Source organism: Diprion similis, chromosome 8 (genome assembly GCF_021155765.1).
Source record: "Diprion similis isolate iyDipSimi1 chromosome 8, iyDipSimi1.1, whole genome shotgun sequence".
Taxonomy (NCBI): Eukaryota; Metazoa; Arthropoda; class Insecta; order Hymenoptera; family Diprionidae; genus Diprion; species Diprion similis.
This window is the reverse complement of record NC_060112.1, coordinates 16,249,454-16,393,632: the sequence shown is the minus strand read 5'-3', so window position 1 is coordinate 16,393,632 and position 144,179 is coordinate 16,249,454. Positions and strand designations below refer to the sequence as shown.

At 42.8% G+C, this 144,179-nt stretch overlaps 1 protein-coding gene across 1 annotated transcript; it reads left to right on the top strand.

The window, feature by feature from the left end:
* Nucleotides 1–22,748: 22,748 nt before the first annotated feature.
* LOC124409080 (glycine-rich cell wall structural protein-like) lies at nt 22,749–24,128 on the top strand. The gene is made up of 4 exons (XM_046886473.1): nt 22,749–22,793; nt 23,035–23,078; nt 23,624–23,742; nt 23,851–24,128. Exons 1-4 carry the CDS (start codon nt 22,749–22,751, stop codon nt 24,126–24,128), a joined length of 486 nt encoding a protein of 161 aa, XP_046742429.1.
* Nucleotides 24,129–144,179: the final 120,051 nt, after the last annotated feature.

Here is a 144,179-nt window from a genome sequence, read left to right as displayed (position 1 = left end):
GTTCCATGAAGAATGACGGTGAATATCTAAATTCGAGCTTTCCTGAATGCATTTGACCGAGAATTTTCCCGTGACGTATTTCTTTCGTTCTTTCAGGCTTTCCTATAGCACTCTAGATCCCAATTTGCTTTCACAAATTTGCTATTCTGCTTGTAGTAGGGAGAAACACCTTCGGTGACGACGGTAGGTAGGTATAACGATTGTTTTCTTTCGAGGGTCCTCAAGCCCAGGATTTTCGAGTGGTCTCATTATTTACATGAGTGATTGTGGTACCGTGAATCGCTGTAGAAGCTCGTCGAAGAAAAGGGTCCAGCTTTGGTCGCTTTTGTCTTTTGATGGCGTCCACGGAAGAGCGAAGTGTGCGGTTCGTATATCGTCGTCCATTAAGTAGCTAATAAGCAGACAACGAGGGGTTACCGCTTACCGGTTACTGGTCAGTTAAGGTTAGATAAACGCTGGTGCGTCCGAGGTCTCGCTGTAGTTACCATGCCGGCGTCTCGACGATCGTGTCGTCGCGTTGAGAGCCTCCTGGCCCTGAGTGGCCCCTCTGCACCCAATTAAACGGGGGACAATAGCTTAGGTTACGCTGCCTGCTTTACCCGTTCCACTGTAGTCACTGTAGGTATATCTACTCAAAGCAAGCTATTGCCTTGGCCGCCGAACAACGACCAGGCTTGCCTCACCTTACCTTACCTGGACATATCTTTCCTGACTTTTATAGCTTGTTCTGGTCAAAGGGAATTCCCTCCGAACCTTACTCACTCCCGGTGAATATATATTCACTTTTCGTGGAGAATGAGTTCGTCTCGGGAGTCGTTTTTACGGAAGACTGGAGCCTGTTTAAGCTTTTAACGAGTATCCATGTGCATGAAGAGTTTCAAGCTTTACTGTACGCCGACTGACGTCACGACTGCAAATGCCAACCCTTTGTATTCCGAAAATTTTTCAACTACAGAGTATTTTAGTAATAAGCATTGCAATGGGCCCTTCATAGATCTTACGTACTCATTAGTGGGATAGAAAACACCGCTTGAATCTGCCAAGCAAAAAGCCGAACGCATCTGCGGAAAATTTCCAAACAACGCATCGCCGAACAATTACCAAAGGTATCGAATTTAATGGTCTCCGTGCCACGTAAGGTTAAATTCAAAGGCATCTGCCGCGCTGCGTGTGATCGAAAGACTTAAAATTTGCCGTCCACATGGCTCTCCCAAGGTTTGAAAAGAACCAGGAGCACCACGCAGGACCACACATGCCGCAGGTAGCTCTAAATTGAAGTAACCTGCAGCTTGTACGGGCCTATTAGAAGCCAAGAAAAGCCAAATAACGATTTGGATTTACCGGTTAGGGTTAGCTCTAGATTTGCGCAGGTGATGAATCGCACGTTTTAACAATACGTGGAATCAGATGGCAGCTCAGATACTTTTACTAGTCAAGAGTGAATGATTGAATTCTGGATGAATGCCTATTTGTATTTATCGAGGGATGCTATTTAGTCTTTTAATTATTATTGATACGGACCAAAAAGTGCAATTGGCTTTGGTTTACGTTGTCACCGTCAACATAATATAACATCATAACTCCGTTGCCAAGCACTGCATGGCAACGAGATTAAGCCTGGGTATGTGGACAATGGCTGACCACAGATTGACCTCACTTTAGAGAGGTATGCGTGCTGACCGTTGCCAGAACCCGTTTAAATCATTCATTAACTGCTGTACCATCATTCGTGCTTATTTAGATTGAAACAGAGTACCACCGATTATTTTGTTGATAAAAGCACGCAGAAAGGCATTGAGTATCGCTTCTCGCGATTCGGTTGATCATTTCCATTTGAAATAACAGAGTTCACTGTCACCACGAATTATCTCGTTAGACCGTATATTATAAAATTTGAGCAAAAGATTATTTGTGATGTACGTATACTTCGATCCAACGAGTTGACAGTGTTCTATGATGGTGGTAATCAATCCTCGTATCAGTGTCACGATCTGTATAGCGTCAGGAAGCCATTTAACTAATAAACCAGCTTGTAACAATACGGGTGAATGACCACGAGATGAAATCGCGCGCGCTGCATGAAAACAGTTGATCATTGTTGCGGCGAACACATATTCGAGAGTTTCTTGATTGGGTGAAGATTGCGTAATTTTCAACTCTGACCAAGGGTCACTGTGCACTCTAACAATGCAAATTAATACCAATTTAAGCTTCATTTCGACCGTTGAGTTACATTTTACCTTCCAGACGAGTATGTGCAATGTCTATTCCAATATCAGGAGTCAGTAATCAGGAGGCATTCAACTGTAATTAGAACTTTAAAATAGTTGCTAAACAGGGTTGACAAATTCGAAACATTAAATCCTTACTACAGGGAACTCTAACGAATGATCATCTGCTCGACAACTTCACCCTGAACGTTTCTCCTGCACCTTCTCATATCCCAGACCGTGTACTGATACGCAAACACTAGTGGCCCAGCAGAATAAGCTCATCCATATTGGGTCACGCTTTAATTAACAGTGAAATGTATTACTTTCTTGGAATGTTAAGTTTTAGTTAATTTTCTCAACGGTAGCCAAGTAAGGACGTGCCTCGTAAACCGATGTGTTTAGTAATGTTGATGACAATGATTATGATAATGGAGGAAATTCCTTTTCATAGAGATCAGTGTAGACTCTGAAAGTCAGTGTCAGAGTCAGATCTGACTATACCGTTAAGAATTCTTCTCTCCGTTACATAATAAACCATCCAATTTACGTTGCCACACATGTGACGGCTCATTGAGTACTGGCCTTTTAGTGAATATTCAAATTGAAGCTTCCCGCTCTCTGAGCACAGGCATTTCCTCACTCCCAATCATCATTCAGTCGGGCACTAAAATCCCAAGACTTCGTGCATACTGGTCAGGTCAACACTCTTGACATCGGCCCAAAGCGGGTTGAATTGGTAAAAATGAGCAGCGTGATATCGAGGGCTTCGGGTTACCGGGAGCAGCTTGGTCACGGAGTCAGCCAAACGGAAAAATGCATCCACGGCCGGCAAGAGCAAGACCCTGTATCAGTCACCTCTCCTTCACTCTCTCCCTCTATTCTCTCCCCACCCACTTTCCTTCTTTGGACCCTCATCCTTGGGTTCGAAATCGTTCCTGTCTCGCACCACTTGTTGATCGCTTCGTGTCCTCGCATCAGACGTGCGGTGCCGTACCAACCAGCCAACCAACCAACCAGCAAACCAGCAAACCAGCTAACCAGCTAAGCGGCTAATTTGCTTACCAGCATATGCTGCACGAAGCCACCTGCTTGCCACCTACTTAATCACAGATGCGCCACAGAAGTATGCTGCGGTGAAGATGCTCCTCGTCTGAATCCAAGATGAACACCGATGAAATTTCAGGAATAAATTTTGGAATACTCTCGGAATCTTTCTCCCTCATATCTTGAAAAATGCCTGCATATGTAGCGAATTACTACTTTAATACAAGAGAGTCGTTTCCATCCCTACTGTGATATCATCGATAAAGTAACCCGGCTTCCTACGTCTTTATAATTGTTTGAGATAGTCAATCTGTTTGAGAACTCCATTTGAAACGAAGACGTTCACTTTTTTTCGTATAATTTTAATATGTACATATATCTAATAATGGTACAGCTACACGTACATTTCAGGATTGTATGAAGGTGAAAAGTGAATCTCGGAGGTGGGCTATGTCGGTGATGTTTTTTTTATTACACCTACCATTGAGTAGACTCATAAAAGCACTAGGATATTCATTCGGCATTGATAATTCATGGAAATCTTGTTGTCTCTTGCACTCGCCAGAGTGTTTATGGAATTTTAACTCGCACGTACCCCGAGTAATAGAACGAAAAAGGTGGGATTTCTTAAAAAATGTTAATTGAATACGCTTCACTGAGCAGCTGCCGCATGTTGGTTAAAATGCATTGTGAATAGAAAATTAGAGACGCTGACAGTGGACGAAACAATTCTACAAGTAAGCTCTGGGCTGTTTGAGTCGAGGACAATCGTCTATTAATTTTACTCAATTTCGTATTCCTATTCGAGCGTCTGGCATCTATTCAAATCCATCCTGCCATTCAGAATAATACGGCTATTATTCACCTGGCACCGTGTAATTTATATAACCTTTCATGGATTCACTATCACGCCAACAATAATAATGGATGCAATATATGAAGCATTCAATCATTGGCGACTATTAAATGTTTCTGATTAACTATCGAACGTGGTGCTCGTCTACGCATCTGCAGCTGGTTGTTCGGCGTAAAATTACTTTCACTTTCGGAGCATGATACACAAAACATGTTTAAGAGGTATTTTGGAATTAAGTCGAAGTTTTTTTTATCTGTAATCGTGTCAACAGCTTTGTGGACAGATCCGATCTCAAACAACACAGAGGTATTCCTGATTCGTCTTATCGGGACATTTTGAATATATGGCCAGAGTAGCATCTGGTGTTACGATGAAATACCCTGAAAGATAAACTTGTCAAAGTAAGATTGTCCAATACCACTGAGCGAGGGATGAGTGTGAGTATAAGGAAAAAAAATGCGTAATGTAATATCAATTCGTACTGATGTGGGTAGAAGATATGAACCACGAAATGCGACTCACATAACGGCAATGTATCTCCGAGGAATCTAAAAATTTATTGCCTTATAGCTGCTGCAATAAAGTTAAATTTGCATCGGACGTATGGCTGGGATAAATTATTGCACCGAGAAAAATTTAATTGGCGTTAAAATTAATGCAGTCAGAGGCAATTTATTTACCAATTACTCAAAAGCCGGGGCTGACTCTGGCGACCTCCAAAAGCGGCATTCATTATCAAGGCAGAGTCAATAATGATTAATGTGAAAACCGGTTCGGCCAACTTATACACTATTCGTTATGCTTTGAGTCGGCGTACGTTACTTCTCCTGAGGGATGAACTCAGCCGGCGTGTTCACCAGGCATGAATCTCAAAGGTCGCGAATATATATCTTGAGGCCTTAGATTTCTGATAAGCGTGAACAATTTCACGTTTCTTCCAAACGGTTGCTCAAATTTTCACCACTAAGATCGATCGCTACGCACGTAACGTGTATACTTATCACAAAATGTATGACACTACACCTCAAGAATGTAACCCTATCGGGAGTTTCATCGTTCCAATATGTTTACTTTCATATTTTTCATTTTTTCCTCATCTCACCACGCATAGTTGCACAGTCTTCAAGGTATGTTAGATTTTACGCTTGGATGAGTCACTTTCTTGAGTCCGGCGTTATTAAATCACACGGCAGGAATATATTCATAGCAGAAATTTTAGTATTTGTGCCAGTGATGAACAGTATTTTAATTCATAACGTATAGGTACGTGTTATCTACGTTTGTTTTGGTGGGTCAGACTACATTGGATTTCGAATGACAAATCGTGAATTATTGTACTTCAATTCTTGATGCGTGGCTGTAGTTATACGAATAACAAATAGAAGTGGTGACGATAAGTTGTTAAAAAAAAAAAAAAAAAAAAATACAATTATTGAGAAGAACCGATGAACTAATACTTTGTATGTCACAAAATCACGAAAAATTATAAACTAATGTAACGTATATTTGATGGAGGTGCGTGTGAGGACCTTCATGATGTCAAAATGGTTCGGATGTTGGTTTCTCTGTAATGGGAAGAACGGTTTATGACATAATATGGGGGGTAGATGTTATCATCGGAGAAGCAGATTGACTGCGAGGATAGAGGAAGCGTTAATAACTCCATAACCCGTCAAATCTACCGTGATAATTTAATAACGCATTATGTCACCGGTAGGTGGCCAGGCGAATAGTTAGTTTCCGGGTTAATTAGGAATGAAATTCTCCAGAGAAACAGGCTTGCTGCGAGATGCCGATGACTAGGGCAAGATATGTCGGGCAAGCGACAGCCGCCAATCCATCAGTGAACTATTATACACATAGCGCATTGGGTCGCACGTAAGAAGTTAATTAATGCAGTGTACTCGTTTTTTATTGCCCCTCCAATTAGCGGATAATTAATTAAACAACACCTTGAACGTGTTGGATAATATTTTTTCGACTCCAGGGGTCAACCAGTCGAGTGTTGGCCGCATGACGACGAAGAGCCCGTCGACGTGACTCCGTTCTCAGCTTTACCACAGACCTGTAAGACGTGAACCATTTTCTCTTGGCCTAACGTCGCCGAGTATTCAAATTACCTCGCGATTCCATCTAACTCCGTGAGTCTTGGATTTTATCGCCAACACACCTGGGGAGCTTGAGGAATGTTACAGATATGATATTTGGACGAGGAATAAGTAAATTATACTTGAAATTACCATCCAACTTTACCAATCTCGTCATATGCGTGCTCTCTCGCGACAGAATGTGAATATATCCATTGCTTCTCAGTTTATAAATCACAATGATCCGAAATAAATTGATGTTCCACATCTATAGGTTTGAAATGAAATGCTTAAATTCGGCCTGCCTGCGGCGTAGAAATGAATTATATGCAAATTTCTATGCATACGAAGGAATATGCATAGAATCTATTTTCTCAAATTATACAATTCAGGCAAATTTATTCTCTTGGCTCGAGACCGGACCGACTGGGCACAATGGGCGCAGTGTGGCTTGAATCATAAGTGTGATTCCGAGTAATTCCGACTGACAATCAGCAGGGAATTATTAATGAAAGTTATTTCTTTCGCATGCAAGACACTTTGAAATACGTTCGTTCCTTGCACGGTCACAACAATTCTTCAACTCGTATCTGCACTGCAGCCTATCGTCATGATAGTCAGCAAATGGTGCCGCGCCTGGGATTAGAGCACCGTCAGATACTCGATTGACTCGCGACTGTCCTATTGTTTCAAGTACACCAGGCGCCGTAACCCTCAGACATGTCATTCCTAACGCGAGGGCTTCACACATGAGCACCAGAGTGTAGAAGCGTCGGCTCCGATGCCTCACCATGGAGCTACCACAGCTTAACAAGGATTGCCATTCAATTCATTGGATGTTGATTGGTTACGTTATAGGCTAGTGCAAGTCCAGCCAACGAATTGCTTTATAGCTTTACATACATCGCGTGCATTTTCACATTTCCATATAGTTAGCATACTGCGTCCGTTAATTGTGTGCATGAAAATACAGGGGGAGTGGAAACAAAGTCATTCTTTCGTTGAAATATTTTCAGATAAAGCTCAACAGCTTGTTTTGAATCTGCACGAACGATTTTTAATTGCAGAGAATGCTCATACACGTCTCAGACTCGATTTTTATTTTCGGTTTGTCAATTTTGTGGCCTCAAATTATCAGGTCGAGGGATCTTAGAGATTTGGTTTCACGTCGACCGTAGGTCATTAGGTCAGACAAATTTTGAGGTGCCGATTTCAATGCTCACCAACCTGTAACTAATCGTTCTTTGAATACATTGAGCCAGGTAACATCAGTTTCATCGGTGTGAAAATGAAATCTGTCAATATTACTGATTTCTGACTGGACGGAAATCCATATTGTAGTCAGTTAGAATTATTGGAAAGTGAAAAAACAAGTACATAGATTCGTTTCAATCGTGTCCCGTATACGTGATGAGTAGTTACTGGGTGCGGAAACGTAGTAAAGATTGTTAGTCGTAGAAATTTAGTATGTATACTTCCGGAGTTTACAGGCGTTGAAGATGCTTTCAGAACTCTGCGAAATGTTAGCATTACCGTAAATATACAGAGTCGTGGAAGTGGCATATCTTTCCACCGAGTAAAGAGGCACAACCAGGCACCAAAGTGCTGAAAGGAATCTCCGTCGCCTGCAGATGTGTGCATTATAGCGACTAATTTTCCTTATTCTTGGTAACTCCCGCGGTACAACCCGGCTTGAATTCGCATCCAAGCACAAATAACTCTCCGTCTCTTGTTGCCGTTCGTCAGCCACGTACCACGAATCTCATTTTCATCATAAGTAATCAATTGCCTTAATTGTCACGTATTGATTTTTATCAATATCATGATAATTTTGCTGTTCCAAAACTTTTACCCTCTCCTCGAAAGCCTTACTCAACCGTCGAGGATTCCATGCATTCGGACCAGTCGAAATGGGCAAAGATCGACGTGTTCTAAATCACAGGTGAGGTCGGACGAGTCTGGTTCTCGTCTTGGTTATACGCTGCCCATAACAGGCTATTGACTTTTCTACAGGGACATTATGAGATGAAACATTAAGCCCGAGAGCAGAACTGCGTTATTCATGGAGGGTGAACCTTGCGGTGACCGAGACAGAGAGAAGCGGCGAACCGGTGGACCACGAAGAGGACAACTGTGCGGATGAGAGTTGTATCGCACAGGGAAAAAAGTCCGGTGGTGATATCCTCGCACGGCGCACCGATGATAATACGCTACGTGCGCCGTGTCTGAAAGATCGAAACGATCGACTACAGACCCGGCCTGCATACACAGTTCCCCGTAATCACGCACCCATTTCATACGAATCTCCGTGTCCGACGAGAGATGACTCCCCACCCTCTTTTTCCTCTCCGCTATAACCCTCGCTTATCTGTTTTATTCCAACTTGCGATCCCTAGACCCGCACCTCTGATCCGTCGGCGTCTCTTATTTGCTGATCGTCGTTTAAGTCAGGAAGAAACGAATCTTCGAGTCCTTGAATACGAAACAAAGGAATTGTTACCATACAAGAACTAGTAGCCTGCAGGAACTGTTGGTGAAAAATTCTTCGGGGGTTTGGTGATAAACGACGGTCCGTTCTTGGGGTAATAAGCCGCACCGGGGTGCGCACGATTGACTCCGGGACGATGATCACTTTAGTCACGTGAGTTTGAACAGCCGATCAACCGCAAGTTCTTTGCGGCACGACGTGTATATATATATATATATATATATATATATATATATATATATATATAGTATAATACATCCCGCATGCAGGCGAGTGCTCGTAACCTTTATGAAGAGCAGCGAGGTCCGTCGATGAGCAACACCCCCCAGACGTAGCGGAGCATCTGCGACGCTATCTCCTTCGGATCTTGGCAGCGGCCAGCCAGCGACGTTCACGAAACGAAACGACGTCGACGGCGGTGGCGGCGGCAGCAGCGACGACGGTGTCAGTGGGCTGCGATGGCTTCGTCTCCTCCTGGACGTCTTTCAACTTGCCGCCACTTTGAAATAACTTGCCGGTCTCCTGTTGTCGCTGGATTACTTCCATAAACGTCTCACTCCTTGACCACGGCGCCAACTCTCGACCCGGTTTATCCAGTAATAATAAAATCATTGTCCTCACGTTTATATCTACTGAAATCTTCTTGTCATACAAAAAATGGAATAGAGATGTATTCCCACTGTATTGTTAATTTTCGACCACTCTTTGAATTCCAAAAACTGTTGTCTTCGCAACTCTAGACGTCGATTAAACGCGGTTCATAAATTAATCGTATCTATCAAAAATATGTCGAAATGACAGAGCTATAACGAATTGAGTCGGCTACCGTCACAGCCTGATGCAAGTCCTTTCTCCTCGTGAGAAAAGTTTTATCATCTCGCGAAATCGGGGAACCACTTCACCACCATCACGTCGTGTGTGGGGGGTACAAGGTAGGTATTCTCAGCAGACGTACAGCGGCATATGAGAAACGATATATATAATGGCAAAGTGTCGCCACAGAAGGTATGAAACATTCATAAAGAGTAGCATAAACTATGCACATAATATGTAGGAAGCAGCATAATAATAGCGTCGTCAAGGAACGGAGTTTACCGGCCCCCCGTCGCCCCCTGGCTCCCGGTTGTCCCAAGGGATTAACTCGCATCGCGGAACACATGCCCGCTATACGTCTACACCTTCGTCTCGTCTTCCTCTTGTGTCTCATCTCGCTCTCCTCCTCATGGAGGATCCTTTCTCTCGGCGCGGGTGATGTTCCATCCACCTTGAAGGAGTACCCGTCTCGAATTCGGGCTGGAAGACGCCTACGTGACGCATGCCGTGTCCTGGTTATCCTGCGTTCAATATGCCGCGTCTTCGTCTACTTGTCACGTCCCAGAATTAGTTTTATTGTTAGATGAACATTTGCCAATTTTGTTCAACGAGTTCTGTCGCTTGTTTGGAACGGATCAAGCACATCGGTGAAGCGTATTGCAAAATTGATGGAAGTACGGAGACGGACTGAGGTTGATTCTTGTTTCGAACTTCTCGAAGACAAAATTTCAGACAACAGGAAATACCAAAGACGTGACTTCTTTGCAAGTGTCAAAAATAACACCGAGGTGTGTTATGACGTGGGGGTGCGTGCATGCGTGCGCTAAATAAAGGGGAGAATCGTAGCACGATCTTGACACTCCGATTATAACTGCAGGCTCGTCGTCGTAATTTCGAAGAGGTCATAAACTTGGAGGGATTCGTTAAGCACCTCGGAAGCAAATAGCTACTAGAGACCTCCGGTTAACGGAGGGTTGGAGGCTCTAGACGGTCTGGGGTGTCAAGGAATCGGCGCGATGACTTATGCACGTCACGAAACGGGCCAGCTTACACGCGTGCCTTTCGACGAACGTAACTAACTAGACACGCACTGGCCTCCCGCCCACACAGCGCGTGTACGCCATAGATATCACCCGTCGAGCTCTGAGCCAGGGGTTGGGATTATTTTTCGAGAATACACCGAGATTTTTCACGTTATTTTTCCGCAGAACTCGTATAGATTAAAGAGCGAAAATGTCAGAGAGAGAGATAGTAGGCAAAACTCGACGCCGCCGGAAGGGAGATAAAAATAAATTTTACGAAAATAAATATACGAATAAGTGATGCTGAATAAATGTAAGTAAATAAAAATAAATATATACTTATTTATATATGTATATAATGTAAGCAAAGAACAAAAGAACGTTGTGAACGAATGCGGCGGAAGGAAACGGGATCTGCATCGCTTCGGAGGAGTGAGATGAAGAGAATTCCATATCGCAGATTGTTTAGCCATCGCCCCAGGCATTTTCTGATTGCTTCTGCGCGGCCCTTTTATTCGCATGATATTATACCGAACGATTGAATTTCTTTATTTTACTGGAAATTGTTATTATCGGTCTCCAGATCGTTTTTATAAACGTGGTGCAAAAGCTATAACGACCTGGAAAGGGTGCAGCGAAATATATTTGAGATAAACAGATTTTGATCGTCTCTCGGATGAATAATCTCTGTATAATCGTTTCAGTTCGACTTAATTAGTCCAATTTCTTTACAGTCATAACACCGCGCCTAGACGATAAAAAACCTTGTGTTTCACGTAATTTATATACACGGAGTGTGAATGAGTTACGCGATCGAAGATAAGTGCACGTTTGTACCCTCGCGTTTGAATCAATGCCAGGCATTATGCGGCTTATCGTTGGCCCAACGACTGGTATTATATAAAACACGTATCATCCAATTCGGATTAAGATTTCTACGGTTTCACCGCCTTTACTAAACCATAACCAGAGTATTTCTCGCCAGGCGTTAGCCTCAATGCCGCCGATAATTGGATGACTAACGTATCATCAGCGATACACGTCCGTCGTTTTATATCGATTTGCGAAAAATTTCTGCCAGTTGTGTATATACATATTTATATATGTTACAAGCATTGTTTGAATTTTCAATCGGAACACAAAGACGAAATATTATGGTTGAGAAAGTGCGTCAGTTGGAGAAAAGGATCGGGCACTTTTATCTTGTAGTTTTTAAATCCTGAGGGAATTGTCCAAGGGTTAGGTGAACTGGCAGCTCGTAATGGTGTTGACTTAAGAATAAAGCCGGATTATTGTCTCACGGGGTTGTAAATTCAAGCTAACCGCGAACTACACGGCTCACTTAACCCTTCGAGTTTGAAGAGCTGCGGGCGAGATATACGACTGTTTATGGATCCGAACCACGGTAGTGCTGCTCATTGCATCTCTCGTTAATCAAACCGTCATCCATTAAGATTGACTCTCTTCGAGCGTGGACCAGGGTTCCACGGCTCCCTTTACGACGTCCCGTGCGACTTGACGTTCTAATGATACAATTTGTCGCCTGTCCCCTGACCGCCCTCCTCTATAAATACCAAACAGGTCCAGGAATATTGGAAAAAAATGAAGCAAAACCAAACGAAAATACAAATAAATTCCGTTCAACGTGAAACAGGCTCCAGCTGCGTTGTGTACCCACTTATAGACGCCACGAAAGAGTGGAGAAAAAATTTGAGTGGAAGTACCTGCTCGACGTTGATAATATCACAAAACAAACAAGGTGAAATATAATTGAATGGAAATAAAAATGTTTGAAAATGAAAATGTCTGCATCATCGAACGCTTCATATCTCATTCGAGCGACGGAGTATACTTCAAAATGAGCGATAAATCTAGATAATGCAATATATACGTACAGTCACGTGACGAAAAGGTTTTATCCACCTCAAAATGAAACAATAAATTTTGGTAAGCCATCGGCTGATTCTCCCTGGTCCGTCTACTCTGAATCGGCTGTTATTATAACAGATAGTTAAGCATAGTTGCGTGAGCGACTGGAGGAATTTAGAATACTTCCTCGTTTCGATGCTCGAACGAACTTTGCGCCAGGGTAAAGATTATTAAGTTTTGGCGTATCGTAACTTTCAGAATTTGCTCAACAATTTATCCTCTCTCATTGTTTCCCTTGTCCCGGTCAGTCTCTGGTCAGTATTTATTTACGAAGGAAATTCCAGGCTCATAAAATATTTCTACTTATTATAAGCTGGCAGAAAAATATTTCCACTAATAAACATAATTAAAAAGTGTGTATTGTCAAAATCGGGATCTTGAAGAGTAAGTATTTACACGTCTTTGAGACACATGATCACCAACGTATCCAGCGTAAAAAAGTGGGAAAAATAAAACCTGTCATCCGGCAGTCGGCGTCGCGACGCAGGAAGTTGACCCTTTCGCTGAGAAATAATTACGAAGCTACGCCGACCTCGGGAGCCGAAAGGGCGGCTTGATCTTTCGACGGTTTATTTATTACCGACATCAAACCCCGGTTTTTTGTCCTTCGTCCTTAATTTTCCTTTCTGGCCTAACGTCTAACCAATATGTCACGTGGTTTGTGTTTGATCTCGTTGCACAGGCAGGCCGCATACGACCGTCAATGAAATTCCTGGCGATCCTAACCGACCCTCGCCTGTCTAACGGAAGGACCGTGACTGCCTGCAGCATTGTTGCGGCCTCACCGCTGTATCCACTATATACGACAAGATACATGTATGTACTCACCCATGGATGCGCTTTGCGTTACACGAAGTATCAAATTTTCCGAAATACCTACGCTGCATTGGAAAACGTTGCGGGCGTGTAATTTCCGAAATCCGGTTAACCCCTTGCTGCATTTTCGCACGATATTACTACAGGACAAGGTTTGCTGTTAAATTACTATACACGGAGAGAAGAAAAAGGTCAGCTTTCACTCAAATAGAGGGACACATCAGGGTCTTTCCTAAAAAATATCCAACTTTCAAGTAAAGTCTGCCCTTTTATTCTCTTCGTGTAATATTACACAAACTGAATATAAAAAAGATTAAAAGTCATTTCTTCAGTATGATGTATCAGAGGCTTGAATCGCAGGTTGAAATGTTACCATAAGTTGAAGCGACTAATAAAAAGGAAGTCTTTTAATTAACTACTGTTCTGCACTTGCAAGTAATGTCTCATGTCAATACCGACTAGAGGTACCTGAGTATGCTAACTGAATTATTGTGCTACGAAAAGTACGTGGCATACCTCGTGAAAAATTGTTGAGTCTAAGAAAAGTTTCGTGCCTCGTTTGGTGTAATCAACGGTTCCTTATATCCATGAAGTATTAATTTAACACGAAGTGGTCTTCAATTATAGGTACACCAAAATTTTTTTTTCAACGAATTGAACGTTATACAATGTAGTCGATAATGTTTAATTAGTTCGAAAAAACGCCATCTTTTCCTGCAGATTGCAAATGATTGAAAGAATTTTATTTCCCGTTGAGAAATCCCTCATCGTGAAGGTTCTTATGGAAACGAATCATTGACACAGGGCTTTATGAAGCGTTCACGTACAGTATCTGGTGTGAAATAGCCTGCAGCTTCACGTGGCACAGACACTAAATATACCGATTTCAAGTGTAGGTAGGTACCGGCAGGCTATTCGGTTCTTCTGCAATGGGTGGAAGCTGCGCGTACCGGAATGACGTATAGCCTGTTCCTCGTACCAAGGAAAAGCTAATTAAAGATCGTAAAGGAAGTACCATCATGCATCGGCGCGCTGCAACGGAGACGCATAGACGTACTCCGAATAGAAATTCTTACAGGCAATTCGTTTGGAGAATGGAGTCGCACCCCCTGCGGTAATGTTCTGCCAAATAACCATGGAGCACATTGGTACAACCCCACTTCTAATTACTCTACATTCTGGAGGGTGCATAGCGGCGTTAATTGAGAGACTCCTAACGCGTTCCTCAATCGGTTAGTACAACTGCTACAAGGCAATTGGTGCTCTTCAAAAAGTTGTGCAACATACCGAGTCATGGTTAAAATAGAAGAAAAATTGAGAGCACCAAAGTTTCTCCACTATCTTGTAGAAGTTTTGTTTAAATCGTCGTTACGATCGTTTTTTCCAACGTGGACTAGTCCGCTTCATGGCGTGTCTTGATTTCGATTTAATCTTCTGGGTACGAGAGTAACGAGTAACATACGCATCTATGTAACTCGTTTCTACAGGACACGGTGTCCATAGAAATCCTCACCTGTAGCTTTTGAGAAGTTACAGGTACGTATATTCTTCATGGATGAAAGCCGTCGAGGCGTTAAATCTCGCTACATTCGAACAGCTGTACAAGTAAATTTATGCTAATGACCTTGCATCCAAGGAATACACGGACGTAATCGAGACGAACAGAAGGAAGTGCAGTTGATGGAGATGGCTTTCGTCGCGCGAGTCCCGGAGGATGACAAATGGGTCCGGGAGGTGGGTGGCGGTGGCGTGGCATAACGCGCCTTCACGCCGTGGAGCCGCTAATTGGGTGCGCATTATTAATACGCACAGCAGTGGCGCCCTGTTCCTTGCGTTTCAGTCCCGACTACGACTCCCTGGCGAGAAAGATTTCAACATTTTTCTCCCCCTCTCTACGATGAACAAATATCCTTCTGGCGTTCTCACCCTGCGCGGTCACGTGCTTGGCTGATCACACCACCAAGCATTGGAAACGGATCTTACTGGCAAATATTGTTTGTATCTGTCATCAGAATTTTTACAATCTATTTTTACCCAAGAACACGGAGTTCTAACTCAATCTGAAAGCTTTCACTGAATCGTGGGTTATATTTGTAAAATGAATTTAGTGACATTAAAGGAATCACTCGATAAGATGTCAAATGTTCATATCGGAACTGCTGCCTCGTAAATTTATCATTTTTTGCAGGTCACGAGGTGGATCGAACTTCAATTAATCTCTCGAGTTTTTTGTTGGCCGGTTAATAATTATTACGCCATTATTATGTGGGCCGTGTTCATTAACGCTTCACATTGATACACAGGCGTGTGGTTCGAATCGTAACTATAATGGTATAATATATATATATATAAGATGCGTCGATGAGAGCTACGCAATTTTCTTTGGGTAAGGGTTTCCGTGCGTGTGTACGCAGATCACGCATGGAGCATATTTCGCTCTTCTCCCCGATTGCAGGCAGGCCTGCAAGTGTTTCCTATCAGCGTTTATGGTGCGTCGAGAATTGAGAGTCCGCGTGTAGTTGTTTTGTTTCGCCTCGTTCGAATGTGTATATTGCGACGGTTGCTCATGCTCGTTTGGTCGCAGTTCGTAATTATACGATGCAGTCTGGAAGAGGCTCGGATGATATTTGCATACGACTCTGGACCAGCTTTGGGTGTATAGTTACATGCTGGTAATCAAGGCTTACATGTTGTTTGGCTATTAAAAACATATTGGACACCACGCGATGGGTATTGGAATTTAAAAATTTTCAAAGGAGATATTCAAATTTCATTTTTATGTAAAGCGAGAGTTTTACTCCGTTTAAAGCTTTCAACCGCGAATGGAGGAATAATTGACGACTGTTTGTATTGTACGATGGACGCATATTTTTTCTGAAAAAGTCAAGAAGTCTTTAACTTCATGTTATGAACCACGTTGATACTGGAGTTTGGAAAATTGTATCCACGAATTAAAACCATATATGTACACTGAGCTGTGACAGCAAAATTTTTTCATGGATTCATAGAACTAATTGGATGGGTTGGAAAAGCGAAAACAATACCAAATTCACATGTCGAAAAAAAGTAGTATGCGAATAAAGCCATCGTTTAGTTTTTCGGCTGTTTTTTTTTTTTTTTATACGAACAACGACACTGCATAAATTTGAGAAATAATCGAAATGTTAAATCTTTAATGCACATGCCTCTAATTACGAGCACATGGAGATGGTATTAATAAGTACTTTGATTTTTCTTTATGTGAAGCTTCTATCCGCCGACGACGTGGCCTTTGGCGAGCATCTGTGGGTCGTTATAAGACGCTGACGATGCAGCAACGCTGTCACAATATTGTTGTAATGTTTTATTAACACGTTGTTTGCCGAAGAATTTCATCGAAGACTGCATGAAAAAACAAAAGAGAAATTTCCACCGTCCTTCGTCATTCTACCGTTAAGAGGCAACCGAACGAAAAAAACACAATGGAATGTATAATGCGGTGAAATTCATGCTTTCGAAAGAAGATGTACCAATCGATCATTTTTCATCAACAAATTCTCGCTGTCGTTGAAATTTTACCTGCAAAATGACGTCTACCGACAGCGTGATCTAGCCTTGTAGGTACGCGTCATAGATTCTTCAGAGAACGAAGACGCAGGATATGTAAGGAGAAGGATTTCAAAATTCAATATGGAAAATTGCGATCGTAAAGACAAATCCATCCACAGGATGGATCCCAGTGTTTCCCGTATACGTCAGACGCGAAGCGAGGGAGTCTCAGAGCGGCTTTGCACTATGATTACATCTACGAATGTTGGCTCGGTATAAGGTTAGGTTAGATAAGGCCACGTCCTACTGGAAACCGCGGACACGACGAAACACGACGTCTGATATTTCCGTTCAGGGTTTGCACCTCCAGGATTTACTGTGCTTCAGCTTTCAGCCTCGGCCTTTGCACCAGATATGATCGAATGAAATTTCCACCTGGATTTATCTGATATTCTCATCTTTCCCACGGCGCAGACTGTCCATGCTCTGAGTCAATTTTTCTCTACGCCTTTTCCAATACAATAATAAATACTCCCGCTCCGTGTCGAAGTCCTGTAATGTAATTCACGAATTAACCATACAAGAAAAGCAAGGACTCATCTCGGACATGGACGGCTGAATGATTGTTTGACTTTCATCAATACAACGATGGAAGGTAGCGACGAAGTTGGAGGAAATGATTCGTCACTGCATGGTAAAACCTTCCTACGCTATTATGGTGATTAGGTATTCCCTAGTAATTACCAAGGAAGCTAACACTAAGAAGCGCGCTGAGAATAGGATCATCACAGATCTCCTCACGCTTGCCCTTTGATGTACGTCGCTAATGATAATCCTGCCTGTCCATTTGCTTGGAACAATGGCGGTCCAATCAGTCCTGTAAGCTAAGCAAGTATGTGGGATGAGCCACTTGCGTCATCCCTAGTCTGTCGTTCACGTATTGACGTAAAATTTGCTGTGAGCGATCGCCGGGTCAAAAATATTCTGAATCAAACTGTTGACTTGCATTAAAACATATTGACCGACATCACGGAAGTCGAGACTTTCACGGATGAGAGTAAGGGTGCGAAAATTGCCATTTCCGAAAGGTCACGGTGCTGTTTTGTAGCCGAAGATTGACATTAGTTGCCAGAGGTTAGATGATCCGGGTGATTATTAAGAGTCGCTCATCATTAGGAGTAGAAATATTAACGACGAAAATGGAATTTTAGCAGCAATGAGAAGCGTATAAGCGTGCTCGGAATCGGGCTGAGTAATGTTTTCGTATCGAGCGACCCGTAGGCACCACATGGCCATTATCTTTTCACGTGACAAGCTCACCTAAAGGCTCGACTCGCATTATGCTTTTTATTGCGAAGCCCATTACGATAACAAGGCTTTAAATACCTCCATAATTAATAAATTGAAGTCTATTGTAGAAGATATTTGTGCAACCTTACACCGCGTACTTTTTTGTTGCTGTGTAGGACATCAAGATACGATACCGTCGAAGAAATTTAGCTTAAACATTGTTGTGGAAAACGCTGCCAAAGAAAATTAAAAACGTAATAGTTCTTCGGTCTAACGTTGTCTAAATTTTCCTCTCATATTCCAGGTTTCTGCCACTGGCTGTGCAGCTTTTGAAAAAATTTCTCTCTTCTTCGTTCGTTTTCTTTTTTGAGGAAGGATACAATCTTGAGAAACAACTCAGGCAGGGCATCGAAATATCTCCTTATTCCATTTCATCGTAAGTTCAGGTATAAACATTAGGTTACATTGTGAAAGTCGATCCAGGGATAAGTTACATTCAAGAGACTCAGTAAGAAACCATCACATTAATGCCCGATCGAATAATTCTCTTCACATAAATTTGGAGAGCAAAATGTCTGCACTCTTCGACGGAATACAGCGAGCCACGCTTGGCAGTATTGAAAATCGGGCCAAAGTATAGTATAAATATTTGTAAACTGAAGGAGATTCCATTAGTAGCTGGTAAACATTTCAACTGGGTCAACAGAATGTTTTAATTTGTACCCAAATTTCGGCGGCGGACTCTGTCAACCGAACCACAAACACACTACCGCATGGCGGCAAGACTTTTGCCGCAGTCCTAGGAGACTCCGCAGTTAAATAACCGCGTTACCTAGGCTCAAAAGTCCTGTGCAAACATACCGGAAGTAAATTTATGCCTTGGTCAACGAATTTGTACTTGTTTCAGGAAGGCGTTACTCACGTGGATACTGCAAAAATTGAAAGGACGCCGCGATACCGGTGGTAATAAAAATTTTCCCACGTGATATGAATGCCTTTCAGTTTTTCGTTTCCATTTAACAATACCGCCACTTTTAGGTGCGCAGTTTGATCCCGGGTGAAGTAATATTTCAACCCGCAATTAGCAGCTGACAGTTATCGAGATTAGCTGGCACGAAACCCTTTGCGTAAAAGATTCATAATTTTTTTCAGTAGCTCGAAATCTGGCCATTGATTACCTTGATAGTGTCGCCTAAATTACTTCACGCTCAATAACAATTACAGAGATGTCGGACGTTTTATTTAATGCGGTGCACGTATACAGTTTTGTGATTGACGATGCCTGCTCAACGTCTTATTGAATGGTAAGTAGATATAGTTATTACAGAAATGGCATCAATTTTAAACACACGTAACATATTTTTCTGGCAATTAGGTACAATAGTTCATTCAAATTCGGTAACTCGATCAATTAGGCAATCTATTCAATAATTTGTCACAAGTTTTTCTAATAACCATTCACAATATCTATCCGCTTAAATGAAAGTGAAAAATCGGTCCGATGATCGTGGAATCGAAGGATAGTAAATACGATTGGTTTAAAAAACAAAAAAAACCCTTACACTTGAATAAATATTTTTCAAAGACGATGCAAATCAGCAAAGTTTTCCTCGGTAAAATAAGAGCGTGCAATAACTGTAGAGTACGATACATGCAGGTACGATAGCAAGCCACAAAAATGAAACGACGTCGCGCTAAAAGGAAGCATTTGAATAATTTCGCGGAGTGACGAATCCTCGGATGTTTATCGCGTTATCAAACGGGGGTCGGTAAATTTTTTTGGAGACAGGCACGCCTCGATAACAAGCCTCCCTCCCCTTCCCTCGACCTGCAACAGGGTATATTAGCTCACGCGGTGTTGATAGCGTGGCGTGTCCGCACCTCGTTCTGAATATTTATCACCCGCCAGGGGCTCGCATTCTCGTAACGCTCAGCGCGCTTAACCCTCACCCCGTCAGCGGCGGCGCCCCGACGCTTCGCCGTCGCTTCGCCGACGCCCGCGATGCCCCCAAATACTGACCCGTCGACTCTACGCGTCGGTATCACACCCCTAGGTTCACTTGTGTATGAGCTATTGTACGTACAATGCAAGGCTGTGGTCGCTGATGTTCGCGCGCTGGCCTTAAATTGACAAACTGGTAAAAATTCCAGTTGATCGTAGTTTTCCATGTCCGTTCAAAATTGAGGCGAGGCGACGGTGAAGACACGTTCCAATGAAATGCAATGACCGCAAATGGAACGGGAAAGTTGAGTTGGTTTTTCGTATGAAAAATAAACAACGTAAGTAGAAAGCAGTGAAGTCGAAAATAATGAGGTCATAATTTTTCTTTTTACGATTAAACGTAAAATCAAGCACAAAACAGCTGATTGAAAATTACAAGAACATCACGTAATCCCTGTGATTTTCTCTTTTTTATACATGTACAAGAATCGATTTCTTTCTATTCCAAAACCCAATTGCACAAATGATTTTTCTATACTGGTACACTGTTAAAAAGGCAGTATTAAATGTGACAATGAAAATATACTCGAAAAATTCCCACAATTTTGGTGCTGATTTCATCACCATTCATTTAGTATCAAAAAAGGGACAATTTACGTCCATAACTATGGTGTTGAATCTAACAGTGCACTCATTTCGCTTTTATTGCGACTCTAATTCAACGTAGAATCGACTAACAACGAGCGGCAAGAAGCCGCCCTTACTGCGAATCACACATAAGCCCATCGCAGTTATAATTTTCAAAGAACAGAGAGCCCGGAATGCTAGCGGATGTTTGTAACGGGGTTAAGAGCCAACATGGCAGCGTTATCGCGGGAGTTGGACGGGAGTTTAGTGGGAGGTACTGGAGCCGTGGGGAATGAGCAGAAAAAAGCTCTACTAGACCGGGTAACGCGGAGCCAGGCTGGAGGGTCGCACTATCAGAACGGCACGCGACTTTCGATTCATTCCAAGGCCCGCCAACCCGGCGCTTTGTTTTAGCTAGAAGAATTTTTTTTATCTTTGTTTTCTTTTACCTTTTGCGATCTCTTTTTCCCTTTTTCACGGTGCCGGCAGAACGATAGAATGCAGGCAACAACGGAGTGCTTTCATATCTTTAATTCACGCCGCAGAGTCTAGGATGTCCAGCCCTGAACAAAGGGAACAACGTACCCGACATTCGGAGCTGTGCATTCGATCCGGTATCGATCGGCTCAGGACATTGGCAAGTCGCCGGAGTTAATTGGGACCCCGGTAAGCCTCAAGCTGTCCTTTGGAAAGCCGGGTGTTCCTGGTTCTTGGAGCTCCGGGTACCGTCGGGCACCCTGGGGCTGTACAACGTGGCAGAATCAATTTGGAATTTGCATGATTGCGGAAAAGTAACCTTTGCCTTATATTATACGTGTACTCCTGCAACAGATGGTGGATGCCAACTTAATTACCTCGGCGGAGGACGGCGACGGTATCGTTTCAACCCCGACGGGATCGACGGGGTCATATAATGTCAGCACATAGTGTATACATTGTGTACCGGTAGTTTTTTTCCTCTCGTTCATCGTCGGAACTGGGTCGCTTTATCGTTCGATCAAGATCGTGACATCGGCTGTAGCTCTGAGCTAATTGATAATTACTGAGCAATTTGTACGTGGTAACTTTGTCCTAAAGAGCAGCGACGAATGTTTGCTCCGCGGGAAAGTGTGTTCAAAAATTTAAGAATAGACGTTTCTCAACGTCGCGCGTCGATCGCGGGATCTCCGAGTCAAAATGATGAACTTTGACTCTACAACATACGAGGTTTTTTACGAAAATCCGCCCCCACTTCGTTTGGAACGCTCGGAACAGTAGAAACGAATAAGATAGACGTTTGAACAAATTTTCTTGGAAAGAGGAAGTGAATTATTTCAAAAATACGTGTGCATTTGACAAACTGAAATTTGATGGTGCCTGTCTCGTATTTCGGTAAATATTTTAACGTTAAGGAGAACTAAATCGTTTTTGAGTTTTGAGAAAGCGTCAAGGTGCGTATATAGTGGCGTTGAAAGTCGATGTGGAGGGTGAGATAAGGAAGACCTTAAGGGAAGTACGGGTGCGACGTGTGACGTGTAAGGTATTATGGGTATACACGTCCGCCGGCATTTGTTTTAACAAACAAAATGAGCACGCGTGAATTCGGAGAGCAATACACACTTTCACGGCTGACATTATTTAGAGTTTCCCCAAATGCACGGCTGCCCTGAATTATTCAGATTCACCCCCGCGTTAATATTCACCCACGCTTCCGCCAAAGGTGCTGGAATCGTTTTCACAAAGGGACTAAAATATCGCCTTGTCATTCACTACAACGCGCGCCTGCAGTGTGTAGTGACTTAAAATTTCATAAATATTGCCTTCACGTATTTGCATGTTATATTCAAGCCACGAGTCACAACGGTTCAAAGTCAGCGCCGTACCTACCATCCGTCCTCGCGACTGACTCTGCCATGGGTATAATCATCACCATCACCGTGATAATCACCTCCTACGAATACAGTTATACGATTACTTATGCCGGGCTTGTTTACTCACGAGACACAGGCTTGTCTGCTCACAATTATTAGATACTAATTCTTTTTCCAATCGAATCAAACAGTAGGAGGTAAAAGTAACGCCTGGGGCGAATATACGTGACGCGAGCACGAAAAATGTTTATGGATGTAGTTTCAAAGAACGAGAACCGTGTGCACGAGGTATGCAACACTGTGTGCACGTAATGCAATCAATACGTACCTACTACGGATTGGCTGGTACTGATTAATCTCATCTTCGACTCTAACGTTCATCACTATTTTATTTTATTTCTTTATTTATTATGGAAATTTTTTTAATTACGACCTTTTTCATTTTCTCTATCAACTTGTCTGCCGATCTGTCTGACGAAGACTTGACTCGCTGTACTGCCTCTGTTCAAACAAACGGGAATAATTTTAGCTGGAGGTTCAAACTCTCTCTTGGAGTCGCGTCGAAAGCAGCGAGTAAATATACACACGAATAAGGGTGTTCATACGCGGCGTTGCACTTGCAAAATCAGTCATCAACTGCACATTATACTCTTTTTTCCGCCCGACATGTCAATCCACTGTAGTTGCGTTGAATAAAAACTGATATTCCACTCCCGTAAAATGACTAGCATTGAAAAATTGTTGGAACGTGGTTATCAAGGCTATCGTCAGATCTTAAGAACTTGCACGTCACCTTCAGTGATTCCAACTTTATTTTGAAACGGGGTTAACCCCCTACTTTCTTGAAATTTGGTTATTCCCCAAAAGAATTTCCCGATGTCACATATTAATTAGTGGGTAGCCTCAGCGCAGTCGGTCATGTTACAAAACAAGTGCTCAAATACAAATTAGAGACCGGGCCTGACGCATTTATATAATTGCCTTTGCAACTAGTGGGTTAGCCGTAGAGTCACTGTAAATCAGTCCCTCTCTGATCGTCAGGAGTTGGTGGAACTGCGGGGTGGGCAGTGACGATTACCGGCGAAAGCGTATAAAAGCATTCTTCTCATTCGATGAAGGCATCAGTTCAATCAAACACATCGGTCGGAAGAGTTAAGAAAGTCAACGAAGCTCAACACAATGTTTAAAATCGTATTAATATCTGTTCTGATCGTGGCGGCCTCCGCTATGCCATATGGTAACGTATAAATAATTATATCGATATACCCTGTTTTTGTCCCGGAAAGAATGCAAGATTTCCGTAGTTATGCACGGATAGTTGGTCACATATTCGTATGGATTTAAGACATTCTACGCGCTGCTCGTTCTCCTCATGGCCCACACGGAGGAATAGGATTCAGTGGTTCCCAAGCTCAAAGCTTCTCAGGTGGATATGGTGGCGGATATGGTGGGTATCCAGTTGGATACGGAGGATACGGAGGATACGGAGGATACCCAATAGGAGGATACGGAGGATACCCAATAGGAGGATATGGTGGATACCCAGGATACGGTGGTGTCGGCACCGGCGGTGCATACAGTAGCGCAAACTCCTTTGGCGTGGGTGTTGGATTCAGGAAATAATTGCGCGACCTAACGATGTAACCTTCGGAGTACCGTATTTAGTTTAGTATTTTGTTTGACTTGACAACATTATCACTGTGACTAAAAATATTTTAATGTATGTGTACATATGTGTATCAACCCAAATGTAACTGCTAGAGATCGAAACGAATTATTTATGTTTAAATTCCAAAACAGATGTATAATCCAATAAAATTTACGATAATTTTCAAAAGATTTGTAATTTTTCAATAAAGAAAATAAACACATTTTTTTATCCAGAACTTTTTAATTGTCAGTCATTTCTTCATCTAATTAGAACAACACTAATTGCGGTCACCGTACGCGGTAGATTTTTCCTCACATTTAATGCGATCCAAATTAGACATTACACCGTGGGTTTTTCCTTTTAGAGTGGACGAATATCTATTTGCTTCAGAGATAAGGTGATTTCAGGTCACATACATGTCTTTAGAACTCGAGTGTTCCACACACATCTCTCAAAGATGTGATTTTGTTCACGAATGAATAAGATACAAACAAATATAAAAACATATTGAAATATGTAAAAATAACGATTATCAATCTATATTTGCTCAGAGAGGTGATAACTGTCGAGGAAATTTTGGAAGTCGTAATGGGACTCGCAGCCTATAATCATGCTGGAACTAGAAATTGACTATCTGCTTTCAAACTAATTACCTTGAAGTTTGTGGTGATCAGAATTTCCATGCTCTGTCTGTTGTCGATGTCTTCGAGATGAAATGCGTAGCCATTGAATCTGAACGGCCACTAAGGGAACAAACGAACGCGACACACAAAGCAAAACTATTAGCAGACTGAAACATGTGCACACAATCCCGTTCGTTCACTCACTTTCAGGGAATATTTTGTTGAAACAAACAAAGGCCCTCCATTTCATTTACAAAAATACTAAGAACCTGTTGTTTGCGATCTTTTCCATTCTTGAATGTTCTTTGCTAGAGGGAAGCCGAAAGTTTTACTTGAACAACTACAACACTTTAATGCGGTGAATGCTTAGACGAAGAACTTTTTCACCTTTGAGTACAAGACTTAAGCGACGTTTATTTATCCCTAGATCACAACGAACGCTACGAGTGATGATTTGTAAGGTAGAGCATACAATCATTGGGCGTATCTGTTACGTATGCTGACGTGTTGATTTTGATCTATGAGTTCACTACTTTGATTTCCAAATTTAAGTGAGCGTATTTGCCATTGAAACTGCTACAACACATCGTGGAAAATTGACTACGACATTTTTATAATTGAAACGAATGTATTTATACCATGCACTAATTTTTCTGCAAATAAAATGGAATTTTCTTTTGCTTTTCCCGTTTTTGATGCTTGGGTACCTACGGTAATAATCTTTAGAATAATTCGAACACTGTAAGTGTAAATTGAGTTGGATACCTACTTTAAATTTTATAGTGTCCAAACTGACGCAAAGATTCGGATTTAGTTAGGAAAAATAGTTTCATATGACTTTTTGAAATTTCAGAAACGTCACTCGGCCGACTCAGATGAATTCGAATGAAATCAAGTATTCGAGGGAGTTGTGTCACAAGCCTTTTGCATGCTAATATTCAGTTTTCAAACGGTAGCAAAACGAAGAACAACTTGATTTGTACTTGTCAGTGCTGTGCGATTTTCTGTGAATAATTGTGATGAAATTTATGCTTCGAACCATTCGCTTAACCATATTTCTCACAGACTAATCCGAAGAAAGTAACGCCACTTATTTCAGTCTATTTACGTGAAACTCAAATGTAAGGTAAATAATGAAATAAAATTGCTCCACATGAATCTCTTGAACTTACACCACCATCGATTCAACTTCATTCTCATTATTCGGCAGGATGCAACGTTTCATTGTCGAATGTCCAACTTCCGCAGAGGTGGAAGAAGGTGTATTATTATAGAGTGCAGACAGTTGGTCAGAAGGCGATCGGTATGGGGCTTAGCGAGATCGGTAACAGATTGACCAAAAAGCTTCACGCGGGTTGGCGTGGCGTGGTTGTTCCTATAAGATCCTCAATTTGTGTTGAAAATAAACGAAGAATAAGGCAAGACTGGGCGAGCAAGCAGAGGCGGAATCTTTCGGGTCTGTCGTCCAAATTAATTGGGTTCCCCGAGAGGGCAGGTCTGGTAACGCCGAGTCTTGATTTCCTCTCAGACAAGTCCTATAAATCCTCTTCCTCCCCTCCCCCTTCTCTCCCCTACCGCGCCCCTCGCCGATGGTGACAAACCAAAGCGAGCCTCGTGTTTTTATCTGATCGCCGCGTGGATAGCCGCCGTCTCAGGAAACCCGGCACTGTGGGGAGAGAGGAACGGAGAGAGAGGGAGAGCGCCGGATTGCCTTGCGAGAAAAGAGGAGAGTGAGAGAGAGGGCGAGGGGTGAACCGAGATACGCGGAGGGATTCGAGAAGAAACTAAGAGATCGCGCGGTGTGTGCGGTGATGTCCTCACATTAGGGACCCGATCTCTTATCACCGATGATTTATAATGGTATTCATTTTTTAAAGACTTTCGTCGCTATAGCTGCATTATATACACGTACGATCTTGAGTTCACTTTACCAATTCGGCTGCAGGTGATGCCGACGAACTGGGGTCGGCCAATTTGGCTTTATAAATAGATTGTCGGTCAAATTTCTATCAGTCATGGCGCCCCCTGTGCCCTGAACCATGAATTCACCCGGCAAATAACGCTCGGTGCGTGACCACGGGGATCGGAAAGCTGAAACGTGTTTTCGTCGTTGATTCAAAGAACGAAAAATTATCGCTCACGTGCCGATCGTGTTTGACGAAAGGCTCTTTATAAGTATATGGATAATATAATAAACCGTAATTTTGTGTATTTGTATTGAATTCGTTCGTCTGTCATCACGCGAGCGAAGAAAATAAATACAGAGTATAAACGTTAAGGTTCTATGTACTTTGGTAATAACTGTTTGCCGAAAATTATATACCTTTCGATTTTTCACACCATAGAGATGTAAATGAGAATCGGTCAACTGTGCACACAACACCTGCAGCAGCCCCTGTGTGTTTTAAGTCTTCCGGAAATAATAGGCTTCTCGCATGCACTCATGGTAAACTGAATCCCGAAATGAGCATAAATGGTCGTTGATGGTGCCGAAGAAGTCCAGGGGAGGAAAACGGCTCGGATGAATCTGCCCCGTCCGAACTTTGGGTGAATTCTGGGAACTGGTGGCGCGGCGACCCTTTTCCAGCATCTGACGCCGAGCCTTGCTCCGAGGAATTAGACGCCTGAACATTTATTCAAATTTCAGTTAATTTACTCGGAATAAAAGTGTCAAGTTCGAGCCGCCACACCTGTTACCGGATTCTGTAACTGCGCTCCTGCTTGTGTGTTTGGTTCGTTCGATGCGTCGCGTACCGTCGGGTGCGCTGGGAGCCTTGGGGGTAAGATATTCACAAAATCTAACCCTTTGTATGGCGGCCATAAACTCCTCGAAACTTTGTCCCCTCATCGTGAATTCTGACTAGACCGGTTATATGTATACGCGAAGCCCATCGTAAAAGTCACTTACTTACAAGCCCAGATATTAAGCTCTATACAGATTCACGCCCCTCGCTGAACGGATAGAAATCCTACCAGATTTTAACCCCAAAGCATATTTGTCCGCAAAATAATGTTAAACGATTTTTGATTCACCCGTTAGCAGTCACATTAAAAAAAAATACATTTATCACACTTAGGAAGTACGGGATTCAAGGTGATTACACGCATTAAGTGCTTACGCAGTTGTCATTATTAGGTTCATCAAATCTTCTTTGGCGATTAAATTAAATATGAAGGTAATTTTTCATAAGCTAATTTTGCGAAGAGAAAACATTAATTTTTCAAATTATATATCCATACCTGCACGGTTTTATTTGTGTTCTGTGAATCGAGACCAAATTATCGTGAGTAAACTTCAATACGAAATCTTATAGATCCAAGCCGACATATAATTTTCCGTTATATAATATGTATAAATGCGAGTAGTAGAATACACGGAATGACAGTTATGATTCTCTCAGTAATTGCGAAACGAATGATAATTTTTGCGACGCACTATTCTAAGTCGTAAAAGCGTTGGTTTGAAATAAACAATCCATGTGTCCCTGTGGTAATTGCGTAGCAACGGTACACTATACACGTAAGGTGTCTAGGAACATTACGTAACTCAGTCTTGAAAGATAATTGATAAAACATGGGATGATAATTCTCGATAATTAAGTTGCAAGAAGCCTCTCATAATTTTCCTCGAGCCGATCAATCCAAATTATCACTTTGACCGACCCTCTATCCGCGGGAAATTCAAAGCGTCGCGCGTCGTGTTTCTCTATCGCAAGTTTCAAGGGTCTCGGTGCCTATGAAAGGCTTTGGTAATCGTTGACCACTTCATCAAAGCTCTGAATATTCTAGCCACACGCACTTGAGCGCGTATGTAATGCCATGGGCGCGGGTGACATGTCACTATCGGTTTTTATGACTAGTGATCCCCGAGGCTTACCTTGTTGTTCCCCCTCTGATCCCTGCTTTGCATGCCACGTCGTAAGCCAATTTCGTCGTAGCCAATTTTTAAATCCAATGGCGATATTTTCTCGTTGGTAACGTGACGGCACGAGGGTGTAAAGTGAACCCAATCACCCCCCACTTCTGTATATCTTCTTCGGCGACAACCATTACGTCTGCACTTTCCCTGTATACGTGCTTTTTTCTATTTGGATAAATAACGATTTCCCTCATTCGGGGCAGCAGCGAGAATGTATGCAAGCCGTGAGATATCGATTCCCTTGAGCTCCGCGAACCATGAGAAAAAGACTTCGCAATAACTCGGGTTAATGAGATCCGACTGTTGCCCGCAAAGACTGAATCAGATTTCTTTCTTTCAGCTCTAATTCGCGGGATCCTCGCAAAGTCGATGAAGAGCTGCAGGCATCGACGTATTTTTCTATTTATGACCGGTTTAACTCATCGGTGGCGCAATGTTCGGGCACTTTGAGCGATAAAATATACCGTCGCAACGTTCCCGAAACAACAACGTCGATTTAGGTCCAGCAACAACCTTTATGGTTTTCCATCTTTTATGTATAAAGTGATCTGTACTTATACCGGAGCTTTTAATGCCCCTGCAACTTATTTATACATTTTACTGCCGCAGTTTCCACTAAAATTGATATATCTTGACCAGACGTATGTATGAGGCATCCTCAGTACTATTCTACCGCAGTCTAGGCTATGCAACCGTCAAATAAATCAGCCGAAGTAATTTCCCGTTCGAAGACAATGTTTGTCGCGTAGTCTCCTCGGTTCTGTGCCTAGCTTCTATGTACGCGTAGTAAACCATGGGAAAAAGGCTTACTCAATTAACCGACCACCTTTGTCGCCATAACTATTTCCCCATCAATTTGAGCGTCTTCTCTCTCACCTGAATGCAATCGTTGGAAGAATGGATTTAGAGAAAATACATTGTTTCGCGGACTTGACAGCTTCTGTGGTCCGCGTTCTGTATTTTCCACGGTCTCAGTTTTCTCATAATCGATCACTGGCTGGTATAATTTGAAATTCTTGTTTCTCGGAGGTTCGCGGAGAGCTCGGAGGGAGGCTGTGAAGGACTTTCTGGCCGCGGAACGGACGAAGAGAGTCTAGGTACCCTGGCCGAGTTTATGGGCGCCAAAGGAGTATCATTGTGTAGTCGTAAACATGAAAAGCGACGAGAGCGTCACAGGGACACGCGAGGAGCGCGGGACGAGTCGGGAGATATTTATGGAGAGCAATTAAAGAGAGCGTAAACATAGGCGCTTGCATGAGTGTCGTGGTTGTCGGGGGTGTCAAGGTCCCGGTACGCCATGGATCGACGGGGATGCAAGTCGGACAGGGATGGGATGAGGTACCGGGACGTGAGGGTTGGAAAAGACATGGGAAACCACGGAGATAGGCATCGGCGTGCCATAAATAGAAACGGTAATTGGGGATCAGTTGGACGTAAAATTCAACGGCCAACTTGCAGTCTATGCTTGTTTATAACGTTGTCTCCCCAGTTGTCCCGTTCAATTTACAAATGACGCGTTTTCTTCCAACAATCTTGATCACCGGGTCCTCGAGATTCTTTCAGTTTGCTTTTAAATAATCCTAAGCTTTTGTACCGTTCTCGTGTAGCGTGTATAGGGATTGCACCTACGTTACATGTTCTTACTATCAATTTCCACGAATCGAATTTATACATATCGGCCTGCCTCGTATATCACCAGATTGTGATCAATAAGCACTGAATTTCGATCCCTTTACTCGTATACCTACCCATCTACCAAACTGCTATCACGAAGTCAGGCCTGCTTATACCTACGCTTCTCAGTCTTAAACCATCATTAGCCTATTGCCTCTGCCGCGAGAATTAAGGGAAGGTTGTTATCCGGGAATGTCGAATATCTACTCGAGAACTTGATACTGTACTTTTGAATCCGATTATCGCGTGAAAATCAAATATTTTTTCAACATTATACTGCAGTTCACTTTTTTGAAAGTGGTAGGTACATGATGTGTTAACATCCCAAGTGTATTTCCATCACATTATTGATTTACATGTGTGTCAGAACCTTTTGTCTCTACTCACGTCAAGGCAATTAAAATATAAAACTGCAATAAGATATAGTCACCACAAAAAACACTCAAAGCGCTGAATTTGAAGAAATTGTCACCCAGGGTACCATCGATATCTACGTCCATATTATAATGAAGGGTAATCTAAGATTGCACCCGAAGAAATAAACGAGTCCTCTATGCGTAATGAGCAAACGTTGAGCCAAAAAAGCTACAGCAAAGAATGATGCATGGAAAAGCGGTTATATTTTGAAAAGTTGTTCTTGTTTTCAAGTCTTGAGATTGACTGTTCATACAATAACACTGGTTGTCGTAGTAACCGTACACATACGAACAACATATCAATTATCTGATGATGACTGAGTATGAATATCATGACGGCATCAGCCGTGCCGGGTGTATAAGGGGTGTGAACACAACTTCGTTACAATAAATATATTCATACCATAACCTTCCGCCGGTTTGTGGGACAATAAACGACAAAAACACCCTCGCCTTGTCCGTTGAGCCGTTACTTCATGCATGAATGTCTGAAATTTGGCATATAAGTAAACGGCGAACCGGTTAGCGTACATACGTATGTGAAAGGGTCAGAATGGCTCCTACCCAGACAGCCCAGGGCGGAGACAAAGCATTTGGAAAATTAGCATCAATCCCAGGGCTGAACGTGATTTGGCGCGGCGTTGGTTTGCACGCATTGCAAATCCCGCTGCACCCGATGTAACCAGTAGTTATCGAGCGACCAGTTTGCATGCACGTAGTAGGTGCCTCATGCCGTCGTCCTGCCCCGATGGAGGATCAGGTATTAATATACTGCCCCTGCGTACAACCGAACGTGCACGACCATATGGCCCGACATGTGCATTCCCTGCAATCCTCGCCATGTGCAGGCTATACTAAAATTTTTCCCCATATTCGGATTTCCGCGAAAGAATATGACGCCACACCGGCCTGCCGCACATTGTGCGCAACCGAATACGAGCGAATGCGTAAACATTCGCGCTAATGGCCGTCGGCTTTAGTGGTTAATGGGTAATACAGTCTCGAGTATCCGCAGTTGGCAGTATAAATAAATTTACTGCCTATCCCCCTCGCCTTATTACGCGGTCCTCCACCCATCGTAATAGCAAAAAGTACCTCGCGGTATATAATATCAGTCTCGATTTGTGTCTCACAGAGAACCTGAAGCACCGCCTCTGGTTAAGGGTACAAAAATCGTCCATTAAACTAGATAATTAAATTTGCGCGTCACGAATCTCCGTTGTACATTACGCTGAGTATAGCAACAGCCAGCACGTACTCTGAATTCAATCAAATTACCTACGGTTAAAAGTTTGTCATAATTATTTGGCAAACCAATTGCGGCCGTTATTTGGAACGATAATTACGCTGCAACGCCTGTCCATAATTTAAGCTCAGACCCCCGATGTCCAAGTAGGTAATGTTACTTGAATGGCCATTGTCGGCCCCACGGGCACCCATCGCGTGGCACCTGTAGCGAACCGATTCTCGTTCCCCCGACGCGTTAGGTGTAGGATTACCCACTAAATATACCGTCTATTATATCGGCCGGAGCCATCTGCCAGCATAAATCAAGGACTCCCGGCGACATCTTTTATTTCGTCGCTTATAACTCGCAGGGGCGAAGAAGCCTGCACAAGCGTTAGATCTGCATTCCCCTTCATTCAACATTTCCACGGCGTTCCTTACGGACCCGGGGCCGCAGGGTCCTCAATCTTTTTGAGCTCAGGGTCTCGTTTGAGAGAGTCGCGGCGCGCGTTTGATATCCTGTGGGAATGTTCGGATCTTCGAAGGGTATCGGAATAGAGAATTTCGGTAGGAATAGTCCGAAAAAAGGAAGAGAAAGAAGGTAGGATAAATCCCCGCACCTACAAGTATACAGTAGGCCATCGTTCCTTTGTTTCCGCGGGGTTTCGACATACTCACCGAACGTTGCGACACTCGAATTTAATCACCGCAGCTGCTTCGAAGCGTTCCAGTTTTATATTACGAATAGGCGTGAAGTTCGAGGCTCACAGGTATCGATCGCCGTGAGGAAACGGGATTTTCCTACGACACGCAAGAAAAATGGTCAAGTGCATCGCTGGAGGGGGGCAAACAAATATTTCCGGGAAAAAAACGGTGACTTATTTTCTTCCGAGGTGCGACTGTTAACGCTGCGTGCGCAAGTGCAGCAGCGGCAGCCCGTAGCTCGCAGCTCGCAGTTCACAGCATGGACCCGTCTCGGCGTGTTGCTTCTAAAAATTATCTTTGAAAGTATTTGCTCTTTCCGGTAGGTAGGTAGTATTTGTTGAGCGCATTTATTCAGGTGCCATTTCATTCCATTACGAGCAGATCGCTAATTGTTTGGGCCCACCTTGGCCACTGTGCGGCTTCCACCGGGGTCTTTGTCTAGGCCCGTAGAACCTGCTACAATCCCTGTCCCTCAAACTACCCTTGCCTACCGCCTACGCGCTAACGGTCCCTGCCCAGCTCGAGTTGCCCGCAAAACAGGTAAAAGTTTCACCCCGCTCGGGCTGCTGATCAATGAATAACGTATAACTGGAAAGTCAATTTCGTTATACTTAAGATCTCCCGTTGTACGAAACATGCATGATCCCGTGTGGATTTATTCACTAGCGAAATGGTAACTGCGCGTATTTGCACTTTTCGTTGTTCCAAAAGAATTTTTCAGAGGCAAAAAGCGAACATTATTATTTCGTAACTGGATATTTTTCACCGAATCGTTGCCTCTCTGGGGAGGGAACGGCTGAGGGAAAGACCCTGATAGAGACGCGGTCAGAAGTCAGGCGAAAAACCTCTTCACATGTGCAGTAAAGCCTCGGTGGTCAGTGGAGTAGTAAAAAGTCCTCTAAGAGTCTGGAGATGGACCACGGGTCGGTTTCGAGAGTGCCATTTGACCGCGGGATCGAAATTCTCCGAACGATAATAGACGCGCGGTATGAATGTTTAAAGGGTTGATTTTTTCCTGACCGGTTACTTTCGCGCGTTAGTGCAGAAGGCAACGGGCCCCGGAAGGGTGGGGGTCGACGTTACGACCTTCCAGAATGTAAACGGGGCGAATAATTGATAGGAAAATTGAGTGAGCTACTTCTTGAGGAAGCATATTGTACAGCCTCGCTGAATTATACATCGCCCTGCAGGTCGCAGGTTTCTGACGATATCGCAGTGTCCTGGAAGCGGAGCCGCGTTTCAGCTGGTTAGATGCGCCCTTATATGCACGTCTGCACGCGTACCAAGTCGGCTAGACGATGCACGTACTTGTAGGCATTGTATTTGTACGTATACATAACTGATGTTTGCTCAAGAGCATGATACTTTCATACACGTCTCCTATCTTCTCCTCGACATGAGCTGCACGGAAGGTACTAGCTGTGCAAACTCCCGCCCATATCCGTGTGGTCTTGAATTATGTACCTTGCGGGTCATACGGTTTCCTTGGCGGTAACGTCGCGACGCCTCAAGCTTTTGATGAAAGTTTCCGCAGTGAGAGGAAACACTTGGAGAGTCGATACTCTCACCCCTCTGTAGCTGGATGTACAACGGAGGCGGCACGGATCGTAGCTCTGGCTTGGGGTGGCAAGAATAGTCAGTTTTCTAGGACGAAACGCCGACACCCGACCTTTCCAAAGGCTCTTGATATCTCCTCTGAAACTGGAAACCTCCCTAACGACTCGGCGAGGTTCTGAACCCGTGCAGGAAAACCCTGCCTACCTCCCTCCTTATCCACCCCTAGTTCAAATGGTCGCCGAATAGATACGAATTTATAGTTCTCTTGAGTGTTCTTCGGAATTTTTTGTCCGTTTTTCATCTTCTGATTGATGCCTGCAGCTGTGTCGACGTTCGTTAAGACGTTCTTTAGAGATATTCTCCGCTAGTTCAGCCGTAAATGGAAAGAGATTTTTATACGAGGTGAACGTGTCGTCGAAATCACCGATATTCTGCAAAAACAAGCCGACGAATCGATGAGCTAATTTCTTATTTACGTCCAGGCGGTATATTTGAGGTCAATCAATCCAGCGAATGGTCGGAGTTTCAATCACGTTGAATCGATCTTGCACTAACATCCTCCCTTATGATCGCTGTCAAATTAATAAATCACAGATAAGGATCAGAAGGAAGCTATTGAAAATAGGCCGTAGATTCGGCCGAACGAAACTTCAGCATCAGCATCACGGATCAACCTGGCGTTCAGATTTGCTATATATAATCAATTCCAACACTCGCAGAAACCTTACACATCTTTTATCCTCTCCTTTTATTTTTCTGGGCCTTCAAGATTCCCGGCTTTTTCGGAGGCGCGCGCCTGACACCGGCCCACGATCGTGATTGACTAATAGGCGGTGGTTCTCCCGCTGTTAGTGGAAAAGATCGCTGACCATTCATCGGTGTATCGAGCTTGTGTTTTGCTTAATTACCGCCGTTAGTCCTTGTGGTGACCGGTATAAGGGCGGACCTCGGCGACTCCCTGCTGCAGGGTAAAACTCTCGGTGAGCAAACGGAGTCGCCACGTAAGAAGGTATGTGTGACCGGCTCTTGAGTATGCGTGTTGCTTCTGCTGCGGTAACGAATTGTCCCCGTCACACGGCCAGACTGTCCTGTCTGTCAACCGACATGGCGGCCCCGGTACCTTACACACGTAATCCTATACGACGTATGCCTAAATCTATATATAAATTTACACACGTGCGTCTGCCCAACACACGTTCAACTTAAACGCATAAGACGCCACAGCCGGATCAGAGCGCGGGGACAATTTCGAGACAGTATTGATTACAAGGATTCTTTCGACTCGGGGCCCGCTGCATTTTTGGGACCCACGACCCGGTTGTACCGTGCGATACACCCGTCGAGTATTCCACGCTGTTCCTACTGGGGTCGAAAACTCTCACCCCTTCGGTTTGTAAACAAGTTTCGTTGGGCTTAGTGTGCCAAAAATACTTTCGGTCATAATTTTAGGACTATTTTCAAGATAAGATACACGATTTACCATGAAAATTTATCTATGCATATGTATGTGTGTCTATAATTTTTCACACTAACTTTCGAAAATAGAGCAAATCTTTTTGATCGTTTTGTTATCGATTACTCAGTAATTTGTGTACGTCAGTTTCTGAGAGTATTCTTGAATCACGCCTCTGATGAAAGTGAAGGGATCTTCGGCCACTAGGAAGTCAGTCATCAAACATACCGCAGACTATAGAGAGACGTGTAAAAGCATTAAAGGACTGCGCAAACCATGAACACCGAGGCATGAATCGGTGACGTGCTCAATACACCCCGAGATAATTTCAGCTCTTACCTCTCGGTGTAAGTGCCCGTTTACCCCGCTGCAGTACCTTGAATCAGAAAACGAGGTAATAGTACCAATTTTACATTTCCAGGAATTTCGCGTGCGGATCGAACAGTACCGTACTTGCGAGATCAGTTATAGGTGTACCATTAATTGAGCAATTTTTTATTCTAGCAGTTTTTATTTTCTTCGAATCGTGAGTCACGGCATTAACTTCCGTTTCAACTGCTTCTAGGCTTTGATCGAAACCAGATTCCAGTGTTTCCCTCCGGGTGGTCAAAGCTTGACCGGAATTGATTTTCCTCTCTGTGCATACAATAGGCCAGAAAGGTAGGCTCTCACACGGTGTTAGTCAGGCTTCATGAACTGTGCGAACATGCTGGTGAGCTATAGGCGGTCGAAAGATACAAAAGCAATTTAACATAATACAGCTGTTCATTACAATTCGAATGGTAATCGTGGACCGCGTAACAGCAGGGCGATGAGAATTTAGCCGTATAATCAAAGTTAATAATCAGTAGCTGGGCAATAATGCTCAATGGCCATCACATTCCATAATCCCCCTGGAATTATTGCAAATTCGATGTGTCGCGTGATGGTGGGCGGCTACACGACCCTCTTCCTACTTCGATTCACCACACGTATTGATTATACATATGCACACGAGTGTAAACATAAATTTTCGCGCGTTCGTCGGTTCGACGGTGTATCACTCTTTCTTTCCATCGATTAACTGACGAGCAATCATTGTGAAATATTGAGGAAGCCTCGCTGACGACGCATCACTTGGTAACAGCACCAAAGTCAAAAGCTGACAAAGAAAAGTTGGATCCACCTTGTCGGAGCTGTGGCAGGCTGATCAATTAATATTGATAACATGTAAACACTGACCGTAGCAAAACGTGGCTGCTTTCGATTTAGCATAACTGGAAATACCTGCGGTACCAGAGGGTCTCGTTTTTCTCACGAAACCGGGAGGATAGATGTCCGTCGTCGTAATACCCATTGCTAAACGACTTCACGGTACGCGCAAAAAATCTCCGAGTCAAGAACCATTTCGTATAATTAAGGACGAGAGAAAGAAATTCGGAGATAAAACATGATCGGACAAGAGATACCGTGGTAAAATAATTTCAACAGTTGAAGTATACAAGCGATAAACTTAGGCCAGCATTCATTGATGTATGGCCGCATTTACATTTTGAAATTTGTGAATCTCTCCTCAGAAGGAGAGATTAACGCAACAAATGGATTGTTAGACCTATAACGAGACTCGGAAGTAGGTACATGACACTCGTAAGACGTACTAATTAGAAAATACTTATTGTTAGATATTACAATAAGTTGGGTATCATAAGTTTCTCTCGCTCGCAAATTCGGGAGTATATTACACTGCCCGTGTTGTCCTTGCGATGTGTCCTTGGTGATCAATAAAACCTGGTTTCCTTGTAAATTGGAAGTGTGCGATAAATTGACTTCCCACGGTTAACGCAGAAACACGCGACACGCCGGGTCTTTCAAGATACCGCCAAAGTCCATTGTCTATTTAAAATAGTTTTCATTCCTCCAGCTACCGCTCGACCATTCGCGACGACCGGTCGAACAGCAGCCCGGCAATCCGCTCGCTGTTTCAGTCAATAAAGTTAATCCCCGCAGACTGACTCTCTCGAGTTAATGAGGCAATTAATTTTTATCAACTAATGTAGCGAATTCGTTGTAATACATTCGGTAAAATACATCGCCGACGTTACCACTAATTCACTTCCTTTCTCATTTATAGTTCAATCTAGTACACGTACGGTTTTCGGTATAAACACTGAAATAGGTACGCACTGACCGCAGAACCAAGCATGTGTAAAAAATCAAAGCAAACTTCCAGTAAAATTCTTTACTCTTTTCAACGTACTCTCGAATTTGAATACGTCTGCAAATTTTCGTCAGGAATCAACTTCGCCAGCTTCATCACGTTTCGCGGACCCTTTGAACTCTAAGTTAATGGCTTGTTGAGAAACCATCTCACCCAGATGTACTTGTCCTATACTCGCATACTGCACCGACATCTTGAGTCCGGCCAAGTGTTTCCGAGCACAATAGTCAGAGATGCATCAAAGTTATCACATCTCGAAGTGGAGCCCTTTCCTCGGACTGGCTAAAAGCCCTCCGTTTTCTTTCGGCTTGTTTGCGCTTTTTAAGTAGGAGATGACGGCGACTTGACACCGAAGTGTGACTCGAAAAGACGATGAGAGAGAGCAGACACCCCGCTGCGACATCTGGGAGATACCGGCTCTCGAGACGAGGCCAAGACTGCAGACCCACTGGCTTTTTTCATTCGACGTTAATACTGATCTATGCGCATCGACCACAGCTGCAACTGCTGGATGAAATTCAGGCTCTAAATTATCGTTGCTTCGTAATTACGTTGTATTGTTCGATCGATTTCGAATCCATGTCTGGTACCTGATTATTATATATTTTTAAGGATTCGAGTAATTAGGTGTCGTCGTCGGCACGATAATTTTTGCTCTTCGATGTCATTTCTCAAACGGGTTCAGGGATACCTGTGCTCGTTGAAAATTTAAGCTGCATTAGAAACACCAATTAAGATTACATCCATCACTGGATGGAGGAAAATTATAAGAGACTTTTGTAACGGGACGCTGCGCGGGCAGATGAATTATCTCCGTGTCGCGTGTGTCGGCATACCTGCGCACGGCGGACTCCGTGTCTTCCGTGAAATTATGAATCTGTCTGCTTCAGACGAGTAGTTCGTTACTTCACACGAATTCTTCTCATTTCATCAAATTCAACCGTACATTATGTTATGAAACACGTGGATCACCGCGTAGCTGGTATTTCTCTGCAATGTTCCACCAAAGCGTGGCTCCGACAGAAATGAAAATTCGTTGATCGCAACCAGTCCGAGGGATTAGGTGATTTGGTTATTAACAAAGAGTGAAAAAAATTCCTTCGTACCGTACTGCACAAAGTTGAGCCGGAGACGTTCTTCAATGTCGTAAGATTCACTCCTGTAATAACAGTAATTCGATATACCTACCCTTGCGTTAGAGCGGGTATCAGTCTGAGAGTAATTCACTTTGGGAGCCAAAAAAGAGGGGGAAAAGTTTGACAAGAATAAGCTAGATTCCAGAAGCCTGCAGCGAAGTCGGGATATGGATTACATGTATTATACGTGGATGGGAAAGTAAGTTCTAAATTTAATGTGGAAGTTGAGGTAAGACTCTGATGTCTTTCTTGCTCGTGTAGTTCCGACGAGTTTGTAACCAAAGAAATACTTGTGCATTTAGTTTACATCTTACCTCGAGAAGACGGCAGCTGGCCCGATTGGCATCCCATCTAGAATGGCGATAATTCTGAGAGCCATGCGGATCGCGGCGAGTAATTTGAAACCCTGTTCATCTTTGGTGCAAAAACTTGACCTCATACACTTTTTTCTCGTTAGTTAATCGCCAATAGCATGCTCTTACATTCCGCAGAGCAACGAGACAATGGCACGTGCTGCAGATTCGCACGCAGGTGGCTTTAATTTGAGAAATTTGCTCCTTGCAAAGTGACGAGAGACAAGTCGAAATCAAATCAAATCTTTTTGTTGTTAATGATGTTAATTAATGTAGAATATTCCTCACGCGGAATGGAGAATTACTTTCGGACGACTAAATCGTACGTAAAATATGTGGGAGTGAATGAGTGTAACGTATAATATTCCAAGCGTGAAATAAACTCTCCAGATGATATTGAAGCGTATTTCCTATACGGTTTTCCTGGAAGCCCGAACTACGGTACCGCGGTTGAATAATTTATGGGTTTTTCGGTAGCTGAGAGAAGGAGATGAAATTCTCAACAGGTTAATTGAAAAAATACCCGGCATAGCTTCGTAGATAAATTCAGATTATACTTTCTTATCGCCCGCAGCACGGCATAGCAATAACTGAGCGTGCAGCTGGTGTGACCGTATGGGAGTGGTTGGAATATTTTCTCAGATTTTCAGATCGTTTCTGTTCTCGATCCAGCCTACCGTTCAACTCCTGAAGAACCGCAGTATCAGGTACCTAAGAGAGCAGCAGGTATGCATGCCGGAGGTTCACGAATAGCGAGTGTATTAGTTGAAAGAATGACACGCGCAGCTGCAACCTGGGCGAAGCGGCGCTCTGACTTGTATGCATATTTGTAACCATTTGTTCGTCTAGTATTTACCCAAGTCGCTGGAAAACGAATTCCTCAAATATTATTTCAGGAGGCCTGAGCCACGCTCTGAAGCACTACATTCCCTCGCTAAACAGGGGGAAATCGAAGAGTATGAGATCGGTTAACATGCCGCCGTCTCGTGGATTTCCTTTCCGCGAAGCACTTTAGGCTCCGAGTGCAAAGGGATGAATTGTCGCTTCAATTCGAGGGATGCAATTAGATGACTAATCCCAGAAATGAGCCGGACAATTAAGATCAACGTAATTGATACGCCCTGGGCGTAGCGTTGGAGAAAATCGTGTACTCGACTTCACAGAATTTGAGAAACAAGTTGGTTTCTTTTGTATTTTTCTTCCTTGACAAACGACGAATAACGACTCGACACCGTAGCTGATGGTTTAATCATGATTACAAGCAACGGTTTCTTTCAAATGAATCTATTTCTGTGTATAAGTGGTATAAAAAGATGTTGTGTTTCTTCATTCACGGCAGAGAGAAAGAAGCTTGGAGGAATATAGAAAAAGATGAAAAAAAAATGTGACTTAAGTATCAGATATGCTGTTACAAACGACCTGCGTAGCCTTACACACTGAAACGTCGCGCAGATTATGAATTTCGGGCGTGTGCGCAGCCCGACTATAGCAACCGCCGGTATTTTCTTCTACTTTTTTTCTTCACCTCCTCTTCCTCGCTTTTTTGCGACAATTTTCGGTACTGATTTATGGACCGAGGATGTTGCGCGTCTGCCGTCTTGGGGCTGCGACATCCGGCCCCGAATCCCTGCGATCAACTCTGGACAAACTCCTCGTGCGAGCAGAGTCGAGTGGGGCACGAGTCCCTGCGGGATTAATAAAGCGTCGCGTGTTTGTTCCTCCAGGATTCTAAAAATCTTCGAAATTTAACTTAGCTGCGTTACGACGCCAGCTGGTTTCTTGGAAAGCCTACTTATGGGTTTAAAGAGTAGGTATAAAGGATCTTTGCCTGGATCCGGTTACTGGACGGATGTGGAACTGTTCGCTACTGATTTACACCCTCGAACACGAAGCGCTGTGGAAAGGGCCTGACTGGATTAGTGGTCTGAGTTATTACAAGTCGAATGATAGGATCCATCGTGTCAATAATGTATCCTTGAGAACCAACATTTGAAATCTTGACAATGAGTATATAATAAGTGCATAAATATTCGACACAGGAAGTTTGGAGTAGTCTTAAAGCTATTTTCCATTATTTCTAACGAATGTGTATATAAGAGTAGTTCGATCTGCGAAAAAGATAATTATTCTAATAAATGAAAAAAACTTGAAGCAATCGTATTCTTAGGCTATTCATTCTTTTCTTCAGAATGAGTTTTTCATCTCTACGGAGGTATGACAGTGTACAGAGTCTGAAAAAAAAGTTTCAAAAAGGTGTGACAATTTTCAAAAGTGAAGGATCGACACTTTCGGGAATATTGCCGTTATTATCCGGGCTGAACTAAAGTAAAAACTTGAATATAAATGGATTTGAAGTTTGCAAAATTTCCACTAAATTTCGTAGTATTGTTCAAAGGCAGCTGCTCACGCCCGCGGTGAACCGATATTGAGAGTAAAGTCATAAATAACGTATTTTCAACAATGAAAAGAAGCGGCCGGTATATCTCCGGTACGATCGCAAAACCCAAATATTTACACTCCCTAGCGGGCAGCTATAGTAAGTAATAGATTCGAGATGACTTTGCGCTTAGGCGTCGGACAAGGCCGGACCTTCGTCGACTCGGCATGGCATGGCAGTTCGTCTTACGCAGGGCGTAAATTCGACTCTGAGTTTGGACTTGAGCCCCGGCCGCCCGTTGGCCCTGGCAAAGGTTCGGGTTCCAACCCTCGGACAAACCCGCAATCGAGCCACCATCAGACCGCTCCATTTATCAGATATAGCCTGCTAATTGTTATGGGATGTTACCCTGGCAGATGTCCCATTGAATGGCGCGATGCGCCCACTGCGAGATCATAGGGACTCAGAGATGCAGGTCGCGTGTTCAACTAATAAAATAAATTACCAGAAGGACCGAGCGACGTCCGCGCCGATCGCGTTAGCCTTTCGAGATCGCTACGCAGCCGCGTGTATTAAAGTTAATTTTGGATCACGGGGTGCGGATACGTGCAGATCACGTCCCGATTGCAGGGAAATCGGTCACCGTGTTTGTACACGTGCAACGAGTATTATAGGCGCACTTTGAGTGTTTGTCACCTCGTTATGGCTCCAGGGACGAATATTTTTTACCCATCTAGGCAGTAGTGGTTGAAGTTGTGGTTTTCCGCCATAATTATGGCGTTGAAAATCAAAGGTGAGTCTCGTCTCGTGTCGAGCCGCGATTGAACAGTCCCGGTCGGAATATTTTTGGATAATAAAGATATCCCGCAGGCGTAATTTCGGACCAACTGCAGTGGCGACGAAGGCGTAAAATCGACGTGATATTGCCGCGTAAGAAATATTTTCCATGCCCGTTAAGACTCTTGGCTTTGCTGTGTTGCCTCGTTTTAGTACAGTTTTAGGTACTGTACAGATTTGAATATTTTTTACTCGAAAGTTTTAACGAAACTCCACAGTTGTTTACGGTTAAATTCAAGACCTGCATATCCACCGAACAAAATTAGGCAATTTCAAGACAACTTACAGCCAGCCCCTGGTTACAGCAACCTTGATAAACTTGAAAAGTAACCGGGCAAATTACCCTCCAGAGTCTCGTACGTAGGCTGGTTGTCTTCGCGGTGAAATTCGTTGCTTTAGAAGGAATTTTGAACACTTTTGCCACTTTTGGTGAATTTATCACCGGATCTCAACTGGAACCTTGAAAGCACTGCAGACAGTTTTTTCCTTCACTCTCACTTTCCAAGGAAATTTTTTAAAGTCGGTGAGTCTAGTCCTGGAAAATCTCATGCATTAATAACGACGTACAATTGTACATGTGAAAAATATAATGCCATTTATACCACAGTGACAAATCATTTTCAATTACTAGATATTGAGGCGTAGAAATGTTCCCATCCTCAGAACTCTCAGGTCTCTCGGGAGCTTCTGCCAAACATTTAACACAATGCAATATTTTTGTCAAGATTGCATTCGAGACCTCGTCTTCATACGCATACCTACCTCCGGATTGAACTTCCGGTCAGTCGAGGGTAGGTAGCTGCACGCGTCTCGTAGGCGTGCGACCGGCTGTCACCATTTCGGTGCATACGGCGAGACATGAACAATGCGGCGAACCCCTGTCATTGACCATCCTGTCGCCATTGGACACCACAGTTGTCAACAGCTTCCTGAGAATAGCCAGGCGCTGCATCAGTATTGTCCGCGTTTTATTTATAGGCGAGATTTGGTTTAGTAGGTTGGTGCGTGCCTCTGTTTTGTTCCTGGTTCTCGGGGTCTAGGCGTGACTTCACGCCACGGTTTCCTATTCCTCGCCACACTTAAATGTCGTTTGTCTCGCTTGCGTGAAAATCGCATCGTTTCGGTTTGCTCACGTCACGCGGATGATTCGACTGGGAAAAGTGGAGCAGGCGAGGCACTTTGACTCGTTGCGTCGTGTGTTTGGCGGTTAGTATTTTGACCCCCAAGTATTATCATCCCATTTTGTTTAGAAGTCCTGTTTGCTCGTGGTTTAGTTATGCTTGCGAGGACGAGGGATTTCCTGAGGAAGCGGAATTCCACCGCGTCTCGGGTATACATGCAAAGTTGGCAGATGTAGGCACCTATGAGTATATATATATATCCAGGCGTTACCTTCGTCACTGGGCCAACAATCCACGATCGCAAGTCACCCGCTGGCTAGAGGGGCGTCTAGTGTTTTTACGGAAGGCGTTGCGGACCGCGATTATATCTCCCTTGATGGAAACCATATTGAGAACTTCCTTGAAGAGTGAGAAAAGAGAAAAAGAAAATTGAAATAAAAGAAGTACGAAAAAAGGCTCACGATCAGTCAGTGACGCTGCGAAACGGTCTGAAGAACAAAAGGGCCCCCGTCGAATCCACAATAAGAGATTATCTTCTAATCTGAAACGATCCATTATACTGTACGGACGGCGCAGCATCCGCTCAACGCGATTCATCCGTGTGTACATGACTGAGTGAAAACACAGGGCTGTTCAATTCGGTTACCTACATCGTGGCTTCCGTTCAATTTTCTGATAGCTATAAACATCCGGACGGTGCGGTGCCAGGATTTCCCCATCCATAACCTACGACTCCGTGTTAACTAATCGCCTGCAAACAATTACAGCCACCCGCCACGATACGGCTGATGCAAGAATATGCGCCCGCTACTTAGAGTGATTAAAACCGTTCGTATATTGCAGTGATGGAAGAACGAGAGGTGAGCTGGGTCCCCAAGAACTGTAATTCATCGGCTACTGGGTGGCGCGCATTCGGAACTGACACAACAGCTGACTAGATCGATGTTTGAATTTCTCAATCATTGAGTACTTGAGCAGCTGGGTATAAAAATACGCGTTGCAGTTTGATTGTAATAATAATCCACGCCAGGGTATTTTTAACGTTGTGTTATTGAGTCCGGGCTGACGTTAAAGGTTTGAAACCTCAGCAACGCCTCGTGAAATTGTGTTTTTTGTAATATTTTTTTCAATTTCATTTTAGCCCTTTTCATTATTATTGTTATATTTTATTCAGTTTGTTCCACTTTCATACCGAAACAATGTTACGTGGTGAGCAGTAGCGTAAAATGGGGTGCCCGGAAGTTTGAGCAACTCGTAATAAACTTTGTCTAAGAAAGACAACACGCCGCGCCGGTTGGATTTGTTCATTTTACTTGTTCCGGCGGTTACGTTTGACGGGTTTCACTTGCCTCATTTCTTCTCACTACCTCCTCAACTCCTCAACTGCTGAACATCTACACAATCATTTCTCTCTCTCTCTCTCTATATATATATATATATATATACAAATGTACGCGTGCATTCGTTGATTAAACTCCATTTCCTATATCGTGCTAAGAATAAACCTGCATATCCTTCGCTGAGCGTAACAACACGGTTAATTGATCCCCTCCTCACAACCTCGATTGTTCTGAACCGTACCGAGACGTATTTCTCGTTGACGCGGTAGTCGAGGACCTCAGACTTCTTTCGGTAAGTAGAGGTAAGTCAAAGCGTTCCTTTCTCGTCGACCAACATCCCGTGGCCAAGCCGAAGGGGAGGCGCAGGGTTAGCGGTGTCGCAGTACACGAGGCGAGGAACGTGGCTTCGACAAGCTGGACCCGTGGGTGGTCTGACTCCTCTTCAACCGGGTGGAGTGAGAGGATGACGGAGGCGAGAGTAGAGGAGATTGTAGAGGTCCTCTATCCGCAACATGGGAATCACGCTAGTCTATTGATTCTCACCCGATTTGCCATCATTCATTGGACAGAGGGAAAAACTGAATTATATCAACAAGAGGCATCCGAGACTGCATAGACATCGGATTAGGCGTCATTGCAGCTCACACAGTTTGTGAAGTCAGAAGGTGCAGTCAGCCGCGACATTACGAGTGCTGGTGATCCGGGACGATGTTATACATACCTATAGGTACCTACCCATACCACGTGGTTAACGTCGAAGGCGGACGATGCATAATGCAGCGGGTGATTAATGGTCGCTCAATTTTATTCAAATCATACTCTTTTGAAATTGCCCAATGGCCAATATTGAAAATGGGTTAACGGTGATTAGTTGATGGTAGGACGTACGAAACAGTTGACCTGGTTCACATCTAACCCTGTTGTCCTATCCTACGCAGTCTTGAAGACAACTGAGAACTTCCTTATGCTGTATTAGTGCACAGATTTGGCACTAGACTCGAAGCGAATACTTCATCACACTTTTATCGAGACGATCCTCGTCATCTGAGGACTCTGTGCGATTTATCGGGGCCTGGAGAGCCAGGCGCAAACGTTTACTTTCAGCGTAGACATGGATGGCAGCCAAAGACTGCGAAAAGTGTGTCATCGGTTTTCGACGTGACTTCTATAATCGGCGTTTCGGTGCTTCGGAAAGTTCGCGAATAGATTGCGCGGGGTTCGACAGTAGAGCAGCGGGCTGCTGCGGTATACAAATGGATGGTAATTCTCGTTAATTTATACTCACGATCGGTGGGAACGAGGCCTGTGGAAGTATATCTCGAGGCCGTAGAAAGGAGAGGGAGAATGAGAAGACCGGATAAGATCAAGCGAGAGAAACCGAAGAGTGGAAGTGAGAATGGCTGTTTCGGGTGGATCGGTAGGATGCAGGTAAGATCCAGTGTTTCGAGAACGGTCCGCAGTGCAACCGAATCGAGGTCCACGAATGGACTTATAAATTGCCGAAGAGTCTGCAGCAGTAGCAGCAGTAGACCGGCATCAGGATGAGAGCCCCGAAGGAGTTTCTGCATTCCTGCACCTCGAGACGTCCGGCGTCCGTTTTTGTGCCCGAATAAAATAGCCGCGTTTCAAATTCCTTGAATCCCGATGATTTTTATACCCGTGACACCCGTTATATACCGGCTCTCGTGCCCGCGATATTTTCTCGGTAGGATCACCACATGCCTTGAGCATCGGCATCGCCTGGACTGCGACGGCTCGACGTCTCCTCTCTAATCTTTCAAGCGTTAAACCGAAACGGGTGACGCGATAACCTGTGGGATTGATTATACTGTGGTAATCGATTAAATGCTCCTAATTTTCGACGCGGTCCCCAATGTTTCGGACGATTTCTGACCGGCTTCTTTGCCTTCGACTGCTTGTCAGAGAAAATCCTTCATTCCTCGGGCACTATTTGTAGGCTACCGATTTCTTTCGGTAGGTGAGGTGCGGTTTCACGCCACTATGCGACACCTGCTGTGCAAAGAAACTCGCCTGAATTCCTTCGATTCTCGGAGCTGATGTGCGGACCTTTGAGGAATTATTTTTTAGTTCAGAACTCGCCCACCGTATCATTCCCGATTTCGTCTGTTAAATTTGCAAAATTGTAAGAAATTACACTGCTTGAAAGTGATGAAAAGCCGGCGTGTCTGTGCATTACTCAACTTGTTTTACGAGCCTCCGTTAAGTGATATTAATTTCCACCGTATAAATCAATACGGGAACCGGTACGCCTATACGGGTCGACAGGAAATCATCCGTAACACGTTTGACGCCCGGTTATTAAGTACAGCATGAAAATGTAATATAATTTCGAGGATTAATTGGCTTTGCATAGTAGCGGAACGCAGTCAATGGCTATCACGTGTCATCCTGAATTGATGTGTGTCCTCGTGCTGTTCAAGCTTGACACGAAGGCGTTGGCATATCAAGAGTCAAAGAAAAACTGCAAACACTTTTGCTTGACTTGGACAAAAAGAGCGCTGATCTCGAATGGGTATTTAATCGCATTCCTTGCGACCGCCAATTACTGGAAATCGGTGCTTGATAGTATTCAAGCACAAGGGACACGGCGCTCAAAGAAAATTTTCGAGATCTTGAGCTAGATTTTGGCTTAATTATTACGGTAGTCTGGAGTTGATAGTGACGCTATTGACGATATGAAGATGTCACCTCGCACGGAGCTACATGGACAATAAATAACAAAGGTGTGTAGGTTTAATTAAAACACATTCCAGGATCGCTAAGGACTCAGAGAACATTGAAATAAGTAAAAGCCAGCCGATATTGGCTGAGAAATAAATAAGCCGCTTGATCGGTATTAAATTGGAGAAACTACCGGGGTATAAGGAGAAAATTAAATTACCCATACGATAAATAAGTTTGTTCAATTCTCCTATCGCCGTTTCTACCTATTGAGATAATTCCATCAACGCGGGAAGGACTAGGTTTCAGTTATCTGCGGGAACGTCTCGCCAGCTCTCGACCCAACGATAAGTAATGGTCGTTTCCTATCACAACGACGCTTCTTATTAGACACGGTATATTAGTCTCAAAGCCACTTGTGTTTTTCATATCTTTCGATGTTTACGACAATAACGATTACTACAGTCGACCAGGGAGTTATCCTTGTTATCGCAATTTCAGTTCTCAAGGTGTTAAAGTGGCCGAGCTTATTGGCCGTGGAAGGATAAATTCGCTATTTTATTGATCATAACAAGACCAAAGCTTTCGTGACAGTTATTGATTCTGCTGACGAATGCAATATCTGATCCCCTGCGCCATCTAGAACAAGCTCATCCAACCACGTCGAAGTCCATTGGTCGGTGCCAGCAACGATGAAATGGAAATATGATTAGCTAATGAATACTTTCTGTGGCTCTTTAAGCAGGTCTAGTATAGATCCGCGCCGCCAGGCTTGAAGAATGAATAAGTAATTGAAGTATTCAGAGAATCATTGGTGTTGCGTCGTGGATGGGAATTCGCAGTCTAATAATTCAGAGATCTCTGTATAATGAAAATCTAGATTGTACATACGTTGTCTCTGGGAATGTTTGTCGTAGCTTCACTTTAGGCGGACGAAATTTAGAGCATTAAGGCGTTTCAGTCAGAATGCCGACTAAGAAGAACAAACTCGAAACTCCTTCGTTTCTACAGTGTGATGAAATTGTTTCAAACCTTAGAAAATTATGTAGAGATGACATTACACCATTGCAGAAATCATTACGAAGAGTTTAGGAAATTGATTATTTGTGACTCCCATACTTTTTACAATCATAATCGCTATCGTTTCAAAGACGTTTCTTTGACGGTATTCAGAATAAAAACGGGTCAACGTTATATCTCGATGAACTCAACTCGGAATAGGAAACTGATATTGCTGATACACTCGATGCCCCTCGCAGTTCTCAGATTTTATTCAGCGTCCACTTTGGAATTAGGGAAAAAATCTTGTTCCCAGGTTACTGCCAGCGAGGTTAAACCGATGTGGAGACTTCGAGACGCCCATCGTTGCGAGTCCGTCTCGCGGGCGCCTCTATTATATTGGCTCGAAGGATGGCATAATGGTCTGAGATGCAACTCGGCCAGTTTGTAGTTTGCAGTTCGCAACCGTCTATATACTCTGGAAGGATATATTGATATATTAACGAGACGTCCGGTCGTCACGAGATCGCCAACCCGGGGCGGTGCGGCGCGGGGGGGAAGGAGGGAGGTAATTGCAGCCCGCGGAAAGATCCGCTGGGAAGGATGTGTGCGCTGTCGAGTGGGACAGAGATGGGGGGAAACCTTGGCGAGGGGGTCGGAGGGAAGGAGGATCGCACGATCAATCCATCGGCAATTAGGTGGACCACACAACTAGCGGTAGCCTCAATGCTGCGAGCTCTCGACTCCTGCAGCGTGTATTTTCAAGGTGACCTTGACCGTTGGTCTATTAAGGTCCAGAGATTTTTCCTGATATAAATGTAAATTGCTAGCTCGGTTGGATCTCGCTGAAAGCCAATATTTGACGGGAAACTACCTTGCGCAATAACCACGTCAATTTAAGGAGCTTTTCATACATCGATCATGATTCGCGCAACGATTATGATTTCGACCCTGATTTTTTGGTGCGGATAGGCATGACAAGGAAGTTTTATTCAGTAGGCGCACTCACCTAATCCAATGAGAATATGGAACTCCAAGGCTAATAGAATTATTTCGAGAATTCCGCCACGAGCATCACGTAGAGTAATATGAAGTACTGCGACACCTGGATGACTAGCTAATTCTCCTCAATCAGCAACGTCTTGAATGATGTTTCTTGAGGGGCAACAAATGCGATGGGATTGCAAACTGTGACGGGGACTGCAACATCGAACGAATAATGAGTTGTGAATGTACAATATGTTTGTAAAGGAAACTTTTTTGAGTCCACGTTCGAAATCAAGATTGGCGCAGCTGTCTTAAGAATTTACGTTTTTTCCACGATTTGAGGATGTCACTCAAAGTTGAGATTCGATTAATGAAATCATTCTTAGGCTGGATTATTTTGATGAAGTATTCAAAATCATCTGCGTGTGATAAAATTAAGATTTTTAGCCTACAACCAAAATTGCAGGGTTCTATTCGCTTTGAGAGATACAAATAAATGAATGAAAAGAATAAGAAACAAAATTCGAGTCAAAAAGTTTGCACCAGCAAATAGGGTTGCTGGAAGATGAAAAATCCACAGAAAACTGATATAGAGTTCTGGATTCAAATACTGATGAAGACATTTTTCCTGCTTATATCTTCTGTTCCTTTTTCTTTGTTTTCGAATTTCGTAATTTAAATTAGTTTGTTCGTACAGCCTGAATTCAACATACATCCATCAATGCTCTATTCAAAAGTGAGCTCGAAATGTTCTTTTTTAACAAAACGTGTGAATTTGATCAAAGTTGATTATGGCCAACAATGATTTAGCCAGCCATGAAATTACCGATTATTAAAGTTACTTCCAGATTATGCAATCTTTCGCAAAATTTGATAACTCCACAATTTCACGTGATGTACGCGTCTGTTTTCCAACTTTTGCTACGAATTTTTAGAGTCTGAAAATATTATTTCCTGGCTGAGTATACCTGTATATTCACTGGACAAGAACTCGTGGGTACGTAAGGCTGGTGATTACCCTGGAGCCCTCTGCAAACAGCCAGAGTAATTAAAAGAGCGAACAACTACTCGAGATCTTCTGTGAAGAGATGAATGCTGAAGCGGTGAGTTTTGCAGAGGAACAGAAAAAAAATATCCCGCGGAATACCTCATGTCTGATTCCATACACGTTATGCCCTGCAATTTCGCGGTAACATTTCGCGTTCTATTCAACAGAAAGAGGATCATTCCCGGGTTTGAAGCGAACGTACGTACCTAATTACCGCCATCGTTTTGCCAAATTCTTGAAAACATACCTGCGTGAAAGTTTCTTAAAACTACGATAGTTTCATATTTAGAAGTATGCGAGCATTGTCTCACCCACTTGCCACCAATGGATAAACTCGTTCGAAATAATATCGGGAAATAACAAGCTAGATAAGCAAGGGAACAATTCTTTCATCAAACGCGCCCACGAGTTTGAGAACCAGCGTCAGGAAAATATGACAAAGTAGTTGCAGGGATGAAAGCTTTTCAGAGAATACGATAGTTGTGGTTTTAGAGTACGGCTGACCCACTTGCAGCTTCATCATATCCTCTCGACGACCCTTCGTAAACGTCAACTGTCAACGTACTCACGGATGAGGAAATACGAAGGAGCACATTATGGGCAAGGACGTGTCTGCCTTTACCAAGTGAAATGAGCGGACATACTATCTCTATTCCACCCACCCTTCTTGTGACCACGTACGTGCAAATGGTCTCATCCTCGTCCTCTTTGACAGAGCTACGTATAACTCCCTCACTGTCCATTCAAATTTTTTCAATCATACATATCCTAGCTACGCGTGTATCCTTGTTGATTCACGAGTGTAAGATCTTGCCTTATACGCGGACGTGGTATCTGCTCTTGCCTTATTATTTCAATTCCAAAATATCTTTACATTGAAGTGAAGGAAATTAATAGATGCGAAGATACGCAGTCCCTGTGCCGAGTAAATTTCCGCTCTTGTCAAGCCTTTCGTTATCTTTCACTGCAACGACTATTTGATGGCAACGACTCACGGCAGGGTATGATTATCGTCTGACATTGACGTTCAAATTTTATACATCTCAGTTCCAAAGTTACGCGATGAGTTTTGACTCACTGTTGCCGCCTCGCTTGTCGAGAGATCCGATCTTTATTTTTTCATTTTTTTAAACAAAAATCAAGCGTGCCTACACATAAAAAGCTGAAATCAAACCCATAAATCCTTTATATGTATCTACTATAGTATCTACTTGGTGCAGACATCATATTGGGACAATAGAGCACAACCATCTGACTAACCTGTTTATCTTTGGTCACTACCACAAACCGCACGCAACAAAGGTCCACATCAGATACAGTTAGTCTTGACGCCTTGGGCGCCGCGCGAATATGTTTCCTGGGCTCGGATCGTGGAATCTGTTTGCACAGGGTGCTCCCCTTGTGAAGGAATTACTAATAGCGTAGCTGGAACCGAGGCGGTTACTGCAAGCAACCACTAAGGTGCCTTCGCCCCTCGAAATGCCCTGACAAACTTAACCGTAACGCATAAATGCAGGCTGCACCAGAGTCGGCTCTGGAATCTAGCTTTAGGAGAAGCGTTTCACAGGCTCAAGAATAACGCCTCGGGTCAGGCGCATCCTCCGGGGTTATGAGGCAGCTTATGCCAAATACGTTACTTGTGTTTAAAGTATCGCCTAGACGTTTTTGAGTTGAGCCACGCGGTTAACCGTCGATCATTGTAAAGTTCCTTTTACCGCCCAAGGGAGGACAGGTGGGCGTTCTTTGAATTTGGCGGTTTTTATTCGTTTGTATCCTGTTACGTTGTATGAAATTGTTTGTTGTTTACCTTCCCGAGAATCCATGCTCGAGGATGCGTTGTAAACGAAACGCTTTTGTGGCTTCAAAGTACAATACCTCTGTATTTTCGCGATACTTGAGAACTTTCCCAATCTGTGATTTAAGAAGAAGCAACCTCACTCCACTTAATTCGGCTGAATTCTAAACACTGTTACTAAAAATTTTACATTTATTGATAACATTTTTTTTCCGAACGTATCACACCGGGGTTTCGTATCGCTAGTCTTGTGCTCCTCGTTGAATCCGAGTATAGAGAAGTGAAGAGAAGTTGCCAAAGAGAGTAGCTTCACAGGGCTACGAATTGAGAAAAAAAAGTACTTCATTCGAGAATAACCTACGGTCAGGTGAAACAGCGTATCTTGTGATACAGTGTCGTTTCGTACGCCCTTCATAAAACTTGAACTGCATAGACGTGGAAGGGTAGTTTTGAAAGTTCGTCATAACCACAGCGCGGCCATGACAATTTGTGCCACTTCTTTCACAGCAGTTGTCTTCGAACTCAATTTCGGTATCCAATTGTATAATCACGAAACCCAGTTCGAACGAAACCTCGTTTGGACGCCTGCAGCAATTCTCGGAGAATATTGTTTTCTCAATTGGCAGTTTCAATCGGAATCGATTTGCATAACAAATATGATCACGCAATTGTTCCGCCATATATTAGCGGGGATTATTCAAACCTAATTTGTTTTCTTCATCGCCTGATACACGGGGGAGAACGCAGCGAGAAGGGTCCTGAAAATAGGGGTGAGCCCCGCGAAGATTCGCTAGTGACTCTGTACCGAATCAATTCACCCAACCGGACTCGCTCCTTCTGCATTTCAAGTTTCGTTCTCAACTTTCTGTCCTAAGTCCGTTTTAAAAAAAACGCTATCTTACAACAAGGCCGCACTTTTATTACAATTGGCCGGGTCCATCAAAGCACCAATAAAGTCTACTATGCACATCAAGGGCAGCTGATTCTGATGAAAACAACATTGAGTAACCACAGTGGCCCAAACCGTTTAAACCAGAGACTGGCAAACAAATAATAATGCGATCGCCACGTTCGATCCTTTCGTTCTGAACCTCAGATAACTCAACCAACACGCCTTCTGCAGTGTAGACTGGGTCGTTGGCGCATGATACAATTCTTGGCAGCAATCTTAGCACTACTTTGTCTGCATAACAAGATATTGTTGATTAATATTCACATAGGTATTATATGTATCCCTGTATTGTAACCCGTCAACATCACGCCACACTCTGAGTAGACAGTTTGAACTAGGTACTTGCGATACGTGCATGCATGGACACGCCCACAGATAACCAACGCGATGTCCTATACGAAGGCACCTGTTCTTGCCTGTCACTGGAATGATTTAAGTCGAAAAAGAAAAAAAAAAAAAAAAATTGTGGTGGTCCATTGGTATGAGTAGGTTTGGTATGGACTTTCCTCACTTTTGAACGAGTTACAAAAGATTCATTGGGAACACTGATTCATTCGGAAAGTTAGACAAACTTACTGGGAGTGAGTTTCACGATTCAGAATCCTTGGAGAGAATGCATTTCTCGAATAGTGTCTACGGAATGCAATAGAAGTAGACGTTGATCTTGCAAGTAGTGCCGGTTCATGCACAGTTCATTAGGATAATTTTAATTCTAGTATAAGAATGTCTTTATCCAACAACTCCGTTCCTTGTTTTCCTCGTTCTACAAGCTTGCAATCCTCTTCGCGCTCGCTGTGTTCTCATTGTATGAGCTTATGCACGTCGAAAGTGAATGATAAAGGGGTGAAAACGGAGAGCAATTAGTCACGTCTTGTGAGGCCTGTGTATAAAATGAGCCGACCAGAGACGAGACGTAATCATCCGTCTGGCCGAATCGAATCGCCATGCCAACGAAACGCGTGGATTAGATGTGAACACTGCCGTTGTGTCAACTAGCCAAGACAACCTGTCCTCACGCCGGATCACCATACAGCAAAGGATCGTTCGAGCCTCGGAGAGGAACGTGAACGCAGATCCATGTTACGGTGTAATTGTATCGCAGGTGTGGAATTCTCTCATCCACGTTCGTGTCTTAGTCCCTTGTAATTGTTCTCAACCACATCAACTTTGGTTAACACGTCTTCGGACGAATCGCCGTGTCAATCTTTGCCAGAAAGGGCAAATGCCAATCGGTAGACAAGCGGTAGCTATATAATTTTCCACTGGTTGGTAGAGTATTTGTTGCTTCTTCTGCCACAGTTATTGCCACTTATAAAGCCAGTGGATATGAGCTCGCTTCGCGTTGCGTATTCTGGCGATATTAATTTTACGAATCAACAGGAGGAATTATCTGTAGGAAGTTATTGCACTCATCAATATATTGGGTCAGTATACAGTCAGTAGACTGAATTACAAAATCTGTTATAATAGGTTCCATTGATCGGCTTGTGATAATCGCTTTGAACCAAGTTCGTGTAAGCTTTGCGAGTTTCGCGAGTTCAACGTGTACCGATAACTTTCACGTAAGGCTTCATAATATCAACGCGTAAGAAAGACGTGGAGATAGGGTGCGAGGCTAGGCGATTTTCTATGCAAATCCAAAATTCCCCTACAATGACACTGAATGCGGGAGTGAATTTTCACTGGTTAAATTATGGGCAATATCATAAAAGCTATTCCGCCTCACTATTATATTACTAGAACACATTTTTGCACTACTTTGGATAGCTTGCCGGGTGATTCATATCTCTCACGAATAGTCGCGTGGGGTTGGCTGCGTCGAGTTCACTTACCGTGCACCAAAGGGTTAGGGTTATAATTGCATTAGCATTTAGCATTCGTCGGATTATCAGAACGGCGATATCACTCTCTGGTATTCTTCGTTCTGTCCACGGTCAGCTCACCCGTGTTCATCATCCCTCCTTTCTCTAGCTTATATCCATCTAATCAATCTCACAAGCCTTTCTCCTCTTTGAACTTCTTATCTGCATCTTTCACTCGGAACGATTCGATGATTACTTCGGTCCTTTGTGTACTTTAGATACGATTATAACTTGGTGATTCACTTTCAGGATGTAATTTCGTACATAGTAGGATTTGTAATCCATAATGGTGCTGAGAAATTATAATTAGTATTCAATGATGCATTATACACGGATTTGGAGTTTACTTGGAAAAGCTATCAGAGTTCAAATTCTGCAATATTTAATCATTCAACGCGTGCAGACTGTAATTAAAAGTAACGTAGATACATCAATTTTCATGAAGTAAACATTCAGGATCGACATCATCGCCTGATTGCGCGCCATCTCTGTGGACGGGGCGCCGATATCTGCCAGACACGGGTTGCAGTGTCATAACGAAAACAGATTGGGTAATAACTAACTTGATCGCAGGTTATGCCGCTACCTGGTAGTATAATATCCAGCTCGCTGGCCAGCGCAGGATAATGTGACGGAGTAATATTGTAACAAGGATTTAATAGCGCTACTGGACGGTAGAGGCATGTCGAGTACCAATCATATATTAACATGACCTATTAATGCAATAATATACAGCACCGAGTCGAGGTAGGAACGCCTTTTTCCTCGAGCTTATAGAGTATTAATGAATCCTCACTAGACGCCCATTAATCTCAATATTCTCCGAGTACAACGCGACTGAATATTCGTTCAATTTCGAAATAATATGATTTTTGTAATCCAGCATGAAGCGGTGGAGAGAAGGAATGTAAATTTTACTAGCTAAACCTCACCATCGAGGTATTAGCAATATTTCACTAGACTTTTTACTATTTTTTCATGAATATCTTGGTCAATGAGTATTTTTCGAAGCGTTACGATTTCATTTCCACGGTATACAAAGTTGACGGAGATAAGAAGCAAATAAAAATGTGTGCGACCATAACTGAATCGTTTCATTATTCAATTGGGGCCGTTTATGGGGCGGCAGGTCACAAAGAGGCAAAATATGTATCGAATAGAAGAGTCCCACCGCGATAATACACATACGTACCGGGTGCTCGATATTCAATTTTTTCTTTCTCTTCCTTGAAACCAATAGCGAATATATGCTTCAAAAAAATACTTGTAAGGAATTCGAGTTCAAGCGCATGGACAACAAATCGTAAAGAAAAATCTTTTAAATTTAGAATTTTTACACAAATCTCATGTCTTACTGTCTAAACGTTTATTCACCTCTTATATTTGCAGAGTGTCGTATATTTTCGTGTTATATCACATGGTGATTATACGACTGAAAACTTCCTTTTGATCACCCGTTACGTTGCGATACAAAATATACTAGCACACGTACACGTATACTTGTTGAAACGGTACGCTGAAATAATACCCTGAGGCTGGTCGTTTCAGACAAGACTCGTTTTCTCCGTACATTTATACCAAGTCGAAATGGGGAATAGAGAGAGAGAAAGAGAGAGAAAAAAAACTCTTTCAAATCTAACTACCTTTCGTATTCTGTCCAAAGTGATTGAAAAAAATGTGTAAGTCATTCTTCTGAAAATCCATTTCTCCACACGTATTTTACGAAAGACTCCATTTCAAAATCAAAATTAAATGATGATAATAAACACAGTTTATTCAATATCTTTTAAAAACATGCTCATTCTGAAAGTATCGGATTTGTTCTATTTTTAGTTTCAACTAGGCCGACAAGATTTCGCGATAGACAAACAGTGATCAGTTATCCTGCATTCCTCATCCCGAGAAATTTGCGAGCAAACGAAAAAATACAGTTCGACTCAGCACTTGCCAAAGCAACATATATTCCTGAGCTCTCCGAATAACACTTGCCAAGTTTATTCAATCCGGGTATAGAAAAATCTGCGACCGCTAGACTGTACGTCAGACACAGTAATAATAGCTACCAATATATGAATAAACGATAGTGTGGCTATAGAGTTGAGACTCACGGGGTATGAGCAGGAAGAAAAAAAGCGAAGATTTGATTTGGATTCGGTTTGTTGAGTCAATGATGTATTAGCAATACCTTCATTACTAAAATGATCGATGTATCAAACCAGATTATAATTCCGATTCCAATACCCTTTTTCTCAGCGATATCATCATTGACGGGCTTTCCTCGTGCGATATCGATGCAAACACTCGAACATCGGTATCCTCGAGTCTCAGTACGTACTTCATTCCGAAACTTTCGGGTGATAATGCAGTTACCATCCCGACACCGAAGAATCCTGACGGGAGATGGAGGGCGGAGTTCGAAGGTCTCGTGGGGAGCCGGCAGTTCCGGAAATACGCCGGATGTTCACCGGATACATCGTGGCACCGCCACTACGATTCGGCTACTCTGGCATCATCTCCGGATTTCATCCATTCTTTTGTACGCACATAAAGTCTTACACAAAGATTTTTCTCTTAGTTTTTCCAAGCACATCAGCTAAGAATTTCTTCCGTGGAATGTATCTTTCCTATTCCGTTTGCTTTGAAACATCGCTGCAGTTATACTCAGTGACTTTGTTAAGTGTAGCAAGCGCACCGCGTAGTACTGGAGGTACTACGGTACCGGTAATAAAGAATTTGCAGTATAAAGGTACAGGAAAAAGATACAACGTCGCTCTCTGAGAAAACAAGAATAGAAGAATTCTCGACTTGAATTTTTACTTTATTTGGAATCAGCAACGACGATGGAGGGGATTTGAAACTTGACAAGTGTATCAACGCATTGAATTCCCGATATCTTTCTGGGTTAAACTATGCATGCAAAGTGCTTAACGTTCCGTTATGCTTATCGGCAGGTTTCCTTTTTCCTTAGATTACGAAACTGTGCCTTTTACCGATAACGAATATACCGTGGAGTGCGGAAGCTTAAATTTATTCGAATACGATATATATCCGTGTATGTCGTATCGGAGTGCCACAAAACGCTGTATAAGCCATTCGCGACATTGCGTTGACTCTGGAGTCACGCTACCGGTATGCCACCCACTTATCGATTTAGACTCGTAAAATAGTATGCAAGGGCTGCGGGATTCGGTGAAACCTGAGTACGAAAATTCCACTTTCTATTGTCAGGGAGAAATCTCTCAAGTTTTGTAAAATAATGAAGAAAGGCTGCTGGTACGCAGCTTACCGTTGCCTCCTCTTTATCAAGTCCTTAACGTCAGCTCGAAGAAATCTAAACGATAATAGGATTATTGCACGAGCTGGAATTAATTTGCAGGTTTAAGCTCTGCTTGCTCAGCAGATACGATAACTGAATGTTACGAAGATAGTCTTATACCTTCTGTTTTCAACTCTTACTGAAAGAGGCGCCCTAATTCATGAAGTAGTTGTAAGGGTTTTTTCAAGGATTTTCACTTGTACTACATGTGCACGCGGGCAGGGCTGTCTGTGTCGAGCACTGACAATCTGGGGCAAAGTTACGTCGCCGAGAAGCTTTTATCAAGCTTTTCCTTCTTGTAAAATATCCAATTTACTTTCATTCTGTTGTACTTAATCCATTCCCTCTTGTTTCAAATTTACAAATTTGGGTTTCAATCTCATTTAAAGTAAATGACAAAAACAAATGTGTTTTTCGTTTTTATTTTCCGGGCAGAAAACTTAAGATTCAAATTATTTTCATTGTTATTTATTTACCTTTTTTGTATTCCGCTTTACAACCGAGACAGTTTTTGGTGGGATTTGTTTTTCTGGGCTGGTAATTTCTTTCTCTATAAATTTCCTCCCGCTCTTTGTCTCCTCAAGCTTAAATGCTCCTCTCTTCCCGCGCCCTGATCCCCGAAAGAAGATACGTGCTTCACGCTAAATCCAACTCGGAAATTGAGGGCCGCTGGCAATTAGTACGTTCGGGAGGATGGGATGGAAAGAACTGGTTCAGCCGTCTTCTCTGATGCCGAGCTCCGGAGCTAATATGTGCATTGATTGTCGGGGCGACCTTAATACTCACGTAATCTTGCTGAGCCAGCTTAGCTAGAACGGCCCTCGCACCACGCCATTGTTATGCTTCATATCGACAGTGGATTTACTTGCAGGACTGTTTTTCAAGATCAGCAAATGATGTGAAACCATATTTCAATTTCAGTACGCTATGACCTGCTAACCGTAATCGCTGTTGTCAATGGATATTTCTGCAGTAGATATAAAGAGACGTAAAGATGTTGGTAGTATAACGAAATGGAATCATTCGACCCAAAGTATTATTGTTAACGGAAAAATAAGTACGAAAAACAATGTAATAATAAATTGCATTAATGCCTGACCGAGCCGAAGGTCGGCTACATCAGACGCAAGTGTTGCGGTGTAATTTGATTACAGAAGGATCTTGAGTTTAATCAGAGTCAAGAGAAGAGAGAGAAGCGGAGTGACTGCGAGTCGTATAGAGGCACTTAAGGAACACCAGGGTGTTGTTATCCCCTGTCTACTCAACCAGCCCCTGGGAGAAGCTTGGAAGTAGGAAGACCCGCAAGAAACCCACGGCACAACCTTTGGACTGCGAGAGGAATACGTCCCCTGGATCTACGTTAACAATGACGAATCACTGCGCACTCTTACGTCCCTCAGAAGCTGTGGGAATTCTTTACACGACGGATGGGTCGATGCAGCGATATTTCGTGACTACTCTCAACAATTATTATAATTTACAAATCAAGTTACAATTCATATCCTAGAACGTTGACGTACGTAAATTAATAATATTTATATATATTTAGCAATGTGTTAAAAAAAATATTTGTAAGTTTCAATCAATTCGGAGTCCTGGTATAATAACTTCATTCTCTGCTATCTCAATTGAAAAAATAAAAAATTAGTATCACAAGTCTAGACGGAGTAAAACGCCGACCCTTCTGACAGGAGACATAAAATTTCGAACGTCGTCTGCACAGTAACAATTTCATTGAATGCATTATGTATTCGTGGAAAGGCGATAGTGTGAAGTGTTCTTGCTTACAACTGGGAAATTCAGGAAAAACTCGTATTTTTAGCCATACTAAGGGTTGGACAACCCCTCGAAAATATCCACTCTGATACATCAAACCCGACTATCGTATAACGTATCGGATTCTCGCCAAAGTGCAGACATAATTTCATACAAGATAGTATAAAGATGATATCAAACAAATGGGGATCTTTAGGGTAGCGATGAGTTACTGCTGCCGCGGCACGTACGAATTCGTATACATGTCTACTACCAACAGCCCCAGAGTTGAATCGACGCTATATGTATACATGTTCGTACGTCCAACCTGGCGCAATTTATCACCGGTTGGACTTGACCAATTAGTACTCGTATATCGCAATGTTTATACGATATAATAACACTGACTGCAGTTGTTGCACCAGCAACTGCATCGGCAGTGCCAGCTTGAACCGGTTCGTAACAACGTAACGAGACTTCGACTCGAACGGATCCCCGGAGCGGAATGGGCAATGGCTAGGAACACAGTTGACTGCACTGTATTAATAAATTCGCTTCCCATACCGCGTTCTATGAATCACTCGATTGGTGGCGGGGGAGATTCTATTAGACTGATTAGCTTATGACTCCGTGGGTCGGCCCGTATTTTATATAATGGCCACCACCAATCTTTCTTCACATGGTAAATAGAATGACGTGCTCCTTGGCCTGCACTCGAGGCAGACGTGATGTTTGGCAAATATTTCACTTGCGAGATTCTTCCGGATCCCTCTGTATCCACGAAAAACTTTGACAATGAATAAAGGTCCAATAAAAATGAGCGAATGTCGGGTGCGTGGATTATCAAATTTGGCCCTCCGCTACTGTCCTTTCTCTCCGTGCAGCTGTGCTATTTTCGGTCTACACGTCCAATTTTTCTCTTCTCTGTCTTATTAGAAATGCGGGGTTTTTATGAGGATTCTGCAGAGTTGGCACAGATGTGATTTGTGATATACTTACGGTGCTTGTAACAATGTCGACGTGTTATTAAAAAATTTGCAGCACATTGGAGAAGTCAATAATCGCAATTGACTTCATTGAACTCGGCTGCTTGTCTCTATGTACAAATGATATGGTATCGAGATATGAAATGAACTTTATCGGACCGGTGAAAAGTTCGAAGCTATAATCAAAATGAAGAATCGGGTTCCCCGTTAAATTGATTATTGGAAACGAGAAAGGGAGATGAGTAGACAGAGTTGAGTTACCGAGGCGATTTTTCGTCGCGTGTAGGCAATTATGAAATTTAGTTGGAATGAAAAAATTCAAACCTTTCGCTAGCGTCGCTGGTGGCTGTAGATACGTATGTATAGAAACTGATTTATTTCGCTGGTCTGATTTATGGCTTTTTGGAGAGCAATCTTCCGAGTCTCTGGAAGATTTCCGAAGAGAAGGATTTCGCGATGGCCGCACTGGCACTAGCTTCTAACGGTGATAGATGGCGGTTTCTGTTTGCACCTCGAACCTTACGGAAGACTTTCAATTCCCCACTTTCATCTGGACACATGTTTTATTGACTTCTATGTCTGTCCACGATGGCGGATAAATGATTAATTTCAACCGTAATATAAACCATCAAAATAGATATGCTTCGTCCGATGATTCTTCAGAATAACATCATCGTTTCATGCATAAAGTTATAGAAGAGCGAGTCTTATTGCAGCAACCGGCTACTGTCTACGGAGGTTAATTTATTCTGTTCGTGCAGGTGCTTCGGTCTTTCAATTTCATTCTTTAATAATCGACGGTAGGAAATCATCTGTTATTGTACCGGTATTATTTACACACAAGATGATAACTTTGCATAAAGGTATATGAGGAACACGCACATTACATGGTCACGGCATGCACTTATGTTCGACAGATGTCAGAATTGTGGGTGCATTCGTCAAGCAGCTGACAGAAATTACTAACAGCAATAGCAAACTTTGTCCAAACGACGATATTAGTTTAAAAGTTTAGCAATTGAAAGTAGTTGAAATTTCGAAAACTTGTTGCTGAATTTGATTTCCAGCTTATTTTTAAAATGGAGATTTTTTAGTGATAATATATATATGATCACAACTAAAAAAAATATTCCTGTATGATAATACGGTTTGAAAAAAGATTATACAAGCATTGAATATATTATTCGTACTTTTGTAAACTGCCCAAGTTTAGCGAAGTAGGAAGTAGAATTAATGTTGATGAAAAATTCACGTGCCTGCAGATTGCTCGCTGCCTTGTCAACTCATGTGAGAGTGATGTGACCGCGTTTCTTTTCGTTTTCCATTTCTTCGTTCAACCGCAAGACAACGGCTGAAGAAAAAAAAGTTTAATTTTTCATTTACAAAGTTCCACTGTGACTATAAAAAGCCCTTCTGAATGATGGGGGTGAAACGGGAATGAGACGAAAAAATGAAAGAAAAAAGAAATCTAATTTACGAAGTAAAAACCTAGCAGGCTGCAGCCCTTTGGCAAAAGCGTGGACTGTAGGCGTATATACGGTTCATCATCAGCGCTAATAAAAGCGTCGGCTTACCGTCCTCCGACTTTTTAATTACACGAAATAACATATTTACGAGATAATAAATACGTATCGCGTATCGTGCTGACGGTGGTGCACGCGCCGCGGCGACGTGACACTGCCGCGTGGCGCATGGGGCTCCATCGTTTGTCCTCCTCCATGGCCATCAAAAACCCGGTTCGAGTTACGCCATGAGGACTCGGGGTCGTCGGCGACCCCCTCGGTCTCTCGCGCGGACTAGAACAGAGTCCTATAAATTAGGGAGGGGGCTAATCCCATCTAGCCAGAGTATGATTTATTGTTGGTGTTTGGCGGATGTGGATGTGGATGTGGATGTGGATGTGGATGGGACGTCGGCCGCCAGCGGGCGGGATCTGATTCTGAGCCAGAGCTTATATGCCTACCTACCCGCGTTTAACTGCGTGATGGGTTGCCGATGCGTGCGACTCGCCTCTCAGCTTTCCCTTCTCGTCCCCTGCAGAAGGAGGTATGCGGTATTCCCGACTTGTGCGGAGCCGAATGCAAATATCAACATGATATTCACTGCGTCGACTCGCTTCCGAGTTCCTATATCCTCGCGTCGAGCGGTGCGACGGGACCTCTTCAACAACCTGTTATCCTGTCATGTTATATATACAATGTCCACCCATATGTGTTCATGTACACCCGCATTATTTACCAAATTATGTAAATTTCCACGTATAGCGTTATACTTGTATATTATACTCACGGCAAGTGGGGATGTGCACAAGAGTTTACTAATTTATTCTAGTATTAGAAATTTCTGATCCCTGATTTCATCGTTCGACGATGCATACGTAATTTTTATTCATTCCTTCTTAAGAATATCAACCGTATATACGTGGCGCGGATTAAGCTGCCTGTCAGGTATGAAGATTCAAAAGAACTGCAGGCTGCTGTGGTTTATTCGTATACTAACGAGTTTTGCGGTTGAACTGCAGCGCGTCATGAAGGTAATTGAAAATTTGAATCTGATTGCACGGATTGAAGATACGTGAACTCTGCTTGGCATTCTCGCGGTACGTGATGATCGCGAAAGAGAGTCTACCTACCTATATTGATCTGCGGGCCATGCAGGTGGGAGGCGAGCAAACCGAGGATCTTGGTTTGAGTCAGGCAGCTGCCCCGCTAACTTGTGAGCTGTAATGAAGAAACCACGGGGAAGTGATAATTACGCGCTGGCAAGCGGAGAGTGAAGAGACAAGTGAAAAAGGCGAAATAAAAAAGGAGAAATAGAAAGGGAATGAAAAAAAAATAAAAAATACCGCGCTGCTCACTGCCCAGTCTCGCCCCTTCCAAACACCGCAGGCTTCCCCGAGCGGCGGATTAAAATGTTATGAATTTTAAGAGGAGCTGTCGGGTGAAAAAATAAAAATAATAAAAATGGAAATAAAAGTGCAGAGGAGAGAAAAAATTGAGGGGAGGGGTAAAACACTTGGCCCTAATCGTTTCGCATATCCTTGCGGGAACACGGTAGTTGCACCTTTGAGATTCGGATTACATGAGAATTCATTTCAAACTTATACCTCCGTAGACTCGTTTTAATGAAATATCTAACGTTTAAGGAGGGTATAATTTTGACTGATAATGTTCATCTTTCGTGCGGTTACTCGTTACGCCTAATGTTGGGCCGAGGTAGACATGCCGTGCAAGATGCGGATCTGAATGCATGAAAAATGCTCAACGACTCGAGACGTACACATACATACACTAAGTACATAGGTACGTACATGTATGCACCCGCCTTGATGCAAGAGGATATTGCGGAAGCCTCGGGCTCTCGCTGATCTCTGTTGCTTACATTCCTGACGGTGTATTATTCCAGTACTTCCCTCGCTGTATAACTGCGGATTTGCAACTATGTTATCCCTCAGATTATATACGGAGAACTTTGCTGGCTAATTCCTCGACAAATACTTGGAAATAGCGATACCGTCAAGAAGTTCGTGCACACTGCACACGAGAGAAAACCAGTCAAGTCGGATTTTGCATTCGCGAAAAATCTTGTCGCGATATATGTGGAAATAACTTTTGAGAACGTTCGGGGCGTGTCTTCCACAGACTGGTTTTCAAAAAAAATGAAAATTTCTATCATAGGTAGATTTTAGAGTCGATATACACAGTTATCCAATCGAACATCACACGTCGATGCTACCAAAAAATTACTTAGATTATTTTGACCACGCAACAAAAATATTTCAGTTCCTTCCACGAGAAATATTAGTACAACAAACTGGAAGATCTTGTAGCGATCGTGATCTATGCACTAGAATCATTTTGTGAGGATTGTAAGATGATTCTGTCATTATTCTAAATAAAAAAAAGTACCGTTTTAATAGGTGAAGTGATCGATAAGAATGGAATGCAACATGGATAAACGAAAAAAAAATATGGCATTGTTAATGGTCAGCTCATTCAAAAGAGTCTCCATGAGACAATAAATGGTTCAAAAGTTACATTAAAAAACAAATACATTTTGTCGTATTTTCTTGCAACATTTCAATTCTTTACTTCTTACAGCGAGACAAAAAGTTTTTGGATCCAAGAAGTTGCAAAAAAACTGGACATAACCCCATATTATGAAACGGGTATTATTTCACCGAGTTCGCTGAATAAAAACCAGGGTTTCGTACGTATATTCTATTCACTTTTTTTTGCAATACTAAAACAGTTATTCAATGGATTTCGACTCTTACAAAAAAACGTTGCATTATCTTCAAGAAATTTCTAAAAAATAGGCTGAAAATTGATTTTGTCGAAAACGCAAAAAGTTTTCTGCGTACAGGAAATTTTCCTCCTCTACACACCGTCCGTCATTCGTTCAGTTTAATCGCTGCTAAGCCACTCGAAAAATTTTGTAAGGATTCGTTGGGTCGGAAGTAAGTGAAGAAATTCATTTGGTAATGGCTATCGAAAATTATGCGACTCGATGTCGGGTGGGAGGTATAGATCGAGGGTGAATCTGCTGGGGTGGATCTGAACACGTCACTGACATCCCGTAGGAAACAAACAACTCGCTTGCCGACTGCTCTACTGACGAATTCACCTTTTCCGAAAAGATCGATGGGGCACTTGATCCCGCTACTCGTCACGGATGAATAATTCGTACCCCACATTTTGGACTTCCGCATCTGTCTACAGGGTGGCCGAAAAATCTTGGCATAAGCAAATAATCGTAGGAATAAGAATTTTATAAAAACCGATGAAAACAAAAGGATCAATTTGGGAGGAAACATTGATTCAGTTTGGTCGCATTTGTAAAAGAAATATTGTTGTGAATTTAAATTATGTATACGTGTGATATACTGTAATATCGTTGAAATAGATCTATAAAGAAATAGAAACAGATTTGTTACACTATGATGTGGAATTACGCGGTATCCGCTGATTTCGAGCGAAAAATTTCTCGGCAGGGCCAATTTCTTTCGGACATTGGTATTGCGATTGAATTATTTATCGACGTTGATGTACGAAGAGTAGGCGTCGATAACGACGGTAGTTCGGACAAGGGACAGGGGAGACGAATCTAATTTGGGATGGTTCGACATTGTCAACGACCAGAATATGATTAAAGGTCCTCTTGGTGGAGCGGTAGGACCGGAGAGAAGAGAGGTGCCGAGACGAGATGAGAGGTTGGATTTGTATCAGCTCTAAACCTTATTCTTAAGCCCTTAAACCGTCCGGCTTCAATTATAACACACTGAATCGCTTATGTCATTGATTCGGACGGACAGTTGAATTAATGCCGCAGTTACTGCATTAATATCAGCGGCCTGCATAATTCGTCTCCACTTATTTTTCATTATATCCGTTGCATCACTCGCAGGTAGTGACAGGCTAAGATCCTTGACGATACGGGGTCTGGTGTAAGGCAACCGAGACACTCATCACCGTGGATGGTAAAATCAGGCATAAATCGGTTAGTGAATAAATTCATCTTCTTCAACGAGACCAGCTGAACACACACAACCAACAATTCGAAGCTTCTCACCCTTTCAGTCGCCAAGGAACTCTCGAGCTTCAGCGTCGGGATGAAAAATGTCTAGCAATTAATCCTGGAACATGTTCATTCGTAATCTTCTAGCCGTGTGCATGTGGAATGCGTGTGGCGCGAACCCCGACAATACTATCAGCGTAGATACAAGACAAATATTATTTTAACCCTTCGACTTGGTCACGCTCGTGATAACCTCGTCTTTACGATTCCCCGCTGGCGCAGCATTCGGTCGTGCGGAAAGATGAGGGGGAGTTGGAACAACTCGGGCCAGAGGAATGATTAAAAAAGTTGAGGCTTCAACGGGGTTTCCTTGCTGCCTTATAACTGGAAAAACACGTGTCAAGGATGTGAAAAAAATTAAACAGTTTTCGATAGCGGGCCGGGCGTTGCAGCCTGTCTCCCAGCTCGCTTATACATATTTGTATTTCAGTATCATACTGCCCAACTATTTTGTCGTTTTCTCCACTTTCTAACGTCACGGTTATTATTACTTTTTCTGTCAACTTCCTGTGTAGGTAAGACCGATGTCTACAATACGTCTCAGTTTTATGAAACTATTAAAATTTGTATCATTCGATTAAATACTCTCGCCTGCAGATGACGCGAGAGAAATTCTTTCGGGCGTGAAAATAATTCTCTTCACCGCGCCGGCGAGGCAAAGTACATGTCAATATCGCGTGTTCTTTCTTCGATAATATTATCTTTATGAGTGGAGGAAAGAAGAATAAAAGGAAAAGAAAAACAAAAGTGTTTCTTTCTCTTTGAACGGTCTCGTTGATTCAGTTTAATAATGCTCGAGTTTTAATTTACGATTGGGTGCTTTTACAACCTTGAAATAAAAGATACCATTTCGGAGAGAGTCAACAAGAATCTCATACACTAATCCTATCCTGCATCTAGACGCTCGTGATAATGCCGCGTCTGACGAAACTGATAGCGTGCGGATTTCTATCAAGCGACAAAGGCACGAGGAATCTCCCCAGCTGCACAGAGGAGGGTGAGACAAATTTAATCAGCTCGTCTTGATTGTTAAGCAATCAACTTTCTCTTCGTCAGCCCTCCGTACCCTCCGCAGTAATTTTCGGCACCCCCGCGACGCGGTAACCACGAGGAATGAAATTGCTCGATTCCTCCAAATATCGGACATGTACCGCCCCGCCTAACCAATCTTCGACTCATCCTCCCCGATTACTCCACTCGCGTACCGCGTGTACCCGTAAAAGATAGTTCATCAGTATGTAACGAGCAAAACTCGGCGTTTCAAAATGAAGAAAACAAAAAAATTGCAAGCTAAATAAGTGCCTCAAAAATTTTAACGCGAAGAAACAGACAGCTAGAATAAGAAACTGGGAGTCTCTCGAGGGTGGCGCAAAGTGAAGAGATAGCGTGAAAACAAACCTATCAATCAGGGCATAGGCATCAGGCAACCGCCCCCAGTGAGTGCGGACGGGTGCGCAGACAGGGTGGCTAAAAAGGGTACCAACCCGGAGGATCGGACGCGCAGATGTCACACGTGGCGACCATAATTCACGCGTCTGGCTAAGGTGGCTGGATAATCCGGCGGTGGGCAAGGGGTGCGTGTATATATATATATGTATAATACCTATACATAATGCAGCCCGGAACGGGGGGCCGGCTCTCAAACGGCGAGCGTGAACCCAGGGCCCGTCAATCTGTCTCAGGAGTACGTGCTACATATTTATTGTCGATGATATCTGTCTTCTTGCCGAACCTCGGATGTTGACGGGGCAGCGATGCGTGAGTCGATTGCCAGGACGGCGTTGCAATGGCCTCGACGTCGCCGCTGCTGTGGCTGCCACGCCGCCGAGAATCACGCGGTCGTTTTCTCATCGTCAGTCCAGCTTTCAACTCTTCGTTGCTGGACTCGGCTTATCGAAAGCTTCGGATATAAGCGGTTTGGCCAGAAAGCTCCGCTGGCTGATAAATGTGATCACAAATTTTGAAGCAAATAAATAATCCTCCAAAAGTATTTCAATTAGCAGACAGTTATATTTAAAAGTTGAGTATTGAGTTATTTTCAAGAAATTCAAAGTAAGCGTCTGTAGTTTTGAGATTGAACAAGGAAATAGGTTGAAAAAGATTACAATTGTAACATAGCGTCTGAATTTTAATCGGATCGATTCAGTAGATGGTTTAGAATCATCCATATGTATAAGAAACTTGTGTACCGAATGATGTCATTGAAAACTACAGAGAAATTCTGACGTATTTTTTTAATATCGCAACGTTGTATCTTAAAATACATTGAATTATCTCGAAGAATTAGGTACCTAGAAATTACTTTTCTACATTGCCTAAACACGTAAGCGCTTGCGGTTCTGAATCTATGATAGATGCGAAAAAATTGCGATAAAGTTACCAAAGTGCTAATAGGGTGTAAAACACTTTCTGTCCTAATTATTTCAGCTAAACGTGTGTTAGAATTTTTATTTCTCTCGATTCGACGTTTTTGCAGCGGCAAAGGTACAAGGCACTCCGTTTACAAATGGCTCTGCCTAAAAACCACAAGTTTATGATATAGAGTTATGCTTTTTAGTGGTGCACTGAAGCACTTCGCAGCTGCATGCGCTCAGGAGCCTTACATACTTCTGATTACCACCTTTTTGGTTAATGATAGCAATAGCTTCACGGGTTCACCACGTAATTCGATGTTAGCTCTGCTCAATGCCCGCATTAAGTGACCAAGAGGCGTTCAACCCTTTATTGACGCGTTAACGGTAATAGTTTTGGGTCCTCTTGTAAGAGACACGAAGTGTGGAGGCGTCCACGATACCTCCTGTTTATTGTCAGGTAATAGTAGTACGTTTTGAAACTATTTCACTGTCGGGTAGATAACTTGTGGAACGATTTGATAACTTTTGTTTTTGAGCGACAAGCACCAACTTTGTGCACAGATTGCACTACCTATTTTTTTTTTTTTTTCAATGAGTAGTTCTGTGCAAATCTCAAGCATAATCGACATTTAAAGAACACACTCCTCGATCTTACGGTCAGGAGTTCATTTATCTCAGTCCATTTTATCGCATGTACTGACACTTGAAATCAGAAAACTTGAAATCGTATATCTAAATTGATATCCAAGTGAGACCGTGGGAAACGGGTGGCTCATTTTTTGGACATGATTAATATCGGTTTCCATTGTGGAGGAATATTGAAACAAACCTCGAACATCGTGAGCGAGTTTTTGACCTATTCAAACTATTGTAAAATAAGTGATAATAAGTTTACTGACGATGTCTTCTCTCAGGGAACCGATAAATGAAGAGAGTCTTCACTGTGTAGTCTATTTTCAATGGTTAATATTTCTAATCCACGCAACGTTCAGAGACCCGCGATACGCTTATGTGAGCAGGGAGAAGAATTCATCGGCGGGGATCAGTGGAGATAATCATAATTCAATCGTTGAGACCATGCAGGCTCAACGAGGCCCGCATCTGTTGGTTTAATTTCGGTACCTATTTACTAAAGCGTGGTATTCTTGAAGATCTTGTGTTTTTTGTTCCTGTCACATTAATAATACCAGTATTATGATAGCAGTACTTGGAAGAGAAGCTATTAGTACCGATCCTTTGATCCCTTATACAATGATTGATACTCTTAACCTTTATGAAAATTGTACAAAAAATCTATGTTCAAGAGCAAAGCTACGCCAGTTATAATTATTTAATATCAAGAAAGAAAAGTAATTTATATCTCATCAATTTAATTAATATATTGAGTGACCGAGGCAAAGTAGGGTGTGTAAAGAATTTAGTAAAAATATAAAATTCTTAACCTCAATTAATTAAATTTTATCTCCTGCCCCACTTTTCCTGGATTTCGATTAAAGGTACAAAAATGTGTATTCTCATCTTGAATATCAAATTTATGCTAGCAAATCAGTTTAATTTTTCTTCTTCCGTGTAAATCGAACATACAGGATACGAGACATCTCAATTTTTTAAATTCCCCCTAAACATTCCCCGTGTTTCGAATAAGGTTTTTAGAGTCACACAGAACATCCCTTCGAGTTTGAAATTTTTTTCAGAAAGTTAGTAGATTTTCGCTGATACTTGTACTCCTACGCTCTTACTAGGAGACTGTTGTGACATAAAATCTTGAGACAGTAAAATCCCCGCCATCCAAAATCTCCCCTCGATCTTCTAAAGTTAGAACGACTCGTAAAGTAAAACGCGATGTATACGGGACCGGTTATCCAGTGCGTTCTATGCTCGGTATGACACATAAATCTACGGGTGTTCAGTACCTTCCCACAGCCATGGCCACGTGCATGATCTCCTTGCGTCGGATTATTGGAGTCATGCAAGGTACGGTGAAGGTTTCTCAAAATTTTACAATTCACCGTACGGGTGGCCCGAGATAATGACCGCTTGACAGGGTAATAATTCACTTATTCATTTATATATAACGTGCATTATGCATTATTCAGGACTGCAGGCTACCGTGTGGCACTCAACTCACGGCCCTCAGACCTCTTTCGGGCTCGTGTAAAGCGGTTATCGACGACTTGTGGTACCTACTGCCTGCAAGAAGTACCAACATTTCTCGTGATTAATTACTTCACTTTCTACAACGCCGATCATCCCAGGCCACATCAACGTGATGCTATAATTCCGTAAGATGATCATTTCCAAAGAATCTATCTGCACCGTTGGAAAAAATGATGAATTCAAAATAACAGTCGAGCCCAGGCAATGCCGAGTCGTTCCGTATGCGAGCTGTGAGATCTAATCACACCAATCCACGGCCGTCTGCTGGATTACAGACACATGACACATACGGGGTGTTCCAAAAGTATTTCAAAGCTTGATCCGCTTTTATACGCTTCACATGATTCACACTTCAGATAATCCGCTCGTTTTAATGTTCTCTTGAATCCTCCGCACATCCGCTTTACTTTCTTCGATGCAATTTTCTGCCTCGGAATGGGACAAGTTACCTGTATTCCAGTTTTGTACACCATGAGACGATAATTGAACCGAACTAGATTTTAACTGAACCTTTGAACGTTTCTCATCGCAGTTTCACAGTCCGAATATCGTCGTGCTCATTGTATCAACGTTCTGCAGACTCACTGAGGTTATTTCAAGCCTCTCCTGATTTTCTGTTGTCAAATTTATGCGAGAAACACCCGGTATGGTTTCCGGAGTCTAACTAGCCAGTTTGACTGACGCATACCGTACAGTCAGTTAGTGGATGGTGTCAGTACGACGGCGTCGGAGTGGACGAGGGATCCCGTGAGAGGAGTCTCACCTCGGTGACCTTCCTGGCCCGCATTACCACTCTACACTAATATTTACACCTATATGCGTTGTTCCTTGCAGCTGGACAATGTACTGTCTTGATTCGAAACGCGAACAGACTTGATATTAGCTACGCGACTGCTGTGCGATGTGATTTCAACCAAAGATACGTGGGCACAAAAAATAACCGGGCATGTTCTAATTATTTTCATCAGTGTAAAGATACTTACGGTTGAATTGATTCTCGACAACGTTTTTTGTTTTACCATCTATTTGCAATCATCCATTGTTGTTTTTTTCTCGCGCAAGCTGCAATTTAATATATTTATGTATAAAAACAAGGTATACGTCCGCCGGTGAAAATTAATTCCAGCACGTGGTCCCGAGGCTACGATTCTTTCGTTGAATATTCTCAGGTGGTCCAATTAAGTGGAGTACAGGAAACTTGGTCGTCTAGTGCACCGCGTTTATTTTTTGACCCTGCAGCGCAGTTTTCTATATCTCGAAAAACTCGTGAGTTGAAGATCCCTCCGTAACATGAGCCCATCTCTGCGGGCCACAGGGCACCTGGATTCTGGGATTCGACGTCCATGGAAGTAATGTAGCCTGTTAAGTAATTGAGGTGGACAGAATTTGATCGGCTGCAGCGGGGGGTAACGCGACCAGCGGGATATCCGAGAAACCAGCGGGGGTTCGCGCCGTTGCGCTGTCAGGCACGCACGTCACCATTCGATAGGTTTCGTACATCAGTGATGGCTAACCAAACATCGTGCCCCGTTATTTAATTACATTATTATTGTAATTGCTTTCGCTTCACTATCAGTACAACGACGGAGTGACTTGGACCGGTGCCGAGAGGAACCGGCGTCGGGGATTTTGATGAGCTTTTTTTTCGCCGGACCATCCGATGCGAGACCTGAGATAAGACAGATGAACAGAGAAAGGTATACGAAGGAAACGACCGTGAACATCGGAACAACGAATTTGAATCACACAGACACATACAGGCAAATACAAAAGGAAGTCCAACGAGTGATTGATCCTTGGCTCAGCCTTATACAGCATTAAAAAGCGACTCACATCCTGGGCTTTTAATCAAGCTTTGCTTAAGCGCATCCCTTGTCAGTGTGAAAAAATAGCTGTCGCGATCAAACGAATTTCGCTCTCAGGTTTGCCAAAGCTTAGGAACACTCACTGTGTCGTTGTATCTTGGTTGCCATTCTTTTCGGGTTGATTAAAAAATTTGGACCGCGAAGGTGCGAGGAAGAGTCAAGCTGCGAGATAGAATTTATACTAAGAGGGTCGGAAAGGAAGGGGCAACACGCTAGAAGTAGGTGGGTATCACTGCACTCACGAAGTGTCAAACTGAAAAAGCTCTCGACTACGCGACTAGCGGTGAGGACATTTCTTTCCCGCTTGTCCGAGCCTCGAAGACGTCGAGAAGATGGATCGATGGTATACCTTGGACATGAGGTCCGACCAAGGATCGTCCTTGCTCTTCCTCGCAGACGGAGTGACCACTCACTGCATCTTCCCTCCCCCCCCGGATAATGTATGCGCATGCGTTAACATTCTAATGCGGTGCTCCACTTTCACGTGTATGTCTCGCGTTGAATGGAACATAATAGGAACTAAATGTTTCAAGCACGTTCCGTTCATTCGAACGACACTTCTCACGCACAATGGACTCCAAGGAATAAATCTTCCGCCGGCTCGTTCCACCGACGGAATCCTTACTCACAATTTGGTACAGACGTCGCTTGAGTGTCCGACGGTGAGTCAAGGGCCCGACTTTGCAGAGAGTAATCGTAGTCGGGTGGTGCAGTTTGACGGGGATTCAAAGTGCAGTATGTGCACATGCAAAGAAAGAAAGGCACTTCCATCTCATCGCGGGACCCTTTCAGCTTCCGAGACTGTTCAACTCGCGGTTTTCATCACTGTTTACTTTCATAACGTATTCTCAGGCTGTGGAAGAAGACACGAAGAACCGACGGTGGAGCCCCGTCAGGTTTAACGCGTCCCAAACCGTTGGCATCCGTTAAGTATATCGCTGAGAGCGAATCTCGAAAAGATCTACGTACACAAACAGGCATATACACAGTCAAATTTTCACGTGAGACGTTTAACCGAGCAGCGAGAAGAACAACGCCTGTGTACAAGCGGTTCCTCTGATCTTGAAAATAATACGAAACCGTTACACTATAGTAGGTGTATTATTAACAACAAGGACAACAATTATGACCGTGACTTTTTAGTCCGAGATTGTTAAGCGTGGAAAGTAGTGATGCATTTCTGAGTGTACGATATATTCAAATGTTAATACTCTACCGGCTATTGTGGCTGTAAGTCCGAACCAACTGTACCTAACTATCTTCAGTGAAATATGCATGACCGTACCATACTCGTACCCACGCGACATTTCGAGCGTCTCGCTTTGACTCCTCGACGTCTCTCATGCGGTGACTTTCTTGTATTGAAAGAGGAACCATCACGTAGCCTGGACGCAATCTAGGCTGTAGCGTGACCGACGCGATTGATGCGAGCTAGCTCAGGGAAGCTCATTTCGCAACTCTCGAAAAATATTTTCAGTTCAATTCACCTTTTGCTTTGTGCGAAAATAGGCCGTAGTGATTATTTTAACGTACTGGCGGATATAAATCTGACGCACAATGTTCTCAGTCATCGTCACTTTGATTGGAGTAAATTGGTCCGTTTGAAGTTGTTTCCCCAAAAAAGATGCGTGGACGCACCGCGGCACACGTGTGTTTTATTACAAATGAAGCGTGGACAGCCCCTTAGTAGCAGACAGCTTATACCCAGTCCTAAACTTATATCTACTTGCGTTGCGAGAAGAACGTGCTTCGAGTTAGCTAAATGTGTTTTAGTGGATTTTTTCCTTTTTTCTTTTTACCCTCATCCTCCAGCTCGAAAGGGCACAGGATGTATATTAGTTACTGTCTCAACGAACGGTGTTTGGGTCGCGTGGCGTCCAAATGCATTTGCCTTTTCTCGACCGCTTTTCTGCACAGCCACTTTCCCTCGTTCCGGTAAAATTTTGAATCTGCAATACTTGTGAGGTTAAAATAACTCCAACAATCCGAAATCGCACAGGTTATATGATATGAAAGTCAATGGATTTGAAGAAAATATGGGTGTTATTCAAACTGAATTTAACGAACTACCTACCATCCAACCTTTTAAGAAACCTTTTTCATCTTCTGCCCTTACATCATGCATAACCGGCAACTTTAGACTTGCCGGAAAGTTTGAAAAATTATTTGTCAAGGTAGACGAGGCGACGAATAGGAGCTATTCGAAGAAAGCATTCCTTCGCCCTCAAAATCGGTCACAGTATGGGGATGATAATTAAATAATTAGGTGAAACTCAGGACACAAATGAACCTTTGTGCCGCATCGAGGACCACCGTCGTGGCGAAGCTACCCGTTCCGCTAGCTTCCATATTCAGATGCTTCCTCTGTGTCCACTGTCCATAAATATTTATGCGCATTCAACGTTCCGCCGGAGAGGAATTCGAGCTGTCAAGAGAGCCGCAAGGACCATGGTAGCGCAGGGGAGGGAAGGTGGTGCCTGAGTTATGTAGACTTGAGAGCTGACCGGTATTGTCTCGGACGCCTAGCATCCGCGCGACCGTGACGTCGCGCGTCGTGGTATGTACCACGTATCTTCGTGTGGATGCGCCTCGACTCCACGTATAGCGCACACACGTGAGGATGGATCCTTGTGAACCTATCGCACCGCGCAATGGTGACATCTTGGGCAAAACGTGCTGGATATAACCTTGCCCATGTATAAAACCGCCACCCCATTACTCTCCACAAGGGTAATCCTTGGCGAGAAATCAACAGGTGGCCCGTGTCTCCTGAGATGAGCTATTCTGGGCTGTTTAGGCATGTCGCGACGCTGACATGATTATTTTCAACGTTTGATACCAATAGGTGGGAAATTTTTAGCTGACTGAGGATCTGTTAGGTTATTCTGAGCAAAAATGCGCAGCACCGCGTTTGCGGATGTGGTGTTGATCATGGGGTTCTGAATTCCGAGGAGGAGTTTCCAGCGTATTGATTTGAAATTGCGTGCCTTGAGTAGGTACACGTCAAGTGATCGGGACTTTGGATTCATCTGTTATTGATAGTATTCTATCTTTGATTGAATTCAAATCAGTTTTACACCACTTGCGATAATTGGTGTCCAAATTAAGTAGGTATACACAGTGTGTGAAAATTGCATTTGCAAGAATATCGACGAAATTTGACGAAACACATCATGTGAAATGCATTTTAATATGTTCGCGTGCCTTAGTTTCCTGAACGATGCAGCTTTCACATGCTTGCGGGATGATGAACGTTGAGAAATAAATTTTACCGTGCCAGTCGTAAAGTACGCCCTACCCTCTTCGTAGAGCGTTGCAAGGTGGAAGTTTGAAAGGTTTCAGGCGTTTCATTCGCACGCAAGACGTTGAGTAATAAACTCGTCCGGCGAAATAGTCTCGGACCCACGGTTGTCTCATCGTTCTTTGGTTACCGCGAGACACAAGCGGCGAATAATGCCTGTAATCGGTATTAATATCACGCATCATTTAATCCGTTAACGACGTATAGGCCTCCCCCGATATTCCGTTTGTTCCTCTCTTCGTCTGGCCGTCCCACGTCGGACCGGAAACGGCTGGTTACCAGCGTGTAATGATACTTTTCCGATGGACATCAGCATTCCATGAATTGGGTGCGTAATTGCTTAAGCTGAATCTATACTTTGATAAATACCTCGTTTCGTCTGTGCTGGGGTGAACAATATACGACATGTGTAACCAATCACTTGACTTCAGGCCACAATTGCTACTTCAAAGCTTCAATGAAAACTTCATTAAATTATCCAATTTTATATCCAGTCTGAGCGTGTGAACTTGAGCTCACTTCTCCCCGAAGTTGTCGTAAGAATAATCTTCAATTCCAGCAGCTTATACGGCATCTTTCAGAACAAATAAACTGATGGATCAGTCGTTAATCACATCGATAGGCATCGTTTCATGCTTCGCAGGTTATAAGTACTGTGATTAAATATCGATATGTCACATAAGTCAATTGAGAAAAACGCTTAGAGATGGCGTGGAACTATCACTGATATCTAGTTACACGACTGGCTTTCAATTTTCGTTGTGGATTTGACACAGTCTACAAGATGTAAGAGTAAACGTCTCACACACAGTATTCGAATTACTTCACGATACGTTACGAGCGAACACAACGTGTCGAGGTACACACATCACACTTGTAGTGTAAACAGTTTTAGAGAATTGAGTATTTTAGCAACGGCCTCAAGTCGCTTGTTTGATCCGCCAAGTAACGGCACTTCGAAGAATTCGTAAGGCGAAAACGTGTTTAAAGAAATATTCGTGCACCGAGCACCGTTCCTCGATTATTTCCGCATAGCTAGTTGAACGTCAACGACTAGGATTTCTCTGAGCAGAGTTGATTGCCGAAGAACCGATATTTAACGGACTCAGAAATGTCTGTAGTGCGCGTTACCACAGCTTTGCTTACCTTTGATAGTTACAAGTTACAACTTTCAAGGACCGCACCTAGTTACCACTGACTTTACTAGCTCTAACCATAGCCCCGGAATTTACTGAGGCATCGTCAAGTTTCAGCTACTACTCGGAGCAACAGCTGTATCGAAAAGCCATTTCGAACTTCGTTTTATTTAGTGCTAGTTGTAGAAACAAATATAATTATTACCGAACTTCGAAGAAGGTTAAGCCTTGCCCTGTTCTTCGCAAATACGAATATGTAAATAACCCAACAAGCGTCACTGGGGATAAATAAATTGCGGGGTTCGGGAAGTCGATTTTTTTTCTTCAAAGATAAGACGCGTGTCGGAAGTGCGTGGGTGTGTACCTACTGAACAAATGTTATACGATCCATATTCGTACCAACTCGGAACGCGATGATCCATGAGCTTGGATGCATGCGTGGATGCGTGCCCGTGGGCGATCGTCTTGCGCCAACACGTTATTACAACTTCATGTTTGCTCGGCTCCTGCGCCTCGGGAATGGATTAAATGAAATTGTTGTGCGTTTCTAGAAGTTAATACCCGGAGGTGGTTCAGGGTGAATCTCTGATTTTGTTTCGCGCGAGAAATTCTTTCGTTGAAAACACGTTTCCATCCAACTGACAGCGCTTGGTTATTTACTTCTCAATATTCTGGTTTCACTTCTGTCATTTTTTACCTGTCAAAGGGATGCAAGGAGACGACATACATCGGCTAAGTCGAACAGACTTAACGCAAGTTGAATGGCTCAAGCGTCGTCAGCACACTTTGGAGCGACGATTCAGTCGAGAAAACACGCAAAAGATGTATTAACTGGGCGAGGAATCCTTGACAAAGCGAGGACAAGTGGACTGAAAAAGTAAACGCCCCCTATTAGACAGTCTAGAGTGATGGAAAAAAAAACGGATAATAGATAACAGCACAGAGCGAAAGGCTCGTCTCCCAGGTTAATAGAAATGTCTCGATGCACTAGTGATAGATCGCACTCCATAACCACGAATTTCTCTTAAAAATGGAAACACCTAGGAGAAGGTCGCACACCTTGAAGACACAATATTCGAAAATAGTAATTAAACATAAAAAAAAAATATTAGAAAATGGAAGCGAGTAATTACGCTAATATGATCTAGAAATGAGCCGTTGGTTCGTATCCCCGACAGAAATATTTTCTTGGCTTTATTTGGTTATCAACCGAAGTAGCTGCTACGTTATCCTAACTAATTCAAGTCTCGTGTTCAAAATAAGCGTGTTATTAAATATTGAACAGCGATATGTTACACCGTAGTTAATTTTAAATTCAATGCGTTCGATATATTAACCCAATGAATGGGAATGGCCTCAAATTGAGGGGCAGCTGAGTTACGCGATTGAATTGAAACTTCCAATTTATTACGAGACTGATGATCCCGAGCTACGTACAGAAAACGCACGTAGACGTATACGTTATAGACATTATACCCCACGCGCCTGATTTACGCTAACGAGGTGTGATATTTATTTTTCCAGAATTTTGTTAAGTGGAACGCCACCAGCATATCATTGATCAGTCTCGATCACTATCAACCCGAATTGGTGATTCAATATCGTCGCAGGTCCGACCGGAGCGTCATTGGCCATTGGATAAGTCTACGTGGAAAACGCCAGGCTAGTATTTAGAAGTGTCTCGAAATTCTACGGGCATCGATTTGTATGGAGAATAAAGAAATGTTTCAGAAAAGCCAATCAGTGTTCATTGTTGAGCCCCATTTAGAAAAGTACTACGGCGGTTTACACGACGAGCTACTTAGGACGAAATCCTCAGGAATAAGAAGCTACTTCAGGGACTCGTTAGCGTTATCGTTGAAATTCAGAACAACGAACTGACAGTCGGATCGGGAAGGATAGAGACTTTGGTTGCGGAAATGAAGTTTATTTACATAAACTGCCCTAAACGTCAAACTGCCCTGAATAATCACACATTGAGCAGTTAGTTCTCATGGCTGGCTTTAGCCATGAGACGCATCGCGTCAACGACCGTTTCACGATACTGCAAGGAATTAAGAGCTTCGTTGGCATAATTAGCCTCCTTGAATTGTTAAAGTTACTTATACTCGTAAAGTGAGCATATTGATTATTAATAGAAAAATTATACGCTTGACTTGGACAAACAAATTCTATTATCAGATTCGTTGATGCTTCACCTGCGGGGGAAAGGGCGACAATGCAAGTTAAAGGTAAATAGTTTTCAAAGGCTTAAGGAGTCGAGGTGTGTATCCCATTTTTACGTACAATGAGTTGACTGGCCGGAGCAGGTGTCCGAGTACACGCGGCTGTAGTAAGGCAAGTCTGACGATGAGGCCAGCTTCAGAAAACATTAATTTCTTCTCTTTCTTCTACACCATGTCCCCGGCCACCTCTCTCGACATTTGACGTTGATTGAGTTCCGAGTCTTGACATATTTCGTACATAACGTACATGCGACGGTAGAACAGACGTAAAATAGGAAGCCACGTAGCTTGTCAAAGAGGAAAAGTAGCTCGGAGTCTTTGTCAGTCGGTTTTGGCGACAGACTTAATTAGCAGGCCATTTATTCGATATTGGATTTTGTACGTACGCTTCGATTTGTGCTTCACCCTGTATTGTAAGAATCAAATGTAGCCGTGAGATCGTTGGAAAAGCCCGGTTTCAGATGGAACGAGAATTGATAGGGAGATCTTTACGATAACCCACCTGAACGGGGCTGATTGTGAGTAGTTTCAACATATAGCTTGACTGAGCTAATAAGTAAGTCAATTTTATGAACCTGCTCGGTCCGACAATTTGAAGAGTATGTAAATCCGGTACGTGTTGAGGATACGTGGGCGTGCGAAGGCGTCGGGGCGTGCCTGTTAACTCAAAGCTCTTATAACTTTTAACTGTTCGAGTATTTAAGTGTTCACGTGTTAAGGGCCTCTAAAGCATGCGCTAATTTATTTACCATAAAAATTTAATTGACGTCAATGGATGATCGGGCGGCCGAAGGGCCGGTATGAACGGCAGTCGGTCAAAATTCGGCTTCGATCCAATGCATACTTAAGTAGCGCCGGTTGTGAAAAACCAAGCTATTCGCAGCCAGCCAATCATTTCTATAATGGCAAATCCAATTTGTGGACTTCTCGTGTTCGTTTGCACACAACCAGGCACTGCATAGAATTCCTTCTCTTTCGTTCACGCGCGTGTGTGTGTGTGTATGTATTATACACAGAGAATCACCAGTTACGGTTGTCATATTTTGAGTGAATTATGAACTAGGTACCGTCTAAAGAAAACAATTACGTTCTTAGAGGTATTTTCAAAATTTACGGACGCCAAGACCACAAGGTGCGTTTTGTCACGGATGTATGCAACGCACAACCGTCTTCGATTGGTCGCGGTCAGACATTATACGAAAGCATGAAAAGGGTCAACTGCGTCACCTATTACACATACATCATCTTTAGAAAATGTGTAACAAAAGAAATGAGAATGACGAGTGCTAACTGTCTTATGAAATATTGATATGCGCAGGCAATTGACCCTGGTCCCATGTATGTCTGACCAATTCTAGACCTAGATAACACCGAAGAATATCACAATGAATCACTTCATAAATCAGGAAACTTTTCAGAACTACCTAAATGCAACGTTACCCCCATAAAGTATATCTATCCGTGCATCGCGTCTGCGCCAATGATTTTTAGAGCAAAATACCGTTATGCAGGTTGAAGTAATCAATGAATTGATATTCATTTGTAATTAGCTACAGTTCTTGCAGCGTTTTTCTCTGTAGTGCAATTACCACGGGTCGGCACGTACGTAATTAACAAGAAATATGTATAAGCGAATTAAGTTTATTATATACGTATTTCGAAGATTAAATTCCGCAGCTTGCTCATGGATGGAACAGGTATATGAATACAATTATAAGAAAGCTCGTTTGCAACTTTTTTGCAATTAAATTTAATTGGAAAGCTGCAATTATGCGGGAGGATTAAATGGTACGGAACTCGAAGTTCTTGCCTTTAATTCCGGATGCAGTGAATTAGGTACCGGCGCAAGTAAATTTTGAAATATAGTAATTATCACAAGATACAGGCTACGCAAGATCACACGTCAGCAAGCTGTTCACCGTATTACTAAACATGAAATATCGACTGGGCTTACCGATACGTTTTCTTCGAATTCGTTAATTTCTCATCACACCCATTAGCTTATGCAGACGCATAGAGATCTGAAAGAACTCCATCGCCATATCACGCCGCATTATACTTCTTTAGAAATGAGAACCCCTGACGGATAGTACCCATTAAAAAGGGGGCGTTCTTGAAACCATCAGATCCACTCTCCCGTCGAAGCTTGTCCATCATTACACGATACACTGCTTTACGTCCACGATCACATGACTAAACGCAATGGACGGTGCATATACGTCAGTATATGCAGAAGTAAATGCAAGTGTGCAGTCATCCGTGTGTGCATTGAGTATTCAATAATGCGTCGCATTTATGTTTCATCCTCTAGCGAGGATGCTGTCAGGAGTATATATGTGATGAGTACATACACCAGAGTGGAAATTTTCATCAGGCTTATTGTTAGATAAGGCCATAATCAGGCTTGCCTTACCACCTGATCAGGTACACATGAGGCTACCTGATCAGGGCCTGACCAGAAATGTTACGTGCCTTTCTGGAACGCCCTGATCAGGCTAAGTTCGGACACGATGGTCAGACCCTGATCAGGCGATGATCAGGACTGGATCAGGGCCTCATCAAGCGTTTATCAGAGCAGGTTGAGGCACTAACTCATCAGACTTGGGCAACGATTGTTCAGATTTATTGATTTTTGAAACAACGTAACAAATTAATTAGTTCTGTATAGATGCAAAGCGAAGGCTACGGAAAACGAGTAACTAGTATCTGTAGGAAGATATGTACCAAAATAATAAACTGATATTTTGCACGATTTTACAAGTAGATGGCCAAACTTTATCACAAGTCAACTGATACTTTTATTATGAGAACGACAAGGACTTGCATGACACCTGCTGCTCACGATACTTGCAATGTGTCAGGTTTAGTTAGGGTTAGATCAAGTGCACCGTAGTAGACTTTGATATTAAAAGTCTGAAAAGTCTGATATTAACCTGACTAGGGCCACATAAGTGTGCCTCAGTAGAGTATGGCTGACGACAACTTGGGTAAAGGCTCAACAGGCACGCCTCAGTAAGGGATGCCAGAAGCCGACCTGATCAGGGCCAAGTCAGGGGTACCTTAATGAGGCACGCCTGATTTGAACCTGATCAGAGCTTACCGGAACATCAGGCTGGCTTGATCAAATTTCTACTCGGGGCCTGTTTCTCTGTAAATCGTTTTCAATTTCGACCCACATACGACTTAAATACGATATATATTTGAGGTCGTGACTTAGTATAGTTGGATGTCTTGTCGTTAAGATGTAAATTGAGAGTTTCAATGCCAAGAAGATCGCAGATGATCCAGAATCATCGTACCAGAGTTAACGAGAATTTATACGTCAGTAATAATTTGCTCTTATGAGGTAAACGTGCATTTTCTTACCAATATAAATCTTCAAAATTGAGGTACACGATCACTAAAACATTTCACAAGTCACGAAAATGGTTTTTGAGCTATAAGCAATTACTGCAGAATGATAGATCGTATCACAGTGTATGTAAACATATACCTGAGTTAGCGAAACATCATAAATACTGTTTAAGATGTGAAACGAGAAAATGATATCTTTGCATGACTCAACCGAATAATCAGTGTATTTACTTTGACGTTATTCTGTAACGATCGAAACATTGCCTTAAGTCATTTTCAAATATTGCACACAAGTTTACAGAAATATCTGTATTATTGACCGTCTTCATCCAGACACTGAAGATTCTCTAGATCAATGAATCGTAGAATCAAAATTTTTTCATTCCAACAGTTGTTCAGTGATTCGAACAACCATGGCTTAAATATAAATGCCGAACGAAGCGCCGCTGCCAGCTCGCTCCACCTCAATCAACTTCAGAGCAGCCAGTTAGGGGAGCGAAGATCGAACAGAGCACCAGAAAGCTTAGGAGCAGAGGTAAACGTGACTCTTATGCGAAGGAAAGCAGGGAGAGAGGTTTCCTCACCTCAGCTCAGCCATTGCGGAGAGTGTCTCATCCATGTACATGTCGTGCCTACACACGTGAGAACAGCCAGGCCTAGTTAGGCCGAGCCGTGTCCATAGGGAACGGATTTGAGCACCGACCTAGTGGAACTTTGAATCGTGGCTAGATACGTCGGCTTATTGTGAGTGGCTAGCCATGGGCAAGATGCAATTAATCCCCCCCTCTTTTCACAGACTGAGGCTGCGGCCGCGCGGTCAGTCGTTTCAAGAGTTGACTGAAATATATAATTAAGTACAATTACGAGCCGTTAATTACAGGGTGGCCGAGGTAAAACAAACAGTGCTCGGAATGGTTATTACATACATATAGAAACAGTTTCTATAGGTTATTTTATTAGTTACCCTGGTCGAGAGAACATTTCTTTGCTCACAGGCATTTTTTGGTCATCCTTCGATCGATGGCTTTCGCGTAAGTTCTTGCTTCTTGACTTCAAGGTGACTTTCAACTACCACCCGCCGCTAGCCAAGGCTAATTGTTCGATTAATTTCAGGACACCCTCCCGGGCTCTTGTATTTTGAACATCAGGGTGGTCCATTTTGGTTTCTAATTGGACACCGTCGCGTCACCCAAGGTCAGGGGGTCATTCGTAATCGCAGACAAGCAGACTACGATTTGATTTGCTAAAGATTTACGAGGCTCCAGTCTCAAGCGATTCTTGACCCGAACGTCATCCATGCACCGTTGCATGCTCGCACACGCAACTGTAATGTGGAAGCGTTATTACACGCATCCGTGTGAACGCTGAAACCCGGAGTTGGCAGGCTTAAGAACCGTTATAACATACGTATACTCGCAATCCGACGTTGCTATTTACCATATACATTTCTAACGTCGAAATCAAATCCGCGAAAGTACCCTTATTCACTAATGGCTTGAAAAAGGATAAGAGAATAGGAGATCCAAACCCAAATCGATACGATCCCTGACTTCCCCTACCATAATTTTCGATTATGTAGATACATTATCACCTATGGTTTGTTTGTTCTCTAATCAGAATATCTTTGAGGGTAACTAGTGACCTGTCATCCGAGAAAATATTTGGAAAACAATTCAATAACCGATTTCATCGGTAGCCCCTCTTACCAGTTATTATCTGGATTAACGACGCGTCCAATTAGGCTAAACAGACCTTTTTAGACTCATAAATAAATATAAAACCAGTCAGTTTCGAGATAAAAGATAAAATCTGGGTATATTTAGTTTCGATGACAGGCACTTGGTAGGCAGAAGTTGTAGTAGACAGTGCCGATAAGCGTCGCGTTTCAAAGGGTCCATTTGCTCGTCATTGTGATCCTAGCTGATGTTTCAATACCAAAACGCCGAAACAAGGGTGTGAGTTTTATTCACAGACGGGTATATGGGCACATAATTATTAGGGTTGCATGTGAAATCAAGCGAGTAATTTGAACCCTAAAAAGTGGAAAAGTATGCAGAATATGGATGCAGGCGTAAATTTAATGAAGGAAAGGAATGAAAATCACATCGGAATTATGTTGAAGAGACGCTGGTTAGAATTAAAAAGTCAGCAACATTTTCTCTCACGCAGACCTTGCAGGAATTCGTGAGCTCTGCAGGGTGAAGTGATCCATCCTTACCAGGATTTGTTATTAGCCTATCCTACACGTGACCTGTCCATGTTTCTTGCATCTCACGAAAAAGATAAGAAATTGAATTAACGCGGCAATGTCGGGCCCGCCCCGAGGCCTCAGACATGGAAGGGGTCGGGCCCCGTCGAATGCCCCGCAGAATGACGTCATGGCAAACGCTCGGAATAGTCATCTAGTCTCTTACTCAGGATGAGTATGCGGGTAGTCATGATTTTAGCTCGAGTAGTTTGCAGTGCTGTTCGAGTGTTGTAACCACTATCCTCCACTGGCTGCTATTTGCAAAAATTTGAATTGAATGGCTGCTGCACTGCATCGGTTACTTAACTAATCGCGTTGACGTAAGATGTTGTAGCGCGTTCTCCGTGAGTTTAAGTTTCAGAGTTGCGTAACCGGCTCGTAAAGATCTGTTTCAATTTTGAGTAAACAACTGGGTTGTTACGAAGAGGGGAAGAATTCCTTTAGAACGAAATGAAAATGTTTCCCGAGCAAGTACGAAAACTTTTTGTAGTAATTAACTTTGAAAAGAGATGGTAGACACGGTTAGACATACTGCAACCGATTAATTCCGAGTGAGGACTATATCATGCAGTGAAAATTACTAATTTTGATTAAAATTCTGCATACATTACGACGTACGATAATAATTAGATGTACATTACTTTTCAGTTTTCGAACGTTTGGCAATACAAGACCTAAGAATCTGCAGTGATAGATAAATACAGGATGAGAATCGAAGTAAAAAGTGTCGAAGCAAGATTACGTCAACCTGATCGACCGCAGCGATAAACTTACGGCTGTTCCCTTCACGAGCGGGGCTGTAGCAAAAAAGGATAAAAGAAATTAGGCAAAAAGTCGCGACGAGGAGGGTTACAAGCGCACATACACAGCTCGAGAATGGCATTTACTGTCGGTTCAAGAAAGTCCAAAAGGTCCAGATCATCTTCCGGCATGTGATTGTAAGCTTCGGCTTACACGGGGGTTCAGGGGATCATCGTTGCCCTGAGCCACGGGATCCTAACGAGACCCATTGGACCCCACGTGGGCCCCACGGGGTGTACCCACTGCCAGGGCCCCAATCCCCCCGCATGCATGGTAGATACCTCAACCGAGATACACGCGGTATCCGCGCGTCACGGGCCGCCCAAGGCGATCCATCATCCACGAAGGCTGTTGTGACAAAACCGTCTGATTTACCATTAGGTGCCCGCTCGCATCAAACCGCTATTAATTCTACTTTGTGGGGTGTTCCCTGCTTCTTCTTCCTATGCCTGCCACCCCGCATTTCGCCCCTCGCCGTCGCCCCACTCTTGTCCGAAGCGCATCTGACATGCGACTCGAGTAAAAAATGGCCTCCTGTCACACTTACCCGGACACCTATCTCTTCTGTACCTTTTTTTTTCTTAATCTTATTTTTTTACTTTTTTTTTGTACTTTATATTTCTTAAGATTCACAGGATTCTCCTCGCGAAGCGAAGAGGTGAGCTTTGGCAATGGCTACATCCGGTCGAATGACAACCTTCAACGGATTTGCTTTGTGCCTTAAGCAAACATAAAATATCTGCCGCAAAGTTATACATACTTATACCTACACGCTTTTCGTATTCTTATTGCTAGCGTACCTATTAGCAGATATGCAGGGGAAAATTCATAATGGTAACAATCATTCCGCTGCGGAGCTAATCGTTTTACAGAGGCAACTTTTGCTATGAGAATGATTGCAGTTGTAGGATTGATTTTTTTAGTACGACAGTTGAAGCTGCCTCTGGAGGAGTCTGCCAGAACTGTAACTGTAGCAATCACCGCACTAACAATAAACCAGGCTATTTATTGCGTACGCAACTTAACAGTGGAGTAATTTCAACAGCTTGATATTTTCTATAACTATGAGTCCGTTTGGTCGGTACTTATTATAAAACGTGCGGTAAACACTCATCTCACAAAAAGAATACTTACTGTTTACTGGGTAAGAAGGTTTAAGTGGTTGAATTCTTATTGGTGAGATGCACATTCTTGGCGTACCCGTTTATCGTCAATAAATATAAATCTCAAAACTTTTATAATCAAATAACAATTTACAATTAACGTCAGAGTTTACCATCGATTTGTGTGTAACTTTGATTTATCAATGATACAAAAACTGATTTGTCCACCGAAAATTTTTGTCTTAACGAACTGCATTTGGTTTTTGAACATATAGATATGTATGCACAGAACGCTATTCCTTGAGAAACGATATTTCATGTAAATGCCGATGTACCCCACCTGTAGAGGTTGAGATCTCAATCATAAATGCAGAGACGTTTACCGAGTAAATTATATACTACGGATAATCTTAGGCTTCATAGAACACATCGGTAGGAATATAATAATACTGCGGGACTTGTTGTTTTGCAATATATTATAGAACTGCAGCATGCCAAGTCTTCCGTATTACATCCTGCGCGGAATTTTCCTAAGGGTGTTTATCGCGCTCGTACAAAAGCCTGCACAGCAGTATGCGATTGTTCCACCGTGGCCAATGACTCGAAACTTACAACTCTTGCCCACAAAGCAATGTTTTCCGTAAAACTATTCATATTTTCCTTGGACAATCACATTTTGCTCGACACGAAGCTGCGGGAGCGCCATAAATCGCTGGCGCAAAGTTGCTGTTGGAAACCATAAATCTGTACGGTGAAATTCTTCACGGAGATCCTTACTGTCTCAACCACGAACAGCACAACGAAAGAAAACAAGCTGGGCTGAAGTGACTGCCGCTTTTCAGACCCACAAGGGTGCGTGCCAAATGTGGGATAATTCAAAATGGTGGCCGGCAGCCCGGTTACGGAACTTGTTGTCACGCTCCCTGCTTTTCTGGCCTGCATGACCGAGTCCTGCCATTCACCACAAGTTTGCCTTGAGAAATGTCGCTCTATAGTCCTGAAGGAGTACCGCTACTATAACGCTAGTGTTCATCTTCCTACAAAGCCGAGTAGTTTGGACACAAAAATCACTTAAGGGCGAAGGAATACTTTGCAATAATGACCTTTAGTATATGGTTACAACAATTTCTATAGTTTGTGTGATACAATGCATTAATGGGTTTGCGGTAGGGTCGGCATCGGTAATTCGTAATCAAAATCTTTTCACAGGTTAGCTCGCTCCGTCATCTTATGTGCGCATATGTGCGACATGGCCTCTTATGACTAACGTGAATAAGTTAAGAGATTCAAATAAATAACTCAACAGCGAGTCATTTTAACCCCGTGCTTATTGCATATTCCATCGGTAGCCTCGTAGAGTGATAAATTTACGAGCGACCACAAGGGAAAAATAAAAACTAATAAGATATAAAACCGAAACTGTGATTTTGTTAACTTCTGCCAGTATATTAATATACGTGAGGCGCGTTGTTAATTTCGAGTCTTGGAGTCTCTACCGATCTCAAAAGACCTTTGAACCTAGCTAGATCGATTGGAATGAAGCCGTCTAACCGCTTAGACTAAGTTATTGAATTCAAAATTGCGCGTGTAACCGGTAGGTGATTCAAATCAAACGACGGTAAACTGGCGCTGAAAGTTTCGAGTTTCCTCTCGATTTGAATGGATCGATATACTACGATAGGGATACTATGCTGGAGTGCAGATCGAAGGGGCTGTATTACGCAACTGGGGTGGATGAAGACCGTTGAATGCATTGTCCACGTTGTTTCCCGTTGAAGCGACGACGGCGCCACTGCCTCATCCTATGGATATTAATAATGCACAATGCACAATGGTCGACCGTTGCGCAACATCGAGCCTGGAGCAATATGGATTTATTCCAGTCGTGTTACATGAACACAAACCCCCCGACATTATCGCCGTCTTTCATTCGCGAAGTGTCTCGTGCACGATTGTACCAAACCTGTAAAAGGTCTGGAACACGTTTTGAAATGATACCCGTGCAATTTGATCACGTCAATTCATAGTCAGTCGTGGCTAGCGTGAAGTTGAGCATTTTTCATCACAAGGAACCGTCGCGCTGTTATTGCAAATTGCCGTATGTGTGCTGGCCATAACGTTATTCCATCCAGCGAATAAGTTTAAATTTTTGATTAATCTCATATTGTACAGATTTTGCGATAAGCTTTATAATCAGGCTTTGTAATTTTGTGCCCGGAACGAAATACATTTCGAGCCAATTCAACACCCCCGGGATGACACCGTACAAAAGGTAATCGCATCAAAGCTGAAACATTGTTTCGGAATTCTGTCCGTCCTAAATTGGTTGTTACCCAACTCTGTACGGGGAAAAGCACGTCAACGTTATTATACTAATTGTTCTCGTTTAACTGGCACCTTCCCTTTCGATCGGCTTCTGGTCAACGTGTCTCAAATCTCGGTAAAGGGTTCGGAAGAACATTTGTAAAACATGCCTAGCCACACGGGGCTGATTCCAGAGCCTCATCTCTCCTTGATCCCCAATAATTCTTGAGCTGTACCCTGCCTACCTGTGTATTCGAGCCAAGCCATTGCCACGCCGGCGAACGAAGTCAAATTAAAGTCAGCGATATTCCCCGGTGGCGTGTCCGATCCGACTCCCAACGACGTGACGCCCCCCGCTGTCGCGTTACACAAAGAAGCAGATCTCTGCGGAGGAGTTTCCCCCATCCGTTCGCTTCAAGTCCGCTTTCCTCTCTTTCCCCTAAACCGATCCCCAGGATACCTCCTGCCGTTATGGGATTTGGACTCGCAGGTAACCCACGGATGTTTCCAAAACATACCCCAATAAAAAGTTGCCACAATGTCGCTAAATACAGTTTTACGCATCATTGGAGCGCAAGGGTGGGTTAGTCGGCAGAGTCGAAAAGGCGATGTTGAATGGCGTTGATTCCACGGTTCAGGGCAGATGCTAGGCGGTATTATATCGTGTGGTGAATCGCACGTCAAAATAGGATAAAAAATAAGCTTCATGTAGTGAAAATTTATTTTATCACCGCAGGTTGATACTTGGCGGATTGTTGCACATATGTGATGAAATCTCTTATTGAAACCGGTTTGCGCTTCCTTGCATGTTACGATGACAAGTTTCTGTGGGACGTTACAAGCTTACCGAGATTATGAATCAGCCCAGCCCGAAAAATGCCACCCTACATTTTTTCCTTCCCAGTAGAAGGTAGCTTCCAAGGAAACTATTGCGCCAGATGTAAAGCCTAAACATTTTTGTTCACACTCGCATATGAGTTTTGTTTTTCGAAACTTGTAAGTACATGCATGCATTAAGCAGAATGAGTCTGCACATACTTTTCAAGGATTTTCAAGGTCCGTTTTTCCCCCCAATGATTCCTGAAGTTCAAGAATAAAGCTTAGGAAAATAACCTGCTAAGAATTCAAGCCCTTTGGTACGGTATTCCGTAGATGATCGGTGATATTTCTTTAGGGGCTTAACGCCAACTAAAGTTACTGGAGTGCCATAGATATGAGAATAAATAAATGTTTTGGACGTGTGGATTTTGACTTCCATTCCACGTCACTGCATCATCTATATTCAAGTTTGCTGCAAATCATCTGACGGCAAAAACTCAAAAGAATTACTCTAGAAGCGATGAATTTCCAAAGTAACAAGTTTTTAAAAAACAATTTTCAATTCAAATACCGCTAAACGGTGTGTTTGTTATTTGTTTTACGTAATGATATAGTTTTTCACTCATGGTGCATATATCAAGAACAGATTTCAGAAGTCTGAAGCTGCCACTCGACCGCTAGCAATGTAAGCTACAAAATAAGGTATTGCGTCAGCAAAATTTATGAACATTTACGTCAAATAGAACGAAAATCAATGAACAAGCGTGCAAATTCGCTATGATATACGCGGTACAAGATCACGTGATCACACACGTTGCATGGTAATAAGACTGATTATAGTAAGATATAATAACAGTCACTACTGATATAATTAACAACTCGTAAAGTATAAGAACCCTAAAAGGTTGTGGAAGGTTTTTGGTAGCTGTCGACGTACTTATTACCTGAGATGCGGTATCAGTAGACCCAATCAAGGAGATGCAGCTGAGGCGAGTAAAATGTGCTGATCTCGTTTTATCTGGCAGAGATCTCGACTGGATTAGCTTCCGGCATACAGTTTCAAGCCCAGGGACGTGCTCACTTTTGTTTAAAAGATAGGCTTATCTCAGAAAACAAGACCAAGAACTTTCGTCAATTCAACTAATCATGGGTTCCACATGGGACCAAAAGAATCTAGTAAGACACGTCATTGAAAAAAAAACTGGGTTTAAAGGTGCTAAAACGTGTGTATGACGTAAAATAAGGCGAAAGAACTGGATATCACGTTTTTTTGACAATTCTTTTCACCCCCCTAGAGTCCCTTTAAGGAGTGTTGAGATGTGCAGTCACATGATGAACGCGTATAAAGAAGTGAACTTTGGTCACTATCTCGGCTCCGAAATGCCCCGTCGACGTATACTTTCCTATTGTGGGTATATTGCGTGTGTGACGGTTTGTCGTGTCGCTTCTTTGTTCAAACGGAGTTGGGAATTTCGACGCAGTGAATCGGTAGAACACGCCTCTCGTAGACATCGGGCATGTTTGTCTTGTATAAGACGCGAACACGCCCTGAACAATACACTCCAAATGATCGGGTGAAGGGACATTTTTTACGGTTTGAACAAAGGGATGCTGTTTGGGCTTTTCGTCAGAATCAAGAGTCAGTAGTGAACTCCCATTAATCGGCCAAACTTGTCTCTGACAAATTTATGAGATCAATTGTTCTCCCAATCTTTTTTCTCAACCGTACCTGTGGTGATGAGCCCACGTTGTGAGTTCCGAGCCGTGAAACCAAATACCGTCACTCTCTCCCTGCATATTATTACACGTACCGTACGTTATTCTTCGGCTGTTAGGTTACCGCGCACACGTTGTCTGCATTCAAACAACCACCCGAGGCATCTTCTTGATTTCACCACACAGTTTCCCCGGCGAGAGCGAATATTCCAAGCGATATCACCATTCTTGCAATGAGATAAGCTCTTAATGGGAGCGACGGATGATAAATTGTACAGAACGAAATTTGTCACTATGGGACTGCAGTTTATCATTCGTTTCATTTTTTTTTTCTTCCCTTTTCCTCTCTTTAATCTTCTCCAGCGGTATCCTGAATCGAGCAAACGTCAGAGTAGGGTATTGAAAGTCGATTAGAGTCCAGTACTTTTTGTCGGAGCAATCAAGATCGGCTACACGATGTGGTGTTGGCTGGCTGGAAAGAAAGCTCGCCAGGATGGACCCTAGGGTTACCATCGTGATCGTGTAAACGCGGATTCCCGCTATACTGGCTCATCGCAAAGGTCGTAAGTTCCAAGTATATAATGCACCCACCTTGTGAACTAAAAGATCGCGTATTACACATGCGTACGTTCTTACGCGCAGGTAATAACAAGAACGTTATTCGTTTGATTAATTTTTGCCAAGCGTGCGAAGAATAGTCGCTTCGGTACGGAATGTAATCGCAAGGTACGCGATAAATCTTGAGCCCGAAACGAAAAAGTAAGAAGTAAAAAGGGGAGAGTAACGAGTGAAGGTAAGTTGAGTAATGGTTCCTGGGTCCTCGGGTTCTTGGGTCCTCACCGTTCGCGTGCTGCGATCCTCCAACCGATTATACAAGTTACAGTTATTACCCTTGACGCGTTGAAGCAGTTCGAAATAATCTTCAACGTCCTTAGAATGGTCTGGAGGTAAGTAATTCGTCAAAAATAAAGTAAGCAGAAAAATCGAAGAGCCGATGGGTGAGGCAGAACAGAACCTACAGGAACAAAACAAGAATTTCAATCTCGCGTTCTTAGGCACCTCGAATTTTGGCGGATCCCTAGTATGGCCTGCAGTGAGCCTCGGAAGGCCACGTCGTGGACAGGTGGGCGAGGCTCTGGCCGCCCAGATCCTGTACCACGACGAAGAGGTACATCCTCGCCTTTCCCGTAGCCTACGCATCCTGGAGGGCGCCTTGAGTCTACCTTGTTTAGGGGCGTCCATATTTTATATCGTTTAATCAACGGCGCACACCAACTTTCCATAATAACCTGTGACATGGGAAAGAATCCGTCGAAGGGCTGTTCCGTGCAAGTTTCGATTCGTCGTCCAATTTATTCAGGTACCTTCGATGACCAGATTTCGGCACGACGAAGACCGTGCTCATTTGCCCTGGTCGCAGAATCGAGTGTTGATTTCGTTTCGCCATTTCGTTCACCGCGCTATTCCAGCCGACGACGCACCTCTGCACCTGTACCGGGTGGCGTCAAGCAGCGACTTGTAATATATTTTATATCGCTAAAGGGCTATCGATCAATCACTGTATACCTCTTTTGCTCCTCGGCTCCGATCAGCCTGCTATGTACCTACTCTAGTATACATATAGTCACGTGTCGAACGATCGAGCTGCCAACGCGACTGGCGTGATTTACACCGTGTTAACTGTGTATACCGGGACGCCCAGCTACACCAATAGTTAACGAACTTTCCGAGTAAATCGATCTCCAATCGAATCTCGTAACGACTTCAACCGAGGGCCATGAATTACACGACATGAATTTCCGATTGCTGAATCAATTTTCAAATGGTTATTTCCACCGTTCAACGAATCTTGTATATATCAAGCTATACGATTCTTATATGTGCAATGCATTTCGAATTTGGTTTTCGACAGAAAATTGTTGATAGGAAAAAATCATAGTTTTGGAACTCGAAATAAAGTGTGAAGTGCGGTTCAGCAGCTCGTTCACACACTATGAAAAAAACCAAACGACGTACAATTATCGCTTGTTGCATGTCAAGTGTACAGTTATTCGGTAAACTAAAAAATTTCGCACAAAGATGGATGAAAAAAAATTCGTCTTTGAAGAGTGTGAATTTCATCGTCAAATGCTGGATTGGTGCATAAAACTTATAATACCACATTCGTGTCTGGAGAGTATGCATTACGCCTGGAACGATTGTGTTTAGCATAATTGAAAAGTAGGAAAAAAGAAGTGGCTCTCCACCCAACAAAGCTTTCAAGAAAAGCTCGGGCGGGGTAAGTGGACGCGGCTCTCTGATAAGTGTTGCGCAGTTTTGTTAAGAAAACTATAGAGGTGCCCGAGAGCCAGGGTGGAGTAAAGAAGCGTAAAGACATAGGCGAGGAAGCAGAGTAAGGGAGGCGGAGCTGACGAGGCAGATGTCCGTCATTCCCATCGTATGGAGTCTCTTTGGAAGGGAGAGAAGAGGGAGCCATGCCTACATGGCCGCGGCGGCTGAGCTTGCACGTGTCCGTATAACATATAGCGGTGAAGTGCCGGCGAAGCCGTCAACGGAGGACGAAGAACGGCGCGTTTCGAGGGCGAAGAGCGGTGGTCACGAAGAAGAGTGGCACAGTGTGGCAGTGAAAACGTTAATGAATACATTAACCGCGGTCTTCGCTTTTTCCGGCGCGACCACGAATGCCACCTTCGCCACCGCCCACCTAGCTTCTTTTTACCACCCTGGTTCTCATGGGAACTTTATTACCCCCTGAACAACAGACTCCCATCCAACCTGTACCGCTGCAGAGCCGTAAGCGCAGTGGATTCCGGCTATGAATTATTTATAATCATATCTCGTAACCGGCAAGGGGGATAATCTGTGACTGCATTAATTGACGAAACTCGCACGCCGCTTTCACCTAGATTTTGGGGAACCCGATATCACGTTTAACGACCATTGCATGATGGTCGGCTCTGAGCACGTGCTGCTGTCACGTGGCCACGTGATCCTTTGCCGTACTGATTACATATTTATAATGCGATAAATTCGTCCGTATTACCGAAGAGCTTCCGAACTTGAACCCGGAAGAGTCTCCGCTGAGTTCAATATCAATTGCCGGTATAGCAACAAACCCAAACTTTCGCGGCGTATGACTTTCGGGCAGAATTATAAACGGAAATCACTTTCAACTCAGAATCGACATCGCAAGTTGGTGGATAGGTACAACAGATGCAGATACAGGCTAATTGCTCGAAAGTAGGTTTAATGCAAGTGATAATTAATCCTCACAAAGTCTGCCTCTGTTATCGAATCGTTTCGATAGGTTTCGAAAGCATTTCTTGCTCTCATAAATTATGTTGAAAATTGGGGGTGGCAACAAAGTTGTTGTGGCAATTATTCTCAGACACGAAGTACTCGGAAGACAACGTCACAGGTGGTGTTATTCCCCTTTCAGGTGGCGGGACCGAATTCTAGGGAAGTGTAGATATCGCAGTCTTTGAGAGTTCGGTTTCAGGGTGGCCGTTTGCCTAAGAGGGCAACGTGCAAGAACTGCACAATGCGACGCGCCGCAACAAGGAGTCATAGATTTCATAAGCGAGGACCGACGAAAGTCAACAAAGGTGACACCGCAACAGAGGCGAAGACAAAATGGAAGACCTGGCACACCTGGCGCTGTCTTTCCCGCCATCCGGCCATCCGTGTATCGAGCCGCTGAGAAGAGGAGCTGCTCAGCGATCCCTGAAGGGAGAAAACGAAGGACCAGAGGGTGCTGGCTTGCTAATGTATATATGGATCTTGTTAGGAGTTCCTTCGTATGCTACGGCCTTCTGGGAGCCCACATAACGATGCAAGGGTCACTGGGTACGACGGCTTTTCTTTGTGTGCAATTTGGCGTCTGATGCTATTTCTCCACAAGTTTGCAAACAGCTGACAATTTCAATACAGATTTCGTGGTCATCTTTCCAACCATATCGGGCCATATTTCAGTGAAGAATCACACTGAAACTGCATCATTATAACGGCGATGTTTCTGCTTCGAACTAATTTTTCATTCTATGAGGTTGAAATTCACGACTGTGCGAAGCGTTTCTGTCTTCTAATTGAAGATCAAATGGAAATCAATTAAACGACCTCATAGTAATTTGTGTGTGTTATTTCAGCTAATGGCTCATGAAATTATCACTTCGAAAATCACAAGCGAATGGGTTAACGGTGGGCTTGAAATTATGTTGAAGGTTTTTAGTTGATTTCACTGTTTCAGTATATGAGTTATTCATCACGAAACTTTTGAAGGCGCACCAATTCTAAGTAACTAGTATACTACAACGTTGTTGCCTTTTTTCGAATATACAAAAAATTCCACACCATTCAATAGTTGTAAATTCAAAACCATTTTCCTTACCACGTGTAGAAGCACTTAACGCCATACGTAGGTATATTTATTCATGTTGGACGGTCTAATGGAAAAGTGGCTCTATGAGCACCGTGCTAACCAAAATGCTCACACGATCACACTTGATTCCATTGATGGTAAGTGCGAAAAAGTTTATAGATACAGACGGGAAATGCTCGCGTGGGTATTTATAATGCAAATGTATATATGTATGACTATATGCATAGGAAGTTACAGCTTGACCATTGCAAGCCACAGCATATGGCTTTGTCCGGAAGCGTGAAACACGTGACAATGTTCAACGTAACAAAATTAGCTGGAGTAAAGTGGTGAGCCTCGTAAGAATTGACGGCCTTTTTCCCAGTTTTTTCTTTATGTTCTCAACTTTTATTTTCACCCACTTTACCTACATAACGCGAGCACGGGCGGGCTTCTGTTTCGTTAGCGTTATGTTAAATGCGAAAGTTTTCACCCAAGAGGCCAATGGTGGTGCGGCCAAGTAATATTTTCACTTGTTCGTACAGCTGCAGGGTAGGCCGCACCATCGCAAGTTTTAACATAAGAATCGCGTGGGTCATGCGTTCTCGACTTGTAAATAAAACCAGGCGTAAAATTTGCACGTGCAAATTCGTGCGATAGTTGAGTCTGCACGTTGAGCAAACGTTCGCACGGTTCGTCTCGTTTCTTACGACGTCAAACACTATAATGATACGCATACACGAGTCATCTGTGGACACGTTAAGCGTCTCGAGCTTAAGTTGTGATTGTTTATTTCAAACCAGCGATAATTAGAATTAAATATTTACAGACAGTTCCACTTTTACCATTCGTTCATCGCACACATAGAATTTCGATTATTGTATTCAGATCTCTGGACCTTCCTAGAAGAGAGTTGACTCCAAGGTGACTAATGCTCTTTGAGAGAAAGCGGAAATAATTACGAAATTTGTCAAAATGTTGACGAACGGCGCGGGCGGCGAAACGGATCGAAACCGTGTAGCAGGAGAGCAGCTGACCAACAGGTTGTGCCCAGATTTTCATCTGGGGAATTCTGCGTGTGCGTACATGTGCACGATGCATCTTGACACGGAGCACAGAATGCCACGGCCAATCGGCCCGGAAATAATTTGTACAAATTAGATGGGTGGTATGCCACGTAGTATTTGGATTGTGCTCGAGAGAATCCTGAGGGGTCGTTTGGACACGCGTGACGCCTAAGAACAACAAAAACCGTAGGTTGCGACAAAAAACAAATGAAATACAAAAAGGAAAAAGAGAACAAGAGTGAAGAAAAAATCGTCTTAGAAGATGAAAGTTTGCCTCTCGCTATGTAATTGGATGCGCCATGCCGCAATTAGTAACAGGAAATACGATGAACCTTTCGCGTGTCAAATTGACAAACAATTATGAAGCTGATACTGTTGCTATAGTCGTGGAGCAAATTAAGTTGTGATAATTGCTCTGAACTCTTTCAGAATACTCGGCATTACACTGTCAGCGTTATTTACAGCTGCGCGTTGGGCACGGATATCATGCGGCTCGATTAGGGACGCTTACATGAATACTTGCGGTTATATCCGGATCAAATGATTTGCCTTATGATTTACGGTCTGCGAAAGTTTCAGCTACTCTCACCTACCTACTCCACCACTTGTGGTCTACATTTCGTATAGAAAATGAAAGGTTCTCGATGTTGATCCATTGTGACCGTTCACGCTGTATAGTATTACCTAAAAGGAAAAATAATCTCACAGCCTAACGACTGAAATGATGATCAGAAAACGTACTGCGTCTACGCGGATACAGCAAAAAGAATTGACAAAGGCTGACTGGAATTGGTGGATACAGAATTCGAGAAAATCACACCCTCGAACTTATCAAGTTTCGTTGTTAGTACTTCACGTTAAGTATTTGATATTCCAGGTGAGTCTACACATAATTACGTCGATTTAGATCTTGTGTAACCGTCCATACTCCGGGGACTGTTTGCTCGATAAAGGCTGTGTCATCGAAAAATGATAAGTCATTCTTCCAGGGAGTCCAGGTGATGATTCTCGGTGCCGTCAGTGTTTTATAATAGCTCTACGTGGCACATACTAGATAACAGAGCGTCGAGATCAAGATGACATGTTGAGGTATCACGCCCTCTCATCCGTGCATTTCTTGTGTGAGTGTTGCGCATAAATGGATACACACCCGGCTTGGTAGAAGATGCATTAGTTTTGTCATGTTATTTTCAAGTTAACATTAAAAAGATGCAGACTTTATTGAAATTGAATGGCAAGCGTCGTCTCGTCGTCTTCAATTTTCTCGATCGTCAAACGATTGTGTGATTGAACTTGCTTCAATATTTGAAGTTCCATGCATTTTTCTATTTTGTCCTAAACGCAAAATTTCTAATATCACTTAAGATCGGTTAAGATTACTTTTTTCAGGTCTAGTTACTGTTTTTAATACAGTATTCGTTTCGTTCAACATGTTACACTAGTTTCAAATCTGAGCAGTCCAAGATAAATGCGTGCTCTATGAGTAGACGTCCGAGACAGTGTGAATTCCACATGTGCCGAATTCAATCGTTGGCATTAGTACTCACTTATCGTTGGGTGTCACGATCGTACTTTTACTACCGGTAGTTGAAAGGAGAAAAGTCTGACTGTCGATAAGTTGCCATCCGCCGGCAAGATGCCATTACCGTCGGTAACAAGTCCTGGGAATCAGCTTGCGGTATAATATTAGTCGGTAAGTGCCTAACTTTTCCAGTGTGGATTCAAAGTATCTAATTGAGTTCTGAATGGCAATAATTTGTACAAGCAATATCACTGTTGATATGCTTTTGAATATTTGATAAATACTATTCGAACACTTTTGACGTTGACGACGTCAATTCTGCTGGTAAAATATGATCTTTCACTGATACAATATTTACACATGATAAAGAAGTTCCCGTAGGATTGTTACTGTAGGATTTGTCCAGGTGGAAACTTATACTTCCCGGTTGCCTTAATATTTCCTTCAAGCTTACGGATGATAAGACCTTCAAGAGTACTCAACGCTATGGGGGATCGACTGAAGTTAACTTTGTTCGACATACCTATCATAAGTGCCGCTCAAAGGGCACACGAAGTTATCAATAGATGATTATTATCGCACGGCCATAACATTTGAACGAAGAAAAAACGAGGTGATTTGAAAAACACCAAAAATTCTGATGGAAATCTGAAATAATATTTCCACATTACGATTGTCAGCGTTTGAATTCCGCTACAAATATACAAATCGAAGTCGCAAGCATTGATCAGCGATGATTGAAGGGGATTAAAAAACGAGTTCTCGCAAGTTTCAACGACGAAGCAGAGAATTACACCGATATACCGACAATCATGGCTGCCCATATGGGATGAAGTAAATAAATAAAGGAGTCGAAGAACCGTTGGCGCAGGTACCTCACGGGGGCTCTGCGGCTCGCGTGTCCGGACGTTTCCTATCGAGCAATCATACCCCGCAGGGGCGTAAAGATACGCTAATGCACGGCCACTGCATTCCTGGCCCGTCTGACTCAGTTGAGTTACGAGCTCATTCACTGAACGCCGTGCCTGAGCTCATTGCGAGTCCCGCACTACACGGATGCGTCGCGAGTAGGATGGCCGCGGGGGATTCACAGCGTTCGAAACGATGGGACGCAACGCGACGCCGACGTTGACGAACAGTTGGAGGATCAAACACGCGACGTCATTGATCTCGACTGTTTAATCTATTCCTACTGCAACCTGGATATTTCTTTTTATTTTATTTTCTCTCTTCATGTCCACCAGCGAGTGCGTCCACGTATTAGTAATTGACAACTAAACACTTTCGAAGGTATCCTTTGTTGTCCGTTAAATGACGATATATTCGGGCTAGTACCAAAATTCCGCTGGTAAAAGCACTACACGGAAATTGAAAACCATTATTGAGGAGCGTCGAGCCATGGTTGAAGAGAACAAAGTTGTTCAATTTCATACCAGTGATTTATCAATGCTCAGCCAATCGAGATTTCAAAATCTATGGGTTTATACCTATACGATGCAGTTACAGTTATGCGGACGTATAACACCCCTTTGAGTAGCGACTCGAAAAATGATCCGTAACGCTGCGTGTTTTTGGTATTTTGTTTCATCTGTTTGCTTGTAACTCGTTTTCTGTTGCCGGAAAGCTATTTCCCATTGTGAAATTTTCACCGAGAGAAGACTAGCCTCGTCATGATTTTGACGAGTGAGTTCAACAAATGTCCAAGGTAATTACAAAGTCAACTGATTTACACTTTTCTGAATACCAGTATCATTGGAATTCATTTTCACATGCCGTTATGATTGAGAAGTTCGCGATTCTTTGGAGGCAAAAAAGAGAGGGCAAGAGCCTATAATTGTTGACACAAGAATCCAAAGCGGAAATTCAAGGAAGTCGTTACGGTGACTCGTATTACGCCCCTCGAATCGATACAAGAACGACACCCAAAAAAAAGGACAGAAAAATGGAACAAATTAGAGGAGATGGTAACCAGACCCCTGCTGCAGGGGGTTCTAGATCCCCTGTGGCAAATAAAATATGGGGTCATCAGTTATAACGGCATCGAAAGATAATTACGATTAACAAAATTCACGCCCGCGGTCTTCTCTTGATATTGCGAACCTGGTGATGTATGGTTTAGATGAAGAGCTTTGAGCTTTTGGTCATTGAAGAAGAAATGAGTTTCGGAGATTCCGGAAGGCTCGCGGTCTATCGAATGAAGAATCTAGCGAAACAAAGTCTATATCGAATATTAGATAGACGTGTGCAGGAAATAAAACACGAGGAAGAATGAAGCGAAAAGCTGCCGCCACTTGGCGACGAGAGGATGTGCGCGAATGATGAAAAGAACGTTGGAAAAAACGTCAGTGACCCGATGCCGGTGACGCCGTAGCATTTATCACGCCACCTTCAGCCCGGCAAATGTCTGCCAGCACACACATTATAGGTACGTGTGCAAGAGCTTAGTGTAATTATTAATGCACACATGTTGCGAGTGACGCCCCCGCGACAGCTTTGTACGCATGGTATGGGTGAAAACTTCCAGCACCCTCCGTCGCTGGATTACTATGGTGCTTTAAATTGCTTTTTTCGTGATCAATTAATCAATAGACTTTATCTCTTCTTCTCAGCACGAAGCGCACTGGCAGCATGCAAATGCTGCTAACGTCTTTTGGGACTGTTTTGGGACCTACGGAAGAGTCTACCTTGGGACTAGAGTCAATCTCGATAATTAGCAATCTCTTTCAAGGAAGGATCTGAATTTCGGTTTCCTACATAGCGCTACCAGGTGAATATACCTTCGTACTAAAAATTTGTTCGTAACGATACCGCAGAACGTGCCCCATCGCATTTTAATCACAATTCAATCCGATCACGGAATAAACTCGGGATAATTAGTTTCACACTATCAGGCAGAGCACGCTGTTGATATTATATTTCAGTGTTCGTTTTGCGCTTATGATCGGAATTAACAGGGCACTGGTGTACTTGGTACATAATCGAGTTTTGCTAGGGGATCGAAGAGAGGGTGGGCTATTTACGGTTCATGATCGGATTTTATCTTTATTACTTAGCCGGCGGTTGGAAAAAGATGAAATTAGCCATCCAATGACGGTATATCGCATCAATGGATAATTAACACCACAACGTATGTGCATTGAAATTTTTTCTCTGTTATGTGAGGTGTAAAGCAAAAAAATGGATGTAAAGGCGAAACTGAAATTTGGGCGGAAGATGCACCGGGTATCGTAACTAGTTTTCTGAATGGTTTTATTTTACGGTAAACTAATATCTGTGTCTCCCGTCAAGTTCTCTGTTGCCCAATAATTCCTCCGCACAATATAGTTGCGAGAAAATTATTGCGTCGTAGGTATTCAATGCCTTGCCATAATAACATTAAGACAAGACGCTCTTAATTTAATTACAGAGGATTTGAGAAACTGTGTAAGACACACTTCTTCAAAATCCATATCGAGACGTTAGAATTTAATAATAGATTAGTGATTTTAAACTAACTTTCGCATTTTGAAATAAAGATTTTGTAAATAAGAGATAAGTAATATCATGCCTTTTTAGGTTCTCTAACAAATGAAAACGCATTGAAAAATTTCGTATTCATTGAGGCACGATCTCTGAGCACCGCAGTAGTCACCGATCATCCTCGATTCGGGAAAGTAAAAAGACGAAATGAATAAAAGAGCAGATTTTCTAAATTAGTCACATGTGAGCCACACCGCGTTGTGCCATGCAAAGTGCGGCTAGCGGCTTTACTGCACGGATGTGTGTTTTTCAACACGCAATACTTAAAACGCCACCGATCGAGTGATAAACAACCAACTCTGTAACCTGGAACCTGGCTTTGCAGGAATACAGAGAACGGCCGTTATCGTGAATGTGTGATATTATAAATGTCCAGTTCTGGTGTGTTTGGCTCTACACCCACCGCACGTAGCGCATGCCATGGTGCGTGTGTATGGGTGTGTGCGTGCGTAAACCACCGGGCAAAGCAAGTAGCTTGCGTGGCCTTCCGATAACTGGTACAGAGAATACAGGACTGGGAAACTCGAGGGGTTGAAATTAAAATAAAACGTCACATAAATTACGCATTAACTAGCTGCGAAAAAGAATTCTGCTTTGAAATAAAAAAATAAAATGAAGAAAAGAATTAATCATAATAATAAAACCAGCGATGTTCCTTAATTATGGCCAGTCAACGCCACAGCTGCGATTGTATCGCGGACGACGCTGCTTCTAATCTTTAAAATTAGATTTACTTCTTCCGTATTTATTAATTATTCAACCCTGCCGGGTGGGTTGCTAAATGAACGGTGATTTGCCTTTTGAACCGTTTATGCAAAGTTATCCTTATCGCAAGACAGAAATTTTCTCGCCAACAATTTTTTCGACCACGGCAATACGTCGTCATACCGTCGCATATAAGTGGATAATTCGTATGTAGCGGTATATAAAAACAAGAAAGAACAAAACCTTTAAGGTATAATAAACAAGAATCTTCGTAAACGTTGAAGGATGAATGTCTTGCAGATTTATAACCAGACAAAGTCCTAAATAGAAGACGAATTTTGCCTAAACCGACCTTAGCAACACGATAACTTACTATTGAGTATTCGCATTAAAAGCCCACAAGTATAAGCTTGTATATGTAAGTATACTTACCATGTACGGTATCGTTACAACAATTCGCAAATGGCTGTTTGGTCGTAGCTTTTGGTGGCAATCGGCGATGTTCGGAGCTATTCGTGGACGTTCGTGGTTCTCGGGGGTAGAGCACGGCAGGGGGCACGTTATTCCTCACGTCATAATTCATCACGCCTGCTTGTAATTAACGTCACCCGATATCGCGCTCACACCCTCATTTGTATACGCATGCATATACTCCGACCAGCTACCAGCAAACGACATCCTCACCACACCTGGCACTATACCATACCCCCACATCAACTCTTTACATTGCAACATTGCATTATTGAGCTTATTTGTACACCTGTAAGATGAGAAAAAAACTAACAAGATGACAAAAATGACTATGTAGGTGAAAAGGCAAGTCGTCTCGAGCATTACAGGTTCAAAAAGTGCGGAAGAAAAAACGTTTATCCATAAAGCTAATGGCAGTACTTTACACCGTTTAAAGAAGGTAAAAAAAGGTTGCAACTTATACGGTGGATCACTTCACTATTTTAACGTAAGCACTTGTATGCTCTGTCTGTATTAGATTGGGTGTCCAAAGAAAATCAAGGTTGGTTTTCATTCACAAATGACATACCTACGTCAATATCTCACAATCGATATGAATAAAAATTTCTCTATTGGTTTAACCCAATTAAGAGTGCATGAAATGACCTATAAATATGGCAGTTCCAATGGTGCCAGAAAGTATGATCAAATATAGTAGCATCGTAAACGAAATCAGAAGATAATTGAGTTGGAATAATTTCGGAGTGAAGGTTGAGTGATTTTTATGACGGTGATTGAGGTCGGGGGATCCAGACAGACGTCAGCAATTTGTATTTTATGGGAGGATTGATCAAAATTCGTTCAGTAGGGTGCCCGGGTGGCGTAAAACCAGCTGCTGGCGCGTCGTTCGAATCGATTACGGCGCCGAGGGTCTTGACAAAAAATCCAGATATCTCTCTCTCGTAAAAATTTCGATACATATTTCATTAATGAATTCGACACAGTTCATTATAATGGGATGTACTGGAGTACGTGTACTCCTGCGAATACCTGACATGGCGTCGTCAACAGTCCTCGACTGATTCTGCGCTTGAGGGTTTCGTTGCTTCGACCAGCATTTCACTGCTATTTTCGAATACCTACTCGATTCCACCCTGCAGAGTGTACAATCAAAGCACTCGAATTTCAAGGGCATACGTGTGTCAAATCGAACTGCTGATACTGAGTCGAGCGTACGATTCTGTGTACCGAGGATGGGCGAGAGTCGGTTGAGTGTTATCCAAAGTTATCGCGGACAGGTAATCTTCTCGGGAATGTCACCGCAAGAGTTTGCAAACCGTTTTGCCGTTTCAAAGGAAGATCTCAACGTTGTTGGAGTTTAACGAGAGTTATCGACCACCCTTGACGCCGTTATTCAGGTCACCGATTGATCCGCTTCAGGGTGCGAAATTATTTTTCCAATTTAGGAGCCAACCGAATGGCTGCCGCACTACGTGTCGTAGCTTTTGCAGCCCGGGCCAACGCGCGGTTGATGGTCACCTCCTCACCCTCTAAATCCACCCCACCAGCCCAGTCTCCCCGTCTCCAGCACATCATCCGACTTCTGGATGCCAAGACAGTCCGGCTGAATCGAAATAGCACGGGTCGGATATAAAGTGTATAAAGAACGTTGCAATAAAATGAGACGTAAAAGTTAACGGCGACACTAAAGCCGGTCGGTCGCTATACCCGTTTACTCACTTCGATACATTTTAATGAAGAAGTAAAAATTAGTTTTGCAATTATTTTCTCTCCATTACGAATAATTAATTGAGTTTTACCACTGGGCAGGGTGGAGGGGCAGGGGGGGGAGGGGGAGACTGCACCCGCAGGCATATAATAATTAAACGAAAGCCTTTAGGCTTAATGACCATGCTGGTAATTCTACGCCAACCTTCATTTAGGACGAAGCATGGTAATGGTGAGGAAACCGCCGAGGAGGAGATACTCTATGCGTGCTTGATTTCTCAAAGGTTAAGGGTCGTAGGTTGCCAGCATATTATTCAAATCCAATACATGAACTTACTGGTAGGAATACATAGTAATTACGTTTTAGAAAATACGCAGCATTCAACCACGGTAGAGATTGTGAGTTACCTAGTGCGTAGGTTATTTTGAAAAGTTTTTATTTGCGCGTAATTGACATTCAAACTTTCATTTAGATGTTGGTAATGCAGCCGTTGAAATTGACTCGTCAAGTCTCGCACGAGGCACAGTGTTTCCAGTCTTTCAATTAGAATAATTATCTACCGAAACACGTGACCCCGGTCTGTATACCTAATGGAGTAGGCGCAGAGAGTGAGTTGTTCCCAAGTCTTCCCTCACTATGTGAATTATTAATCTTCACACTTGATGTTTTATGAACAGAGTATTTCAGCAGGCGGTGCATTGCTTTAGCAGTTTACACGAATGACAGGGAACTTATACAATGAATTGTTGAATCTTTGCACAACTCTGTTAGCATTTCAACTCCACATTATTGTAGCTCGTCACGATCTGTCAGTGTTGGTATTGAACCGCGACACGCACAGTGTTTTCATCGGACACAGCTATTGTTATCCATAAACTACCATCCCTGATTTGGCAAATTTTCACGCTAATTTGCTGAATTATTGAGATTCTAAATTTGCAAAAATTTTATCACACCAAAACGATAAAATTTTTGAAATTCAATTCAAGCAAATGGCAGTTTCGGCTAACTTCAATGGTGTTCGATCTGAATGTTTAAAATCGATTTCACGATACTTTGAACATGATATAGTTTCAACAGAAATTAACAGTGCAGTTCGCGAATGTTTTTGATGCCGTAGACATTGAAAAGCATTTCCTGTCGATGAGTACAAATCGTAGTTCAATTAAAATCCTCGTTAGTTTGGTGTTGGTTCATCGATCGATGAAATAAAGCGAGGCAAATGAGCGCGCTCAACGCAACGATAAGAATCGTAGGTACTGAATAATGGTGGAGAAGTGGAGGATGCGTCGAGCAATCAGCACTATAGTACCACCGTCAACGGTACGTTGTACCTGCATTGTTCACCCTGCGTCACGATGCATTCAAGTATCAACACTGCTCTTCATTTAGAGCACGATCCTTGATTCTGTCCCACAATGTCATTTCTGTATGACATTCTACTATAATGGTGTTTCATTCTCACCATGCAAGCAGTGAATGATTGCTATTGGTGTGCGCCACTTGTGGGATAAAAAGTGTCCAATGGTACGAAGAAAATATACTCCTAACTATGGGGATCTTCCTCAGTTGGCGAATGATTAAGCCGATTGATGCCGATACACGTCAGTGCGAATTTGATGACAGCGATCTGGTTTCTTTGTGGAACGTGATGGCATACCAATGATGGTAGAGGCCAGTTCATCAAAGGGTAACGATAACCAAAGCCTGTCGAATCGAAACAGGATCATGCACCAGACTCTAATCCTCGTACAGCTGCGAGCACCGCGGTCCTGAACCTCATTACCAAAGCCCAGGTGTTTGCGTGACCTCAGTTGTCGTCACTAGCGACACGCAGCCTCGGCGATAGTTTATCGTTTAGCCTCTATCATTCCATTAGCCGACTACTAAGCGCGTAATGCGCCATACGCTATTGCGTGGGTGTCGGATAGCAAGGGTTGTCTTACGCGGATCCGGAGACCAGCAGAAATAAGCCGGTTAGTGGATTCAAGTACGATATATGGATATGAATAGGTATGAGTATTCTCGTGCGTGGCTGGAGATTAATGTACCGTATACGTAGGAGTAGATATCTGTATTGGAGTTAGCGAGCACGACGTAAGGCGCGTGCGCGTGCTGTTTAGCGTTACACGTAGGCACACTAACATTCACATGGGAATAACGACTGTGCATGTGTACGAGTGCATGATTTATTTCGTGGCAAGTGTTAATTTAATTTGGCGAGCTCGAAATGGAATCGTGGGTTTCACGTGGTTATCTGATCCCGTGATTAATTGACGCCGTTTACGCGGGAAAATATTGCTGCTCATGGGGTGCTTAGCGCAAAGCTGAACGTGGCTAGTATTTTTCACCTTTCGACATTGAACAAAAATGCTACGCAACACGAACGCGGAAAGTAGAAGAGAGGAAAAAATTTAAACAATTTCAACGCGGGCGTGAAACTTGACAGATCACGATTTAGAACAGCGAGTGTCGATATTCGTTTTTCAACTGCTGCAGTGAAAGAGATTACCTCAACGTTTGTTACATCGTTAACTATATACCAGACGGAATTCAACAGGGAGGATTAATTGTCAGCTTGATAAGTAGGAGCCAGGATCAAAAGTAGATCCTGAATGAAACGGTGTAGACGTAGATATAGGCTCATCTCTTACGCTCGAACTGCACTTCAGGATATTATTGTAATTAACGAAGTCTTCCGAAGAGATTAACGAGACTAACATTCTTGAAGCGATAACGTTTGTTCTCAGAACTTTGCGTCAAGACGGCTGAGAAGCTGGTAATCCACGAGGACAGCATCGGGGGCTAATTATCTGTGCGATGGTGAAGAAATTGAAAATTCATCGCCTCGCGACGGGGGTTGAAGAAGAAACACTGTGAGCGAAAATCTTCCTCTATGCAGATAAAACCGCGCTCCGATCGATCGGCGGCGACTGTAACCTGCCATCAAATACATATTGGGGAATCCAAAGCCATCGGCAAACCAAACCCGAACTTGTTATTAACTAGTAAATCACTCTAGCCTACGGTAAATATACTCATACAATTTGGGGAAGTTTGACACTAAGTTTGGCTAGTTTCACCCCGTGGTCAAGCAGACTCTCTCTCTCCACCAGGCTTTGGCTACCCTTCGAAGGTGCCGAGGGTGCTATCTGAGTGCGTGTGGCCTCGATAAGGCCCTTTCTCCTTCTGGCCTCGCTCTTTCCCTCCTCCCCCTTTACCCCTTTCCCACCCACGTCTTCAACACATCGCAACTTTCACCCTCGACCGTGGCGTTGCGCTTCGGGGCAGCCGTACCGCCTCCTCAACGAGAAAAGGTAGTAATTATAAACAAGGCGAGCGTACTGGTCGATGGAAAAATTGTGATCTTACCGAACCACCTACAGCGTTATCCACAATTCTTTTAGGTATATAAATTAAGACACGTCCAGTTTTGTCTGTGCTCGTCTCTAACGGACGTTCTTCGAACATGCGGCAGATCCCTGGTCTACGGTATGCGTTAAGCTTCTTACACGGTTTGAATCATCCGACTTTGCAGCGGGGAGTAATTTGCATCCCCCTGACTCTCGACTGGGGAAACGTTGAAGCGCGGCCTTGGCTATTTATTTTCCGATACCGGGAAAACTGGGGATACGCGGAAGAGGTCCTCGCGGGTGAGTGCCTCACCGACGGTTTCACTTCTCATTAGAAATTGTCTTTTCATGCGTGAAACTACTAGGGCGATAAAATGGCGGCGAGTCAACCGGACGCGTTTTATAACCACTTTCTTTAGTCCGCGTGTGACACGACCGTCATTTGCGATTAATCAGGGTCCTGAAAGTCCACTTGCGCATCGTATTTCGGAAGCTTATTGCAGATTGTGGGTACAATTGAAGTCCCTAATCAGAAACTCCATAAGGAATTATCAGAATGGTACACTCACCAATAGAATCCATGCCAATATGCCCAGCTGCACACGACGTTGACGCATTCGTGATTCCCGGCTGTAACAGAAGAAAGAATATGTTATTCGGTGAGATAAAAAAATAATTCAACACAAACTGCCTTATGTTACCATCCAGAATAAGTGTCACGGTCGAGCCTACATTATAAGCTGTTACTCTGTTTCAAAAAATTTCAAACGTAAAAATGTTCTACACCGTTTTAATTAACGCGAATTGTTATGTTTTTCGCAATCTGTGGAATTATTCTGCATACCCACTTTGTCATAGCGCACGAGAATGCTACAGTAGGGAAACGCAACGAAAAGTTCGAACAAAAAACGTCGTTGCACACTTCACGAAGTGTGCAAAAATACGTAATGCCGATGTACGAAGGACGGAGAAAGAAAGGTCTTCTCATCCTTGTCAGTTAGAAGTTACCCAGGTTCTCCCATGGGAACGACCCAGTCTCTGGATCCTTATGCAACCTTACCGAGACAGAAACAACCCAATCAGCGTGATTCCCACCTGACTTATGCTAAAGCTGAGCTGTCACTCCCTGTGTACAATAACGTTTCGCTAATAGCCTGGCATCCTGCAACTCTTCCATCCTCCGCTCGTGTACTCAGTTTTTTTCTGCCTCTTTTACGTTTTGTTATTTTCATTCGTAGTACGTTCATGCATGCCGATGTTAGCCAACAGAAATGGTATTTCACTTCCGGAAGACAAATGATGAATTTCATTAGTAGTTTGCTCTCGAGTTCGCTTTCCAGTTTCCGTCATCCGGTGGCAAACATCTACAGATTTTCATGCGCCACGTGTTATCACGTAGTGATAGAACATCGCTACCTATAACCTTGATTATAGCTGTTGAATCTTTTTAATCCAACATTGAATATAAAGAATACAATTACGATATATTGGGTATTGAGTAAGGCTTGGAAATGAAGAGGTAATTGGGACACCGATATTTAGTAATTCTAAAATGTAGCAAAAATTGAAGAAGTATCTAGAAACTGTAAACCATGTTAACCAGATATTCGGGGACGACATTGATGAACAACCGACAAAAACTCTTCACATCGATTCAGCTGGTTTTTTCACAGTGTATCGTTCTTGATGGTTGACGTTATGCAGTCTCCGATGCCGTACAGACATTTGAAACATTTCTACGCCTTACTGTGACAGCTGATATCTTCAACAATCAGCAGCATAAGGCAAGCGAGTTTCGAGTCTCGACGTTAAATAAAATCTCATAATTACTGGTTCAGTAATTACCGAATAATTGGAATTCCCTAACTTTGAGTTGTGCTCATCTGCATCATCGACTCCCTTCACTGAAATCTCGGGCCAAATCTTTCAACTTTCAACAGCGCGATTCGAGCAAAAACATTCCTCCGAAGTTGGTAGGCTTTGTTGAATAAAGTTTCGAACTCAACGTTGGCCGAGTACTTCAAGTGTAAAATGTCCGATACTGGGTTACTCTGTTATTACATCTTATTGTTAGCGATCCGTAAGCCCACGCCGTTATCTCTCCGGTGGTATCACGCGCTAGACAACGAAACGTATCATCAGGGAGAATTGACCCTTGAAAAGTCGGATCGCTCGCTACTTATCGCGCAAGGAAGGCAAGCTTGAAGCGAAACATGTAATTAACCGGATTAGGCAAGCGTCTATCTACGTCCTGTTGGATACATTATAAGAAATAAATTAAACTTTACCAAACAATGGAATGCGTCTTGAGCGCTCCTACGCCGTCTACTTTATAAAATTACTTTCCGGGTCGCAGGGTTCGAGTAAAGATACTTGAGTGAAAAAAATTAACAATTCCCCGCCTTCTTTTCTACCCCCCTTTCTACATGAAATACAAACAATGGGAACCCTCTATTGAAATAAAGCGGCTAAATATTCTAAATAGCGGTCTCGTCAAAGGTTAACTAAGTGGAAATATTTATGCCAACCATAAAAAAAAAGAAGACGGAAGAAAAAAAACGACCTCGCGAACGCGTAGACAATTAATTTTCCTACGGACAGAAAGATATCAAAGCATCGCCGACAAAGGGATCCTCTGTGGGGTTAGAGATAGGGACGAGAGTTGGAGACAGACACAACGCGAAGGATAAAGAGGGGTAACCGGCTCCCCTATTTTCAGCCCCTGCAGCATCGCTACACCCCGACAAAACGGTCACGTGAATCGCAATTAAAATGCAAAATTTAATGATCTGCGCATACATCCGGACAAAATCGCCGCGCTTTCTGATTTTACACTACAAATAATTAAGGACCGTTGACACGCCGTCTCGTTATTGATCCTGTTAATTCATCTCGTTCAATATAATATCTTGAAAATTGCTCCGAGTGCTTATGAAACAAGCCGACAGGCAGCATTGTGTTCAAAGGGGCGCCAAGAGAAGCTGTGCTTTGATTCAAGGTGGACTGTATTAATCAATGAAATTACCAAAATTCCTTGTTTTCGAATATTGACTGCCTTTGGAGTTCATCATCTTCGATGACGTCGGAATTTTATGTAATGAGTTACAGTATATTCCTTACGAATTTCTGTTGCTTTGAATTCTTCTTTGATTCATCAAAAATTGCCGTAGAATGCGCCGTATTACACCATCTTCTGAAACTGGCGGGCTTCATGGTTCGTAGTCGACGTGTTCGGTGCCTCTTTCCCAAAATTAAAAGCAAACAATTATCACAAAAGATAATTTATACTTTCACAATTTTCGTGTTTTGCACATACATAATTAACTGGTCAGACACGAATGTATAACTGAGTAAGCAATTACGCCCGAGTTAGGCTTTGGACGTGGTTCAAAGTGAATGCATTTTATACTCCAGCAAGCATTCAAGATTGCACAGTCAGTGTGGCTCCGGGGTGCATGCCGTTATAGTCGTAGCCCGGACCTATTGAATATGTATTTTGGTTTTTCTCATTTGTTCCCTCATAATTATATTCACCACGTCCTAACGGTCCGTTTAGTCATGCGTTCACCGTTTCACTCGCCAATCATTCTTCTACCACATCTCCACCCTACAAAACGTGCCTACGTGCGTTTTTGCACTCATCCCGTCATCTCGTGTAAAAAGAAATACCAAAGTAGAAGAAAAAAAATACAGATGTGTCAAAACGATTAAGTTCCAGCAGTTTTTGTTTCTCAACTCTATGACGTTAGATTCCGGGCTTTTAATATGAGGTAATTGATTACCGAAATTCTTCATCCTCTAACCTCTGACACATTCTCTAATGTATATGCATGTTCATGCAAGAAAATATATTGTTTTGAATCCCGATCAAAATACATTTATACCGAAATTAATATGGTCCCTCACAAAGGTGGTATGGTCGACTGCTTCCGGGATCAAGGCCAGGAGCAAATTTCATCCATCACGAATTATTTCATCGGTATTAACGTCATTGTTTTACAACCATTTTCAGAGTGCAGCCGACCGTATTCTTGTGTATATATATATATGCATCTGAAGATATTCAAATATTCGTAGGTACATACTTCGTTGTCTGATGCATGTGATACCGTTTCCGGTAGCCGGTATGCGTCACCTGGATTGAGCCATAAAAAATTGATAAGGCCTTCAATCCCGCAATATCATCTCAAATTCTCACGCCAAGTCAATGTGGCAAAACATTCGGCCTCAGGCCCACCAGTATTCTTCACTATTCAGTTGTCCCTCGTTCCTGATTGGTTTGTTGTAAAATTGATGACGTATCGAAGGCTATTAATGTTGATGTGATATCAATAAGCTTTCATTGATCGATCCAAAGCTGATTATCGTACTCGCAGAGACAATTCACGCGAAGATTACCAGATCTTTGCTCACTTGTATTGCACGTCTGCGTTTGCGTGTTGATTTTCGGAATGCGTATGATCTAGGTAATATAACTGTCCTCCTATCCTATAGCGGCGAGATGAAAGAGAAGAGTGGGTGGGAGGGTGGCGGGGTGCAGCCAACGGCATCCCCGGCGGCAGATAATGTAATTAAAAGGCCCACGATTACTCTCGCCCCTTTCCTGCGATCCGTTCACCAAATGCCACCCTTCTACAACCCCCGGTCGACGTCCGAGCCTGGCAAAGCGATGCAGCAGCGGGCGGAAAACGAGTCGTTCACAATCCAAATCCGATGTTGTGATTCACATATGAAAAGGCGGCCCCGGGTATCACTGTGTGCAGTAGGCAGAACGGCCGTAGAGGAGGCTTCGAACACCCATAGAATTCCATCCCCGGCTGTCCATGGCGCACCGTTCACCATGTCGTAATTGCATTTTTGAGCAGTTTACATCTTGTTGACGGCTTAATTTGTTTGCCTCTTGGCAAAATCAGCGGGCACCCTAACGGCTCTGACGCCATATGTAGGTGGGTATTGGTCGAATGAAGAGGACAAGGATTAGTGCAGCCTGACTCTTGAGTCAAGTGCTCCCTGCGTATATATGCATTATATCCGTATGCTCGCTTCGTTCTCTGCTTTTGATGTATAGACACGAGGCATAGATTCAACCACCCCTTTCCAAGGGCGGCTTCGTCAATGCCCAACTCTCGTTGCGAATGCCCACCATTATTACGGCCCGTACTCTTAATCGTCACTGCATGATTTCGCAGAGGCAATTATTTGAAGTAAGCTTTTATTTCGTGACTAGCAGATCATATCATATATTTTTTTGATTTAATTTCCCTCGAATTCTCGGTACGCGGAATATGTATTTTTTTTTTCTCCGTGAAAATAGTTTTAGTCACTTTTCTACTATCCGCGCATCAATCATATTCAATATGATATTATGAAAGTCACTTTTACGGTGTGGAGATTCTTATCGGTACAACATCTTGTTTTTTGATGAAACTCGATTTCACGTAAATTTAAAAATCCAACAGTTCTAAGCAAACCGATCATGTATTGATTTTCACAGACAATATTCACCTTGCGTCGATCAACCATGCCTGTAAGGTTATTCGCATGTCTCGTGTGAAATAAATTCGAATTTTATTTTTCCTAGAAAGATTTTATAAATTTATATTGCCAGATAATTAACTATCCATCTGAATTTGTTTTATGAGTTTACGTATTCCTGTTTGTGGTAGATCTGATGAATTGTTAATAGATTTCTTGAACCGATTGTCAAATGGCTAACACGGGTTTCTTTAGTAGCTAACAATAGTCATGTATTGATTGAGTGGTATTAATTGATGAAATATTGAAGGTGGATCCATGCAAGTAATTAGTTTGTGCTATATACGAAAATAGATTCTCCGAATAATTCATCATTTTGCAAAGTTAAGGTATCAGAATTGGTGGCAACAAATCCCCGCCACGTTAGTAATCAGTCTGGACCAGATTTCAGATTTTCGCTTGAGCGAATCTCTATCTTGAGACAATTTCACCCGAAGACGTCGTATTGGAAGTCAGTTGACATAATTTACCTGCGAAATGTTTCAACGAGATTCGCCCATTAGTGTATTGAACGATAAATAACTTTTGGTCATGTCGAGTCCCCGCGAGCCGTAAGTCACCGGGATCACGATCTTCCAGCTGAATCGCGTGCCGAGCATCAGTTCCATGAAACAATCCTCGGCTCCGCCGGCCATTGGCACTGCTTGTATAGTATCTTTAATCGGAACCATATGCCTGTGTCGTTTGTGTATGTGTGGTGAGAATTTTATTGTCAACCACGAAACAATATATAGAATATATTTCCGCGAACAAAACTCGAGCTAGGAGTCTTAGGTCTATGACAAAATACTGATGTTTTTGGGTGGGTTGTATGAGTAATGGGACTGTAAAGCTGCTTCCATAAACTGCACTTTCTTGGTTATATTCGTGCCGGCAGCATCGACAGGAGTACCATAACGTGGCAGGACTTATGACAGTCGTTAAAGGTCAATAGATTGGAAAAGTTATTGGCTGGTTTATCGGCTCTGTTGTCACCGAGCTTGCCGCTTTTAAAGAATAGACCAACGAACGCGTGCCCTCCTCGCCTTGGACTCCGGCCCGTCTCCACTGTCACACTGCAGGTTTTTGGCTGAAAGTTATGGAAATGGTGCAGGAGAAAAGTTTCTTCAATATACGCCGATCCCGCTTTGATATAGGAATCCAGGGCGTCTTCACAATTTATCACCGCTAGCTTTCCCGGTCTCTTTCTAATATTCTCGTCGCAGCCGGGTAAACTTGACGAAGCGACTCGCGAATAAACTTTCCGATGGCAATTAGGGAGGTTACAGGCACTCCCTAAAAGCTGGTTAAGTGTTATTTGATCAGGTGCAGGCTTTCGGTGGTTTCCGTGTCAAAAGTTATTACTCACAATCATTCTACTGGTTACTCGATTAATCGATTTTGCGAAAGCAGTTGCATCGTGGAGTCGATTTGAATCGCCAAAAATTGTCATTTCATGCACCAATACGAAAACCTCTTCCGGCACAAACAGACGTATGCATTTTCCGCGGTTAGAACGATTCTAGGACACAATCTAATACAGCTGTAACAGATCTCTCGAGTGAATCGGATGATTGATCCTTCAGACTTCGTCACTTCCGTGTACAGAGTGAGAAGTTTGGCGAATTAATATCTCTCGTTTGAGGAGTTAATTATGTGCGGAGCAAATGTCGAGCCTTTGGAAAGTATCTAACCCCAGGGGCAAACCAGGGTTTTCTTTGTCGTGAGGGCGAAGGGAAGGCGGGGGCGCAAGGAAGGATTTTGCCAACGCGCAGGACGTATCCCCACGCGTGCACACATAAATTCTGGAGTGGCGCTAAGCAAACGGGTGGTCGAAAAGGGATCAATAAGAAATGGAATATGGGCGGACTTAATCGCCCCTCTAAAGAGGTACCCCGGGCCTTTTGGCGAGCCGAGCATATCCGCGTGGTATATTCGCACGCACGCACGCACGCACACGCACCCGGAGTACATCACTGCTGCAGCGTAGGATTGAGAGAAGGTACGTCTGCGAAGCGTATTATAGAGCGTGTACGAGGCTACATCTGACCCATGAACACCCTGCGGATGAACATGAACCCTGAGACCCTAGCTTGCAGGATACGGCGAGAAGATTTACCGAAAAGGCAGCGAAAACTATCAGGTTCCTGAGCAGTAAAAAAGACCCAAGCCACGCCATTACGCGGTTATGTGGTGATTCGGAATGCGGCTCCTTTATCCAATAAATAAATAAAACTTCTCCTATGCCGCCGAGCACGGTCACATCACCCACACATGTACCCCGCCAACAAACGTCGTTAATGTCTACCTGGGAGCTATTGGTCCTCTTTTATTTATACCGAAGCCCTTCGTACCGTGCCGAAGAAACAGTACTCCGAATTACTCCGAACTCTGCAAAAGGCACGTGTGCCAACACTGAATTCCACTTTATACCATCAATTTGTACCTACCGCCTCTCCCTCTTCCTTATCATAGAAATGAGAAACCTGATACATTTCCTCAGCACAAGGGAATATCGTTTCTGTTTTGTGCCTATTTGCCCTCGGGAACAGGAGACTTTGGCGCGAATAATGATTTCAAGGAGTTGAAATTAGAGGGAGCGTACTTGGAGTACAGACTCCGTTAATTAAATCGCTTTAATGTATAACATCGACGGATGTAGGTACGAAATGAAAGTACAGCTCACAGACTGTCGTTAATCTACATCCAGGTTCAAAAAAATATAAAAAATGCTTCGAGATGTTTATAATTGATATCAGAGACGAAACGAATGATAAAATGTCACGGAACCAATTACTTGCGTACAAAAAATGGCGTGAACTGTATCAGCGAACGAGCCGACAACGGAAGGTTGTTCCAGTAACACCTCTGGTTCACCGGGTCGCGTTCAAGTGCCGATGGTTATTGTTTGTTTGTGGAGTGGTGACGGACCAAGAGAGGGAAAGTGAGTACGAGGAAACGGGGAAACGGGGAAACAGGGAAAAGCGAGAGAAAGCGGGGCAGGCAGGGTTGAGTGACGTGTGAATGCCTGCCGCTCTATATCGCCCACGCACAGTCTCGACAGTCTGGTGACACGCCGGACACTGACGCCACGCACACTCCACGCAATGACCAGTTGTTGGTTGAAAAATGACCGGACTTTCCATGCCGCGACATGATTAAGTCGAAGTCTTTTGTCACCGTTTTTTGTTTAAGAATGAATGTGACGGGAACAGGAAACTCCGGTGTGCACATAGCTGCACAATCTGTTGACGGTTATTTCCTCGTTGACGGGACAATAATTGCAAGTGGTTACCTAAGTATGTGACTGCTCGTGAAACTTGACGACTGTCGCCTATCTGTAATAATTTGTTTCACATAGATCGTCAGAACGGAAATGTAATAATATAATCAGAACTATTTTCTACGGTATTATAGTGGTCTTATTTTAAAGGAAAAGATAGATTCGGATTATTATAGATCAATAGATATTTTCATTCCAAAATATGAGCAATTCGAGATACAGGCTTGAATATTATTCGACGGTATCGAAATTACGCCGCCCTAAAACAGTAAAAATTATTCCGGATTGAATGAAATTGGATCGGACGCATTGCGCACAGCCGCAAAGCTGCTCGTGCGGAATGGGGTGGTGGATTTTTAAGCAACAGAATGGACCGTTAAGCAATTACTATCACAAACAGCAATAATGATGCGAGAATGTATATCTGGGGGGAGGGATATCAAATACAAATTAGCCACACGATGTGCGCTGAGGGGTATGTTTCGACCAATTGCAGGGGTTGAAAACCAGCTTTGGGTGCGGCAGAGCGGATCACCACGCTGCGAAATTTGCGTGAGAAATCCCTTCAGCAGAAATTTTGTACACCGATGAAAATAATACGTCAGCGTCGATTTTAATAGAATTATTAACCCATCGGCAATCGCGTGTCGTGACACGTGTTGGCATGTCGTTGACACATTACTCCCCACAAGTACATCTGTATTATACTTTTTGTCACGTATATTCGTGTTGAGTTGTAATTACTTTTGTTAAATATTGTTTCGCCTCGTCGTGTGAGTCGTTCGAATTCGGTGAAATGAATATCGGATCACAGAATTGTTCGCAAAAAAATTGCAGCAAAACTGCACGGCTGGAGCGCATCGATTCTCGCATATTCTTAATTCTCTTCGTAGACGGCTTATAAATGATGCGCAGGCTCAATCGAAGATACGTGTCGTCCAGCAAATCGCTATCGGCAGCCAGTGATTCGATTATAGAGTTTTCTCTCTCGCCTTGCATCGAACCTCGATGTTTGTTATCCGCATGACAAATGGAAATAATAGTTGGACGAAGCGTGAATGGATGACGGTCCAGTCGCCCGTCGACACCCAGCACTATGTATACCGGAGAGCAGACAGAAAACCGACTGACGGAGTCTCCGCTCCCTCTCAGCAAACCTTCTGCACTTCATCCTTTCTCTACCCCCGCGGACCAGGAGCTGCTTACAAAGAAGACGCGTATACCCGTAAATGAAAAAAAAAATGAGGCAAATGTATTTCTGAAAGCATGCGATATTTCACAACGCAAGAAAAACAAGGATCTGTCTCCTTGCGACGGGATAAAATATATAATCCTGAACAGGGTGCAGTATAATATTTGCAAAGCGTTCAAAGACCCCCTTGCCCCGCTTTTTTCATCCCTAATATCATTGTCTCTGTCCCTCTTAGTGTCCAGACTCATATAGAAGTTCATTATTATTTAAATGGCAATGCTCGTGACCCAAGAGTCAAAAGACTGAAACTATGGGTAATAGGAGAAACTAAAGATTCGCAAAAAAAAAAAATTCTTTCAACATGCAAGGCCCCTTCACGATTTTTTGTTCATTCTATTTCTGCAAATATGTTGACGTTTTCAGAAAAACAAATCAGTTTTAAATAATCGATGATATCTGACGTGTCGATGTTGAATTTCAGATCCGCTCGCTCGTAATTTGCATGAAAATCGTCACCCCAACAACGTCTGCGCGCGATAAAATGATTACGATTGAACGAAAACAATCAATCGTGAACGGTAAATATTCTTGCGCATCTAATTCCGAGGAAGATTTCCTCTCTGTTTGAGTATCTCGCCGTGTAGCAATGCAGATAAGAGAGCTGTGACTTTCTTTATTGACCGCATCTGATATCTTATCTCGCAGTTTTCCTAGATAATTAATTCAGCCTTTTTATGCACGCTCGAAGGCGGTTGTAATTTACTTAATGGTTTTCTTATGATTTAAAATAGATTAGAGGCTTTTGCAAAAACGGGTCTCGTGAGCCTCTTGAAGATGGAATAACTTGATTGATTACGGTAAAAAGGGGCGTTGGCTCAGGACTATGGCGAATGGAACCCTGGCGATAGGAGAAAAGGCCAGATCTACGGAGTAACGGTGAAGTTTAATGATGTCCGGGATTAACATGTCCCACTAAAGACTTATTACTCACTCCTCATCTCCCCCCTCCCAGAGTCAACGTTACGTTAATTTACCCTCTAATTTAAACCCTCAGCTACCTTTCTCTCCACCCTTATCACGCACCTACTTGCGCGTCGTCTTCGTCGGTGTCTTTTCATCCTTCATAATGAACTGGCGAGTCTTTATTGGTGTGGACAAATTCACGCCAAACATATATAGTTTTGAAATGCTATCCTAGACGAGGAGTAGAACGTATACAGAGATACAGGTGTTTTCGTACGATATTCTAGCTGCTCGTTTATCGATCGCGAAGTCGACGAACGTTGACTTTATGGGTCTGTAATAAAAAATGAAAATTTAATAATTTATTAGCTGAAAACTTGACGACGGTTCGTGACGTCGAAATAACTCACCCTGTTCCAGGATTGAAGTATCTAGGCAAATACTCGACGGGATTAAGAGGCTGAATAAACGAGTACACAGAATTCGACACCCAGAGAAATTCTCTCTCGGCAGCTTAGGGAGCCAGTGCCTTACACAGTCGCTGGCCAAACACTTGGGGAGGAAAATGGCATGACTGAGGAGACACTAAAGTACCTCCGAATCATTGTCGCGAGATAGGAGGGAAGACCTTCTAATGTCGTAGTTTATGCCAGTTCTATATCCACGCTGGAGCCATAACGAAAGTTGTGTATCTCGATACTCCTCGGCACTGCCTTAGTCAGAATCATCGCCGAATAGCTCTTCTGGGGCAAGTCGACGCCCTGCTTAATATATGCATTTGATTTTTATGATAATTTGTTTCGCAGAAGAGATTTCTACGTTAACAACGAAAATACCTATAAAAAGAATTTATCGTTCGAGGGGCTGCCGCCTGGCAAGTGTGGAGAGGGAGTGAAAGGGATGGAGTCTAGGGACTCGGGACTTGGGACGGTGGGCAGGGAAAAAGAGGATCGAGGGAAAAAACGTTTCGGACCCCAGTGGATCAGTAAATTCTCGATCCGTTTAATTTTACATTTAGGACAGTAAAACCCTATAAATTTTCGTAACATCCTACGGGTTCTCACTTTGGCAAAATTTTATTCCAATGAAACAGCGGAATGGGAGATTGTTTCCACAGCTTCTTCAATAACTTATGGGACATCCATGCCAACGTAAATACGAGCAAACGAAAACCCAAAAATATCAACAGAACCCCGCACGATGACATTAGTTGTGTTACAATATTCATCCACTTGTATATAACGCTGGTCCATAGGCTATTTTCAGTTCAATCACTCCCGATAGTTCACGATTGTTCAATGATTCAACCTCGGTTACAAGTAAAATGTGGGTGAACTGATTGTACGCTTCCCCCAACTATCGATTCAAATGCTGCTTTTATACAAAGTCGGACCAATTCACTAATGTGCTGATCTTTCTCATTTAAGAGAGGAGTGTGGTTGAATTTCGAGGGTAGGTTGAACCGTCTAACCGTAACTACCGGATAGACATTGTAATTTAACTATTTCACCAGCTATAGGTACGAACGAATCGCCCAGTTTGGTAAAACGATCGAATAGTCGGAAGGTCCAACGGTTCAACGATTCGACGGACAGACGGATGCTACCATGGAACGGCGCTCAACCACGTTAGCGCGATCCGGAATAGCGCTGACTCGGCTCTTGGAGAATGGGCGAGGCTACATTATGAAAGGTGTTCCAACCTTTCTTCCTCGCTCTTTGCCTTCAACACGTCGATCGGAAGTCTGCCCAGCGTTGAAAACATGCTACGAGAGACGTAGTTTCACTGCCTTTAGTTGTTTTTTGACACCTTGTCGCACGTGTTACAGGAAATAGCGTTCATTCCAACAAGATGACATTACAAATATTGAAATATGAAGTATGACACTTATGAATCACCTGCTCGAAAGTTTCTGAGGTTGCGAACTAGGGAATTTGACCGACGTAATCCAGAGTATTGATCGCAGTTAAGGAATGTTATCGGCAAGTCGGTAATCTACCTTACGAGCTGAAAATTACAATTTCATCTTGCTTCACGTGAATCAGGTGCGCCCTGGTCAGCCTTACACTGGACTTGATTACACTTAAATCACAGCAACTTTGTAACTGGTTATATCCAGTGTCGAATTGGTTTCTCACGGTAGTTTATTTTTATTATAAACAGAATTCTCGGCAAGAAAATTGTAATTCAAAAGGCCTGGTAGGCTTTATACTTCCAAAATGACTGCTGTTCTGAGTCATTCTGTGGTGGATTTAGGCGGGACGATCAGTTCGTTGAGTGTGCAATTATACAATGATTAATGAGTGAATAACCATTCATTTCTCTGTCAACATAATTTACGAAATCAGGAAAGGATAACCAGGCTTTCATATAGTTCCTTGTCACGAAACTTTTCGACCCGCCATCTGCCAGCCTCGCAGGTGACTCGAGTCATTGTTACTAGGGGGAAAAAACAATACAGTCGCAAGGAATGGCTTTAGATGTTCTCAGATTTCAAAATAGTTCCCTTTTTTCCGTCAGGCACTAGATTTTCTAGTGTGCATTCACTTGTGTCTTGCATCAGTTACGAGCTTCGATGACTAAATTGTATCAATGACTTGGCTCAATACATAGGTTGGTTCAGTAACATTAAGCACGGACCTAGTACTTCATACTGAAAGCCTTCGTACTGCAGAATGAGTACCAATTAACGTGACTGCGTCAAGATTCCTTTGCCGGAGAGAAGACATGTGTCACGCTTACGTCGGGAAAATTGTCTTCTTTAGCCGAGGAATGCATTTTTTTTTTTTATTTGATACTTAACCGAGCTAACTATTTCTAACAACCTTGAATTCCAATATGTATATATTACCTTAAGGTTAATTAGATCACATAAGAAAAGGAATGAATCACTAAGTCGTACATACCCAAAGTTTGGAAATAATTTGGAATTATAATAATCATGATACTGACGCACAAATTCGGTACGCGATGTACGCTAGGAGCTGTTTTATTGCAATCCAGCGAGAATCGGAAAATATAAACGAAATGGTACAAGGCTACCAACCCTACACAGTTACAACGTGTGTTTTACCTTGAGGTATAGTGCGTCTTCCGAATGCCAGTAATATCTGATGTCTATGAGGAATACGTACCACTTGATTGGAATGTTCTACGTTTCAAGGAGAGGTTTGTTCATTATAAATATGTTACGGTCCCACTGTACTCCAAAGATAAAATAACCATAGGAAGGAGCCCATCTCAGCTGACTGCATGTTTCATTGGCTGCTACATATTCCATTACCCAAATGGATTAGGCAACGTATCACGAGTGAATTTGCCTCGTAGGTATTCAAAGTGCGGAATATCATTCAATGTAATGTTACTCGTATAGGTGGGATGAAAATATCGGAAAGCATCTTTGGTATCAGAGGATACTTTTTAAGTTATCTCACTTGAACCAATCAGCTGTTACCGAAGCAGCTCAACTGCTCGATTTCAATAGAAATGTAGCACCTGATCCCGGCAAGGATCCACGAACTCTGCCACGTGCATGTCACACGTTCCAGGCGACACGTGATTCAAATATACAGATGATGAAAATTTTACGAAGAATATAAAATCACGATATAAAGCAAAAGCCGCACTTGCGACAAATGTCAATGATGGAAGAATTTAATATCTGCGCTCGCTCGCTCGCTCGCTCTCTTGTACGCATCATTTCCTTTTAATCAATTCTGTCTCTCCGACGGATACAACATTCCTTCGGATCGTATATTTTTATTCCACACGTCCTACAGGCGCCGAGTTTAACGACTGTATATTCCATATCACCCCTGATTCTCGGCAGTTTGATTTTCCACGAAGAAGTGTGGGTCGCGTCGACGGGGGTTGCAGCGGCGTTATCATACCAGTGACAAAAGACGCATTTCAACGGTGGGTCCGCGGGAGAATCCTGGAAGATAGATGTAAGTGATTGGCCTGAGTCATGGCCAGCAATTGTCCGCCCCATTGCACTCACCCAGTCATCTCTGGTGGGGTACGGGGGCTCAAGTTACCGATATGTATGAGCGCCTGCGTCGATGCGCAGACTTCATATAGCTGTTCTTCGTCTATTCGGTACATAGGGAACTGCGTTTGATTAAGCTACTGTATGTATTACAGAGACGCGATGCTCCAATTCGTTTTATTGCGAGCGAGGCATCGCCATTCGACAAACAACGTTCGAATGGAATTCTGTGTCGGGCAGCAAATACTATTCGTCAGGGCTTTACCGAAGTTACCAGATGGAATCGAACGTGCGTGATGGTGCATACGTGTACCAAGATCAGTTTTTCATTTTCTCAATTCCATTACGTTGCACACAAGAGCAATGCATTACGCAGAGTTTTGAGTCACAAATTTTTTTGTGCTCAAATTCTGCATGCATTCAACATTGTTCAACATCTATGTAGATCTGATTTGGTTGATAAAACCAAAAGAAAAAATAATTTTTAAAAATTCTCTCCCATACAATTTTATCAATTTATACTGGCAATATCACAAATCGTGTACTTTTATTCTATAAGTGTGCTAGAGGTGAGTGGCTAATGTACATCAACAGAAAACACGGTACAAAACGTAGATGAAAGGGTGGTTGTTACTCTCGACTGTGAAGAATTTACGTCACACACCTTCATTAGGCTTTAACGACCTTTCATCTAACATTTCCTTGACTTCATTTTTCCAGCGCTACAGCGGCGGCTGACTGAGTAGCAAAGTCAACGGTGTTTCACTGTTCAGTGGTCTCGTATACATACCTTAGAGCCTCGAGATGTGTTATTAATTAAAATGACCGCAACGTCACTAGTGCACAGTCACCCCCAAAAGTACGTAGTTCAGTTTATTACTGCTCTTGAAACTTTTCTCCATGAAAATTTATGACACGAGGCAGAAGCGTTCTGATCTATAATTGACCGTTGGAGTCACACCGTATAAGGGGCATGATTCGCTACCATAAAATATCTGACGCTCTTTTGCGGTCGCAGCAAAGAAGTGCGAATTTTTTTTCTTTGTGTCTTGTTTTTACCAGCCTTTTTCCCCGCTGATCGGCACTGCCTTGGGCTCTCTCTTTTGCGACGTCAATGGGGTGCGAAGCGATGGGAAGACGAAACTTTTCACAACGTTGGTCGCCATAAATCGTAGTATCGAGGCGTCGGTCGACGGCAGCTAGGCTGCGGCCGAAAAGAGGGTAGCTGGTATAGCAAAAGTCTGAGGAGAGAGCAGAGGACGCGCCAACTATACGGGGGAAAAAGATTAAATGATTAGCGCGGCCATTTGGCAAGGCCCTAAATCAAAAAGTTAGGTCGAGTAGCGGGGCACCAACGAGCCTTTAATACACGCACATACACACATACGGACACGGAACCAGAGCACGTCGGTGTGTTTGTCCGTACATGTATTTTTTGTTATTCTTTCACCTCGAACCCTGCGTCTTCTCGGTCCGCCCCGTTTCTCGGTGTTCCGTTTATGCGCCTGCAGGTCTCCCTCGACCAAGGCGTTAACAGATGATTCCATCTAGATCAAAAGATAACTGATTTATTACTTTTCCCTTCGACCTCTTCTTCCTCTATCTCCTTTATTGTGACGCATGTTGATTGGATCGCAAATCCCTGCCGCTTACCAAAAATCTCCCTCGCTTTGCCGAACAACTGCACCCTACAAGTATACAGGGTAGGTTTGGTAATACCTTCTGGTTGGATTGTAAGTCCCTGTTCGTCTGTAGAATTGTCTGACTCTGACTGACGAGTAAAACTCACACACAATAACCACTGACCTTATTTAACAAAATTATTCAGGAAATATTTTGGCCACAAAAGATCTTCGGGACATGAGAGGAGTTTCCTTTTTCAATGTCTTAGTGTCAAAGAATCAATTATTGAACTGAAATTGAATTAAATAGTGAAATTCGAAAGCACTGCCGTGCTTGCCAATTCTCAACTTGATGGTAATGAATACATTATATCTGGTATAATTAATTTTAAGATAATATTTGTATAATATTTATACTTTTCTTGTAAAACGAGATTGTGATCGTATTATAAATATATTCGATGAAAGTCAACATGTGGTTACTGGATTTCAAAAGAAAATATAATGAACTGAAAACCGATTGAATATGTACATAACTTCGCTACCAAATCATAAAACGGAAAAAAAAGAAAAAAGAAGAGAGAAAGAAAGAAAAATCCAACCAACTCCCCGCGTGAGCAGGACTCCATATGAGTTTTTCATGGAATCAATTCCTACCGTTCAAACTCACGAGTGAAACCCCAATTCCATTACGATTTCACGACTGCGCAAGAATTGGATGGTCCGCAGCCAATTTTTCTAACACACTTCATACGCTGGCGGGTATTGAGCGATTGACACGACTCGGGGTCAATTTGATTTTCGTCATAGAGTTTGAGCTCCTAACCACTGTACCGCAAATGAGGAAGCTTGGACCTCGCTACTGTCCAGCCAGAGTGTAGGGTGGATGGGGTTGCGTGGCGACGGGTGTAGGCACCCAGATATCACGGGCTGTTGACTTCGAATGCGAGACCAGTAATTGGGGTCAACGTGGTCCTCCGTTCTCACACTGACCAAAGCCACGTTTCTCCTACCCAAATGAAAGCCGCAGACAAATATTTGAGCTGCATAGTGAGTCCTGTAGGACTGGTAAAACCACGTCTCTGAAAATTTGTACAGTGTTCTTCTGCTAACAACATGGCGAGCATTCACGGGAGCACCACTCAAAGAAATGCATCTGGCATAGTGCATTTATCGAGTGGAATAAACGGTAGGTCAGGATTTGGGTAGGAATGATCTCGTAAGCTACGCCGAACTGAGCAGCGACCTATTTTGAGGATACGGTTCACTGCGAAAATCCATAATTCACTCAGTAATAGCGAGTGCTATTCAAACTGGCGAGTAGCAAAGTAATGATGCAGTCTGCACTAGTTCTGACTCTACAGTACGGTACCTATCGCTTTCAGATCAAACGACACATGTCTTGTGTTACGTGAAGAATAATGCCAAGAACTACTAGAAGATTTCAATTTGTCTCTTAGTTCAAGTTCGTAATTATTCTCAGGGAGAGCTCTTCTACGGTTGGCAAAAGTGATTTAATATCAGTACTTGCCGTTTTTCATCAAAGCAATCGATATCGCAATGACGTTCCAATCAACCCTACGAATTTCCAGTTCAATCCCTGCTGAACTTGCCGGAGCAGACTCCCATTTATTTCTTCCATTTAGTTTCTCTTTGATCACGAGCATTTGCTCACTCCATTAGTGCTCCGCATTTGCAGCACTCTAATTATTAGTGATTTAGTAATGAGCCGAATGAACAGGATATGAAATAATTTTACGTAGGCACGCTTGCCTCACGATCTCTACGTAGGTTCTGGAGAAATTTAGCTCATAAACATAAAAGTTAACTCGAAATATCCAAATCCAACTACGTTCGCATGCCATGTTCCACTGAACCGAGCTTCTATGATTCGGAAAAGTTATCGCCTCACTGCAGGCAGTGGGCACTCAGGGCTAAAAACCAAAAGGCCGTAACCCTATGTTTTTTCGATTCAAGGGATCAATCTATTTTCCTTCATGTTTGTTGCGTAGGCCGTAGTATGGCAGTTAGTGAAATCATCAAATGCCGTCGATTTATATCCAGAACGCCAGTTTTGAAAATGAGAAACGACAATGTACATAAATTTTGAACCCTCTCAACACTCTAAGTGTTGGCTAACGTAGATGCATAATAAACAGAATGATTTGAATCAAACATAGCTAAAAAATGAATAAATTTCGTTCCTATTTTAACAATTGTTGTATATCATTCAACAAGAAAGACAAAAAAAATCTTCTCTCGAGAAGATCTACAGGTAGAAATTCGATTTTTGCACCAACTACGACTTTGCAAATTATTTGGAATAGTGACTCGAGTATCATAGGACCAAGAAGAGCTGATAAAATACGTTAAAAATACTTCCGTTTATTGGCTGTACGGCTTGAATCTTTGATCCGAATGATTTAACACTAATCCCAGTCTTTTTTTTTTTTTTTAATCATATGCTAGAGTTGTACTGGGTCATCTGAGGCGCGAGTTTCGGACGCGTGCAATATTTTTGGATCACCCCGGATATGGAAATACTGAGGTAAGGTGCAGGTTACAAGTATCTATATAGCTTGATATCTTCTTATAATTGAATTCCGATTAGTTCAGTACTTACGTGTACATCGAGCATTCAGTGATAGTCCACACGAGTTGCGTATTCGTATCGGTGCACCCTAGCACAAACACACGTGCATATAATAGACGGAATATATCAGTTACCAAGATCTTGAATATCGTACAGCACCCGCGGGGCCAATAGCAGACATGGCTCGGATGATATAGGTCTCTTCTGTCCTATAAGAACTTCATTTGAATATCTAAGGTGTAATATTATAAAAGCTCCGTAGTTATCATGCTTGGTATTCTGGAAATGCGATGTGGTACGTGTACGTGCCAATGATAGCGAATGCACCTACTTCTTCACTTGCTCTGTGGTTTTTAAGTCAACGCTTATGATGTAATAGATGCATTAATATGTTAGAAGATCCGTTTTTATGAGCAATGGTAATACTGAACAAGGTGAGAACATGAATTATTACTAGATTTCCGGAAGACTCAAGCCCTGAACATACCTATCGACTCAGATCACGTTCTGGAATCCACATTAGTTTCCATATGAACGACCGAGGTCCTCCCCTTCTTCTACGTCGATAATTGCATCTACAGAAATACGCGAGCGCGATTCGTGCCAACTCATTCTACCGTGTGACTTTCACCCCTACCTTCTCATCCAATTTTAATAAAGCTCGAAAAGCGAGGAATTTTCGGTTACGTTCATTTTATTTCGCAGAACCATCAAGGACTCTTTTAAACATATACGGACATTTTTGTGTTGACTTCAGCAAATACGGTGATCAAATATAGTTTTTTTTTCATCCTATTAAACGTCATTTGATTCAATGAAGAAATGTCGGGATAACAGTCTATGTCACAAATCGAAAAAATATCGATTTCAATTGAAAAAACATTTTTTTTTCCTGTATTTGTAGATCACCATATTTAGTGAATTTAACTGTTTTCTTTCATTCGTGTATAAAGAGGATGGCATGTAAAATAAAAACGATGATGCTTTTCACAAGATAATTATGCTCCTAGAATTTACCATGCACAAGCAAAATGTGATAGTCTAATAGCGTAATTGTACTCAGTTGACATCTTACATGTTCAGTATAAGAGATACTAGGACACAACGGATCCCCTAAGCCTCTGATTATTTTTTAGGCTTTTGAGCACCGGGTACAAGTTGTTTTGATCTATAAAATTCATCATTATTTAGCCATAAATTAAGAAGGAAAAAAAATTTTCAGTGCATGACAGACCTACGCCAAAAATTTTACAATATTTTTTTTTAAGAACTCTGCATCCTTTAATTCTACCTGTATTGAATGAATCATTGATTATCTATCAATAAGTATGACGATAAAAATTTATATTCCAGAACAAATAGCCTTTACCTATAAAATATCATTTTTAAAAAACCTTAAATTATTATTTTTTCTTTTCCTAAAAGAATGTTGCTTACTTTAGCTCAAAAAATATTAAACAAACCTCTGAAAATATCTCAATAATAAAACAAAAAAATTACATTTTGTTAAAAATTTTTGGGGGGTCCGTCGTACCCCGGTCTCTTCTACATCCGTACAGCGCATGGTGAAAGTGACGGATCGTTTCACCGTATCCAACTACCTATGTGGCAGCTTCATTCATAAACTGATGGTACGGATTATGATTTCATCTCAGGAAGGGTATTTTGCGGTAAGTGCAAGGGTACACTACACTCGAACTATGTGGCAAACTGCAGAAGTGCAATTCGTCAGCGGCAGTAGTGAAGTGAGATGGGATGTAAGGTAGCTGCGCGCTAGATCTTAAACCCGAACGGAAACTCACGTTCAGAACTTTGTTCGTTATACCGATTCCAGTACCTACCCAGTACCATTTCAGTCTCTGAACCGTACCGACCACCGAGGTAATATTCCGTACACTGTGTATACTTCGCATGAGAGAATTCGAGAACGTTGTCTGAACTCCCAATCATTATACGCATCGCATTTATTAGACTATTGCAAGCGGAGAAAAGATGGTATCTTTACTACCGAGGCTTCCCAGTCCCCCGGATATCTTATTCCCATTTCACCCTACTGCCTCGTGATCATTTCACGATACCGCAATGTGAACCAAAGCGTTTTGAAATTCGATTGTTTATAGAGAACAGACCTATTTACTTTCCAACCGGTGCGAGCGTGCAATAATTCGCTCCCCGCAATTTCACGACCGTGTGGTTTGGTATGGAGGAGCGGGTGAGTGGAAGTGAAGAGGGATGGTATGGTCGACTTACCGACGGGTTGGCATTATTATGCAGAGACTGTTTGCAGGCGTGCCGTTAATTCAAAGTAAGCAGACTGCGCCGACGAGACTCTGCCAGCGTAAGCACTGCGGTGACTGTCCTCATCCTCTGCTTCCTCTCTCCATCTCGTCCTTATCACCCTTGCCAAAGCCACTACACTCTGCAAAGGTAGAACATACCCTTTTCTCTCAAGGTACATGATAAATGTGATCAATTTCCATCGAAACACGAGGCACCACTCTCTACGTTCTCCACAGATAATTCACCTTCCAATCTCTACTAATCGAGACTGCATGCACAGCAGGTATTTTTTTTTTTTTTTTTTTTTTACGGAAACCACACCGTTACTGCAGCGCTAGTAGGTATTGCAAATGATGTTGGCACTGCTGATACTACTCAAATGAAAAGTCCAGCTACCGTCTGTCCGCCATTCGAAAATCCGGTCGAGTAATTCTATTTGAGTTGACAAGGCTGGAATGAAGTAAAAGGAACGGAACATGGAACACAGATTCAGTCACATTGCGGTTTGACCGAACGGAGAAAAAAGCATACGCAGAGGTAGAGTTGACCGGATCCCGTATAGATCAGGCACAATGGCTGATGCAATTATCTTGTAGTGCTTGCAGAGTTTGATCATACTTGCCGAAAACGAGAACGCAAATTGGAGTTCCAACTGATAATCGTTTTCCGCGCAAGCCATTCGATTCCCCATCCCGTAGACCTGATTAGACATCGTACTTGGTGGATTCTGCTTTTAGTGATCGTTCAACGCGGTTTACCACGATCATACAGTGAACAGTGCATGAGGTCCAGCTAGGTTCGAAATTCAAGAGACTTGCGAGCACGTATACATTGCGACGACGTCTGATGGCTGGGCTTCCATGGAGAAGGTTGATGGAGGCGACATTTGATCTGACGTCTCTCACGTCGATTATGGGGTCGAATTGTCTCTCGGGACTCCGGCACTTTGTCCGGCCCCCTTCCCAATTAGCCGAGAAGTCCGGTTTGGCCAGAACCGGGAGAGATGCGACTCTGCCAAGTCTCTGGTATACGCGGTGGCAGACCTATAATGGTCACCAGCTCGCCGCAATTTCCTGACAAACACGGCAAAAATTAAGCTTGGTACGGGTAATCGCCCCATCCCCTCATCGTCCCCATTTCCTCTTTGGCTTTTGCTGGCATCCCTCTGGCTCCTTGCATCCTATAGGTTTCTTTTGCTCAACCCTCAACTGCATCCGAGATTGAAACAGATCTTCCCGAAGAATAAATTGCCACTGTAATTGATTCGAATTTATCACGTGATGAACCACATCCTTCCGTGTTAAATTTTCCCTCATCATATGGTTGGCAGTACTCTATTGTTCATATCCATGCGCTTGTACAATTGGTGTACTACGAAAAGCGAGCTCTGGATCCGTCTGGGTTTGTCAGCTTGACACGTTACGGAGTGTGATTTAGCTGTTTGAATATCGAGTCAATGTCATCATTGTTCTCCTTTCGATGCTTTCAAACTGTTTCACATTTAATGGTTGAGGGTTACCGTGCCGTGAGTTAATTATACGATCATCCCGTGGCATTTTCTCACGGCTCAAATCGCGCTTATCTCAAAATCGATATGCATATGAATTATTTTATAAAATTGGGCGGTTTGAGAAATTAACTTTTCCTTGGAGATTTCAGCAACATTTTACATTTTTGTTTTCTGCAGCTCGTTTGTCTAGTGAACCTATTGAGAGACTTTGTTCTACGATGGGTAGCAGCTGGGTTCCGTATGTTTCCAATCGCAAGAAGAATACTCTTCCCGCAATACGCATCAAGAAGGATTTTTCAAGACACTCCAACAACGCTATATTCTCTTTTCCCTAATGGAATCCCAAATGGAAAATAGTAGTTTGCTTCTAAGTGCGGTTGTACGAGGCTCGAACAGGAACCCCCTACAGTTAAACATCTCAGGCACAAGAATTCCTGCCAAGATTCACTGGCAATCCACCAGATCCATCGGGGACATGATCATGCCAGTCATGATTTTTTTTTATACGCAGCTCTAGCGCCCCTGTGACAATGCGCATCAACGACACGTAGAGACTATTTCCACATCGATAACCGAGGATGATTGACGGAGTATTATGGAATCGGAAATTTTTCATCGGCTCGCGGAACTTGCGGCTTAATTATATCAAATAATTCAATAATTACTGCAATGTAGATTCAAAATTCCATTCTTCCACATCGCACGGCTAGAGAGGACATATGTTCAAAAAATTATCGAACAGGTCAAAGGGCGCGGGCGTAGCGGAAAACCACTCGTGGTAATAACTAATCGTAATTAAAAGTTTCATATCCGTTTTAAAATATCGCCAAAAGTTTTCGAAGCACGCCCTTGACGGTACCCAGAGGGTGGGTGGCTCGGACGGTCGACTACAATGGATGGGCGAGCCACTTTCGGCTCGTTCTCGACGCGACGTCGGCTTCGAGCACTCAGACCCGATACTCTCTGATTGGACCCACCGATAGATGCTACGATTACTTCCTCACTAACTTCTATGGCAGTTCATCCACCTACGAAGGCAGTAGATGCCGCAGTACGTACTTGCCGATAGACTTGCATCGAGTCCATCGTTGGCGCACGCCTGCCAAGATAGGGTGTATCGAACGAAGGTGGATGCTGATTGGCTGCCCGACTAGCTGGAATTGGGAAAATGTTAACATCCGTCGATATCTAGTTTACCGGATTGAAACGCCGCCCGCTACTTGCAGTTTAAACCGATAATGCGAGCACTACTCTCTCGTATTTATTTTCGATTCCGCTACCCATACGCTCATCATTGTTTCGAACTCTGTTACACTCCTATCGATTTCGAACTTAAATAGACTGTTTGGTGATTAGTCTTGTCTATGATTGCAGGTATGTGCTTCTGATTTTGCTATCAATAGCTGGCATCCCTCTTCAGTAGAGCGGAAGCAATCGTGACTGATTCTGAGTGATGTGTAATGAAGCTTGAATTCTAAAAGGGTATTTGTTGCAATTTTTCCCCTATCATACTGAGCAGACAGTTGCAGGTGCTTCATCCAAAATGAAATAGTATTTGACAAAAAGCAGCACTCGCGTCCGATATTCCATCATTTGTTGGCTTGTAGTACAGTGTATAAAATGGCGGATGCATTGGAATAGTTGGCAAAGTTATAATGTTTACCGAAGTTTTCGAACGACGCCTGGGGCTGTAATATTGCTGCAGTGGCTGCGGACTATAATGAAATTCATCGCAAATATTGTTTCAGCGTCCAGGCAGCTGATTCTTACCCTCGAAGCCGCAGGGCACTTTGGAATTCACATTATCGAAAATTCCCTCGCGAAATATATATTCCCAGTTATTCGGCTACATGTTCCGAGAAGAATTTGACGATGCTGAGTAAATCTCAACACAAATCAAGATCGTGTACCTATTATGTCCCGCCGTTGAGATACACGAAAAAGGATGTGGCAATATGATATGCAATCAAATTTTCGGTCACATCTACGAGTGAACGTTGTGAATATACCCGGATAACGCTGAGCCAAAATAGGAAGGGTTACGGCATGGCACTCAATTTTCCTCAGCGTTGACAGAAATGATGTTGTAGATCGTTTAAACTTCAAATGCCGGGTGTCTAAATATTTGAACGCTCTTCAAAGTCAGATCGTTTACCCTAAAGTCGATACCAGTACGAAGATGATGGTCCAAGCACAGTAAATTTATTCGTCGCTACTGAATATTGCCGAAATTTCAGCAAACGTATATCACGTCTCCGTACAATGCAATACTATCCATGTACCTGTATGTCAAGTAACAAAGGATGTCGAATCGAGCTAAAAATATCGTTCGGTCAATAGAGTTGGGGTTACGTTATGCCAGCATTATATCCACGCCATAAAACCCGCAACGGTATAAAGTCCGAGCTCAGCAGACCTTCTGCATGTCCTGTACATGTATACCTGCCATAAATTCTTATTCGAAATAGCAAAACGCAAATTTAATGGACATAATACAGTGCCCCGTAGCAAGTCCAATGTATAAAGCGTAAGCAGTAAGGTAGTGCATAAATCGTTCAATTTCTTCTGAATGGATCAAAAACGGTTTTTATCTTGGACAAAAATTCGGTTTTGTTTGATCAAACTATTCAGACCGACATCAACTTTATACCCTCAAATGAAATCGATCCTTGGGGAAAAATTTTTACCCTGAAATCTGAGATCCATTCTGGCCTGGGTGGACACAGGAGATTGGCGTTCAAAGTTGGTATTTGCCCCGTTCAAACATCTGAAATTCAGACTATTCTGCACCCGTCGACTTATTGATTCATCGGCTTATTGGATGGAACTTCAGTATCTGAAAAACTTCGCGCGTCACACGGACATTTTATAGAACTTACCTCTACGTCACAAAGGGTTTATAGAATTCACGAAACGATGAACGACGTAGGGGGATTCTGTGTAAAATAAGAGTTCACTGTACTCTTGGGTGTCTTTTAGAGAGTAAAATTTTACGCAACCGGAGACAATTTTGAAAAACTTGTGTATACGATGAAGTCGAGACTCTTTTTCCCTGATTAAACTTACTCGTAACGTCTTCTATTTTTTACGAGTACGTGGCATAGCGCCTGAACGTGACTGCTCCTTGTTTCTTACCCTTGACTCTAATCTCATCTTCGCAGAACTCCTTCTTGCAGCCCGGCTCTTCAGTTTTTCCTTCAATTTCTTGGTGCGTATCCCATGCTTGTGAGTATTAAATTTGCACCAGTTAATGTATTCTTAGCCCACTTTCTGCAGTATTTGGGTGTACCAAGGCCATTTCACAGCTTTACTACACCAGCGAGTATAATTCTCCGACAGCACTTTGAAGATTAATCTACGCACGAAAATAATTCATTCTACTATAAAAAGTAAGGATTAATTTAACGTGCATTTTGGTGCAGGTGAAGGAAGATTAAAATATTTCATGTATACGATTTACTCTTCGATTCGTTCATATCGAAACGATTTGAGAGGTACACATAGCTTGCCCACCCATGACCTTGAAATTCATTTTACCTGGGCAAACACCTGACTTATATATAATTACTATTCAAATAAATTTGGTTATCTCACACGCATGATCCGTTTGTATCATCACGATCAATTCCAATCCAATTCATATCATCCAATTATATTCGAAGATCGAGTATAGACTACCAATTGTTGATAGTATGATAAAATTATTTACTGCTTCCGGAAATAGAAGGTAGTAAAAAAATCAAGCCCACGGATTTTTATTTATTTCAGATAAAGTTATACCGGTTAGCTCTTGTGCAACTTAGTTTCAAACAATTTCAAATATTGGATGCACAATCAGCTCGATTAGAAACTAATTTTCAATGCCGATGGGCGGCCACACAGTGGTCACGTTTTTGACACAACCTCCCTCAATATCCCTCCATGTCCTCCACTTCCCTTTCGACGGTTTGAGAAGAGACGATCAGTCACAATGACGGCACGGTGTGGTGCGCACTTCAACATGTAGAGCAAACATGTGTGTGTATTTTCGCACGCCATGATGACAAGCAGCCGGCTTACGTGCGTTTGACGTCTGTTTCACGTGTATTTCGCATACATTTCCTACGCAACGCGGTGACACGAGAGAGCCGCCAAGTTCTGTTATTTTTTTTTTTTTGTTTTACATTTATTTTTTACTCCACTTTTTCCCCTCTTTTCCTTGGCGTGATTTTATTAATGTATTTGCCACCACTAGCATATTTCTTTTCGGTTCCTACCCTTTGCAATATTGTCTCTCACCATATATCATTTCACGTGAAATTACGTCACTATTGTTATCAGTCAGTACGTGCAGATGATGCAAAAAAAATACGTTACCGACTTACACGCTAAATTGAGAAAGGAATTTTTATACTATTACATCCCATTTCATACCCGTCGAGACAGTCTTTCATACCAATGTCTCACATTCAATCGTTGCAAAATCGTAACCCATTTGGGTACGATCCAAGAAACTGGAAAGCCATCTAATCATATCTATAAGCATACTTGTAGAATGTCACTGGCCAATGGATTGACAATGAATCCAGAGTGGATTCTGAGCCTTCGAGTGATCGAGGATGATCAGGAAATCATTCATTTGTAACAGATAACAACAAACATATACCTTTTCGCTCATATGTATATCAGATGATATATTCTACGCATTATATTCCATGTAGATTAAGCCCACAGGCTCACGTGATATATAACATGAATGATAAAGACATGGAGAGGAAAAGATGGAAGACAGATCTCCAGTGCATTTACACCCTTCTCCCTGGGTGACACTCTCGCTATCTTCTCGATTTCATCCCTCAAGAGAAGATATCTATCCTCTTACCGAGACGGGAGTGTAGTGAGTCAGTTCAGACTCAATTCAAAACCATCCAATCCATTTGCTGGCGACGCAGTCTTGAGAGAATGGTGGAGAAGTCTTTCGCCGGCAAAGCTCCACGGGCCTCGAATGCTTCGAGGAATAATTGCATTTCAGGGGAATTTCAAGTTTACCTGAAATCAAGGTAAAGGAATGGAATTGTCACTACCGTTCTAACTGTCCATTCCAGACTATGTAATTCGGGATTTACCAAATTTGGCAAACGTATATCTAGCCTTTAGCCGAATGCTGCAAGTTTTCCGTGAGATAACGTTGTTTTCATGCAATATACCTGAATCTGTTGTACGTCAAGCAAAAATTTCCCATGATTATTCGAGATCATTGAGTACAGCCTTCCTCTCGTCAGATCTGATCAACGTGTCATTGATTCACTAGTGCCTGTCTTGATACATACTGCGACTATACTTCTTTCTACATCTACGCATTACATGCTGGAAGCATTAAATGATAAGGACTTGAGTGAAGATTTTATATTTTATCGCTTCACTCGGTTTCAAAATCACGTTTACAATTGTTCGAACTTTTTTGATCCTGAGAAAATTTTTTAGCTTTCACCTCTGAAAAATCTTTGCAATCCTGTAGTGGATTGAAATGATTAACCGGATTTTCATTTCAGGGAACATAGAAATGGTGCTATTGAATCTCAACCGCAATGTCATAGATTTGACGGATTATCGAGTTTTGCAAGATTCGGTTATCTGTGATAAATATTTTTTTTAAATTTCAGACAGGTGATTGCAGAACCTTTAAACAGTAGCTTGGTAATTTTGGTGACCCCTTTTAGTGCACGAAGATGCTATGACGGGATAACTTCGGCTAAACCAAACGGGTAGTGAATATTTCATGGAAGAAGGCCACCGTTAAATGCAGTACCATGTTCAATACTCACTCCTCGACTGGAATACCACTTTTCGCAGAAACGTAGCGAGCATCTCTCGGTAATACCCTTCACAAAGCCATAGTTTTTGTCTGTGTCAATTTCCAGGCTTTCCCCGGAGCTCCAGCCGACGTACGACGCTGATCGAATCACGTTTCAATTCGATTCTCCTTCTTATTCTCCATCTTCTGCATTTGTTTTATTTTATTTTATTTTGTAAAAACTGTTTTTACTAGCAGATGAATTCTCGACTCGGCAGCCAAATATTGTTATTCGATACCGTTTCGCCGATCCGTATTCGTCATCGATTGTGTCATATTAAGCAATTGAATCTTTAACTTTCCCCCTCCCCCCTCGCTCTCTCTCTCTCTCCCCCTCACTCTTCAATTTTCTCTCTTGTCAGCAGCTCGTCACCTCAAGAAAGCCAGCCGAGGCGCACTCAATATTTCCAATACGCTTCGATCAACGCTTCGCAAATCGGATAAATCCGATACGTCTACAACCCCAACGTAAAATTGGACGAAGATGCAATCTTATCAAGATGCCCGGGAAATTACATTTTCTTGGCTTTCTTTCGGCGCTGCCGGCTCGTTATCGCCCTCGTCCTGGTGACGGATCGGTGACAAATGTCCTCGTACTCCCGCACGTCCTTCCGTTCATGTGTGTCACACCACGGTAGTTGCCAACTCTGTGCTGCATCAAAAAACAACGCAGCTGGGATGCGTGCTTTTTTGCCTCGCCAAGCCGCTGTCAGTCTCGATCCATCTCCGTGATGGATATGCCCACCTTTCCCTCCACCCTCAACTCTCCCTTTCTCTCTCCTTCTTACCTTCTCTCCTATTCTTCTCCGTTGTCCCGCTCTCTTTCCTCCTCGTTTTTTCACACTCTGACTCCCTCTTGATTCCATCCCCCTACTCTCAGCATCAGCTCGCGTCCAAGCCGTCAAGCCTATGACTCAGTTCACAACTCCAGTCAAGTGCTCCCTGATGATATTCGGGAGGAGGGGGTGTTAGTGTTCAAGAATACGAAAATACGAAAATATGTCCTGGTATGGCGATACCTAGGCTGGAATTTATGCCGTTCAATAATACATAAGAGCCGCGTTTCCTGCTAGATACACTTTGCATTCGCCGCGAGTTAAGCCGAGCAATTCTGAAAATGACTCATCCATTACAAGCTTATGGGGAACTCCAGTTGTTTGTTACGAAATAAAACACACTTTGCAATGTGGTTTCAAAGTGAAAGAAATTTCAAGGTTTATATTTCTCACAAAATTCCTAATGATTCGGAAGTTATCATCCGTGTGTTTACGAATAATGTAAATATTTATTGAGACATCACATTGTCCTCGACAATAAAGCTATGTAGATACTATTTGTAGTTAACAACGGGGCGAGGTTCTTGTATAGATGATATCGATCAGCTGACTTAGGTGATAGAATTTGGCCGCTCCAGGAAAAATTTAAAGCCGAAGATCTTGTGCTTTTTATAGTACAACAAACATTGAAAGCTGTCCAAATACGATCTCTCTTTGAGTCGGTCCCTGCAGTCATCTGAAATATTTCGCTCTTATTCTTCGAGTGAAACGATGACGTAATTATACAACCGACTTATCCGCCAAGAGAAGAGTTGGAAGAAAATTCGCTAATCCCGGAACACCAGTAAGGCAGAAAACTATAACAAAACCTTTAAGAGGTTCGTTTCGAGCTAATGCGAGTTTCTTGAAAACGGTTCTCGCGGAACTGGGTATAGAAGAAGGTCTAATTCCTGGGATAATCCGAGCAGAATCCGAAGATATCTTATAAATCCTTAGTATGAGGACGCGGGCCGCAGAGGGGGTGGCAAGCGATGACCTCGGAACCGTTGGCCTTTGAGCCGGCAAGTTCGTTCCCCGTTTGATGTTGGTTCGATCCAGGAGGAGTGGAGGGCCTGCACAAGTCGGCGAGCCAACTGTGCGGAAACCCACAAAGCCCAGCTTTATTATCCATCATCCACTCGAATAAAACTCTGGTAAATAAACCCTCGGGCCTCTCTGCCTCCCGCTCTCTCCAATCCACCGTCGCTCTCCTCTCCTCCCTTTCGTTCGCCTCTTCGACCCGTCAGGGCGGAGGTCAGAGCCACGCTGCTGCCGTACCAGCCGGAGTGTAAACTCGACCATTGATTCCTTCGAATCGCCCTTCGAACTAAGACTCGTACTCCAATGGTAGCGATAACGAGGCGTCGCTTTCCCCGGGTGTCGATAGGCGAGAAGTATAAACTACCTACAATTGCGAGTTTCAAACGAAAGTCAGCAGGAACTTAACGCTGATCCACGATTAAAAAGACCAGCGTATTTTCGGGAACGCAAAAGTTTAGAATCGAATTCACGTACCGCACCGCTACAGAAAGACCAATCAGAATTTTGAAAATTCATGCGAATAAGATCAGCATAGTTACATCCAGGAAATGCAATTTCACCGCCTGCGGTTTGTGCATGGGATTGGTCGCGGAGCAAGACGGTCGGCAGCTGAGACTTTGAAGCGTCAGACGTCATTTCTCGCCGTCTCCGTCGTCGTTGAGGCGTGAATGTAGGAGCCACGGTAAGACTTCGTAAAAATAGCTTGGGACGAAAGAAATGAAGTAAGATAAAATAAATGGGTGAAAAACACCGTGAGCTTGTTGTTCGACTCGCGGGTGGCCAAAGTACTGATTAATTATTATACAGGGGTTTTCCTTATCCCCGACCAAAGTACGGATATGAATTTCGTGCTTGACAAGTTGCTCACCCCACGGAAGACGCACCATGTTGATCGGTTGATTTATGACCTACTTGATCGACTCAACTGTACCACGAATAGCTACACTTTTCCTTGGGATCCCAGGATACTATCGGCGGTTAGAATTTGTGACGGATAAAAGAGGAAAGTTCGATGAAAATGTGAAAATTTCATCAGATAAAACAGAACATTCGTCTGATTGTACGAGCGTAGTTGAGGAGCCGTCTGGAAATTTTAATAAACCATGATACCGGTGTTAATTTGACGTAATTTGACTGGAGCAAACAGTTCTTAGCTTGGAGCTCTGAACGTTTGGATGCAACAAATTGTCCAAAGGGTCCAAAGGTTGACGAGAAGGAATATAAACGAATTTAATGAAATACTAATATTTGGAAGGAAGTTTCTTTTCACAGGATTTCTGTGATCTTACAACGAAACGCTCTTTCGCCACTTTATCAACCTCCATCTACCGAAATCAAGGCATTTAATGAACCACAGTACGTATAACTCATTGTTAGAAAAATTAGATTTCGCTGAAGTCACTATATAAATGAATGATGGAGTTTCCAGACCCAGACTATTCGATTGATTTGAATCGAGCCACCCTAACTCGAAGTAGCGTCGGAGTTTCTCCTTCATAGTGGAATTTGGAAAACAGTTGTCAACCGCAAACTGCTGTGGTGGAAAGATGTTCGAGCAATCGTTGTTTTGTAAATTCTTGGCCCTTTGCGTCATTCAGAGCTTTTAATACAATTCAATTCAGATCATGATAGTCTGGTGATTTGAGCAATTATTGAAATTCTGGAACATATGTTGAGGCCCGCTATTATTTACAATTCACAACACAGAGTTTGGTGTGCAACAAGATATTGCTTTTGCGTTACGGTTCTTTTCAACCGGCATCGAATGGTGACACAGTGTTGCCCTTTCAGCGCACACATCTGTTCTTAACGTATACCTACAACTCCATTAGAAATAGTTTCTAGATAGTGAAAAACTCGCGGGTGCCGAGCGTGAGTTGAAAATAAACTTCACTCAAGCTCAACCCGATATTTTCATGATGTATATTCCCTCCCTGCACCCGATTTAAGTATTGCTAAAGTACCTATATGCCCTTAAATTATCTCTGCATACCTTTAACGCCATCCTTGGTGACACCTTCGAAAGTAATGAGCAGCGCATCAATCGATTCATCCGAGTGAGACAGGCTCTCAAGAGTCTAAAGTATACTGTTACCTAGTGTAACATTCCTTGAACCTTGCTTCAAGTAGTCTCTCTCACTTTCTTTTAGTTTGAGTATAGGGGTAATATTAAACTAAACTCAATGAGCTAATATACATAAAATGGCTGCGGATTCCTTTCTTGTTTAAATATTATATGAATGGAAAATCGTTCACTTTTTTTACACGTGTTCTTTATTGTAGGAAAAGCGAAATTCACAATGAAGCTGAGAAACGTGAATTTAACGAGATAGCCAGGAGCGCAGAAGTGGATAATTGTAACATCCGCTCAGACTGGATTTCGCATGCACGTCAGGGAAAAGACGGAAACTCGGAATGCCTACCGCCAGAAGTGTCAGAAATACGCGAAACCCCAACCAACTCAGAGTGCTCTGGTATTCCACATGATGTGATCGGAATAAATTTTCCGAGTTCAAACAAAAACCTGCCGCTTTAGAAATACGTAGGTACAGCACGCATCAGTTTTCTGAATGTAAAACTCACGTGTGTACGATAAATATTCGATCTCGTACTTACTTTACGTTCGTCTTGCATGAATGTTCGAGCGATCAGAATTTAATTTGTTAATTCTCAGGCTGTGCACGTTCTTCAGAAAAAATATAATAGTCGTGTTATTTGTTTCCAAAATGATATTGAGGCAATTGTTGATCAGGACATTCTAACTTTTACCTACAAAGTCGTAATAAGATCGAAATGTAATTCTTCAAGGATAGGGACAAAATTAGTGACAAAGAGATATTTACTTTTATCATCGACCTAAAATCAAGCCGAAATTTTGCACAAATGACTTATAAGGTTGAAATGAGTTTACTGTAGGCTAAAAGCAAAGTTTGCTAATAATCGAGTTCGCTCCCTCCGGTTGGAAATTTTTTTGTTCCGTAAAAACAAACTCCAGCTGTTTTGAATGCTGTAAATCAGCCGAAAATTACAAGGGAGGGGGAAAAAGGTTCTCGTGTTTTCTATGGAGCGAATATTACTTTGTGAATGTTTAAAGTATATCTTTGCTAGGAGCGAGGAGGGCGCTGGCTTCTCGGTGCCCTTATCTAATTGAAATATCATCTTGCCGGAAATGTCCTTGCAGGTTGGCTTATCTCGTTTTCTTGAACGTGGGACTTTTAAAGTCGTAGAACGTCTGCCAAGGGACGTCATAGCGTACGGGGGTTGTCTCTGCGCTATTTCGCAAAATTTCCCATGTATTTGGGGAAAAATTTTGCAATATATTTATGCACAAGGGGCGCAGCTGCCAGATGCATTATGCGTGGCGTGCGTGTCGTAAAATCCATAACGGCAGGCATGCTCTACCCTCCCGTGCCTATATTTCATATCTGGGTCTAATTCAGACAAAGGAGGCCTAAGCGTTTCGCTCGGTCCCCCAGCTCGAGCTTCTCCAGAACCGAACCAGCTCGTCGAGACAAGACTTCGCTCGAACCAATATCCTCCGAATTTAACGATATATGAAACTGTCGTTTCCGTCTCACTATGCGGAGTTACATACGTGCGAGTCTCGCGCAGACCTGCATGCATACACACGAGTACCCACCTGCATGAATACCATATGCAGCGGCGATGCCTGGGTATAGCTTTCGATATTACAGGCCGGGGCCACGTTCATGGTATAACTTTTGATTAAAGAGCAAGCAATTCAAGATTCAAAAGGATCGCGCTGCGAGATCGCTTGAACGGAATTTTTGAATTGAAAAATCCATACGCGCGATGCAGACTCTGCGGAAAAATGTTTGATTAATTACTGCTTCTATAATATACACGCCGAGATGACTGATTATAAGGCGCGATATCACTAATACTGCCTAAAATTTAGCTCACTCAAATGATCGAATATAAATAATCATTTGGTAGATTTTTTCTCCTTAATATCTCAGTTGTTAAATTTTACTAATATAAAATCTAACATATTTCTAATGTATATATAAATTATAGATATATATACACTTAGTTTTAGCATCGCGGTATGTGGTATATTTGTATCTCGAGGTAAATACGATCCCGTTCATTCGGTATATTTATAAAATCGATTTCCTTGGAATTACCTTTTTTCACGTCCAACTTTACCAGATTCAACAACTGTACAAGCATCCTTTGATTTCTAGCTAATTTTCGAATACTTTTTCAGGTTTCGATATGTAAAATTATAATCCAACAGCATGCGAAGAGGGATACGTTTGAAACGGAATCTTCAAAAGAAATAATTCGACACAGTGTAAATGTTTTTACGTATTAACGCGAATACATGCATATATTATACACAAACACGTTACGTCAAGCGTTCGTGAAATATCACCCCTGAGGGAT

Excerpts from the sequence above, each read along its gene's own strand:
- LOC124409080 (XM_046886473.1), top strand. The coding sequence starts at position 22,749 with ATGTTTATGGATGTAGTTTCAAAGAACGAGAACCGTGTGCACGAG. Across the intron at positions 22,794-23,034 it reads ACGAGAACCGTGTGCACGAG|CTGGAGGTTCAAACTCTCTC; the intron begins GTATGCAACACT and ends GAATAATTTTAG. Across the intron at positions 23,743-23,850 it reads GGCCTCCGCTATGCCATATG|ACATTCTACGCGCTGCTCGT; the intron begins GTAACGTATAAA and ends TATGGATTTAAG.